The sequence below is a fragment of the Ammospiza nelsoni genome, chromosome 11, assembly GCF_027579445.1.
Source record: "Ammospiza nelsoni isolate bAmmNel1 chromosome 11, bAmmNel1.pri, whole genome shotgun sequence".
In the NCBI taxonomy this organism is placed as follows: Eukaryota; Metazoa; Chordata; class Aves; order Passeriformes; family Passerellidae; genus Ammospiza; species Ammospiza nelsoni.
The window spans coordinates 19,254,168-19,369,628 of record NC_080643.1 but is presented as its reverse complement, the minus strand read 5'-3'; the positions used below and the strand labels follow the sequence as shown (position 1 = coordinate 19,369,628).

At 46.1% G+C, this 115,461-nt stretch overlaps 5 protein-coding genes across 13 annotated transcripts; 2 read left to right on the top strand and 3 right to left on the bottom strand.

Moving 5' to 3' along the window:
* Positions 1 to 16,607: 16,607 nt before the first annotated feature.
* On the top strand, positions 16,608 to 19,068 carry GP9 (glycoprotein IX platelet). Its single transcript, XM_059480309.1, has 2 exons — positions 16,608 to 16,708; positions 17,970 to 19,068. Exon 2 carries the CDS (start codon positions 17,976 to 17,978, stop codon positions 18,570 to 18,572), a length of 597 nt encoding a protein of 198 aa, XP_059336292.1. The 5' UTR covers positions 16,608 to 16,708; positions 17,970 to 17,975; the 3' UTR covers positions 18,573 to 19,068.
* A 33,436-nt stretch (positions 19,069 to 52,504) lies between these two features.
* On the top strand, positions 52,505 to 67,068 carry RAB43 (RAB43, member RAS oncogene family). Its single transcript, XM_059480470.1, has 3 exons — positions 52,505 to 52,714; positions 60,764 to 60,947; positions 61,826 to 67,068. The coding sequence occupies exons 1-3, from the start codon at positions 52,505 to 52,507 to the stop codon at positions 62,077 to 62,079; spliced, it is 648 nt and encodes a 215-aa protein (XP_059336453.1). The 3' UTR covers positions 62,080 to 67,068.
* A 1,172-nt stretch (positions 67,069 to 68,240) lies between these two features.
* Positions 68,241 to 81,501, bottom strand: LOC132078374 (haloacid dehalogenase-like hydrolase domain-containing 5). The gene is made up of 9 exons (XM_059480469.1): positions 81,382 to 81,501; positions 79,203 to 79,412; positions 78,454 to 78,566; positions 77,645 to 77,738; positions 76,460 to 76,493; positions 75,372 to 75,546; positions 73,649 to 73,837; positions 71,022 to 71,419; positions 68,241 to 68,985 (listed from the first exon to the last, which is right to left on the bottom strand). Exons 1-8 carry the CDS (start codon positions 81,499 to 81,501, stop codon positions 71,023 to 71,025), a joined length of 1,332 nt encoding a protein of 443 aa, XP_059336452.1. The 3' UTR covers positions 68,241 to 68,985; position 71,022.
* A 2,801-nt stretch (positions 81,502 to 84,302) lies between these two features.
* Positions 84,303 to 91,641, bottom strand: ISY1 (ISY1 splicing factor homolog). Of its 2 annotated transcripts, none has more exons than XM_059480035.1 (11): positions 91,564 to 91,641; positions 90,401 to 90,423; positions 89,708 to 89,759; positions 88,923 to 88,988; positions 88,454 to 88,496; positions 88,176 to 88,288; positions 87,896 to 88,013; positions 87,111 to 87,233; positions 86,815 to 86,918; positions 85,356 to 85,442; positions 84,303 to 85,074 (listed from the first exon to the last, which is right to left on the bottom strand). In XM_059480035.1, the coding sequence occupies exons 1-11, from the start codon at positions 91,564 to 91,566 to the stop codon at positions 84,967 to 84,969; spliced, it is 840 nt and encodes a 279-aa protein (XP_059336018.1). In that variant the 5' UTR covers positions 91,567 to 91,641; the 3' UTR covers positions 84,303 to 84,966. The 2 variants fall into 2 exon arrangements, with proteins under 2 accessions (XP_059336018.1, XP_059336019.1); XM_059480036.1 differs by lacking the exon at positions 91,564 to 91,641 and adding an exon at positions 91,164 to 91,198.
* A 1,654-nt stretch (positions 91,642 to 93,295) lies between these two features.
* Positions 93,296 to 102,214, bottom strand: CNBP (CCHC-type zinc finger nucleic acid binding protein). Of its 8 annotated transcripts, none has more exons than XM_059479785.1 (5): positions 102,096 to 102,214; positions 95,940 to 96,059; positions 95,583 to 95,678; positions 95,207 to 95,405; positions 93,296 to 94,359 (listed from the first exon to the last, which is right to left on the bottom strand). In XM_059479785.1, the coding sequence occupies exons 2-5, from the start codon at positions 96,040 to 96,042 to the stop codon at positions 94,242 to 94,244; spliced, it is 516 nt and encodes a 171-aa protein (XP_059335768.1). In that variant the 5' UTR covers positions 96,043 to 96,059; positions 102,096 to 102,214; the 3' UTR covers positions 93,296 to 94,241. The 8 variants fall into 8 exon arrangements, with proteins under 8 accessions (XP_059335768.1, XP_059335766.1, XP_059335772.1 ...); XM_059479783.1 differs by having other exon boundaries at positions 95,207 to 95,409; positions 95,584 to 95,678; XM_059479789.1 differs by having other exon boundaries at positions 95,583 to 95,675.
* Positions 102,215 to 115,461: the final 13,247 nt, after the last annotated feature.

Below are 115,461 nucleotides of genomic sequence, written 5' to 3'. Positions count from 1 at the left end.
CAGAATTTCTGCAGCAGATCAGAGTGGCCTTGTCCAGCCAGAGCTGCTCCAAGGGGTTCAGTGCATCTGTGCTCACTTTGGGAGGAAAAAACCCTGCAATTCAAACTCCTCCCTTCCATGATGCTGTCCTTAATCTGTACATGGGGATGGAAGGAGCTGGGACTAGGAGGAAAGGAGCACTTTTAACATAAAAATGGAATAAAATGGAATTGTTCAGTGTGAGAGTGACACTAAACCTTTACAGGGTGCATGTGACATGTGGCATCACCAGCCACAGGGCCTCTCTCAGATTTATAATTTCATGGAGTTAAAGACACAATACTTTGGTATTTACACTGTCTTATTTTCTTAATAATTTTATGTATAATTCCCCAAAATACAAAAGCTATAGAGTGTGTTTCCTAGTGTGAAATTAAATTAAAATCATTCTTATGTCCTTAATTACACTTTACTTTCAAAGGACTGGGATTTTCAGAGGTCTTGGGTTTCCATTCTGCTTTTCTGTCTCTTCTTTCTGCCTCAGCATACCAAAATAGCTCAACTGCATTTTGCCTCCCCAACTTCTTTCAGATTACCTCGAGGCTGAAATCATCACAGCCCAAACCTGGACTGAGGTACCCACAGAAGAACTCAGCTTAGCAAAGCAAAACCTCCTTGTTTTATGCAGCTCACTCACTTCTTCACTTAGAAGGGGAGTCTGAATTACAGTAAACTTCCCTGAAATGAGACTCACTCCTTAAATGACATTATTTCCCAAAATGTTTATATTCTTCTGAACTGTGACAATTTCAGACTCTGTCTGGAGAATTGCCTGCTCCTAGACTTGATCCCCCACCCATTTCCAGACTGTAGAACAAAAGAAGAGAAAGAAAAGGCTCAAAGGAATTCTAAAATTCCCAAACTGGCATTTTAGACCCAGTCACCAGCTGGACAGCAAATCCAATTCATGGCCATTTTTACTCCTGCCAATACAACTGTAGTTTTGTCTCATGAAACTCCCAAAACTCCATCCAACAGCAGAGGGTCAGAATCAGGAGGAAAAGGTCTCCTTAAAATTCCCACCTCTGCCAAATCCTGCAGCACAGAACACAAACGGTGTGGTATTGCACAACAGCTGTTTGGTTTAAGTTCAATAATAAATAAATAATATGAAAATAGGAAATAAATAATAGGAAATAAACCAGAATTAACTCTGCATGAGGAGAAGGGTCTGGGGAAAGCTGAGACCTCACAGGGAGGCTGGAGAGGCTTTCCATGAAGGTTTGGGCTCAGAGGCAAGGGGGTGGCTTTAAGCTGAGAGTGGGGTTGGATGGGACCATGGGAGGAAATCCTTCACTCTGAGGGTGGTGGGACACTGGGACAGGCTGTGGATTCCCCTGGGAGTGTTCCAGGCCAGGCTTGCAGCAGCCTGGCCTAGTGGAAGGGGCTCCTGCCATGGCAGGGCCTGGAGTGAATGAAGAGAGCTGTGAGGGCCCTTAACCCAAACCAGCCTGGGATGCCATGAATGTCCCACAAAGTGTCCTGAACTGCTCCTGTGAGCTCTGCTCCTCCTCAGGGTGACTCCTCTTCATCCTCACTGCTCCTCCTCAGCCTCACTGCTCCTCCTCAGGGTGTGACTCCTCCTCATCCTCACTGCTCCTGTGAGCACTGCAACTCCTCACCCTCACTGCTCCTCCTCAGGTTGTGACTCCTCTTCATCCTCCTTACTGCTCCTCCTCATCTTCCCTACTCCTACTCAGCCTCACTGCTCCTACTTGGGGTGTGACTCCTCCTCATCCTCACTGCTCCTCCTTAGCCTCACTGCTTTTACTCAGGGTGTAACTCCACCTCATCCTCGCTGCTCCTCCTCAGGGTGTAACTGCACCTCATCCTCACTCTTCCTACTCAGGGTGTGACTCCTCCTCATCCTCCCTGCTCCTCCTCATCCTCACTGCTTCTCCTCATCCTCCCTGCTCCTCCTCAGGGTGTAACTCCTCCTCATCCTCACTCTTCCTCCTCATGCTGTAACTCCTCCTCATCCTCAGTGCAGGGATGGGCAGCCCAAGTCCCTCCCTCCAGGCAGCTTCCCCTGGCTCACAGTGGGCAGGAGTCAAACCCCATGTTGCTCCCTGTGTTCCCTGGGGTGCACAAAGCAAATTACATTCTTAATTACTGATTCTGCCTCAGAGAGTTGTGAGGTAACTTATCTCTGCCAGGGAGTAAACAAGGGCTGTGGGATAACATTGAAAAATTATCAGTATTCAAGTGGTTTCACCCACGTGCACCCTGCAAAGCTGAAAGGTCATGAGAGCTGAGGGTTTGGGTGGTAGAGTTTGAGATAATTGCTGTACTTCAAGGTTTTATTGTTTGATAGCCTTGGTTTTGCTGATTGCTTCTCATTGGTGTTTTTTTTTCACAATGGCAAGTGGAAAAATGGTCTCTAATAAAGGCAAGGTCCAGACTTTTGTGAGGAATTTTCTACCTCTTAAGGTTGCCAAAAACAGATCAAGAAAAAAAGAGAGAAAATATGTGGAGGCTGATACAATTTGACTTAAAATACCATTTAGATAAAAAAATGTTATTTTGAAATAAAGAACCTGCAATACCCATGGGAGGATTTTTTTTTTTGTTTCTGGGCTGATTGTGGGAGTTAAATCCATTGCCTGGGCAGTGCCAGTCCAGCACACAGCAGCAGGAGCTGCTGCCCTGTCAGGCTCTGCAGCTCCAGCAGCACAGGGGACAGCAGGAGCCACAACAGGCTCTGATTGCTTCTGAGCCAACATTTGTCGTGCCCAGGGCTCAGACACACCAGGACTCATCCACCCAGGGACTGATGGGCCCCAAAAACGTCCCCAGCTCTCAGGTTTGTTGTTGCTGAAATGACTCCTGAGGTATTAAAGAATAAAAAAAAATTAATACAAAAAATTGTATTATTAAAAAAAAAATTTCTTAGCCCAGCAACTGAAGAAGAAGTTGAGATTCCTCAGCTCTGGTTCTCAAGGTTGTTCATTTTCCCTTATCCATTACATTATTTTTCTGACCTGCTGAGGTATGTCCAGCAGGTTGGGTTGAGGCATTGCTGTCCAGTGCTATATTTTTATACTAAAAACTATGTGTACTTTATTTGCAATAATTTTCCAATACCTATCACCTCTGTTGGACAGTTTGTCTCTACTCTAAACCAATCCAGAAGTGCCAACATCACAGCAGAAGATGAAGAAGAAGAAGAAGGAGAAGGAGAAGGAGAAGGAGAAGGAGAAGGAGAAGGAGAAGGAGAAGGAGAAGGAGAAGGAGAAGGAGAAGGAGAAGGAGAATACATGCCATGCCCAGATTCCTCCATCTTGCCTCTTGAACCCCCATTCTAAATCCCTACAATTCTACATTTTCACCCTGTGACAAATTCACTATCATTCTACTCAAACTCCTGTGGCTTTTAACTCCTCACACAAAGTTGGTAATTGTTTCCATGGGCTAAGACTCTCTGTTTTTGACTCTCTGCCACGGTCTCAAGTCCTCCAGGGCAGCCAGAGGGATGTCCTGGGTTCCCACACCCAGCTTTGTAGAGCATTTGAAGAAGTCACTCACAGATGGGCTCAGGTTTTCAGCATCATTTTCTTCTGCCCTGCCATGGGCAGCACAGAGCACATCCCACTGCCATGGAAACCATCCCTGGTCATCTTCACATGCCAGAGCAGGGAAAGCTCTGTTTTCATGAGGGATTTTTCATGAGGAAGGGTTTTCATGAGGACTGCAGCAACAACTCCTATTCTTTATTTCCTATTTTCGTATTATTTCTTTATTATTGAACTTAAACAGCTGTCTGTGTTCTGTGCTGGCAGAGGTGGGAATTTAAGGAGACCTTTTCCTCCTGATTCTGACACTCTGCTGTTGGAGTTTTGGGAGTTTCATGAGACAAAACTACAGTTGTATTGGCAGGAGTAAAAATGGCCATGAATTGGATTTGCTGTCCAGCTGGTGACTGGGTCTAAAATGCCAGTTTGGGAATTTTAGAATTCCTTTGAGCCTTTTCTTTCTCTTCTTTTGTTCTACAGTCTGGAAATGGGTGGGGGATCAAGTCTAGGAGCAGGCAATTCTCCAGACAGAGTCTGAAATTGTCACAGTTCAGAAGAATATAAACATTTTGGGAAATAATGTCATTTAAGGAGTGAGTCTCATTCATTGAGACCATTACCATTATGATGCCATTTTTTCATGAACTGCACAAGTGATTCCCAATCTCCTGAGAGCTGAGCATGGCCAAGATCACAAACCATTGAAAAGGACAGGAGAGAAGAAAACAGCGGGGCTGAGACTAAAATAAATCATACTTGGCAATTCAGAGTCTACAGGAAAGGAGATTCTACTGAAAAGAACTGTAAGAGGAAAAACTCTCCTGAATAAGGAGAAATCTGCATCCCTGCCTCACCAGAAACTCCACCTTTGACAAAACATCTCTTTCAGTTCACTTAAACTCTTCCACTTCCATTGAATCCTGTTGTGTGGTGGGAAAAACCCCCAATGTCAAGAGAATCTAACCTGGTTTATAATGCAGAGGCCTTTAAATCTTGGTTTCCTTTATTCCTTTGCTCATGCAAGAAAACAGCAACTCCAAACTTGCTAATCTGCTCCTATTTTTAAAGCAAAAGGGGACTTAAAACTAAAAAGTAGGAAGGCTTTTCAAATCTTACAGGACATTTGACATTGCCTTATAATCAGAAACAGACTTAATGACAAAAATCAGCACACAGGTCCGGAACTACTGGGACTAAAAGTGGAAAGAACTAATTCCAGCAATGGGGATGAAATCTCTGGAAATTCCTCACTGCAGATTCACTTAATTCCTGCACAGATGAATAAACACCAGGAATAGTTTTAAAGCTGCATCTGCTGTTGAATGATAACATTTTGGAGACCTGGTCCTCACTCCTGCTGAAAATAAACAGTTGGAGATCTCTGAAGGACAGTGGAATTGGAGTTTAGGCTATGGCTGACTCATAAATTGTCACACAAGCAAACAGCAAATATAAATCACATTTTTCTTTCTTTCTTCCCCATCACTCCTTATCCAGCCACTGCCAAATAAAAATTTCCACACAAGTTACAGCAGGTTTGGACACAGAAATGCTGATTAGTCACATTATGGCTCCTCTATGACCATGTTACAGTGCAAGGGTGCCAAATAAACCCCCAAAAAAAGGCTTGGAAGTATTTTACACAATTATGAGAAGAGAAATTACCTCAGTGCAGAGGGATTAATCCCTGCCCACCTCAGAGCAGGGAGGTTGTGAGTGCACAGTGTGTACATGGCCAGGGGCTTTGGGGGCACCCCAAACCAGGGCCAGCAGAAAGCCAAGGCACACTAAAAGTTGCCTCAGCTTGTGTGAAGAAAAATATGATTTGTTTGCAATTTAAAAAAAAAAATCTGGCTTGAATATTAAGGAGGGAAAATTTTATTTCTGTTCAGAAAGTTTAAAGAAAACAAAAAAGAAACAAATCAAGAAGAGAAAAAAAACCAAAGATGCCAGACAATAGAGGAGAAAATGATGTCACCATTCCAACAGAGCTGACACCAACGGGAATCCAGTCTGGCAGGAGAGTGTGCCCTTCCCAAAGTGTGAAATGAGTCCTGCACATGGAACCATTGCTAAGCACATCGTGATGAAAATTGGGAGTCTGGAAGAGGTGAGAAATCAATGAAATCAGTGCAACCTGGGGTAAGGAATGATCCCAGCAGAGTGACCTTAAACAGGGGATGGCTGGGGACAGCAAGGGGGCACAGGAGGCAGCAGGGACATGGTGGGAGCAGGACAGCCCAGCCACACTGTCCCTTGCACCTGGCACCCCCAAAATGCAGCCTGGCCATGGTTCTGAGGGATAAAAGCAAGAGTTATTTAGGTAGCTATTTACCCACTGACACAGGTAAATAAATAAATATAAATATAATATAAATATAATTTTTTTTTTTTTTTTTTTTTTTTTTTTTTTTTTTTTTTTTTTTTTTTTTTTTTGCTATTGAAGCTATTTTTGTTGATTTGAGAGGAGAAATGGAGACCAAGGAAAGCAGCAGCAGCACAGAGAAGAAGAGCAGTGCTGGGTGTGTAAGAGCCTGGGCTGTGGCTCTGGACAGTGCCAAGGACCTGGCAGGGCAGGTCCTGGGGGCACAGGAGAGCAGAGATGCATCAATCCCCCCTCGCAGCTGGAGCAGGGACAAACTTGGCAAGCAGAACAGGAATTTTCCTGCAGTGAAACCCTTTGGCCACAAAAAAGTGCAATTAATCAAAGTGGAGTTTGTTTTGTTGCTATAAATTGCTCCAGGAGCTCTGCAGCCCAGGGCCTGGGGCTCACCCAGGAGGGGTGTAGGAGCGTCGGGGGGTAGGACAGTCCGTGGACAGAGAGCAGAGATCTCTGCAGCCAGGTCATGGAATCTGTGGTTTATTGCCAAGGGCCTGGGTGCAGGGCCCTGCTGGGATTTGGGGTTTATTGCACAGGGCCTGGGTGCAGGGCCCTGCTGGGATTTGGGGTTTATTGCACAGGGCCTGGGTGCAGGGCCCTGCTGGGATTTGGGGTTTATTGCCAAGGGCCTGGGTGCAGGGCCCTGCTGGGATTTGGGGTTTATTGCACAGGGCCTGGGTGCAGGGCCCTGCTGGGATTTGGGGTTTATTGCACAGGGCCTGGGTGCAGGGCCCTGCTGGGAGCTGCAGCCACAGCTCAGAGCAGGCCCCAGAGAAGAGAGGGGGAGAGAGGGTGAGAGGGTGAGAGAGTAAAAGCATAAGAGAGTAAATGAGGGGTAAGAGCGTAAAAGGCAAGAGCTAAGAGATGAGGTAAGAAGTGTGACGTTCCCGTTCCAGTACCATAAATCATCTTCTTTGTTGAATATTCTGATTCTCACTAACCAATCCAGTACGATATACAAATCCTACAGCATTTCCATACAGCCTATAAGAATCATTACATTACCATACCGAGTTACATTTTAAACCCTAAAACTCCTCTTTGGCCCCTTATGCCAAGCTGTAGGGTCTGCTCTGACCCTTGGGCCTGTCTGCAGGCAGAGGGTGTTGTTCCATCAGAAGGGGATTACCTTCAGCAGCCACACCATTGTTTTTCAGTTGTTCAGTAACTGAGGTATCTCAAAGCTTGCTTTCATTTCAATCTCGCTTATAGTTTCTATATTCTCAAAATCTTTTGCCAGACAATCATATTTGTAAGGCTTTCCTGTTTCATCTTCCCCAACAGAGGGGAACATTGGGCAGCACTGAGGAGGGACTCTGGCCTCCCATCCATCCCAAATTCCCTGCCCTGCACTGCTCACCTCCTGGCTCCCTTCAGCCTTCCCCACTGCAGCTGCTCCACTCTGCATCAGTAACTGCATTGGATGGAATTAAAGCCAGTGCTGCCACATCCTGGGTGAAACCCTGACCTATGGGGCCACCTCAGCTTTAAAGCTGCTTTGGAATAAAGAATAAGTGATCTATATCAGATCAAACAACTCAAATCTGAAATAATCAGATGGTCAAAATTATCTTCCTATTGTTTCTGATATTTTAGATACTTCTACCTGTCACTCATCACTGCCAGTCTGGTTTAGATTTCCTTTTACCTATGGTTTACATGGGGTGCTTCAGGGTTAAAGCACAGTAAACATCCCTCAAAGTAGCTATCCATAAAGAAATTCAATTTATTTAGACAGGTTTTTCCTTCTCATCAAGAACTCCATACCTACAGAATTATAATAAATGCTACAATCATTTAAAAATTCCTAATGTTTAGTATTTCCCTTTTGCTTTAAATACAGTCTCCCAGTAAAAACATTGACCTTCACCTCATTTAATAAATGCAAATCTCCAGCAGTTCTGATCCAAAGAAAGTTGGATAGATTCTTATATATTAACATATATATATATAGTAAAAAAAAAAGTAGCAGAGAAGCTGTAATTTAAAATCAACCTAAGAAACTTTCCACAGGGTTAATGAGAGATTCAAACTCTTTAGTTTGCCTTTCTAACCAAAGGAAGCAAAATCAATGTTATATAGTTACATATACTTGTATATATAATTATATTTTTTTATAATATATTTTCACCCAGAGAGAGCTTAAGCTGACCTTGAGTTGAAAGGGGGGTCAGGCAGAATTTTCTGCAAATTAGGGCTGGTAGGAATTTCTCATTTTAGACACAAAAGTTTTTCTTTTTGAAAAGAGTGTTCTGAATTATTTTTGAGAGAGATGTCAGCCAATGCCAGTACAAGCATCCCTATGCTGAAACATTTGAGAATTTATATTCTACAGCTCCAAAGCAGCAAAAGGGAGTAAACCCCCCATTTTCTCTGCTACTTTGCTGAAAATGGCTTTAGAAAAAAGCATCAACAATGTGGGTGCTCTTTGGGAATGTGGTTCTTAAGTACCTTGAACAAAAAGGAAAAGCCAAGTAGGTAAATTCAGCCAGGCACAATGTAAGGCACTAAGAAACACCAAAATTGTCAAAGTCTTGGGTCACTAAGAAAGTAATGGGGGAAAAAGAGGTGATGGGAAAGGGTCTTGTATTTCTCACCCAAATAATCTGGTTTTCAATGAAAAAAATAACAAATTACAGATCCATTAAATGATCCCTGAGAATTTTTAGATGACAGAAGTAAGCACACACTTCTATTTCCCCTGCTAGCACAATCTGATCAAACAGTTTTCCTTCTTTACCCACTGTCTGCACTGCAGGGCTATTGTGTCAGAATAATTTGATATTATTCTCTTCCAGGCGAATTTTCCTCCTCCTTTCTCCAGTTTTACCCCAGGATCTGGAAATTATAAAATATCTTTATTTCCTTTGTTTTTTACCTTACTGCTTACACATAAAGAAGAATCACCTCTTGCCTGAAACCAATATTATGTGAGATATTTAAGGAGTTGAAAGGAACTTGCTTGAGGCTTGGAACATCAGCACCAATGGTTTAAAACAGCAAAAGGGAATGAGCCCTTGTCACAGATTTTGCCTGAAAAGATGGGTGATAAACTTAGGTTGGTGTTTTTTGGTTTTTTTTTTTTTTTTGGCAGAGGTATTGCCAAAATCAAAGTGTGGGGGAGAGTTAATTTTGTTTGCTTTTCAGACAGATGATGTTGTTGCTGCTCATATTCTGTGCATTTATTTCAGCAGTCTGGTGGGTGAAATACCAGAGACCACAAGATTTATACCTACTTCAAAAGTGCAGTGCCAAACACACTCGTGCTCAGAGAGCTGTGCTCAGTTTAGTGGCAGAAACATCCCCAAAATGAGCACCTCAAATAATCCCTGTGCCAGTGAAACCCTCCAGCACAGCTCCATTCACAGTGGAACACTCTTTTTCATCCTGTTGAATTTCAGAGCAAGCTTAAGGAAGAATTGATGGGATTTGGGTGTGTTTTTCCCATGTGCCAGACCTGCAAACTGAGCAGAAGCCGAGGTTTCTAAAAGCTCTGTTCAGCTGCACAGTGCTGGAAATGGAGGCAGCACAGAGAACTGGCCCTGTGCTCTGGAAATACTGTGCTCTAAACTGAGCTTTATTCACAGAGATTCATCAGAAATGCCACAGAGTTTGAAGGGCAGGAAAGGGAAAAAGAATTGTGTTCACTAGGAAACAAACTGGAACAACACAAAGAATGGAGATGGTGAGTAAAGGCAAAAAGCAAAGCATGGAGGCAAAACCTCAGGCCAAGAACTCTGCTCTCACAAACATGAAAGGGCCTTAAACCAGCATCCAGTGCCACTGAAGGGGGCAGTGAGCAGCACTTATGGGAATCCCAGGGATTTCTCTTTCCTCTTCCCTTTCCTCATTTCTCTTTCCTCATCCTCATCTGAATTATGAGGTGTCAGCTGAAGACACCTCATAATTCAGAGCAGTTCATGGGATGACTCCTCATTACAAAAAAAAAAAAAAAAAAAAAAAAAAAAAAGAAAGTAAAGCTGGCAGATGTTCTGTAGCCACAGAACCTGAGCAGTGAGCAGTGCCCTTTATCCTTTAGCTGGAGCAGCTGCAGGTGCAGAAACAGCCAAGGCACGAGGCAAACCCTGAGGGATTTCAGAGCTGCTGATCTGCTGATGAGAGAGCACAGGGAGCTCTGCTCCCATCCCAGGCTCTGCTTCCCCATGAGAGGCAGAGAGAGGAGCTGTGGCTGAGCTGTGCCTGTCAGCATGGGGAGGATGGCACCACCAGTGGTACTGCACGACAGCATCAAACCACCAGGATTTATCAAAACTGATGAGGAAATAAATTGTAAATACCCTCCAACCTGCTCCATTAAATGTTGGAAGTTTCACTGGATGCATCATCAACACTGGGCTGGAGACACCAAATGAGGGCAAAGAGATAATTACATAATGCAGGAAGAGGCTTGCAGCATCTTTTAATGAATGTACAGCTCTCTTCAGAGGAACTGCTGCTTATTTATACCCTGCTATAAGTGACCATGTGATTAATTCAGCTGCCAGCTTGATCAAACTGACTCTCCAAATTGTTTGTGTATCAGCATTCCATGATAGGAAATAATAGGATTAGCACAGCAGCATTTTCAGCTCTTGAGATTTTATCACAGGTCACACTATATAAAGGATTTCTTTCAGAACCCAAGGCACTTGATCAGCTTTCATTAGCAACCTACAGCCTGAAGAACCTAAAGGAGCAGAACTTGCAAAATGTGTACTCTTATGGCTCAAAATATCAAGCCCATTAAAAAAAATAAATTAAATATTCTACGTGGCTTTGAAATGCAAATATCAGGGTTTAGGGATGCAGTGCTAGAACTGGAAATGGGGGTTGGCAATAAAGTTATCTCACATCCTGCAGCAAACACTGTGGTTGCAGAGCTGGGGATTGCTCAGGACTGGGCTCCCAAGCCCAGGACAGCTCTGCACTCTGACATCTCCTCCTGGGTGAAACATTCCCACCAACCCAGCTGCTGGCAGCAGGAATTCAGCAGAACGGCCTCAGATCCATCTGCAGTGACTTTCTGGGGCTCTCCACAAGTGCTCAGGAGTCTGGGCAAACTCTTGTGCAGTTCCCTGCACAGCAAACAGCTGGGCACATCTGCAGGGATGGGCCCACAGTCAGAGTGGGCAGCAACACTGGGACTGGAGCTGCTCTCACTGGGGAAAAGTAATTCGTCACTAGTTCATAAACCAGAGCTGATTGCTTTATTTCAAAACCCAGGAAGCCATAGCTTTGTAAAGGACATTACAAAAATAACCATTTTATCAGTTATGGGCAGAGAGTGAAATTCCACAGTGAGTTCCCATCACCGGGACCTTCCCAATGCAGTCTTTTATATCATACACTAATTAATAGCTAATTGATCTCACCAAGAACAACTGCTCAGTGTGGCCATAAAGTTCAATGCCCTGCCTTCTACATTTCCAACTCTTCAAGTAGAAAATAGCAGGGTTTAGTTGGAAAATGCAAGATGTGCTGGGGGTGTTTATTCTATTGCCAGCTCTTAGACCCAGCTGGGGCAGGTATCTTCTGTTCATTGGGCAGTTCTCTTTACCTCTCCCACAAACCCATCCTCCTTCCAGGAGATATTTTCTGTTAATGGGCCAGTGAGTGTCCCTGCAGGGCTGATAAAATTCCATCATCCCATGGGGAGAAGCTCCGCCCAGGGGAGGAGCCGAGCATTCCAAACCAGATAGAATCAGAGATTAGGAACACCTCAGCAGCCTTTGCCCCCTGCATTGCCAGAGGAGCAGCTTTCTGCTGCCCTGCATGGCCAGAGGGAGCCCAGGCCCATCCCCAGCAGCCCTGGAGCTGCAGAGGAAAACTCCCCCCTTGTGCAGGATCCCTGCTGCAGCAGAGCCACAGCTGGCACTGCAGGAGGGCTGAGCCCCCCTGGGATGGGGCTGGGACACCCCCTGACACACAGGGGGTCAGGGCATGCTCTGACTCTGGCACTGGGTTTTGGGTTTTTATAATGTACTATTACATTTGAATTTTTTGTTTTCCTAGTAAAGAACTGTTATTCCTATTCCCATACCTTTGCCTGAAAGCCTTTTAATTTCAAAATTATAATAATTCAAAGGGAGGGAGTTTACATTTTCCATTTCAAGGAAGGCTCCTGCCTTCCTTAGCACACACCTGTCCTTTCAAACCAGGACAGTTTAGCTGATGATTGAGCTGATTTTGTTTGTCACCACTCAAACAAGGACCACACCACAACACTCAGAGTGCTGAACAGTCTCATGCATTTCCCAGCCCTGCTCCAGCTGTTTCTCAATAAATTGGTAAAGATGCTTAAACACCTTTATCAGACTTGCTTGAAGAGTTAGCAGAGTGTTTGAACAAGGTACATTCATGGATAGCTCTCTGTCACACTGAGAATTCAGCAACCAATGGCCCAAACAGCTGGAACAGAGCAGTGAAATCATCTGGAACTGAGGACACCACATGCAACCATTTATTCCAGGAGAGGAGGGGTTGCTTTGGACTCTCTTTAGTCTGGTCCAAGCACTGAACCTCCATTAGCACCAATCCCAGGGATTTCCAGAGGGAATATTGCCATTTAATTTAATATAAAGGCACACACGGAAAATAGAGAGCCGGAGATCTGCTCTGACAGCCCAATCCCAATCCTAAATAAAACATTCCCATAAATGCAGTGTGGTGTTGTGCCTGCCTGGAACACTGCATTGTATTTTTAATGACAGTGACTGTGCATAAAGAGCTAGAGAAAAACCTGCTTTTCATTAGAGCCAGGCAAGCAAGGCAGAGAGGGGCACAGAGCCTCCAGCTTGCCCAGCCCAGGGCTGTGCAAATCCAAATTGACCATGAATATTTTCATTAACAGGCTCAAAACCCCCTGAGTTCCACAAAACACAAATGTGCTTTTAGCCCTCTGATGTAGACAAATCACTTAATACAAACATTTTGTACGTTGGATTTATTTGTATCTTGGAGATAATGGAAAACAATATCTTAAAAAAGAACACAATATTTCGTTCTTTCAGGCAATTCTTTTGAACTGAGAAATTATAGCTAAAGGGCCGACTGGGGGGATGCTCAGAATTTGAGAACAAAATAACTTGGATGACATCTAGTGGGAAAATTAGCAATTACTGGTGAAATTGTGAATGAGGAAAACGGCAAAGAGGGAGGTTTTCAATGAGAACAGGCGAGAGGAGAGAGAATTTCTTGATAACATGGGTGGAGTACCATTTAGGAGAAGAATTTCCTAAATGACAAGACTTTATCTGCCTGTGGAATAATCTGAGGAAATGAGATTTTGGATTTGACAGAGGCAAAACCCCATTAGCAGAACCACAATAAATGTGCAGCAGGAAAAAAATGTGGACAGGAGGAAACTCTGAGCCTCCTATGTGGAAACACTCAGAAGGCTTTGGCAGTCAGTTCTACAGAGTGAAGGAGGTAAGAGGAATATTTTGGCCTTCAGGCAATAATAGCTCTTGCTTTGAGAGAAACCTGTTTTTCTTTAATTCATTTCAGCCAGCAATATTCCTTGATGTGAGAATGAATTTTGTGATTGATTTTTTTTTTTTTTTGTCCTTCTCCTTGCTTATTTGTAGAATTCATTAATTACCAGTGACTCACATCCAGTTACAAAAATCTATTTTGGTTTGTCTGCTCTCACCAAAACCTATTTGAAAGTACAGAAGAGCAGAATTAATCAAGGTGAGGGATTTTAAATGAGAAGCTGTGCATTGGCAGTGTGAGGTAGGCACTTTTTTCAGCTCTGGGAATGGAAACAGTGCTTGAGAAAACTTCTGCCTTCCTTGGTCAAGAACAGGTCACTGTCAGCAATAAATGCCTGGAACTCCTTAAAAGGGACTAGAAAAGATAATGGCATCTTGTGGCTGAGTTTCTCCCAGCAGGTCACACGTTTGATCTGCTCATTTATCTCCAGCTTGCAGCTTTTATTCTGAACCAGGAGGAGAGCAGTAATCTCCCTCAGCCCTTTTCCTCCCTGAATGATCACACACAGCCCCACAGAGCTCACTGCAGGAGCCAAGGCCACCAAAGAAAGCTGATCCAGAGAAAACGGCTTCAAGGGAGTGGTGAGGAGAGAGGGGTTGTTTGGGACATGAGGGTGTCCAGAAATCCCTCTCCACTGAGAGGAGACAGAGCCTCTCTCGCTCACAAAAACTTCACATGGATTCTCTCTGTGGATAAAAAAACTACTTTCATACCCTAACAAGATTATAGCAGATTATAACTTTTTTTTTTTTTTTTTTTTTTTTCCAAATTGGCTCTTAATAAATCCTCTTAAATGAAGAATCCTCATTCGGCCTACAAAAAGCCCTAAAATCAGAAATGCAAATGCCTGGTGCTTCTGGCAGCCACTCCCTGCACACCCCGAGCTCCACAGGGAGCTGGAGCACTGGGCAGGAGACAGGGCTGGGGACTCAGCAGGAACAGCTGGGCACATCTGGGCACCTCTGCCACCCCTAGGACACCTGGAGGAACACAGGACTAACTGAGAATATATCTTGGTTTGGAAAGACAGGAGTCTGCTAAGGAAGGCAGGAGCTTCCCCTGAAATGGAGAATGTAACCCCCCACCTTCAGAATTGTTATAATTGTTATAAATTTTAAATTAAGGGGCTCTCAGGCAAAAAATATGGGAGCAGGAAATAACAGTTCTTTAATAGGGAAGAAAATAAAAGGATAAAATAAGCAATGCAGTAAACTAAAACAACACTGACAGAGTCAGAACACAACCTGACACCCTGTGGCTCAGGGTGTTGGTGGCAGTCCCATTGGAATTGTGGCTCAGCCCTCCTGCAGTGTCAGGTGTTGTTCTGCTGGAGCAGGAATCCTGTAGAAAGGTGCAGTCTTCCTCTGAAGATCCAGGGGAAGAGAGCAGCTGTTCCTCTGGGAAAGCCAGTGGAGAAGCTGTGCAGTTATTCCAGAATCTCCAAATTATATCCAGGTTGGAATGCCTGGCTCCTCCCTCTGGGCTCACATCTCCCAATGGGATGTTATAGTTCTTATCAGCCATGCAGCAACATTCAAGAGCTGTTATCAGCAAATGTCTCCCCGACTGTGGAAGAGATAAGGAAAACTGCCCACTGAACAGAAGAGAACTGCCATACAGATGGTAAATAAAATACAATTTGCTTGACAATCCAGGACAGGATAGCACAGAATGGGAGTGTGGAGTCCAGCCACCCAGATATTGTCAGTGCAGAAGGACATAGCATTTAATTTCTCTGTGTGACAGAAGGTTTTGATCCTGTGGCAGCACTCCTGAAGGCACAGAGGCACAGGCTGTGCGGGCACAGGGCACACAGACATTCATGGAATCATGGATGTGCTCCCCACGGACAGGGGAAGCACCCTGAGGATGGCAGCACCATGAGCAGTGCACTCACAGCCATCCCCACCTGACAGGAGTGATGAACTGCTCACCTCAGCACAGGAGGAATCATCTCCTCATCTCATTGAAAAGATCAAAATTCTGACAGGCTCTGAAGTGTTTTTGTCTTTTCCCCCTGGCACTGTCTGAATTGCCTTTTCAAATGCTAAAGAGCAGAGATACACAGTAAAGCATTTTCTTAAGGAAATTCTTAACAAAGTTCCAGCTCCTGGTAACTCATTAGACCTAATGAAGAAAAGTCCTTTAAAAATAAGTAAAAATTAGACATGAAGAATTGCTGCCAGGATAATTTATACACCAGAAATTTCCTTTCCTCCCAGGAGCAGCCAGTTATAAAGAAAGGACAGCTCAAAACCACAGGTCTGCTGCACATCTGCAGCATGAAACCCTCACCTGGGCCTCGTTTCCAAAAGCAGAACAGAGCTCCAAGCCTGTCCCCAAACCAACACTGCCCAGAACTGGCCTGAATGGAACAGCAGACCCACAACCAGCTGGGTTTCCAAGTGCCAGCTGCCATCAGAATTCTTGTGGGCTCATGGCTGGTACCTAAAGCAAAGGAAAACTTACATCCAAACCTTTGCACACACAATGAAATTGAAAAGTAAATTCTGTTTTTGCTTTCCCTTCACACAGACATGGCATTCTGTGTTCAGATGAACAGATACATGTGTATTACAAACTTGTGTCACCCTAATTTACTGGCTTTGCAGGGAAATACACACAGGTATTTCAGAAACCTTCCTTTCACTAGTTTATCATTTTTGAACATGAGTTACCCAAAATAAACACTATATTTTGGGTGACTTCAACACAATTTCATCTCTTTCAATTCCATGTCATTAATATTTCCTTTCTCTGTTCCTGTCTTTCTCTATCCCTTAATGATGTCACCTGCCTACCATGGTTATTTTGATGTTATGGTGTCCTTTTATAAGTTTTATTGAATGGTGAAAAGGCAGATATTAAACAAACTTGGCTGAATAATACAGAAAAACTCAATTTCACAGGCAAACTTCATTTCCTTCATCTGCTGGGGCTTGTGTGTCTCAGCAGCTCAGGCCCAAAATAACTTTTATACCTGGAGATTTTCTGGAGATAAAAAAACCCCACAAATTTCAGATGAGTTTTTCCAGATTCTGTCAGATGCAATAGGAAAAATACATTAGGAACAAAACAAGAATCCCAAAGCATTTCCTCTTGCCTGCAGCAAGCACCAGACCCACCCCAAGCACTTGATGCCACAGCACAACCATAAATAGCAGCTCTGGGCTGCTGCCCCATCCTGCACAGGAAAAGCTGCCCTGCCACACTTCCCTGGGACTCTGAGCACTCAGCCTGCCCGGCCAGCCCCACTGCAGCACGGGGACAGGGGCCAGACAGGGTAAGTGTCAGCCAGCACCTCCCCAGCTCTCCCTTCTGCATTTCTGACACAGTTCTGGTTTCTCTTTGAGTTTGGGTTTCTTGCTGCTTCTATATTTAATCAGAAGACATCATCTTCTTTTCCATAAATAACAATTAACTTATTTTAGCCAGCTGTCATAGTCTGTCCTTCTGAGACGTTTACTTTGGGAAAAAGAGCTCTGGTAGTTTTCTTGAAAAATCACAGATGAGTATCTGGGTTCAGAGCAAAAATACCCAGTCCTAGAACAAACCAAAATGTAGTGTATGTACCAATGTCAAAACTGGTTAATGAACCATTCTAGCAAAAAAAACCTGGGGGTGGGGAGCTGGGTGGAAGCACAATACAGAAGGTAAACGATGACTATCATGAGCAGAGTTAAGTCTGGGCAGTCATAGAGGAACATGTGGAAAAGAGAATAAGCAACAGGTGGCACAGGACACAAAGAGGAACCACAGGGTATTTGTCAACTCACTGACAAATACACAGGAGATGGGTAAGATGAGTATTTCAGCTTCAGAAAGAAAGAAGATTTTCAGACATTTACAATTATTCAATCCCTTAAGCTTCAGTTTGAAAACTGGTTTAAACACACAATTGTAACTCTAGATCTATGACAATATGAAAGCAGAATAGAAACCTTTACCTAAAACTAAACTGGTTTTCCCCATCAACTCCTGGTGATGTTCTGGCCCAGAATTTCGATCAATAATATTTTTTGTACAATTATGAAGGGAAAACAATGAACCAGAGAGGAAAAGGAAGAACTGTGCTCTGTCTTCAGTGTTTGTGCTGAAGTTGGGGAGAGTGATTCTGTGGGACGTACAGAAAGCTAAACATTTGTCATAGTTGAGACAGAGACAATACAAAGCAACACACTCCATTTCCAGAAGGCTTCAAACCCTGTTTTAATTCTAGCATGCAGGCTTGTTCTACATTCTTATAAAGCTCATAAGTTTACACTTCACTCACTGGTCATGAGAGACAAGCCAAGTGTTTATCGGAATAACCAGTTACAGGTTTCACTTATCTTTCTTTCTTTCTTGGCTTCTATGACAACAACCTTGGTAGGGAATTCTTTCAGGGGTAAACATGGATCCTCTTGTCAAACTTTTCTCGATGGCTCACAGAGGTCACTGTAAAACCTCTTCCACAAAGATTTTATTCCAGAAACCTAAACCTGGGCGACTAATAACCGCTATAGAACCACGCTAACAAACCTCACTTCTTGTTGTTTGTGCAGCTGGAGATGGAGCTGCTGGCCGTGCTGGGCTGTGCCCTGCTGCTCCCCACGGTGCTGGGGGAGGATTGTCCATCCCAGTGCAGCTGCTGGTCCCTGGGGGAGCCCTGGGGGACAGGGGTGGACTGCAGCTCTCGGGGGCTGCGCGCCCTGCCCGCCCTGCCCCGCCTGACCCGCATCCTGCACCTGCACAACAACAGCCTGGCCTCCATCCCCGCCGGGGCCCTGGACAGCCTGGGCCACCTGCAGGAGCTGCGGCTGTGGGACAACCCCTGGCACTGTGACTGTCACATCCTGTACCTGAAGCTGTGGCTGCAGGATTTCTCTGTGCCCGCGCTCGCCCGGCTGCACTGCGCCAGCCCCGCTCCGCTCAGGATGAAGCCCCTGGGGCAGCTGACTGGGAATGACCTGGGTGTCTGTGCCAGGCTTCTCCCGACCAAGTGTCTCCAGTTCTTCTGGAGAGACCTCTTTTTAATTGCTGGAGCAGTAATTACCCTCCTTCTAGTGGCGTGGGCTCTGAAGCTCTCCAAAAAGCTGGTGTGCCAGCTCCACCTCGGGAGCCGGCGGCTGAGGAGGAGCATCCCCAAAACCCACAAGGTACTGTGAGCTCTTCCCTGCCCTGGGAAAGAAACTCCAAACTCCTCCACAACAAAAAAGCACTGGCAGCACTGGTTTGAATAGTCAGTGCTAAAAAAGCCCAAAGTCTGGGTTCTCAGGAGAGCTGGATTTAATTTTTGTCCAAAAAGAAGCTTGGTGAAGTTTGGACAGACAACTTCTGTTGCAGACATCTTTCAGGAAAAATCCTTTCCTTAGGATTTTTCCTCCTGAGAAGCTAAGAGGCCTCAAGAACAAAATGTAAACAATTGTTATCTGCTGCTGTGGAATGCAACAGGTGCATCTGTGATTGGTCTCATGTGGTTGTTTGTAATTAATGGCCAATCACAGTCAGCTGGCTCGGGCTCTCTGTCCAAGCCACAAACCTTTGTTATAATTCCTTTCTATTCTTATCTTAGCCAGCCTTCTGATGAAACCTTTTCTTCTATTCTTTTAGTATAGTTTTAATGTAATATATATAATAAAATAATAAATCAGCCTTCTGAAACACGGAGTCAGATCCTAGTCTCTTCCCTCATCCAAGAACCCCTGTGAACACCGTCACAAACTTCCACCCTGCCGCCATCTGCTCATGTGAAGAGCAGATTCCACATTTTTAAAAATCATTTAACTTTCTGTTTTCCCACTGAACTCTCAGTTCTTATAGAAAGAAGATTTACACCTCTACACTTGTTAATAAATGGAGATGAACACCAATTGTATTATTTTAACAACTCTTTTCTCACTGTGAGTTTACAACCCATCAGTGTCTCTCGGTGTCCCAGGGGGCCTGGCAGGACCGTTCCTGTGTGCAGGAAAACTCACCCCTCTTCCTCAGGTTCAGGAGCTTCAAAAGCACCCAGATTACACAGAACAGACACTGAATGCATCCCTGATTGAATGCAGTTAAAGACGGACTGGGAATGACAATATAATCAGCAAAAAATTTAAATCTTCTGGAATTTCCTGGAGGGTGAACAATAATAAAGCATTCTGTGTGGAACTGAAATAATGGATGCTTATTGAACATTCATATTGACCCAAATTTGATCTCTTTCATGATTCTAAATATTTCTGATTAAATTTCTAACATATTTCCAGAACTTGTCCTTTGGAAATAATTTTAGAATATTTCCCCTGTACTGAGCTTTTCAGTGTTTTAAAAGACAACAAGCACTCTGTACAAATGCAGAATATTACAGAAGAAATGCACTCTGCCATCTCTCATGGAATTTCCTACATCACATTTTTTGTTTCCCCAAAATGAAATAAATCATTCACACTAAAAGCTTATCACTCTCTTCTGTGCCTATAAACTAGATATGCATGGAATAGTGAACTGCTTTACTACATGGCTTCAATAGTACAAATATTTTTAAAATGAGCAATTAGTGAACATTTCTGCTTACACCAACCAACACATCAAATAAGGTGCACAGAATACACAGGATGAACAGGAAAAGAATAATTGAGAGAACTTTTCTGTCCTTCTAAGAGGAAAGAGGAGGGAATCTCTTCCATGGCAGTAGTTCACATTCTACCAAAACAGCCTTGCATTTATAACTTTTCATCCATTTGGGGTTTATCTGGGAAAAGAACCCTCTGCAAAGGGGACAGCTGGAACTAACTGAGGGTCAAAAGCAACACTCAGTGTTTATCTGGCAGGGCCACTGTGTCATGCTTAGCCACAAACTCCATCAAACTGCATAAATAACACCACAGCTGCTAACAACGTGCAAAGGCAGGAAAATATGTCGGCTATCAAAATGAAACACGCAGGCAGCACTCCCAAAATGGGTTTGGGACACCCCAGAAACTGTCACTGCATCCTTCCTGCCTGCAAGGGGCAAACTGGTGGTGGCTGTATCTGCTGGCACAGTCTGGGAACACAGGTGTGACTGCTGGGATGATTAAAATAAAATAAAATAAAATAAAATAAAATAAAATAAAATAAAATAAAATAAAATAAAATAAAATAAAATAAAATAAAATAAAATAAAATAAAATAAAATAAAATAAAATAAAATGAGGTTTGCTTCCACAGTGGGCAGGACAAGTCATCAGAGTCCGCATTATTGACCAAAACCTCACAGTAGCACACAGAGAAGGTTTGTGTGAATAGCAATTCTGGATGAACAGCAATTCTGTGTAGACTGAAACTCAGTTAAGGTATTTAATTGAGGAATATTTGCAGGTTTCATTTATTAAATAGCACAGTATGTGAATCACCTTTTTGCCTATAAATTCTCTATATTTTGTTAACACTGGAGCAAACAGCATTGCTCAAGCTGAACTTGCTTTCCTTCTGCCAGGCTTTAATTAGAGTTTATTCCAGGTTTTAGCTCATGCACCAGGGCAGTTTGCAAGGCTCCATCATCACAAAACACTGCTCTCCTCTGTGCTACAGGGCCACCATCCTGACAGAACGTGGTTATTATGATTAATATGATCATTAATGTGTTAACAGCCAGCTCTGGAGCTCCCTGGAGCACAAGGCAGCTCATTCCCAAAGAACCACCCTGCCTCAGCTCAGAGCAGGCTGAATAAAACAGCCCCAGCTCTGCACAATGGAATAAAACAGCCCAGCCAATGGAATAAAACAGCCCCAGCTCTGCACAATGAAATAAAACAGCCCAGCCAATGGAATAAAACAGCCCCAGCTCTGCACAATGAAATAAAACAGCCCAGCCAATGGAATAAAACAGCCCCAGCTCTGCCCAGTGGAATAAACCAGCCCAGCCAATAGAATAAAACAGCCCAGCTTTGCCCAATGAAACAAAACAGCCCAGTCAATGGAATAAAACATCCCAGCTCTGCCCAATATAAAAAAAACAGCCCAGCTCTGCCCAATGGAATAAAAGTGGCTCTGCCCAATGAAATAAAACATCCCAGCTCTGCCCCATGGAATAAACCAGCCAAACTCTGCCCAGTTAAATAAAACAGCTCAGCTCTGCCCAATGGGATAAAAGTGGCTCTGCCCCATGGAATAAAACATCCCAGCTCTGCCCAGTGATATAAAAGTGGCTCTGCCCAGTGAAATAAACCAGCCCAGCTCTGCTCTATGGAATTATGCCCAATAAATTAAATCATCCCAACTCTGCCCAATGCAATAAACCAGCCCAGCTCAGCCCCATGGAATAGAAGTGTCTCTGCCCTGTGGAGCTCTCTGGTTTGCAGCACTGATGTTGCTCCTCTGGGTGCAGCCACTCTGGGGCTGCCTGCTGCAGTCAGCTACAAACACTCTTTTCTGCACCAGAACTGAAAGAATTGAAGCACTTCTGCTTGTTTATAGGACAGAAGGATTTCCAAATCCAGAAAGAAAGCAGCAGCAGCTGCTGCTGTGGCCACTGGAGCTCCTGGGAGAGCACAGCAGGAGCAGGGGAGCCTGGGGAGGAGCAGCCCAAAAGGTGCCAAGGGTGGAGCTGAGCAAGTGGGGAAAACAGTGGCATTGCCATGGACGCCTGATATGCCTGCTTTTATATATTTTTTTTTTATTTTATTTTCATTTTTAGTAGGAAATACCTTCCTCTTGCCTGTGCAGGGCAGTGACAACTGCCAGCAGCTCCAATCCAGGTGGCAGTGCCAGGGAGGGCTGGGCACCTGGACAGTGCAGGAGGTGCCATGGCTTGGGGAATGCAGCCAGCTCGAACCCTCCTGCCCTGGCAGGAGCAGCTGCTTGTGCAGAGGAGCAAAAGTGCATGCTTGTTATTTTAGAAGAGATGCTTCTTCAGAGTAAAATTGCAATATTTTCACTAAAACATACCTGCCACTGGTGTGAGGTCTTGAATTTGCATGATTTCTGCCCTGTCCCACGCTCTGAGGATGTTGGTATTTTAAGAACATGCATTTCTCATGTGTTTCAAATCCCACTTCCTGCAAGTGAAGGTTAAATGATGAATGAGATCTAAGTGCACTTGACAGCTTTTCTTTTTCAGGAAGAAATTTGAAAACAGCTTTTTGTTTCACCCATGCTTTGAGAATCAGCCCAGCCTTTCCCAGCAGCTCTGGGCAGCTCCATGATGTGGATATGTGGCATTTTTCTGTTCTGACACTCTTCTCTTACGTGTCAGTGAGTGTAGGAAGTGGATTTGAATTTACACATCTCCATGGGCTCACACTCATCTAACCTGAGAAGATTTTGACTGTAAACCTGTCCTAAGGTTTGCTCAGCAACCTCGGTAAAATCAATTCTCACTAAATTCAGACGAGAGACCAAGCACAGCTCTGCTCTCAGGAACAAAATGCATTCCAAAGTTAACCAGCTTGTTCTGTATTTATCACTTGGTTAAGTGGCTGGGAATTGAAGGATTCAGATTTAGTGCTCCCTTTCAAAGAATTTAACTACACAGAAAATTAGTAATTCAAAGTAAAATATTTCTTTCTGTTCAGTTAAACCCCAGCTAAGCCATAAGAGAGATGTCACATAATGACAGTAATTTTTCATTTTATTTGCACACCTTCTGCTTGCAATGGCTGCATTAAAAACTACTAGAATAACTTGTCCAGTAAAAAGAGAAAAATTCACCCAAGAAAAGGTTTCAAACAGCAGGAAACCAAGACTTTTCCTAGCCTAATAGGACAAGAAAAAAATAGGGATTCCCTCAGGTGAGCAGGAAATTTCTTCTATTTTTGAACTAGAAAACAAACTGTAAGAACTAAACACTAATTCAATGTACAAAACACACACCAAATGCAGTGAAACAGACTCTTGGCTGGTATGTGCTGCCACTCTTGTGTTCTAAATTAATTAGCCAATACATATTTATTCTCATGCTGATTTATGTTTAAATGCACTGTTTGGGGAATTATTAAAATAGAATTTGAGGCTTCATAAAACCGCTGTTCTTCCTGGATTCTTAAGGCCCACACACTTGCATGTTATGATTTATACCTGAATTACACAACTTTAGTTTCATTGCCAACAGATGAAATATTAACAATTCCTACCTAATGACTCCTTTGAAGGTGCTAAGTTTACTGTAATACTTTGCAATGCTAAGTTTATTTATCTTAATGCCTTTACTATCCAGAGCACAAAACCATTTCCCAAAGTGCTGCAGCTCTGTTGCTGGGACCCACGTAAATATTTTGCCATTAGATTGACTCCACTGAAATTCAGATTGCACTCAATAAAGGGTGTGTGACAACAAATTGCTCCAGTTGTATAATGGCCACATGGCTGTTATTTATATTTATATTTATATTTATATTTATATTTATATTTATATTTAGCTCTTTCCCAGGGGCACTTTGCTCCTGATGTGGCCTCTCCTGTGCCTTCCCCAATGTCCATCCCAGTGATGTCACAGCCACTGCCTGACCTGGCATCTTCATTTCAGCCAAAAGAAATGTTAGAGTTTAGAATTTTGCTCAGATTTCATTTGGCTTGGCTTGTCTGACCAGCATCCATCCAGTTCTCTAGCAATGCAGAGTTATTAAAATTGAACGGTGCTGTTCTGCATCAAAACATTGCCTGGGAAAAGTGGACTGAAACCTATTCCCTCAGAATACTATTAAGGAATAGGGCTACAGAAATACAGAGCATTCATCTTAGTCCAAGGGGAAAAATTCAAATGAGGCCTTTTCTTAAAGGCCTTGATCCCTAGAGAAGGGAGTGTCAGCAGGGATGGATTGCAGCCTCCCTTTTCTCCTTGAATCATCTCTCTTGTCTCCTCTTTAGGGGTCAGATGGGCTATACATCCTAACAAATAATTTATTTTTTGACAAGGATTTATAGATTCCCTCTTATGGCCATGGAGAAGGACTCTGGAACCTGAAACATCCAAATAAAATCAACCTTTACAGCCTTCTGCCATCAGCAGCAGGGCAAAGCAGAGGAAGGTCTGGCATGAGCCACAACACCAAAGCTCCCTCACGACAGCAGAGCATTTAGAACTGAGGGTATTCTTGATTATCTTGAGTTTGCAAGTACACTTCAAAACCCAGTAATGTAATGTTCAGGTGCACTTATCAAAAGTTGGATTAGGGAAAGACAAAAATTAAACCACCAGCAATTACAGCCTGAAGGGACGGTGTGGCTGGACAGTGCTCAGGCACAAAGGGACCTGGGAGTGCTTGTAAGAGCTGAAATGAGGGATGTGAGACTCCAGGGGCTCTCCAGAATGCAGTTTATTCCATCCAAAATGCAGTTTATTGTATCCAAAATACAGTTCATTCCATCCAAGAGATTACAGCAGTCCAGGGTTGTGGGTGACAGAGCTGTGCCCAAAGCTGTCAGCTCCAGCTGCAGCCAGGCCTGGAGACCCTTTGGTTTTGGTTACAATGCATTTCACACTTTTCTTTGCTGAGCATCTTCATACAGAAGAACCAATCTATACTTTAACTTTTATTCTCTAGCCTAACATAACTACTATAATTACCATATTCATGTAAATGTTCTCCAATCACTAAAATTCAGTACATTACAGTTTAAGCTAGAAGTTGTTTTTCAGTTTTTTTTTGCAGTGGAGAATTCTGAGACCTTTTTTCTACTTGCAACATTTGCTGACTTGTTTGCCTGTGCTGTCTTTCTGCTTGGTAAAAACATCTTGTTTGAGGTCGGTTTATCCTTTGGTCTAAGCCATAAAAACCCCTTCTAATAACACACCCTTTACTTCCTTGGTTATCCAGTAAGACTGGCTCAGCAATTCTTTTCTCCTATATCAAAACTTGCTTCCATCCCTATTCCTCCATCAGAATCTACATGCAAAATCTTTCTGCCAAGCACACGTATCTGTGAGACTTTCTTGTCACACTTTCGTCCTTCCCAGCAGGTACTGGTGACAGCAGGCTGGACATGAGCCAGCAGAGTGCCCTGGTGGCCAAGGAGGCCAATGGCTCCTGGCCTGCATCAGGAATGGTGAGGCCAGCAGGAGCAGGGAGGTCGTTCTGCCCCTGCACTGGGCACTGCTGAGGGCACACCCTGAGTGCTGTGCCCAGCTCTGGCCCCTCAGTTGGGGAAGGACCTTGGGACACTGAGCACATCCAGAGGGGACAACGAGGCTGGAGAGGGGCTGGGAACACAAACCCTGTGAGGAACCCCGGAGGGAGCTGGGGGTGCTGAGCCTGGAGAAAAGGATGCTCAGGGCTGCCCTCATCACGCTGCACAGCTCCTGAAAGGTGCCTGTGCTCAGCTGGGGCTGGGCTCTTCTCAGGGTCTCTCGCTGCCCAGAATGACCCTGAGATGTGTTAGAAAGTCTCTTTTCCCAGCCCGGTGCTCAAAGAATGAGTCAGAACGCTTCAGTTCTCATTCTCAAGCTTGTTTATTGTATCTTATCTATAAAATTCTTTCTTCTGACCTGCTGAGGTCTGCTCAGCAGGACACTCAGAGGCATTCTGCCTGCCCCAACGTGGTATTATGTCTTTATTCTAAAAGCTATGTATACAATATTTACAGTTACTTCCCAATACCTATCACCTATATTAGACTGTGAGCTTCTACTCTAAACCAATCCAAAAGTTCCAACATCACAGCAGAAGATGGAGGCCAAGGAGAATAAGCAGAAAGGCTGAACAAGCCCAGATTCCTCCATCTTGCCCCCTTTTAGAATCCCCATTCTAAAACCAGGAAAAATCTATTTTTCCACTCTGGGATAAATTCACTATCCTTCTACTTAAACTTTTGTGGCCTGTAATTCTTCATACAAGGTTGGTAATTGTTTTTTCCAAGGGCTGAATCAAAGGCACAGGGGTCCTGGGCTCTGTGCCAAGGTCTCTGAGCACCCTGACAGAGTCTTGAGTCCTCCAGGGCAACCAGATGAATTTCCTGGGTTTCCACAGGCTCTTTCTCCAGGCAGCACTGACAGAACCAGAGCACACAGCCTCAGTCTGCATCAAGGGAAACACAGGTTGGATATCAGGAAAAAGCTTTTCATGGAAAGAGTGATCAAGTTCTGGAATGGCTGCCCAGAGAGGTGGTGGAGTCCCCATCCCTGGGTGTGTTTAACAAAGCCTGGATGTGGCACTGGGTGCCAGGCTTTAGTTGGGGTGTTGGGGCTGGGTTGGACTCGATGACTTTGAAGATCTCTTCAAACCTCGTCATTCTGAGAATTCTGTGAATTCTGTGAAATGGACAATGGAAAGACACAAACTGTGCATTTGCCTCCCATAACTGCTTTTTCCAACTGTTTAAATATTCTGTTAACCAAAATTTGACCAGGGAAAGGCTGTACCACAAAAGGAGCATTCCTACATCAAACACCTTGCCTGCATTGTAAATACAAAATGTTGCAATTTCTTGGAAAATTTCTCTTGGAACAATGTGCCCACCAAGCCATAAAAACGTGAGTTGAATTTTGGACTTGACGTTGCAGTTCTATGAAGAACCATGAAAAGTCTCACTTCTCCAATATCATATATCACTCTTCTTTTAAAGAAAACCTAGATTGTACATAGGTACCAGGAGGGACATCCTCTCCTGTTGCAGTGTGTTGTAAACTTCCTTCCCCAGGTGTGCCAATACCTCTCTTCCCCTTCCCCCCTCGCCCCCTGCTGGGCTGTCAGTCAGGTTTAACATTCCAGCAAGGCGACCTGTTGTTGGTCAAGTTCAAAGGATGCCCCTCAGGCCCAGGGGTCATTGGCCTGTCTGGGTGTCATCCCCCCCTGAGACCCTGCCCCTCTCACCTGGTTGGTGGCTCACCTGTTCCCTCCCCATCCCCTGTCCCTGAGCTTAAAAAGGTGATCAGACCATGCGGCCGGGATTCTGTTGGAGCAGTTCCCTACATTCAGACCTCTGTAACCATGGAATAAACCTCTGGATTTAAAACCTCCAGCAGAATCCATCCCTTTTTCTCTTCACCACTGCCAGAAGCCATTCCTCCTGAGGTAAACGGAGTTCCTAACAAGCCTGGACTTGTTCAGTGCCCAGCTGCAATCTCCAGCAAGCCAAGGTATCTCTGGGGTGATTACACCACAGTTGCTGCCTTTGGCCCAGCAGCAAGGGTCAGACTGGCCTTGGCACTATCTAACTGGTATTATTGGGATCCATATTCCAATACTCTCCTCGCTGGAAGGGAATCTCTTGAGATCCATTCTAACAAAATCCTTCCCCAGCCATGAGGTCACAGCAGGCTCTGAGGTCACAGAGGTGGCAGAGCCCCATGGTTGCACAGCAGCACAAGGAGCGAGCAGTCAGTCCTTGAGCACAACTGTTGCGGCAGCAGCAGCGGCGGTGGCAGCAGTGGTGCTGACATTGGGACACCGGTGTCAGGACAGCGGTGGCAGCAAGAGCTGCGGGACTGGCAGAGGGCAAGGCAGCATGGCCCTTGCTCTGCGCCTCTTCCTCCTGCTCCTCCTGGCCGTGGCCCTGCCTGCCAGGGCTGCCCAGGCTGCTCCGCTGCAAGCGCGGCGAGCAGGTGAGCCGGCAGCCTGGCTCCCCTTTCCCGGGACAGCGCTCCCTGCTCCCCGGGAAGCGCTGGGGATGGTTTTCCCCAGGCCTTTAGGGAGGGTTTCCTCTGGGGGAGGGAGAGAGCCACCATGGCCCCTGGGGCTGGCCCTGTTTCCTCTCCAGGGATGTGTCACAGGGCCTGCAAAGAGGGTGGAGAGTGACCAGGAGCCAGGCCAGAGCTCCCCAGGCCCCTTTGCAGGTTTGGCCTTGCGCATTCACATCTGGCTTGCATGGCCTTACCCAACCCCCTTGCAGTGCCCAGGTCCCAAGGGCAGAGGTGGATCCCAGGACACCATGGAAATGGGTTTGGGTGTTTGCTTCTCTCTAGATGAGCTTGCTAGGAAGGTTTCTCCAGCACCATGGCTCCATGAAGATTTGCAGCCTCCTCAGCCTCCTGCAGGTATGTTGTCAATGTTCCCCTCAGAGGATAATCATTGACAACGCGGCAGGAACCAGGTGACAGAAGCTTCTGTGGCTCTTGTGTTACAGGAGTGTCTGCAGGGAGGCCTTTTCAGGCTCCTTTCCTGGTTGCTGCTCACAAGCCCAGCTCCCATCGCAGGGGTGAGTAGTGTGTCCCTGCTGACCCCACGGGCTGAGCCCTGCTTCTGTGGAATCATTTCATCTGACATGCAAACACTTCTCTTAAGGTCCTCCAAGAGGGAGGAACAAGCCAGGAGGAGACAAAAAGTCCCTGGAGGCATCCAAAGACCTGGCCAGGATCCTGAGTGACCTGGAGAGGCACCGTGGTGGGTGCATTTCCCTCAGCCTTGTCCTGGGGCTCAGCAGCTGGGGGCTTTGGCTGCACATCTGGACACGCCATGCCCGGCACAGCGGGAAGGGATCCATGGCAGCCTCGCTGCCCTGCTGCTGCTTCCACACCCTGCAGGGCTGTTTGCCAGCCTGGCCTGGCTGCAGCTTCTCCCAGGCCTCTGCACGAAGGCATTTGGCATCTGCTGACAGGCAGCCCAAACTGCACCATGGGCCTGTGATCCCCTGCAATTTCCCGGTCTCTAAGCACATCTGGAGGGGCAGCTCTTTGGAGGAGGGTGGACCCTGGAGCAGCCCCAGTAACCTGATCTTTCTTCTGAATCTTATCCATTACTTGGACAAGCATTGCCTCCTGAAGATGCCACCTTCCCATTGGGGAACAGCCCCCCCTGATCCAGCTGTCCCTTTTCCTTTCTGCAGAGATGGAAGGAGAGGATGCACTGAAGGCGCAGTTTCCCGGAGGAAGCAGGGGCTCATTGGCAGCCTCTGCTGCAGGAAGGGAGGAGATGCCAGGCACAATCACAGGAGGTAATTGCTGTGCCTCTGGGCCTGAGCCCTGCTGAGGCTTGAGCTGCCCTCTCTGCTGCTTGGCACTGCGGGCACACAGCATTACCTGACCCCCTTCCAGTGCTGGGTTCCCTATAGAAGGGGATCCCAGCACAGCATGGAACGGTTCCCATTTGTGCTCCTTTCTAGACTGGGATCGTGACTTGCATGATTTGGGAACGCTGGTAAGGCACGGCATAAGAATTTTGGACCTTGGTGAAGGTAGGCTACCAGCAACCCTTCCCTAACAGAGTAATCACTGTCCAAGTGTAATAATTGTCCAGAGTAATATTCCTGTGTCATTTCCCTTAAGATCTTCTGAAGTTTGATGGATTCTGGAAATCCTGGCCTTGAAATTGCTGCTATTGTGCCCAACAGAGATCCCACAGGATCACTGTCAGTGGGAGGAAGGAGAATTTAGCTGTCCATCCTCCTCCCCTGTGCAATGCCGGTGTGTCCTTCCATGTGCTCTGTGCAGCCACAGAGGAGAGCAGAGAGGGAAGGGGCTGGGCCCAGGGCTGTGCCCCTGGCTGAGCCTTTCTCAGCTCCTTTGCCGGCCCCAGGGAGCCTGAGCTGCTCCTGCTGCCACTGCCAAGCCCTGGCCCTGCCTGGGGCCGGGTTTGGAGCTGCAGCAGCTCCAGGGAGTCCTTTCTGCCCCGACTGCCCTGCAAGGGACTCCTTCCATCCCAGTGTGGGGCCACTGCAGGCACGAGGTCCCCCTGGCCCTGTTCCTGAGTGGAAGGCAGAGCTGAGGGAGTGCCTTGGAGGGCACCAATCACCCACGTGCCCTCACTGCCACTCGGGCCTGAAGGAGAATCTTCAGCAGTGTCACAGGAGCCGTTCTGTCCTGCCTTTCTTTGTAGATGAACCAGATGATGAAGATGATCCTATTGATGACGATGATCTGGATTCCCAACCCATGCTGATTACTGGGCCACAAGGACATGGTGAGGGTAGGTCAACGCCTTTCCCCTGGGAGAGCTGCCAGCTCAGAGCCCAAAGCTCGGCCATGGGGGCATCGCTGCAGGTGCCAGGACAGAGCCATGCACGTGTGTGCCCTCACCCTGCGCGATCCCCTCACTGCTCCTGCGGCTCAGTGGTGCCCGTGCAGATCAGCAGAGATGGCAGAAGCTTCTGTGGCTGTTGAGTTACAGGGATGTCTGCAGGGAGGACTTTTCAGGCTCCTTTCCTGGTTGCTGCTCACAAGCCCAGCTCCCATCGCAGGGGTGAGTAGTGTGTCCCTGCTGACCCCACAGGCTGAGCCCTGCTTTTGTGGCATCCATTCATGGGAAATGGAAATATTTCTCTTAAGGCCCCCTGAGAAGGAAGAACAAACCTGGAGGAGCGAGTAAGTCCCTGAAGGAATCCCAACATCCAGAAAAAAAACGGAGTGATGTGGACAGCCAGCGTGGTGGGTGCATTCCCTCAGCCTTGTCCTGGGGCTCAGCAGCCGGGGGCTTTGGCTGCACATCTGGACACGCCGTGCCCAGCACAGCGGGAAGGGATCCATGGCAGCCTCGCTGCCCCGCTGCTGCTTCCACGCCCTGCAGGGCTGTTTGCCAGCCTGGCCTGGCTGCAGCTTCTCCCCAGCCTCTGCAGGAAGGCATTTGGCATCAACTGACAGGCAGCCCAAACTGCAGCACGGGCCTGAGATGTCCTGCAATTTCCCGCTCTCTGGGCAGATGCAGAGAGGCAGCTGTTTGCAGGAGGGAGGGCCTGGGAGCAGCTCCAATACCCTGTGCATTTGCCTTGTCCTTATCCATGTCTTTGGAAAGAATTGTCTAGTGCAGAAGGGCACAGCACAGAGGAATTATGGCATGCAGGCTCAGGGGTTCGGGTACTGAGCACTCCTGTGCCAAGGGGCAGCAAGGTGCCTGCAGGCCCCAGCTCAGGGGGAAAGAGGGAGTGAGAACGTCCTGGCCGTATCCACCGTGCTGCCAGCTCAGCAGTGCAGCACAGCACTGGCTCACGCTCCCCATTGTTCCCACAGATGCAGCTGGCATCTCAACACGTTCTGACAACACCTGGAGAAGCGTTTTCTGCTGGGGAACACCTTGTTTGATCAAGTTGATGGCCATTGTGGCTGGTGTAGCACTTTTCCTGTTGATTTGCTGTGCAGCAATCTGGTATTACTGGAAGAGAAAATCGTGAGTGTTTTGTGATTCTCTACCTCAAACAGCTTCCTTAAAAGGCTGCTCATAGGCAGGGAACATTCCCAGTGTGGCTGCAGTGGAGTTGTGGCCAGTCCATGGTTGTCCAAAGAACTCTGCTGAGGGTTCTGCTGCTGCCCAGAGCTTTCAAGGCCTCCTAATTGCTGGGCCTTGTCCTGGGGGGCCCGCTGGGGCTGCAGCCTGTGCTGGCTCCCACTGAGGCTGCCTGGCCAAGAGCAGCCCCAGGGGCACAGGGCAGAGGCACAGCAAGGTGGGGAGGAGAAAGAGCAGGGACGAGATTGCCCTTGAAAGGCAGAGGCGCTCTGGGGCCCGCTCCTGGCCAGGGAGCCTGCCCAGAGCCGTGCCCTGCTGGCCGGGGCCTTGAGGGACAGCTGTGCAGCTGGGCCAAGCTGTGCCAGCAGCTCCAGCCGTGCTGGGGAGCCTTGCCAGCTCTGGGCCCTGCTGTGCAGGAGGCTCCGTGTGTGCCACTGGCAGCTGGGGCCTCAGCCACCTCCTCTCTCCACAGGTGCTCCTGTTCATCTCGAGAAGAGGAGCCTAAAACCTCAGGCAGAGTGCTCGCTACCTGTTATCCCAAATCTGTACGTCTGCCCCTATCTGCCCTGCCATGGTTCCAGCAACGTCATGAACCCTTCCCAAAACCCACCCCTCCCAAACGAGACCCTCTGCCCTCGAGCCCCCTGGTCCTGTTCCCCAACCAGAACTGAAGTTGGCCAGCCCGTCTGCCACGGCAGGGCTTGGCCCACATTTTATATTTCAATAAATAATTGAGTGGTCACAGTTCTGTCCAGGTGGTAGCATGTGCAAAGCCCACCCAGCAGCAGCACTGGCTCAGCTCCATGCCCAGGAGCAGCCGTGGATGCCCACGGTGTGGGCAGACAGGAGCCAGGCAGGGGCTGCTGTGACCAGCGGCGGGGCCCCGAGGGCTGGGGGAGCCCATGCTGAGTGTCCCAGGGCTGAGGGCACATTTCCTTCCCTGGCATCATCTGGGTCTGTACCCCATGAGACACAAAGTGATATTTTGGGGTCCCTGCTGAGGGGTGCAGGGATGCCTCATGAGGCACACATGGATATTTTGGGGTACCTGCTGAGGTGTGCTGGGGACACTCATGAATCACAAAGGAGTATCGATGGCCACTCCTAAGGTGTGCAGGGATCCCTCATGAGGTGTGCAGCAGGGTTACATTTGAGGGGGTTCTTTACTCTTCTCAGCACAGCAAAGGGTCACTTGGCTGAGGTTTTGCAATGCTGGGAGAAAGCCTCTTGCAAAGCCTTGGGCCCGGCCTGCGGGCACAGCAAGAGAGCGGAGCCCAACCCCTGGGGCCAGGCCGGGCTGCTCAGGCCAGGCCGGGCCGGGCCAGGCTCGGGCCCCGGCAGGGAAGGGCCGCGGCCCTGGGCTCTGATGAGGCTGCTGAGCTCCGCCCTGGCCCTGTGCTGCAGCCCAACACATTTACAGCCAGGGCCGTGCCCGGGCCCACAGGAGGCACCCGGGGCTGCAACTGATGCCGCACCTTCTCCCACTCATGGGGGCTGGCTCTGATCCCTTGGAGGATCCCAGTACCTGGCCCTGATGGTGAAAAGATCCCCCCCCAACATCCCAGAGCTGGCAGAAATAAAGGCTTGGTTCTCATTGTAATGTTTGCCTAATTATCCCATCATCAGAAAAACCAAACAATATTAGAGGTAGTGAAATAAACAGGACAAGGAGATTTTCTGTCCTTTTAATGCCTTTGTTCTAAGTGAGCAGCTCAGGATTGGGCAGCTCAATGGGTCTGCAGCTTCCCATCGTCTCTCCCAGGGCAACTCAGACGAGGAGGATATGCACATCTTTGCCCAGTAGGGGCAGAGCTGGGGGGTCCGACCCTCGTGAGAGCTTTCAGGGACGTGGTGACCCCTTCCAATGTCACTGCTGCCGGCTCTCTTAGCCGGCTCTCAGCGTCGGGGACGACTCCCGTGCTCAGGGTGAGAGGGACTCCGAAGGTGTTCCGCATCTCTGCTGGCCCAGCACTCCACTCCTCACGTCCAGACATCACTCCAATCTCTCAGCTCTTAGGTGGCTCGTTGTTTTTGGGGTTTTCTCAGTGTGTTTGGAGCAGTGGTCGCACACAGCATACTGGTCCTTCGAGCCACTTTGCATAGCCCTACCCACCCACCCTTTCAGGTCTCTTCGCCATTCTGGGGAAAAGTACAACTTGGCCTAGGGCAAGGCTCTGCTAATACAAAAGCAGCGATTAGACAGAATGACCCGTGATTACAATAACAAAACAAGCAGAACTACTGCAGCAACAGTGATCTCAGCTGATTTTTGTAACCTTTTCTCACAAAAAACAACACAATTTTTGTTCATAACAGTAGCAGCACTTTTAATTGAATAGTTTAGAAAATATATAAAATTGGATACACTTGAAATATTGACAATATAATTTGATTAAAAATAAGGGATCATTTGGTTCCAATAAAAGTGCATAAGCAAAAGATAAGCACAGGGTAGGGGTGCAAGGTTCTTGGACCCTTGCCACCTCACGAACAAGCTTGCCAAGTGAAGATTCTCCCCTTCTATGCCATATGTCAATGCCATCTCCTCCCATTTTCGATTCATCACACTTCTATCTCCGCCCTCATCACCACCTTTACCACGCATGCTCCACCATTCGTTTTGGTGGTCGCACCCCGTTTTGGGGGTCGCCTTTGGACGAAGGCTCTCCAATTCTTCGATGTCTTTTGATTCACTTTTGGGTTACGCATGTGCACCAAGCTAGCATAATACAAGCCAAAGTAACACAATAATATTTTTAAGCATCAAAACAATAAATCTCTTATAGGTGGCATTTTCCTGGGACCCAATCCAGGTTTTCCTTTCTTTCTGCTCATTTTTAGTAATCAGATCCCTGCTTGGCTTCATTTGATAAAAATCCCAACAAGTATCAGCTTTTGTTGTGTGCAGCTCTCTGACATTCCCAGGAACACAGCAGAGGTGTAAAGAGGGAAAATGCCAGGAAATGATGAAATGAGCCTGATCTGTGTGTTCAGGAGCAGAAAGGGACCTGGGGGTACTTGTAAGAGCCAAAATGAGGGACGTGGGACTCCAAGGGCTCACAAAATTGCCGTTTATTGTATCCAAAATGCAGTTTATTCCATCCAAAATGCAATTCATTGTATACAAAAATGCAGTTTATTCCATCCAAGAGGTTACAGCAGTCCAAGGTTGTGGGTAACAGAGCTGTGCCCAAAGCTGTCAGCTCTAGCTGCAGCCAGGCCTGGAGACCCTTTGGTTTTGGTTACAATGCATTACACACTTTTCTTTGCTGAGCATCTTCATACAGAAGAACCAATCTATACCTTATCTCTAGCCTAACATAACTACTATAATTACCATATTCATGCTACTGTTCTCCAATCACTAAATGACAGTACATAGTACATTACAGTTTAAGTCAGAAGTTGTTTTTCAGTTTTCTTGAAGTCGAAATTTCAGTGACCTTTTTTCTATTTGTAACATTGGCACGCTTGTTTGCCTGTGCTGTCTTCCTGCTTGGTAAAAACATCTTCTTGTTTGAGGTGGGTTTATCCTTTCCTCTAAGTCCTAAAACCCCTTCTAACTAACACACCCTTTACTTCCTTGGTTATCCAGTAAGATTGGCTCAGCAATTCTTTTCTCCTATATCAAAACTTGCTTCCTGACAACCACACACATATCTGTGAGACTTTCTTGTCACACTTTCGTCCTTCCCAGCAGGTACTGGTGACAGCAGGCTGGACATGAGCCAGCAGAGTGCCCTGGTGGCCAAGGAGGCCAATGGCTCCTGGCCTGCATCAGGAATGGTGAGGCCAGCAGGAGCAGGGAGGTCGTTCTGCCCCTGCACTGGGCACTGCTGAGGGCACACCCTGAGTGCTGTGCCCAGCTCTGGCCCCTCAGTTGGGGAAGGACCTTGGGACACTGAGCACATCCAGAGGGGACAACGAGGCTGGAGAGGGGCTGGGAACACAAACCCTGTGAGGAACCCCGGAGGGAGCTGGGGGTGCTGAGCCTGGAGAAAAGGATGCTCAGGGCTGCCCTCATCACGCTGCACAGCTCCTGAAAGGTGCCTGTGCTCAGCTGGGGCTGGGCTCTTCTCAGGGTCTCTCGCTGCCCAGAATGACCCTGAGATGTGTTAGAAAGTCTCTTTTCCCAGCCCGGTGCTCAAAGAATGAGTCAGAACGCTTCAGTTCTCATTCTCAAGCTTGTTTATTGTATCTTATCTATAAAATTCTTTCTTCTGACCTGCTGAGGTCTGCTCAGCAGGACACAGAGGCACTCTGCCTGCCCCAACATGGTATTATGTCTTTATTCTAAAAGCTATGTATACAATATTTACAGTTACTTCCCAATACCTATCACCTATGTCAGACAGTGAGCTTCTACTCTAAACCAATCCAAAAGTGCCAACATCACAGCAGAAGATGGAGGACAAGGAGAAGAAGGAGCAAGGCTGGACAAGCCCAGATTCCTCCATCTTGCCCCCTTTTAGAACCCCCATTCTAAAACCAGGAAAAATCTATTTTTCCACTCTGGGATAAATTCACTATCCTTCTACTTAAACTTTTGTGGGCTGTAATTCTTCATACAAGGTTGGTAATTGTTTTTTCCAAGGGCTGAATCAAAGGCACAGGGGTCCTGGGCTCTGTGCCAAGGTCTCTGAGCACCCTGACAGAGTCTTGAGTCCTCCAGGGCAACCAGATGAATTTCCTGGGTTTCCACAGGCTCTTTCTCCAGGCAGCACTGACAGAACCAGAGCACACAGCCTCAGTCTGCATCAAGGGAAACACAGGTTGGATATCAGGAAAAAGCTTTTCATGGAAAGAGTGATCAAGTTCTGGAATGGCTGCCCAGAGAGGTGGTGGAGTCCCCATCCCTGGGTGTGTTTAACAAAGCCTGGATGTGGCACTGGGTGCCAGGCTTTAGTTGGGGTGTTGGGGCTGAGTTAGACTTGATGACTTTGAAGGTCTCTTCCAACCTGGTCATTCTGTGAATTCTGAGAATTCTCAGAATTCTGTGAAATGGGCAATGGAAAGACACAAACTGTTCATTTGCCTCCCATAACTGCTTTTTCCAACTGTTTAAATGTTCTGTTAACCAAAATTTGACCAGGGAAAGGCTGTACCACAAAAGGAGCATTCCTACATCAAATACCTTGCCTGCATTGTAAATATGAAATGTTGAAATTTCTTGGAAAATTTCTATTGGGACTATGTGCCCACCAAAAGAGAACAATGTGAGTTGGATTTTGGGCTCGATGTTGCTGTTGTATGCCGAACCACGAAAAGTCTCACTTCCCCAATATCATATATCTCACTTCTTTTAAAGAAAACCTAGATTGTAAATAGGTACCAGTAGGGACATTCTCTCCTCGCTGGAAGGGTACCTCTTGAGATCCATGTCAACAAAATCCTGCCCCAGCCATGAGGTCACACTTGGCTCTGAGGTCACAGAGGTGCCAGAGCCCCATGGTTGCACAGCAGCACAAGGAGCGAGCAGTCAGTGCTTGAGCACAACTGTTGCGGCAGCAGCAGCGGCGGTGGCAGCAGTGGTGCTGACAGTGGGACAGCGGTGTCAGGACAGCGGTGGCAGCAAGAGCTGCGGGACTGGCAGAGGGCAAGGCAGCATGGCCCTTGCTCTGCGCCTCTTCCTCCTGCTCCTCCTGGCCGTGGCCCTGCCTGCCAGGGCTGCCCAGGCTGCTCCGCTGCAAGCGCGGCGAGCAGGTGAGCCGGCAGCCTGGCTCCCCTTTCCCGGGACAGCGCTCCCTGCTCCCCGGGAAGCGCTGGGGATGGTTTTCCCCAGGCCTTTAGGGAGGGTTTCCTCTGGGGGAGGGAGAGAGCCCCCAGGGCCCTGGGCTGCCCTGTTTCCTCTCCAGGGATGTGTCACAGGGCCTGCAAAGAGGGTGGAGAGTGACCAGGAGCCAGCCCAGAGCTCCACAGGCCCCTGTGCAGCTTTGGCCTTGTCCATTCACACCTGGCTCCCACAGCCTTACCTGACAACCTTGCAGTGCCCAGGTCCCAAAGGCAGAGGGGGGATCCCAGGACACCATGGAAATGGGTTTGGGTGTTTGCTTCCCTCTAGATGATATTGCTAGGAAATCTTCACCACCACCATGGCTCCATGAAGATTTTCAGCCTCTTAAGCCTGCTGCAGGTATGTTGTCAATATTCCCCCCTCAGGCGATAATCATTGACAACGCAGCAGGAACCAGGTGACAGAAGCTTCTGTGGCTCTTGTGTTACAGGAGTGTCTGCAGGGAGGACTTTTCAGGCTCCTTTCCTGGTTGCTGCTCACAAGCCCAGCTCCCATCGCAGGGGTGAGTAGTGTGTCCCTGCTGACCCCACGGGCTGAGCCCTGCTTCTGTGGGATCCACTCTTCTGACATGCAAACACTTCTCTTAAGGTCCTCCAAGAGGGAGGAACAAGCCAGGAGGAGACAAAAAGTCCCTGGAGGCATCCAAAGACCTGGCCAGGATCCTGAGTGACCTGGAGAGACGCCATGGTGGGTGCATTTCCCTCAGCCTTGTCCTGGGGCTCAGCAGCTGGGGGCTTTGGCTGCACATCTGGACACGCCGTGCCCGGCACAGTGGGAAGGGATCCATGGCAGCCTCGCTGCCCCTCTGCTGCTTCCACGCCCTGCAGGGCTGTTTGCCAGCCTGGCCTGGCTGCAGCTTCTCCCCAGCCTCTGCACGAAGGCATTTGGCATCAGTTCACAGGGAGCCCAAACTGCACCATGGGCCTGAGATCCCCTGCAATTTCCTGCTCTCTGAGCACATCCAGAGGGGCAGCTCTTTGGAGGAGGGAGGACCCTGGAGCAGCCCCAGTAACCTGATCTTTCTTCTGAATCTTATCCATTACTTGGACAAGCATTGCCTCCTGAAGATGCCACCTTCCCATTGGGGAACAGCCCCCCCTGATCCAGCTGTCCCTTTTCCTTTCTGCAGAGATGGAAGGAGAGGATGCGCTGAAGGCACAGTTTCCCGGAGGAAACAGGGGCTCATTGGCAGCCTCTGCTGCAGGAAGGGAGGAGATGCCAGGCACAATCACAGGAGGTAATTGCTGTGCCTCTGGGCCTGAGCCCTGCTGAGGCTTGAGCTGCCCTCTCTGCTGCTTGGCACTCCTGGCACGCAGCATTACCTGACCCCCTTCCAGTGCTGGGTTCCCTATAGAAGGGGATCCCAGCACAGCATGGAACGGTTCCCATTTGTGCTCCTTTCTAGACTGGGATCGTGACTTGCATGATTTGGGAACGCTGGTAAGGCACGGCATAAGAATTTTGGACCTTGGTGAAGGTAGGCTACCAGCAACCCTTCCCTAACAGAGTAATCACTGTCCAAGTGTAATAATTGTCCAGAGTAATATTCCTGTGTCGTTTCCCTTAAGATCCTCTAAAGTTGGATGTATGCTAGAAATCCTGGCCTCGAAATTGCTGCTCTTGTGCCCAACAGAGATCCCACAGGACTCCACAGGATTGCTGTCAGTGGGAGGAAGGAGAATTTAGCTGCCCATCCTCCTCCCATGTGCAATGCCGGTGTGTCCTTCCATGTGCTCTGTGCAGCCACAGAGAAGAGCAGAGAGGGAAGGAGCTGGGCCCAGGGCTGTACCCCGGGGCTGAGCCTTTCTCAGCTCCTTTGCCGGCCCCAGGGAGCCTGAGCTGCTCCTGCTGCCACTGCCCAGCCCTGGCCCTGCCTGGGGCCGGGTTTGGAGCTGCTGGCAGCTCCAGGGAGTCCTTTCTGCCTCGACTGCCACACAGGGGGCTCCTTCCATCCCAGTGTGGGGCCACTGCAGGCACGAGGTCCCCCTGGCCCTGCTCCTGAGTGGAAGGCAGAGCTGAGGGAGTGCCTTGGAGGGCACCAATCACCCACATGCCCTCACTGCCACTCAGGCCTGAAGGAGAATCTTCAGCAGTGTCACAGGAGCCGTTCTGTCCTGCCTTTCTTTGTAGATGAACCAGATGATGAAGATGATCCTGTTGATGACGATGATCTGGATTCCCAACCCATGCTGATTACTGGGCCACAAGGACATGGTGAGGGTAGGTCAACACCTTTCCCGTGGTAGAGCTGCCAGCTCAGAGCCCAAAGGTCAGCCAGGGGGCATCGCTGCAGGTGCCAGGACAGAGCCATGCACGTGTGTGCCCTCACCCTGCATGATCCCCTCACTGCTCCTGCGGCTCAGTGGTGCCCGTGCAGATCAGCAGAGATGGCAGAAGCTTCTGTGGCTGTTGAGTTACAGGGGTGTCTGCAGGGAGGACTTTTCAGGCTCCTTTCCTGGTTGCTGCTCACAAGCCCAGCTCCCATCGCAGGGGTGAGTATTTTGTCCCTGCTGACCCCACAGGCTGAGCCCTGCTTTTGTGGCATCCATTCATGGGAAATGGAAATATTTCTCTTAAGGTCCTCTGAGAAGGAAGAACAAACCTGGAGGTGTGAGCAAGGCCCTGAAGGAATCCCAACATCTGGAACAAAAACGGAGTGATGTGGACAGCCAGCGTGGTGGGTGCATTCCCTCAGCCTTGTCCTGGGGCTCAGCAGCCGGGGGCTTTGGCTGCACATCTGGACACGCCGTGCCCGGCACAGCAGGAAGGGATCCATGGCAGCCTCGCTGCCCCGCTGCTGCTTCCACGCCCTGCAGGGCTGTTTGCCAGCCTGGCCTGGCTGCAGCTTCTCCCCAGCCTCTGCAGGAAGGCATTTGGCATCAGCTGACAGGCAGCCCAAACTGCACCATGGGCCTGAGATGTCCTGCAATTTCCCGCTCTCTGGGCAGATGCAGAGAGGCAGCTGTTTGCAGGAGGGAGGGCCCGGGAGCAGCTCCAATACCCTGTGCATTGTCCTTGTCCTTATCCATGTCTTTGGCAAGTATTGTCTGGAGCAGAAGGGCACAGCACAGAGGAATTATGGCATGCAGGCTCAGGGTTTTGGGTACTGAGCAGTCGTGTGCCAAGGGGCAGCAAGGTGCCTGCAGGCCCCAGCTCGGGGGGAAAGAGGGAGTGAGAATGTCCTAGCTGTATCCACTGTGCTGCCAGCTCAGCAGTGCAGCACAGCACTGGCTCACACTCCCCATTGCTCCCACAGATGCAGCCGGCACCTCAGCACGTGCTGACAACATCTGGAGAAGAGTTATCTGCTGGGGACCATACTGTTTCATCAAATTGATGGCCATTTTGCTTGGTGCAGGACTTTTCCTGTTGATGTGCTATGCAGCAATCTGGTATTGCTGGAAGAGAAAATCGTGAGTGTTTTGTGATTCTCTACCTCAAACAGCTTCCTTAAAAGGCTGCTCATAGGCAGGGAACATTCTCAGTGAGGCTGCAGTGGAGTTGTGGCCAGTCCATGGTTGTCCAAAGAACTCTGCTGAGGGTTCTGCTGATGCCCAGAGCTTTCATTGGCCTCCTAATTGCTGGGCCTTGTCCTGGTGGGCCCGCTGGGGCTGCAGCCTGTGCTGGCTCCCACTGAGGCTGCCTGGCCAAGGGACACCCCAGGGGCACAGGGCAGAGGCAAAGCACGGTGGGGAGGAGAAAGAGCAGGGACGAGATTGCCCTTGAAAGGCAGAGGCGCTCTGGGGCCCGCTCCTGGCCAGGGAGCCTGCCCAGAGCCGTGCCCTGCTCGCCGGGGCCTTGAGGGACAGCTGTGCAGCTGGGCCAAGCTGTGCCAGCAGCTCCAGCCGTGCTGGGGAGCCTTGCCAGCTCTGGGCCCTGCTGTGCAGGAGGCTCCCTGTGTGCCCCTGGCAGCTGGGGCCTCAGCCACCTCCTCTCTCCACAGGAGCTCTCGTGCATCTCTAGAAGAGGAGCCTAACACCTCAGGCAAAGTGCTCCCGACTTGTTATCCGAATTCTGCACGTCTGCCCTTATCTGCCCTGCCATGTCTCCAGCACCGTCATGAACCCTTCCCAAAACCCACCCCTCCCAAACGAGACCCTCTGCCCTCGAGCCCCCTGGTCCTGTTCCCCGGCCAGGAATGAGGTTGGCCAGCCCCCGTCTGCCAGGGCAGGGCTTGGCCCGCATTTGATTTTTTAATAAAGAAATGTTGTTGTCACAGCTCTGTCCAGGTGGTAGCAGCAGCAGAGCCCACCCGGCAGCAGCGCTGGCTGAGCTTCATGGCCAGGAGCAGCCGTGGATGCCCACAGTGTGGGCAGGCAGGAGCCAGGCAGGGGCTGCTGTGACCAGCGGCGGGGTCCCAAGGGCTGGGGGAGCCCATGCTGAGCATCTCTGGGCTGAGGGCACATTGCCTTCCTGTGGCTTCTACAGAACCTCAGGAATTGGAGATTTTTGGGTCCATGACAATGGAACTCTGCATGCAGTTTGAAACTCCAAAGGTCACAAAGGCAAAAACTATCGACTTGACTCCCAATCATGAATTCTATAAGAATGCATCAGCATGGTGTAAATACACAGAGAAAACTGCCAGAGGATCGATCCAAGTCCCAGTGCAATTGCCACGGGGTCTGTTTTTAATTTGCGGGGACAGAATTTGGCACGGCATTCCTGCTAATGCCACGGGAGGTCCATGCTGCATTGGGGAAATTTCAATGTTATCACCTGATTTGAACTTGCTAAGAGAGAAAAAGCGCAGAGAAAAGAGATCGATACAACATTATGCGGCAGATTGCAATGATGAAATATTTTCTTGGGACAAGGCAGTAAGGGTTGCTACAGCAATCTTCTCAACTCAAGCAGAATCAGGGGTAGCCTTGACTCAAGTCGACCGCATGGGTTGTTGGTTGAGCAAACATGCGTGGTCTGTGTCTGTCGCATTGGATGACATGTTAAAAGACTTCAATGGTGTAAGACAGGCAACTCTTCAAAACAGAGCGGAGATCGATTATCTATTGCTCGCTCATGGACATGGGTGTGAAGAGTTTGAAGGAATGTGCTGCATGAATCTCTCAGATCATTCAAGATCAATTCATGGAAGTATTCAAAACATAAAGGACAGCATAAATAAACTTGGCGAGATCACAGGATTATGGACCGATGATCTGGTAGAATTCTTTGACATCTCTCCCATATGGAGAGGAATTTTAAAGATAGGATTCTATATTTTAATAATTCTCTTAGTCCTCATACTTGTTGTCCCATGCATCTTTGCATGTCTAAGACGTGTCATGAGTCAGGTAGCAAAAGAAGTCTTTTTAGTGCAAACAGAAGGGGGAGATGTGGGATCTCAGCACCTCAGGACTGATATGCCGAGTCGCCGAGACCACCCTTGGGGGGCTCGGGGGTCCTGGAATGTTGCCAGAAGCGTCTGGTGGCTGGACTTTGATCCTGCACGGGAGACGACACCTGTATGAGGATGGGAGGATTTCACTGGGTGAATGGTGAAGGGATAGGTTAATTAGAGCGTGAAACACAGGTTTTAGAATTTTGGTACAGGGGGCTCTGGAGAAGTAAGATGGAGGAATTGGGGCGTGTCCTGTCCTTCTTCTTCTTCTTCTTAGCCTCCATCTTCTGTGGTGGTGGTGGCACCTTGGGATTGGTTCTTACTAAAAGTGCACTGGTCAATAAGGGTGAAAGGTATTGGGGAAAATAGGTAAATATCTTATACGTAGTTTTGGGTATAAAGATAAGTGACCACCCCAGGGGCTCTCAGTGTGCTCATGGCTGGCATGCTGTGCGGACCTCTGTCGCGCCGAGAGAAAATCTTGTAGATAAAAAACTAATAAACACTGAAGACCAAGAAAAAACCTGAAGACTCTTTTCGTCCTTTGGAGCGCAGGCTGTCCAAGGCCATCCCGAGCCTTTCCAGGCCATAAAAACAGATGAGAAAGAGACACCTTCCCTGGCATCATCTGGGCCTGGGCCCCATGAGGCACACAGGGATATTTTGGGGTCCCTGCTGAGGGGTGAAGGGATCCCTCATGAATCACAAAGGAGTATTTATGGCCTCTCCCAAGGTGTGCAGGGATCCCTCATGAGGTGTGCAGCAGGGTTACATTTGAGGGGGTTCTTTACTCTTCTCAGCACAGCAAAGGGTCACTTGGCTGAGGTTTTGCAAGGCTGGGAGAAAGTCTCTTGTAAAGCCTTGGGCCCGGCCTGCGGGCACAGCAAGAGAGCGGAGCCCAACCCCTGGGGCCAGGCCGGGCTGCTCAGGCCAGGCCGGGCTGGGCCAGGCTCGGGCCCCGGCAGGGAATGGCCGCGGCCCCGGGCTCTGATGAGGCTGCTGAGCTCCGCCCTGGCCCTGTGCTGCAGCCCAACACATTTACAGCCAGGGCTGTGCCCTGGCCCACAGGAGGCACCCGGGGCTGCAACTGAGGCCGTGCCTTCTCCCACTCAAGGGCGCTGGCTCTGTTCCTTTGGAGGATCCAGAGCCTTGTACCTCAGCCTGATGGTGCAAAGATCCCCCCAGCATCCCTGAGCTTGCAGAAAGAAAGGCTTGGTTCTCATTGTTATGTTTGCCGAATTATCCCATCATCAGAAAACCAAACAATATTAGAGGTAGCAGCAATTTTAATTGAATAGTTTAGAAAATATATAAAATTGGATACACTTGAAATATTGATAATATAATTTTAATAAAATAAGGGACATTTTGGTTCCAATAATAGTGCATAAGCAAAAGATAACTGTGGGGTACGAGGTGCATGCTTCTTGGACCCTTGCCACCTCACGAACAAGCTTGCCAATTGAAGATTCTCCTCTTCTATGCCATATGTCAATGCCATCTCCTCCCATTTTCGATTCATCACACTTCTACCTCCGCCCTCATCACCACCTTTACCACGCATACTCCACCACTTGTTTTGGTGGTCGCACCCCTTTTTGGGGGTCATCTTTGGATGAAGGCTCTCCTCTTCTTCGATGTCTTTTAATTCACTTTTGGGTTACGCATGTGCACCAAGCTAGCATAATACAAGCCAAAACGAACATAATATTATATTTACGCATCAAAGCAATAAAGCTCTTATAGCTGGCATTTTCCATGGACCCAACCCAGGTTTTCCTTTCTTTCTGCTCATTTTTAGTAATCAGATCCCTGCTTAGCTTAATTTGCTAAATATCCCAACTAGTATCAGCTTCTGTTTTGTGCAGCTGTCTGACTTTCCCAGGAACGTGGCAGAGGTCTAAAGAGGGAAAATGCCAGGAAATGATGAAATGAGCCTGATCTGTGTGTTCAGGAGCAGAAAGGGACCTGGGGGTACTTCTAAGAGCCAAAATGAGGGACGTGGGACTCCAAGGGCTCAGCAAAATGCAGTTTATTGTTTCCAAAATGAAGTTTATTCCATCCAAAATGCAGTTTATTCCATTCAAGGGCTTACAGCAGTCCAGGGTTGTGGGTGACAGAGCTGTGCCCACAGCTGTCAGCTCCAGCTGGTTTTGGTTTTGGTTTTGGTTACAATGCATTTCACACTTTTCTTTGCTGAGCATCTTCATACAGAAGAACCAATCTATACCTTAACTTTTATCTATAGCCTATCATAACTACTATAATTACTATATATATGTTACTGTTCTCCAATCACTAAAAGATAGTACATTACAGTTTAAGTCAGAAGTTGTTTTTCAGTTTTCTTGAAGTCGAAATTTCAGTGACCTTTTTTCTATTTGTAACATTGGCACGCTTGTTTGCCTGTGCTGTCTTCCTGCTTGGTAAAAACATCTTGTTTGAGGTGGGTTTATCCTTTCCTCTAAGTCCTAAAACCCCTTCTAACTAACACACCCTTTACTTCCTTGGTTATCCAGTAAGATTGGCTCAGCAATTCTTTTCTCCTATATCAAAACTTGCTTCCTGACAACCACACACATATCTGTGAGACTTTCTTGTCACACTTTCGTCCTTCCCAGCAGGTACTGGTGACAGCAGGCTGGACATGAGCCAGCAGAGTGCCCTGGTGGCCAAGGAGGCCAATGGCTCCTGGCCTGCATCAGGAATGGTGAGGCCAGCAGGAGCAGGGAGGTCGTTCTGCCCCTGCACTGGGCACTGCTGAGGGCACACCCTGAGTGCTGTGCCCAGCTCTGGCCCCTCAGTTGGGGAAGGACCTTGGGACACTGAGCACATCCAGAGGGGACAACGAGGCTGGAGAGGGGCTGGGAACACAAACCCTGTGAGGAACCCCGGAGGGAGCTGGGGGTGCTGAGCCTGGAGAAAAGGATGCTCAGGGCTGCCCTCATCACGCTGCACAGCTCCTGAAAGGTGCCTGTGCTCAGCTGGGGCTGGGCTCTTCTCAGGGTCTCTCGCTGCCCAGAATGACCCTGAGATGTGTTAGAAAGTCTCTTTTCCCAGCCCGGTGCTCAAAGAATGAGTCAGAACGCTTCAGTTCTCATTCTCAAGCTTGTTTATTGTATCTTATCTATAAAATTCTTTCTTCTGACCTGCTGAGGTCTGCTCAGCAGGACACAGAGGCACTCTGCCTGCCCCAACATGGTATTATGTCTTTATTCTAAAAGCTATGTATACAATATTTACAGTTACTTCCCAATACCTATCACCTATGTCAGACAGTGAGCTTCTACTCTAAACCAATCCAAAAGTGCCAACATCACAGCAGAAGATGGAGGACAAGGAGAAGAAGGAGCAAGGCTGGACAAGCCCAGATTCCTCCATCTTGCCCCCTTTTAGAACCCCCATTCTAAAACCAGGAAAAATCTATTTTTCCACTCTGGGATAAATTCACTATCCTTCTACTTAAACTTTTGTGGGCTGTAATTCTTCATACAAGGTTGGTAATTGTTTTTTCCAAGGGCTGAATCAAAGGCACAGGGGTCCTGGGCTCTGTGCCAAGGTCTCTGAGCACCCTGACAGAGTCTTGAGTCCTCCAGGGCAACCAGATGAATTTCCTGGGTTTCCACAGGCTCTTTCTCCAGGCAGCACTGACAGAACCAGAGCACACAGCCTCAGTCTGCATCAAGGGAAACACAGGTTGGATATCAGGAAAAAGCTTTTCATGGAAAGAGTGATCAAGTTCTGGAATGGCTGCCCAGAGAGGTGGTGGAGTCCCCATCCCTGGGTGTGTTTAACAAAGCCTGGATGTGGCACTGGGTGCCAGGCTTTAGATGGGGTGTTGGGGCTGGGTTAGACTTGATGACTTTGAAGGTTTCTTCCAACAAGGTCATTCTGAGAATTCTGTGAATTCTGTGAAAGGGGCAATGAAAGGACACAAATTTTGCACAGCAAAATCTCAGAGCCCCCGAAGGGATTCCTTTGCCTCCCATCACTGCTTTCTCGGACTGCTCTGAAACTGGGCCAACATTGGCACCTAGTTTCTGCTGAATTCCACAGGGACAGAAATTCTCTGAAACTTGTCACCCTGTCCAAGGGATGGGCTGAGGATTTCCAAACAAGCTGCTAATTACTTCCAGCTCTTCCCAGAGTTTCCCTACAAGTTTTCTGTCCTGAAGTGTCAGAAGGTGCAAGACACAAATTGTTTTCGATTGGCAGAAGCCTGGAGTTATTAAAATTCTGGACTTTGTTTTCTTCACAGTGATTAATCATTTTTAGACATGCTGGAAGTTTATGCTACTACAACTCCCAAAGTCACAGCTCAATATTTATACTTAAACTTGATTGAGGTTTTATTCCTTCTGTTTTCCTAAAGTGATTATGAATTTTAATGTAAATTCAAATTCTACTAAGAACGTTGTACTATGGCTTCATCCTATCAAAGCATGATAAAAAAGGGAAAAAAGTATATTAGGTAAAACAAAAGAATGAAATCAAATCACTTTGTGTGTCTTCTTCCCTACCATGCCCCTACCTAACTGATATGCAGCATCATAATTTTTAAAGGCCCAAATATATTCAAACAACTTGAGGTCCCTCAGCAATCTGTACCAGGGAAAATTACCATCAAAAAATCCAACTGTTGTGACAAAATCAGGGATCCCAAACAGACTTGAGGAGAATGAAAGCCCAGATTTCTGGATGTCTGATAAAAGAATGAAGAGCCAGCAGACCCTGCAGATTTCCAGGTGTTTCTTTACTGAGTCTTTAGCACTTTGTGCAGTATTTCATGCTCATGCAGCCTCAGGCCAGCTGGTAAACCCCATTTCATGTCAGCACCCTGCTGCTCTGTGGGACTGGCTGCACTGGAAACACCAGGCAGGAATCCTGGGGGGCTGCAATTGCTGCTAAAGGTACCCAAAAACTCCCTGAGCCTGCACTCCTGAAGGTGCAGCTCCAGCCAAGGTGATGCAGGTCCCCAGGGAGCTCAGGGAACTGCACAGATACCCAAAACAAGGGGGCTGGCTGGGAGAATTGGCCAAATAAACCAAAGGGTTTGGTCTCATCAGCCACTCTTTGGTGTCTGAGGCTGATTTCCAGCTGGGTGAAAGAATCAGTTCTGTAATTGGCATGGCTCTGTGTGGTGTGTGTGTCCTCACCCCTGTAAGATAAACACCCTGCAATGAGTGCCTTTCATCCTCTACAGAGACAGACCAGGAGAAAAGGATGGGTGACTAAGGGTGATAAAAGCCTGCAGAAGCCAAGCAGAGGAGGATTTGCACTTCATTCATTCAGAAGATGATTGAGCTGTGTAGATGAATATAGCATTTCAAACGACAGAGGCCAGTCTCCACAACTGAGTCATCTGAAAGGAGCTGGAAATAGCTGATGGTTTCTAACACTCAAAATGCCCAACTTAAACAACTTCATGAATACAATTACAATCTTTTTGTTCTCCACAGCTTGTTCTGGAACTTGGCTGATAACAAAGGCAGCACCCACAAAGCGTGAGGAGCACATCACACATGACAAAGTCACACACACTTTGCTGAGCAGCTGCAGAACAGAAATATTTCATTGCTGGGAGTCACCATGAGGGAGACTGTGACAGTGTTCACAGTTCTTGGATGAGGGAAGAGACGAGGATCTGACTCCATGTTTCAGAAGGCTGATTTATTATTTTATGATATATATTACATTAAAACTATACTAAAAGAATAGAAGAAAAGGTTTCATCAGAAGGCTAGCTAAGAATAGAATTGCAAAGAATGATAACAAAGGTTTGTGGCTCTGCTCTCTGTCCGATTCAGCTGACTGTGATTGGCCATTAATTACAAACATCTAACATGGACCAATCACAGATGCACCTGTTGCATTCCATAGCAGCAGATAATCAATGTTTACATTTTGTGCTTAAGGCCTCTTAGCTTCTCAGGAGGAAAAATCCTAAAGAGAAGATTTTTCATGAAAGGTGTCTGTGACAGGAGATATTTTCAGTTTTCCTCATCGCAAGGCTTAGAAGGAGCACTCAGTACAAATCCTTGGCAGGAGAAGTTTTGGACACCGATTTCATCCCTGTTTATTTGTCAGCACTTTCCTTATAACTCCATGGTTCTGCTGCCACCTGTGTTGCTACAGAAAAAGGACACCAGGCAGAAGGAAAAATTCTGCTAGAATAGGTCTAAGTGACATCACTTTCTGAGATTCCAGGAGTCCTCCAAGGGCTGGGACACTGCTGCTCGGGAGGACAAAGGGTTGAGGGTGGAGGAGAGCACAGAAGGAAAACCCCACTGTAACGATGTGGGACTTGCCAATGAAACCCAATTCTGACCATCACCCTAAAGAGCATCTCTGTCCCTGTGCTACTCCCAGATCCTGCTCACACACGGCACAAACATGGCAAAGAGAGGCTGCCAGCATCCCTGTACAATCCCTGTACAGCAGGAATATCTCTTCACTGCTGATGGGCTTCAAAACACCCATCCATCCATTTGTGGCAGCCCTTTGGGGGTGAAAAGCTCCACACCCCATCCACAGAGAGGACAAAATCTTCTGTAAACATAAACACTCAGGTACTCTCAAGAAAGAAAGCTCAAAATATTAAAAATATTACTAGATTGGTACAAGAGCAGCTTGCTTTCAGAAACCCAAGAGTCACAGATCATGTATGATTTAATGTGCACGAGTAAGAATTTATGCATCAAATCTATAGGGCTATGTCAGGTAATGCTGAGTGTGGGAACATGGTTTTATTACTTAAAAAGAAAAAACAAACCAAAACCTCCCAAATAAGTAGGTTTTTTGCATATATTATATGTATATATAATTATTTATACATTTTAATATTTTAATAGTTTAATAATTTATATATTTTAGATATTATATAATATTATATTATATTATATTGTATTATATATAATATTTATTATAGATATTATATTATATATTATATATTATATATTATATATTATATATTATATATTATATATTATATATTATATATTATATATCATATATCATATATCATATATCATATATCTATTGTATATTCTATATATTCTATATTATATATATGTGTGTATATATATGTGTATATATATATGTGTATATATATATATATATATATATATATATATAATATAAGGTGATTTTCAGTGTTTAACAAATAGCTCTCTTTAAAAAGAAATGACAATACATCACTACTTTTGTTGTCTGAAAGAACTCAGCCCATTCCAGCTGAGTCAGCTGTCAAATCAGCAGGCCATAAAATTATATCAAGGACTACAGATGCTTAAACATTCTGTTAACCAAAATGGGAAAGGCTGTACCACAAAAGGAACACTCCCACATCAAACACCATGCCTAAACTGTAAATACAAAATGTTGAAATTTGCTGGAAAATTTCTCTTGGAACAATGTGCCCACCAGCCATAACTCAAGTCAACTTGGTTTTCATGAGCAATTTTGGTGATTGTTCTACATCCCCAGTGGGAATGAATTCTTGCTGCTGCAGAGAATTCAGTAAATTCACTGTGTCCTCACAGAGTTTCTGAGCTTTCTTGGAGCCCCTGCCCTCGGCTCCTTCTCCAGTGCTGCAGGAGAGTGGGGAACAGATTTTAGGATCTCCCTTGTGTTTTTTCTGTTTCATATGAGATCACTGTAGATGACTATTTAGAAGGTCAGAACTGAATTAATTTCCTTTTAAACTTCAAGTCTCCAGCAGCTGCTTTGAACCATAACCCAGCCCTACCCCCAGATCCAAAGTGGGAATTGCCAACAGCCTCCCCTGTACACAGGGCCCTGCAGCTTGCTTGGGTGGAGGTGAAATTTCACTTCTCCTGCGGGACAGAGAGAACAGGAAATGTGAACAAGGCCAGTTTTGAGGGTTTCTCCCAGGTTTTAGAGCTGTTTCTAGGCATTGCTAGAGTAGTAATAGATCAGAGACTGCTACAGAGTGTTTGTAGCACTCTCTACTCTTCTCTGATGAACCACTCTCAAATACAGCCAGATACAAACTGGAATTGACTCAAACCCATTTTGTTTTTCCTGTTTTACCTTTGTATGAAACAGGTGTTAACCCCAATGGAGCCTGGGATTAATCAAAGAAAACCAAATCTTTTAACACTCAAAGCACTACTTAGAGCTTTCACAATGTGAGAGAGCTCATCTCAGATCCCTCACATAAGCCCAACAATATAATGTGACAATTTGTGGGTTTTGTTTGAAGAGTTCTTTATTTTAAAAGCAGTTAAAGGCTCGTGATGACAAGCAGCAACAATAACAGCTAACAGAAAAATGTTTGCAATGATCTCTAGAAAGCATAACAAAATAGCTGTTTTAAAATTATCTTCACAGAAATAACACCTATTTTATCCCATTAAAATGATGGGACAATAAACAATGAGTTATGAATATTAAAGACTGATATCTCTAGCAATGCTTCCTCCTAACTACCCTAAGTGTTTTTCTCAGCTCTGAAAATATAATTAGCATGAAAGCATACACACAGTGATGTCTTATTATCTCTTTAACACCTTTTCTGTCCTGGCTGGTCAATATCCAAGGATGCAGTGCCCTGCTTAATTCTGGGCTGTAGGGACAGAAAGCCTTTGGTCCAGCCTGACTGAGGACTCAAACCTCTGCTTGTGGCTGGAATGCAACCATGGATTGCCAAAAAATATATCCAGACCTGAAAAGGAATAATCGTGGAATAAAGGAATAAAACCCAAAAATAGACTGATTTCAGAGGCAATTCAAGCCAAGCTAGCCTGGTTGGCTGTGCTGGCTCAGAAATAACCAGGTTGCTCTCCTCCTGCCCAACTACCTGTGGGACAATTTAACTCACTCTTTAATGTCACAGTTTTATAACCTGAAACGGTGAAGATGTCATTTTGCTTGTCTTTGGTACAAAGAACAGGACAACAAAATGTGCTCTGACAGTGTATTTAATTTGTAAATCTTATTTTTATAAGCTTCTTGATTTTATAAGCATCTTGATACAAGGAGAGTACCTGTTAAAGAGTGCTTTTCTTTGCAGATAACCCAGGTAGCAGTTAAAACAAGTAATTCCAGACTCTTGAGATATATTTATCTTAAAACACAGAAGCAGTGCGTGGTGTAATGGTCACACACATCCATGTGCACACGGCAGACACGGAGCTGGATGCTAACAGCTCCAAAGCCGTCTCTGAGCCCACAGAACCTCGCAAGGGTGAAAAGCCATAGCCCTGAGCCTTGTTCTGTGCTGTGCAAACAAACCACACCCAGCGCAGTGCTGAGAGCAGCAACCAGGCAGGCCAGCTGCGCTTCCTGGAGCTGAGGGCAGCGGCACCTATTTGTTTCTGTAACAGGAATACACGAAACCAGCAGAACTCAACACAAAATGTGTCACAAAATGTGTCACAAAATGTGTCTCTGCGGCGAGGATGCGGCGAACACCGGCCTGTGCGATCCTGCGCCCGGGCAGCGACCGAGGGCTCCGCAGCACCACGGGACCGGGACCGCGTGTGGGCCGGCACGGCACGGCCCGGGGTGGTGGCACCGCCACACACTGGGGACCTGCGGCCCGAACGGGTGTGCCGGGGCAGCGACCGGGCCCGGGGCAGCGACCGATCCCCGCTCGGTGCTGCCGGCCCGGGTGTGCCGGGGCAGCGATCCCTGCACGGAGCCGTCACAGCCCGGCCGCGGGCGGGGCCGGGCCGGGCAGGCAGGGGCGGTCCCGGAGCGGATCCGGCGCGGTCCCGGGGCCAGGCGGGGCGGGCCGGGCAGGGGCGGTCCCGGAGCAGATCCGGGCGGAGCGGGGCGGTCCCGGCGCGGTAACGGGGCCGGGCAGGGGCGGTCCCGGTGCGGGGCCGCGGCGGGCGCTGGGCTGCGCAGAGCCGGCTGCCCTCGGCCGCAGCGCGCCCCGCCATGCCCGGAGTGGCCGCGCTGGGCGCCGGCCCCGACCCCGAGGAGAGCTACGACTTCCTCTTCAAGCTGGTGCTGATCGGCGACGCCAGCGTGGGCAAGACCTGCCTGGTGCAGCGCTTCAAGACCGGGGCCTTCTCCGAGCGCCAGGGCAGCACCATCGGCGTGGACTTCACCATGAAGAGCCTGGAGATCCAGGGCAAGCGGGTGAAGGTGAGGGCGCTGGGCCCGCGGGGTCCGGGCGGCACCGAGCGCGCCCAGGGCCGGGCCGGGCCGGGCCGGGCCGGTTCCGCCCAGAGCCCGGCCGCGGCAGCCGCAGCCGCAGCGCTCTCTGCTCAGGCTCCTTTCTAGGGTGTTTTCAAGGCAGAAGAAAGCTCAGCTGGGCTGCCGTGTTTTCAGAAAGGGATGTGGAACTGGCAGATTGAGAGAAGGTTCTTAAATTAGGCATGCTGTTATCTTAAGACACTGTTTACAGGGTGTCACAGGAAGTGCCGGTTTCACGGTTCTTCAATAAACTCTAAATTTGACATCTGCTTTTTTTCTTTTTTTTCTTTTTTTTTCCTTTTTTTTCCTTTTTTTTTTTTTTTTTTTTTGGTTATGCTGGAGGAAATCAGCTGGTTGTTAGGGCTAGAAAGAGCTCAGGACAGGTATCCCATGGATCTATCCTCAGATTCTCAGTAGCACAGATTTCTGCAACTGTTTTCACCCTCTGAGCGCAGGAGTGAACAGTGGGGAGAAAATGTTTAAAGCATTTAGGGTTTATAGTAGATAAACTATATAAATAGGTTATATAGTTTTTAGTGAAAGTTATGAATATAGTAGATTAGTCCCTTCACCATCCCCTCCAGAATGGGGTTCTGCAGCTATCCTTATCCCCAGTAGGACTAAAAGGCATTTAATTCAGTCACTGCCTGGAGGAAGATGACGGAATTGTAAAGCTTTTGGTGACACACAAATGCAGTGATGCGGTGAAGTTTTGGCCTGTGTTTACCAAAGTAGGTGTCAAAGTCCTCTGTTGGTTTTTTTCATGTAAATTATCTTTGAGTATTAAGGTGAGAAAATTGCAGAAAACAGAAATGAAGGCATTTTTAAGGAAAAGAGAGGGATTAGCAGTGGCCATGCCCTGCAGCAGTGTTTATTTCCTTGTTAGTGTCACACCTTTCCCTGTCACACCTGCCTGGGGGGCTGAAGAACAAACTCAGGTTTTCTGTTTGAGCTGGCCGTGCCTCTCCCACCCTTCCTGGCAATGAGGAGTGGGGCTTCTCCTTTAAGGTGGAAATCTGCCTCTGTTTAAATGCCGGGCGTACAGAGAGTGACAATTGTGTCTGTTCCTGGTGCCAGGCACTGCAGGAGTGCCCCAGGAACCCAGCCAGAACTTCCCAGGTGTGCATTTTCATATTGTCACTGCTTACACATGGTATTTCAGTATTAGCAGCCTGGCTGTAACAAATCCTCAATTATTTCTAAGTGTTTTACCAAAAACAAGGCAGGAAGTTCAAGGTCTTGAAGCTTTGTTTGGGCTGTTCTGCCCTTCCACTTAGAAAAAAATGAGGAATGCAGATATTGAAGAAGAGTATTTTAAGTGTTACTTTAGGGAAATTAATCCAACATTTGCTGATTGACCTTACAGATACTTTTGTCAGCTGCTGGGTCAGGGACACAGCCTGAAAATGAAAGCATTTGCTTGGGGGGGGTTTTGTTTGGTCAGTTAAGATGTGGGGTGTGTGTGAGGTTTAAATCAGAGTTTTCCAGTTGGATTGAGATTTCAGAGCAGCCCATCTAACCTGGGTTAGCTTTGCTCAGCCTGCTTTTGGAATCAGGAAATAAAGAAGCATTTCCTTGCGCTTTTTTGAGCTCCCTTCCACAATCTGCTTGCACTTCTTGCCTCACAAAAACAGGCCAGGTAATTGTCTGCTGCTTTGGTTTCCTTAGGGGTTTATGCTGCTTCAGACAGTAATTGTTTTCTATTTAGCAAATGGTGCAGGAATGAGATAATTCCTGTTGTTGTAATGTTTTAGAGGCTCATCTTAAGAAATTCCTTCAAAACAAAGTGTCTACAAAAACTTGTCCCCCCTCCCCAGTGGCCTGAACTTCATTTTTAGTCTGGCTAAGGGTAGCACTGCAACCCAACACTTATTTTGAGATTGAAACAAACAATTTAGGTTAAATGTGCCTCTCTTCAAACTTCAGATGTTCCTGTCACAGTTACATAACATTTCTGAAACATTTGGAACCCAAGGATTTTAGGTCTCGCTTTCTTTTGATGTGGAGTGTTGGTTTGTTTTTGTTTGTTTTGGTTTTTTTTTTTTTTTTGTTTTTTTTTTTGATAAGGGAAAAGATGCCTGTTGGAATACTGAAGATTAAGGTGCTGCAAATAACTTTTTTTTTTAATTATTTATGAAACTTGAGGCTTTCCTTGCACCTTGCAGCTGTTTTCTTTCAAGTGTCTCACGTGGAGTTCCACACAGTGCTGGAGCTGACTAAACTTCATATAGAAAGAGATCAGCTTTGTGAAATGTCTGCAGGCTGTCTTCATTTACAGAAATGTTCCAGTACATGCTGTTTGAAATTGTGGCATAGTGCTTTCTCTAAAAGCAGATTTCTCTGAATCCTAGAGTGCAGACTGTAGTGCCTAAAAGTTGGTCTTGTTAATCACTTAATGCATAGTGATTAAAGTCCTATTGATAAAATAATTACTTGTTCTTTGAGTGGTAGAAAAAATCTGGCAAACAGAACAAAAACGTTTTATAACTGTTATGTCACTGTAAGAAAAGATATTTATAAAATGCTGGAACCAACATTTTACATAATGATAGGCAAGGACATTCCTAAGTCCAAGTCCATAAATCATGTTTAGTAATAACAAAAGTATTTTTCTTTTGATGAATTACCTCCTGTGAGCTAATTAATTGCCTATAATGCCTACTTTATGCTGTCAGTTCATAGTGTTTTACATAAAGTGTTTTTTCCTCTATCCCACAGTTTTTCTCCCTCAGTATAACTTTCAGAAAGTAGCAGGAGAGAAGAACAGTTGCGAACATGTTCCTTTTACAGCAAATCTTTCTTTATTTGAAGAGGTATTTAAATGGAGAAATACCATTGCACTTTTTCATTTACAGGCTTTTTCAGCTCATAAGTTACCAAGATTATTTGTTTTGATTCAGGCCTCATGGCTGTGAACTGCATCCCTTTCAGAATGGCCCAAAATATATTTTCTGTCGTGATCTGGCCAAATTGCCACTAATACAGATTTGTGTCAACAATTGTCAAGTGTCCTGTATCCTGACTGGGGATTTAATAACTTAGCTGCACAGATAAAAGCAGAGGTATTGGAAGCAATATTCTTTGATATCCAGAGGAAAATGTAGCTCTCTGTCAACTCCTTTCACACTCATAACCTGCATTCCCAAAAAAGAGGGATTCCTCATTCTCTGAAAATAGTGTAGGGAAACATTTGAATGGTGCAGTTTATCCTCCCTGCTCTATGAATATCACTTTAAATTGAAATACAGTGCCACAGAGATGTTGCTTTTGGCAGAAACTGCCTGGATTAAGTTGCAAGGCTGTTTCAGTAAATGTTTTTAGGAGCAAGTGTTGTGATTTGCCAGCCTACAGGAATATATGTTTTTGTTTGCCATTTGAGATGACAGGACTCAGACACAGCTGGTTAAGAGTCATTTAGCACAGTCTTTAGATCCAGTTTCACTGCTGGGAAATTTTATGGAATTTAGCTGCAAAAGTGACATTTCTATTTTTGCAAAGGAAGGTGTCAGCTGGAGGATGCACTTTGTCATTATTTATGCTGCTCCACAAGCACAAACACACCTGAACTGTGCTACTTTAGAAGAATCAGGAAAGTACTTAATAAATTATGTAGGAAGTAAGGGAGGGAGAAATTATTTACTGTGTCTTGGGGCCATCTGTTAAGCATTAACCTTTGATAAAGAATACGTTGATCAATGCAGAAGCAGCCACATTGGCCACATTTGATAATGGCCATTTACTGTGCTCAACCTGCCACTCACATCCTCAGCATTTTCTCTGTCCCTGTAGTTCAAAATCTGCTTTCTGTAAGCCTGAGCAGAGACATCCCAGGATGATCTTCCAGGGAACCTCCATGAATTTTACCACCTTCTCTTTTCCTCTTACATCCAGCTGAAACACTCCTTGTCCCAGAATTTTTCTGGGGTCTCTCACTGTCCCTTGTGTGCCACCATGAGGAGTGTGGCTGTCCAAAAAGTTCCAAGCTGAGAGGAGATCAAAACAACCAGCTTTGCGAGTAAATGAGTATTCAGTGGTGAAACAATTAACATTTGTGAGTAATTGAGTATTCAGTAGGTGAAACAATTAGTGAAACAATGACAAAGGTGGCTCCTTTATTCTGCCGTATTCCTTCTGCACAAGGAGTATTTATTCCCTGCTCTCTTCTGTTCCTAGCAGTGGTCCCCCTGCCACCAATCTCTGATTTCATAGGTGTTTCTAATTAGTAGTTTCAAATGAGTTTAGCACAATTCTCCAGCAATCCCAGCTTCTCTCACACCAAAGGAGTTGCCAAAGTAATTACAAAATCAGGAACAGCTTTAAAAGGTTACTGAGTGACAGACGTGGCTGCCATCATGTTATTTACAAAGCTGAAGCATTTAAATTAACCATAAGAAATTAAATATTAAGTATTATTATCAAGTAATAATTAAACATTATTAATTAGTGGTATTAATTATTACTAAAATATTAAATTGTATTAATTACATTTTATTTATTTTAATAAATAATATAAAAATAATTATGATGTCATTTACAACATACATCATACACTGGTACAATACAAAAGAATACATGAGCATATCTTTATTATTAACCTGTGGCTAGTACAGTTCTTTTGGTATTTAACTTTTAACTTAAACTGAGGGACTTAGGAATGAGAAATACTATGACTACTTTTTTTTTTTTCAAAGAGTTTTCAGTTGTTATTTTTTATCAAGAGTTATGTGCTTGTAAATATAGTTTAACAGAAATACTATATAAAACTTTTTCTGTGCACAAGCTGGTTAAGGTTATAGTTGTGACTGGTATTTTTTATAGTTGTCATGGTTCTTTTTCAGTAGAATTCTGTGAAATTTATCTCTGTAGATATGCTGGAGAAAATAGTGTTTACTTAGGATCAGAACTGGTATTTTTGTAATTACTTAAATTATATTTTTAACCACGTATCAGACTGATTAATGTTGCATGAAAATATTTTTCTTAGAATTTTCTAAAGATGCTGTCGAGCAAACTAGCCGTATTTTTCCTTTAGAAATACAATTTGCTTTATATTAAGTGATCTGGTTCGTAATACCTCCTTGCTGTGTCTATAGTGTGTGTTCTTAATGCCAGAAGACATTATTCAAATTACAAACAATGTGCCCAGACAAGGTTTTCAAGCTTCCAAACTGGAGGGGGGGTTGTTCTTAGCTCAGTCACTCTGCACTTTTATTTACACCACAGGAAAAGTGTAAGCCAAAACAATTTTATTTCTTAATTCAAGTGTTTCCAATTTGTCTGTGTGCACAGAATCCCTCGGGCCCTTCCCAAGAGTTGGGTAATCATCTTTAGCCTTTTCTAGCACTTGACCTAATCAGGTGCTGAGATTTAACCAGCACAAAGGGCAGGTGGGAGACCTGAGTGCAGAGATCACCATAAACCTGCCCCCAGTTTCCTGCTCCTTGCTAATTGCTGCTGCCTGCTCTGCACCATTATCTGTTTCATTAATAATCATTTGCTTTGGGCTTTTCTGAGTCCATTACAGTCCTTCCCCTGCCCTGAGAGTTCCTTTTTGCTGGGGTTGATTCCCTCTCAGCTGCACATATATCAGCTGGATCTGAGTGCTTGCTTAGCACAGGAAATTGAGATCTTATCAGCACAGCCTTTTCCAGGGGGAAGTTTGCTGCTCAGAAATGCAGCACGGTCAGAAGATACACAGAAAACACTGCTGTGCAAAAGAAATAAAAGGAAAAATGGTTCCATATTGTTTGGTATAAAATAGCTCTGGCACATTGTGTTAAGTTGTTGACAACCTTCAGAATAAGGAGATTCAGAGGGAGGGGAAACCATAAATAAAAAGTCCATGCCATGGGAGGATTCAAAACCCCAGCAGTATTTGCTTATGTCCTGATTCAGTGGAGATGCAGAATACAAGAAATGGCACAAAAAGACAGGCAGTGGTCTCCCATTTATCAGCTGGGGATAGAGAAGTGAAGGTGCAGCAGAACATAAATCTATAGCAGGAAGTTCTTTCATTTCAGTGTGACTGTATATTGAAGCCAAGAGCTTTGGAAGATTCAGAAAGGATTAGAGATTTATACTGAGGATGAGGGCATCCACAGTTACTTTGGATTAGAAGATCCTGGAATATAAGCCATCATGTTCCAGGACATCAGACAACCTATAAAACAATGGGATTTATGAAGAACTTCCCTATGAGCAGCATGCTGTTTTTGTCCACTCTGAATTATTTCGTTTCTTCCTCTGGGACATCTTGTACTGGGAACTCCAACTCTGATACCAAACTCATAATTCTTATGCTGCTGGATTTAGGCAAAAGTATTTAACCAATAATTTCTTCCTGCCCAGTTGTAATGTGTGTTTTACCACCCAGAAAAGGGCAGGTGATGACACTGAAAGAACCTTCACTGACTTTGTTGGGACCTAGGATTGCTGGCACTTTGTTGACACACTCTTTTATCTATATTCCTTTCATTGTCTGATATTTCCTTCTAAAGCAGCCTCAGTGCTCTCAGATTATGTGACCACATCCTGCTCCCTTTGTTCCTGCCCTGCACAACTGGCAGAGCCACAGAAGGTGTGGTGGCCAAAACCCGTGTGCAGTGTCAGTGACACGGCAGGTGACCTTGGCTGCAGGCTGGCACCCCGTTCTGCTGCCAAGGGTGGCAAAGGGCTGGGGCTGGGCATACCAGAGAGCTCCAAAATCTGCCAGGAAACCAGGGTCCCAAGTGATGCAGGGACAAACTCTGAGCAGCCAAGTTCTCAGCATAGATTATATATATATATATATGTATGTATATATATATGTGTAATTATATATATATATATATAAATGTAGTTATTGTATATATGTCTGTATCAAGGTTCTCAAGCATATGTTCTCATCCTTACATCATGTACAAGAGGCTAGATGAACACAGGGCTAGAATGCATTGCACAGACAGGAGATTTGGATCAAGGCTCTTGGATCAAGTCCTGTCCCTTGGCTGAGGAGAGCAGCTGCCTTGTGTCACTGTGTGTCACTGTAGCAATGTATCTGAGCCACTCAGACTGCAGTGTGCACCAGCCATCCCCCTTGTAACTGTTACCAGAATTTTCTTAGGGCCCTCTAGAATTCATCAAGGTTACTAGGACATAAACTGTGCTAAAATAGTAGTGAAGAAGCTAAGAAACTGAATTCCAAGACCACAAGAAAGAGCAGAGAGCTGTGAGCCACCTGGGCTGTGACCAGTCCCATCTTCTGAGAGGTGCATGCAGAACATGTGGACAGGCAAAGGCACTGACAGGAAATGTGTGATCAGTGTGTGCAGCAGGGTTAGTGCATAAAGCAAACAATACATGGCTTCTGCTTAATCATAGTGGTCACTTGTCCAGGAGTGCTGAGTTCTCGTGTCCCTGTGTGTCCTTGTGTGTGTGGTTATTAATTATTGTGGGGTTGTGAGGGTCCCCAGGACGAGGTGAGAGACGAATCCGACTCCATATTTCTTAGAAGGCTGATATTCTATTCTATTCTATTCTATTCTATTCTATTCTATTCTATTCTATTCTATTCTATTCTATTCTATTCTATTCTATTCCTGCACTAAGGAAAGAGAAAGGAGACATCAGAAGGCTGGCAAAGAATGATAATAAAATCCCCTGACAGACCAGAGTCCTGACACAGCTGGACTGGGATTGGTCATTAATTAAAAACAATTCACATGGGACGAATCAAAGATGCACCTGTTGGTAAAGCAACCTCCAAACCACATTCCAAGCAATCAGATCATTATTGTTCACATTTCTGAGGGTTCTCAGGAGAAAAGTCCTGGCAAAGGGATTTTTCATAAAATATGACAGTGACACGTGTGCTCTGTGTGACCCTGCTGTGTCCCCCAGCTGCAGATCTGGGACACGGCGGGCCAGGAGCAGTTCAGGGTGTCACTCTGTGTACCTGTGTGTCCCTGTCTGTCCCTATGTGGCACTGTATGTCCTGTCTGACCCTGCTGTGTCCCCCAGCTGCAGATCTGGGACACGGCGGGCCAGGAGCGGTTCAGGACCATCACGCAGAGTTATTACCGCAGCGCCAACGGGGCCATCCTGGCCTACGACATCAGCAAGAGGGGCTCCTTCCTGTCCATCCCTCGCTGGATCGAGGATGTCAGGAAGTATGCTGGCTCCAACATCGTGCAGCTGCTCATCGGTGAGTTGGGAATGCCCCTGCTTGTGCAGTGTGGCCTCAGGTTTTGGCTCTGCTTGGATTGAGGTGTGTGCAATAACCCGACTGGAAATTTTACCAAAGGAGCTGATTCACTGGAGCAGGGGTGTTTGCTTTGCTTGACTTCTTTGAATCCTTTGCATCTCATTTTATGGAGAACTGGGATGCCCAGGATTTCCCAGTTCTGAAGCACAGCTCCTGTGGACTTCCCTTCCCTTCCCTTCCCTTCCCTTCCCTTCCCTTCCCTTCCCTTCCCTTCCCTTCCCTTCCCTTCCCTTCCCTTCCCTTCCCTTCCCTTCCCTTCCCTTCCCTTCCCTTCCCATGTGTTTTGGTGAGTTGGAGCTCACACCCACTTGAGCAGACAGGGAATTTTGGAAGGACTTTGGGGCAATCAGAGTTTGTCAGTTCTTTGCTAGAAGTTCTGCTTTCAAGCCCAAAAAGTTTTGGGCTGAGTTTTGGACTCAGATGTGGCTCTTGGGGCCTGTAGAGCTGCTAATACAAGAGCGGAACCAATCTGGATTTCCCTAGGAATCAGCAGACAGCTGCTGTTTTCACAGAATGGTTTTAACTTCAATTTCTAGCCTGTTCCCTTCTGTTAGGGTCTACAGGCACCACTCTTTGGTTACTTTTCCTGTTCTTTATGGGTAACACAGAAATAGATGTTGGAAAGGGCTGGGGAGGTTGTCCAGTCCAGGCTCCTGCTCACAGAGTCAGGCTGGTCAGGGCCTTTTCAGTCACATTTTGAAAAATCTACAGAATGGAAATTCTTCATCTTCCTTGGGCAGCCAAGCCCCTCCTGCCAAGCCCTTCCTGTGGCACAAACAAGTAGATACAAATCCCTGTGTTGTTCCCTTTCCCTCCAGGAAACAAGTCTGACCTAAGTGACCTTAGAGAGGTTCAGCTGGAGGAAGCCCAGAGCCTGGCTGAACGCTATGACAACATCATCTGTGCCATAGAGACCTCAGCAAAGGACTCCAGCAACGTGGAGGAGGCCTTTGTGAAGATGGCCACCGAGCTGATGATGAGGCATGGAGGGCCCATGTTCAGTGAGAAGAACACTGACAGCATCAAGCTTGACAGCAAAGACGTTGTGGAAGGCTGGGGGTGTGGTTGCTGATAAGAGCTAGCTGATATCCCTAACTTTACTGGAGTTTAGATGGTGCTTCACCCTAATGCTGAGTAGCATGGTAGCCATATTCTCCTCCTCCTCCTGTGAAACCAGCAATTTTGTAGAAGTTAGACACAATCCTGTTTGCTTTAGTGTCTTATTTTTTAAAAGGGACTTTGGAGAGGTGGTCCTAAAAGTCAAACCCTCTGAAAAACCTACTTAACATTTGTCCCCACGGTTTTATTTTCTGTAACCTTCATACAAGGTACAAAAATGGAGGAAATTACTTTGAACTTGGTGTTTTGGGGTGGGAACACATTTGGCTGGGGAAGAGACTGATGCAAACCCAAAGGTCTGAGCATTTAGCATGGCACTGTGGCAAAGGAGGTCACTTTTGGAGCAGGCAGTCTTTACAGTGTCTCTGCAAATGCTCAGCACTCCAGCAGTGACCAGGCAGTGTCAGTGTCTGATAATGGTATTTCAAGGGCTAGAACAGCCAAGATTTTGATTTCAGGACCAAATAGCAGTCTATGGATTGCTAGCTGCTGTTGGAGCAGGCCCAGGTGGGGGAGCTTCTCTCGGGTTTTGTCACCATTTGAAGTTTTAACAGAAAGCAAAGCCAGCCTGAGCACTGTCACTGGAGCAGGGGGGTGATTTAAAGCAGCCTTGAGGAGAGGGAAGATGCATTTCATTTGCCTGTTGTTTGCACAGTGGTAGCTCCTCTTTCCAGGTGGAAGCATCACTGAGATTTTGCCCTCAGGTCTCATCATTTCATTCCACAACTCAAGCCCTGCACCATGGAAACAGGAGCTGGAGAAGCCCTGACCTGGCTGTAGCCAGGATCTCCTGCCATGCACCTGATGGTCAAACACAGGGTTCATTCTGTCAGGCATTTGGTGTTACATCACCAGAGTGCATCAGTGGCATAAGTGAATTTGATTTTTTTTATTGGTTTTGTTTTTTAAACCATCTCTTTAAATACTGCATGGGCATATAATGGGAAAGAAGACCTCAGAATAGCTGAGAACTGCATGAGTGCAGAGAGACCAGTGTCTTTTTGAGTGATTCCCTCCCAGCTTTGTACCCAAATGTTCCCCTCTCCCTATCACAAGTTACCACTTGCTTTTCATTTCTCTAGAACACTCAGCAGGAAAAATCTTTCATAGTGGATCAAAAGTCTACATAAAATAGAACAAATTTCATAATGCTGTTCTTTCAGCTGCAGCTCTGTAGAGTCCCTTGTAGATGTAGCTGAGGTACTGATGGATTCCTCTGCAGTTTCACTCTCAGGCACCTTACAAAAGTGGATTTGCAAAGAGAGCAGGAGCAGCAATATTTTTAAACTCTGCAGAGGTGTTCAGGTATGGCAAGGGAATTTTGCAATCCTGATAATTGGAAGGAGTCACTTTCAAGAAGCACCATTTGAAGGGAATGTCTTGTCTCTTTGAAAAATCCAGGTCAGAAAGGACTTGAATTGTTTTGCTGTGAGGGCTGCACCAGTTCAGTCATCCAGCATATCCAGTGTCATGAAAACTAGGAAGATTTAGGAAAGGGCTAAAGGATACCAACTTTAATCCTATTCATCTTCCTGTAGCAAATATTGAACCAATCTCTGCTCTTACTGGTTTTTTAAACTGTGAGGTAGTTAACTGAGGAGTGACGTGTGCTTTGTAGCCTGTTTGCTTCTATCTAAGGGGTTAGTTTTTAAATTTTATAGCTGTGAGAATGAAAAGGCCTTAAATTTTTCCAACTAGTATAGTTTTCACAATTCTGGTATTTTCTGCAGAAGGGCAGGCTGAGCTGCAGTACTTGGTGGTGCTTTTGGATGGTTTTCCAGGATATTCCTGCTTCCAAAGACAGTAGGCAATAAATGCCCAGTTAGGCAGTTGGGAATTTCAAATTGGGAATGAGAACGGGAATTTTCTAAACCCTGGAGCTGTTGGTGTATTCCCTGTGTTTGCTCTCAGCAGAAGCTGTGAAGTCAGTCCAGGCTCAAACTGAGTGCTGGTGGCTGCTTTTGCTGCTGTGAGGCCCCTCAGGCACAGAATATTTGCAGACATTTGATTTTCTGTCATGACCCATTGCAGTTTGTACCTGCGGGTCGTGGCCCTGCAGTTCTGCTGGAGCTGGGACCCCCCAGCTGAGCTCAGCCCCACTTCCTGCAGCATCAGTGCCAAATTATTCACTGCTGAGAAAAACCCACTTGCATTTGAGAGCAGTATTGCTGCTTCTCAGACTGAAATCCATAGTTTACATAGCAACTCATCCTAAAACTGGAACAAGAAGCAAAATGAACATAAATCCTGCTTCCAGTGCAGCCAGTGAGTGATTGTGTTTTTACAGTAGATGAAGAACTGAGGAATTATTGATCCATTTTCTTCTTTTTGAGGTTTGTTTAGTGAATAAGTAGAATTAGACCAGGCACTACACTTTTCATTACAATTTGCCTGGATTTATCTCTTAAACTAGGCTTGAAGGGTGAGGCTCTGCCTGCAGGTCAGTCTGGTTCACTCAGAAAATGTGCAATACAGCAGCAGAGATTTGTTTGCTGTACTTTGAATGAAGGCACCAATTCCAATTCAATTTCAGTTTCCTGCAGAAAACTAGAACCATGGCTTTAAATCAGTTTTGTCTTTTAACTCTTGGCTCTTCTGTCTTGTAACAAGTGGAGTACAAGTTTGCATGCCCTCCTAACTGAACAAAAGAAATAGAAGAAGACTTGGTTTATTTTTAATTTTTTTTCAGAAGAAACCCAACGACCTGGTTTATTTTTTAGATTAGCAGCTGGTGGTGCTTGGGCTGTCAGTAGTCAAAGTTTATTTTCATTACCAAACCGTTCTTTTGTTCACTGCCCACCAGGCTGGGAGCTCCTTGACCAGAAATAAACAGAAAATGTGGAGATTTTCAGTGCTCTGCTGAAGGTTTTATCAAACCTGGAACTCTCACCCAGCCATGGAATTCAGGAATTAGGTTGGTTTAACTCCATTAATCCTATTGAAACCAAAAGGGTACCTGGGTGGAGAGGGTGAGGAGCAATAAACCTGTGATTTATGGGTGAAAAGCTGAGTTTCACCTCTGAGGGTACAAATGGGCACTGATGTACATCAAGTGAATAATTCAGTAGTGCTTGCTCAGAGTTCATAGCACCAACATTTGCCAGGAAATCTGTTTACTGCCAGTTGAACATTAACAAGGCTATGGTGCAGTAATTGCTTATAAGCAGAACCCCTTGGCTGATCATGTATTTGCATTAGTATTTATCATTTCTTTTTGGCAGGACCAAAGTGTGCAAAAATATTACAGAAGCACAGGAGGGGACATTGATCTCTGCCTTGTAGCACTTGGGAGTGGAATGCAGAGGCAGATACTGAAATGAAATCATCAGCAGAATGTGGTTCCCAGGAGCCTTTGTTACCCTTTGTATTGATTTTAAGCTCATTTTATCTCCAGTTTCTCGTCCAGTCCATCATCATGGATGGAACTTGTACAAATATTTATAATTACATCAATATAAAACCAAATGTCAGCCCAGAAACTTGCAAATGTTTGCTTTGCAAAGCAAAATTTGAGTAGAATGAGAATACTGAAGAACAGAGGAGAAGTCCTGATGATTTTCTTACTCTCACTGTACTGGCAAGCAAGTTTTTCAGGGGGAAAAATCCAAATGAAGCCCAGCTAAAACCACTAATAGCTCTCCTGTTAGCTAATGCTGATAGATTTCCAAGAACTTCACCAAAAGTGGAACTTTTGCTTTTTTTGGGTTTGGGGGATTGTCATATGTGAAAACAAGGGTTTGGGGGATTGTCCTTTGGACATGGCATGCAAACTTGTCCTGGAAACTTGAAGATATTTTTTACAAGTGAGCCAGGAGCTGAAAAGGTCCTGACCTTTAAAGAAGCAGAATTCACACAGCCAGAAAGCTGCAGGCAGAGGCCTCCCAGTGTCTTCAAAAGCATCTCGGTACCTTTGCAAATAAAGCACAAATCTTGTGTGGAAGTGGTTTTGCACTAAAGGGAAATAATTATCAGAGAAAAAAAATCATTAATGTGAAAGGCAGAGCATCTTGATTATTCTGCATTTTTCATGTTCATTTCCTAGTTCAATGCTGTGCATAAGTAAGATTTTTTTCCCTTTATAAATGATATTGAAATAGATAAAGTGTGAAAAGTAGTTTGATACTTGACAAAATAAATGCTTTCTTAGGAGAGTGATAATATTGATGAGGAGAATAACTTTGCTGAAAGGGTTTGGTGGTGCAGTGTCAGGGATTCCCCACAGAGTTGTGTTGGAATGATGTGAGACACAAAAACCATTCCCAAAACAGGGGAAGCCAGTGGGGGACACCAGACCCTGTCCTGCTTGCCAGAAAATACAGGCTGGTACAGAGCAGAAGGTGAATTTAGTTCTTTGTAACTGTTTTTAAAGATTTCTGTTTCAGATTTCTGCTGGGCAGATGTGCTCTGTGCTGTCAGGCAGATTTTCCCTCTCCTGTGCCTCACTCGCTGAGATCTGCCAGTGAAATCCCCACGAGTGCAGAGCAGGGAGCATACCAGCCAGTCTGGCTCACACACACCTCTGGGGGGGAAGGAAAAAATCTCTAATTCATATTGAATTCATTCACTGCATTCCAAAATTATTTGAGGGGTTTGGGTGATAACAGTGTTAAAATTGTTCTGCATTTTCTGGGACAAATCTGTTGCTTTTCAAGGTTTCTTCGAGAGATGCAGGCTGTACATTTCTAATCATCAGTAACTGTTTTGTTTTTAAACTTTCTTATCTCAATACTGACTAAATGATTTGGAATTTGAGGAGACAAGGGAGCAAGCTTGCATACTACAGTAATTTTTTATACTTTACCTTCATCTATTTATGAATTTATTATGAAAAGTATTTTTAAACATGAAACCTGCTTTTGTTGTGAATTTTAGCAAAGTAGTGGATACATTGTACTGTGTATCATTAAAAAAGGTTTAATTAAAGTAAACATTTGACAATTAATACCTTTTGTTGTTATTTTATGCATGTACCTTGTGGTATATGATCGGAAACAAAATCAATTTTAGGAAATGATGTATTCTATCCTAAGTGATGTATGGTCTACTTTTACCAAGATATGACCTAATGTACTCTTAATTAAACAAATGGTGCTGAACTAGCTTCCTCTTACCCTCAAATGTCCATCAGCTCCAGCAATGCATGCACTTCCAATTGTTCCACTCAGCAAACTCTCCAGCAGAGCTGTCTGGGAGATGAAGAATGAAACCCCAAGTGCTCGGTGTTGGAGAAGTGCAGATAACCCTCCCAGTGCTTGCAATCAAGTGTGAACAATGCTGTGCCTCCCCAGGGGAATGTTTACATCCTGGACTTGATTGAAGTGCTGTGAATTAAACAAAGCAACACCCCTTTCTCTTTGCTTGGCTCTTTAATTTGAGCGTCAGCACTTGGGAGTTGGTGATCCACAGGAGCCAAATATTGAATTTCTTGGTGTGCATTGTCTGCTGCTTCAGTAACAGCCTCAGGTGCCAAAGGGGGAGTTGTCAGGCTCTGGAGCTGCCTCCTCACAGTGCTGCTGCAGCTGGATTTGTCACTGAATTCTCTCTGAGGACTCATTTTCACTGTGACTGCCCTGGCAGGGTGTGCTGGAGGGAACTGGTGAGAAATGGAAACAGTGAAGGCATCACTCAGTGAGTAACATCTGCTCCTGGGAGGGACTGACCTGCATTGTCTCATCTTCTGCACATTAAACTGGAGCTTCTAAATCTATGTGGGCAAAAAACCCAACTTTCCCTTTTAATGGCTTGTTATAAGTGCATGTGATTCCCAGAAATTATTTCCCATTTCTGGGAACTCTCCCTGGAATTCTCCAAGAATGTGAAATAGTTTGGATACAAGAGATCTACACACACTACAACCATTTTTCATTGGCTGTGGTGACCTGACCTTTCACTATGTAGTTTGTACATGCAAAAAAAACCCTGTATTTTTGTAGTTTAAGTTCGCTTAATATTTTGTAGTTCATACCTAAAAAAAAAAAAAAAAAAACACACACACAAAAAAAAACCAACCAAAAAACCCCAAACCTGTATTTTTTATAGTTTAAGTTCACTGAATGTTTTTCCTCCACATCTATGGGCAGAAGGTTAGCTGTTAAACTAGCAAAAAGCCTTTTCCCAGATACAATTCCACACAACAAGACACCAATCCCAAATCCTATAGAAAATCAGATTCTGAGATTCTTACCTGTGCACCAGGTGCACCTTCTGCTTCAGGAACAGATCAATAAATAAAGCAATAAATAAATAAATCACCTGCTGGCTGTTAAACTGCAAGGCATGTTTACCATGATCCCAGTACTGAATTCTGAGCTTGGCATAAAAACCAACACAATGCAAGGAGGAGAGGTTTTAGTTAAGACCTGCTGAGTGCCAGGTGGTCTGAATTATACAAATTAAAGCAATCTTTACACAAAGTAAACCCACCTGTGCTCTTTGGAATATGCACTCATCTGTTTTACTCACAGAAACACTTTGCTGAAACTTGTAAGTGTGCAGCCTGTTTCTGTCAATGTTGAAAACAGGATTTATTTCATCACCCCAGAACTCACCTTGTGCAGACAGAAGAGTTTACCACAGGCTGTATGAGATGTGATATCTGTTAGTCCTCATTTCTGTACAGGTTACAGAGCACACAGGGCACCACTGAGTTCCAGAGAAATTCCTGTAGTAATCCCAGTTTCCCCCCTTTAAACTGATGGAAGGAGATTTCCACCTCTTTTGGCAGCTGCCTTCCGTGTGTAGTTTTATCCAGGTCACTATTTCTAATAATTTCCTTTCTTTTCTTTCCATCTGGTGTTTTTTCAGCATTTTGGCTTTTTCAGGGTCTGCCTCTCACCAGGCTGGAGCTCAGTCATTGGAGCTGGAGAATGTGGAATACCCTGAGCCTTGGAGGGTTTTAGATTTGTGATGTGACAGAGCAAAAGGGACTGCCTTCCTTTTCCACAAACACATTTTATGTTAATATTTCCATGGGGGATGAGCTCTAAGAGGTCCATATGCTGTTCCTTCATGAACCTTTTGAAGTGTTCATGCACATTGTAGAGAAAAAAAGGAGAAACACACAGAACCTTTTCTGTTCTTCAGCAACTCCCAACATTTTTATTCCTTGCTTCACCAATTCTGGTGAAGTTAGAGAGTTTTGCAACATGCTTTAGTACTGGAACAACGTGGCTTTAAATCATCCTGAGCTTACAGAATTACAATCTTTACTTAAGTTCAGCGTTCTTTGCAAACACCTTGTATATGACAGGAAAGTGCTAAAGGAACAGGTGGATATCTGTTCATTGTACCAATAAAAAGGCAAGAATGTGCTGCTGTAAATACTTTTCCAGTGCAGAAGCAGGAAATGAACTGTTCAGGGCAGTGTCCTCACACTGCATGCAGTGAGACACTGACAGCTACTCAGGAACCAGTGCAAGAGAGGAATCAGCAATGCTGGCAGGGCAGGGGGATTGCAGGGCTCTGCAAACACAGGGAACACGCCACAAAACGTGACTGCACAGCAGCCCTGGGCTCTCAGAGCTGCTGCTGGGGTGAGGAGCAGGGAGGGATTTGGCCAGGAGGTCATTGTGAGAGCCCTGCAGGAGGAACCTGGGAGAATGAGCACCCAGGCTGTGTTTGTACAATTTCTGATTTGAAAAAAAACCCCACCAATCTTAAAAACCTGACTAGTCCCTAATGTGGATTGATCTCTGTGTGTAAGTTGACTTTGATTTAAAACAATTAATTGGGTTATGTTTTCCAAGCTTATGTGTTATAACAACACAAAAATATTTTCAAAGGTATCTTTGGGATGAAAACTTTAGAAGTATTTTACGAAAATAATAAAAAAATAAATTACTTTTTCTTTTTAAACTAACAGCTATAAAATCCACGAACTAAACAGCATACAACATCGACATGAGATGAAATATATTACACTAAAGGCCAGTTAATTACCACAGTGGTATGAGGCTTCAAGTAAATTAGGAGGCACTTTTTGGCTGAGCAGTAGTCACTGATTCAGTGTAAAGTCCCAACTCACAGAAACACAGGAAATAAAACTGCTAAAACTTTCTAAGGTTCAAAATTCAAAAAAGGAGAGGGGGAAAGGGGAAGGGGAAGGGAAAGGGGAGGGGAGGAAAGGGGAGGGGAGGGGAGGAAAGGAAAAGGAAAAGGAAAAGGAAAAGGAAAGGGAAAAGGAAAAGGAAAAGGAAGTGCATATAGAAAGACAAAGAGCAAAAAGGCCACAGAGGGCACTCAGGTCTGCTGCTTCCCTTCCTGGACTATGAAGTTCCAACACAATTAAGGCTTCACACAGCAGAGGAGCAATAAAACTCCAGGGACATGGGACAACAGGCACAAGGCAAGGCAGCAGCAGGTCAGATGAGCGCAAGTCCAAAGTGGAACAGGTTGAACTCCACTCTGATTGAAGGGAGCATTCAGTACTTGCAGAATTCCAGGCATTAATACTTGTTGTGCTCTGTACAGCCCACATGGAACGGACTGAGTGACCCCAGCACCACAATCTGGTATCCTCAAGATCATCAACACCTAAAAGCTAAATCTTCCAGCAAACAAAAGGAGGTGATGTTGTGGAGGGATTTAAGTACCAGTACATGAATAGGTTACTATGAAATATTGCTATTAAAGTCCCTAACATAACAAAGAGGAAGACAGCAAAGGGTAACTCCAGCCATAAATTACATATTTAGAAGCAGTATAAAAAGCATTATTGATATTCAATATAATTAAACACACACATGTACCTACATGTACTACTAATAACCATACCTAATTGTATTGATTCAGAGGTTAAAAAATTTGGAAGGCAGCACTTTGTGGCACTCCTGTAAAACACAGTGTGTTTGGGCAAGAAAAGCACAGCACTGAGTGGTCCTTCAGAAATCCCCTCACCTCAACGAGGCGCAAAGTTCTCCAGCTGGAAGACCAGGTCCACAGCAGCATCCACATCGGGCACAATGTGGTCTGGCTCCACCAGGGCGGGGTCGAAGCTGAAATCCCTGTGCCCGTGGAACACGTTCTCAGCCACGCTGTCCCTGCTGGGCACGGCCCCCTCGCTCGGGGGGTCGTACACCCCTGTGCACACCAGCACGGACCTGCAGCGGGCAGCGGCTGCGGGGGCCAGCTCCGAGTCCCAGCCGAGGCCAGGCTGGATGTGCTGGATGTGCTGGGGAAGCTGGGCAGGGGCTGTTCCTGCAGCAGCCTTGGCCTGCAGCCGGGCTCTGGGGCAGCTCTGCTGCAGGTAGCGGTTGTACAGGTTGGCTCCGTACACATCCGTCATCACATTGTCCCTGCAAAGCACAAACTCCGTCAGCGCCTCAGCTGCAGCTGTCAAAGGCATTCTTGCATTGCATCATTTTGAATTAGAGGTTGTTGTACTGCACTAAATAGTTTATTTAGTTGTTGTTTTGCACTGGGCGATGGGAAACTTGTACTGAGTATGTTATATCATGTAGATCGTTGTTTCTCTTCTCCCATCCCATGGTTTCTCCCTTATCCACCCCTCTGCCCTGCTGATCTGCCCCCCCTGGTTATCCCTCCCTTCGCCCCTCCTCAATGGGATCCCATTGACTGCAGTTCTCTTCCCCACCCCATTCCCTCGGGTGTAAATGTCCCCTGCAAGAAGGCAATGCCCTCTTTTCCACCTGGGATTTCACCAGAGTCTGAGGTGTCCCTTCCCAAGCCAATGAACAGGACACTCGTTCCCACGTGGAGAAGAGCGTTTCTCATCTTTTGCTTTGTCCATGTCAGACCGTGTGGGCCAGAGTCCATAGCCAGCCTGGAGTGGACTCAAACAACAGCCCCAGAGACACGGATTCTTACAAGAGATTTTTGGAGTTCACTTGAGTTAGCAATATGAATGAAGCATTTTAATTTTAGCTTGTAGAATTATGTGTTGAATTTTAACCTTTTCTTAAGAAACCTCTGCCACGATACAAAGGGCATAGGAAAATGCAAATTTCTGAAGCTTCTTGCATCAGAAACAATACCACGAGAAGACCAAGAGATGCAAGAAACCCAGCTAAAGGGGCTCCTCGGTCTCCAAGCTGATCAAGGCCGACAGACGTACTCAGATAAGCACCAAGGTGTAGGGGGATACAGGATGGGTGAATGAAGGGGGTACAGAATGTAATCTTATCCCCTAAAGAGTTGCAGCTGAACCAATTACTAAAGATTAGGAGCAGGCCTGATGTTAACAGGCCACACCTGTAGCCAATAAGAACAGTGTAATAGAAGAGTGGATTGGTGAGAGCTGGAGTCAGTTGGCTGCTGTGAGGACAAGGAAGAGGCAGTGCCTCGAGGAGCTGTCTACAAGGAACAGCAGGGAGGTATGAAACTCTGGCAATATGGAACCCTTGCAATGTAATGATAATAGAACTCGTGCACTATAATGACAACACCAAGAGACCAAAATACACATGCAAAGGAGAAAAGTTCCAAAGTTCAGTCATGAGGAAGACCACAGTCTTCCGCCTCAGAGATCACTAAGAGACCCCTGTGTGAACACCACAGCAAACAATGCATGCCCAGAAGGACCTGGATCTGATTACCATGCGAGGCGAGGACAGGAGGGGCCAGGGGTTGAATATGCATGGCAAGGTTGTGCAATGTAATGAACATGGAACATCTTTGAGAATGAAGATGTGAGTCAGACCGAGGCTCAGGGCACAAGTTTTCACGAGAGCTATCTCGCTTGTGTCAGCTGCTGACAATACGTACCCACTTGATAACTACATCAGACTGTGGATTCTAATTATTCTGTGAATCCCTTCAATTTCATCTAACACTTTACTGTGTACTTTCCACCACTTTGTGTGGAATCAGGCAGACAGGGAGAAGTCCAACCCCTCAGCTATTTTACTGCACCGTTTTCATGAATCACTCTCCATACTGGGGCAAGGGGAGAGAAAATCAAGGTATGAGCAGCCCATGAATGAGCTTATTATATTGCCAAACGTCTTGGAGACTCTGAAACAGTCTTCTATACAATGCAGCTTTATCTTATCTCTGAAAAGGATTCTGTGATGTGGCAGCACACGCAGTAGCATATGACCAACCTAAATGACCTCAGAGATCAAGTCCAGCTCTGCAGTCTCTAACTGTCCTTTGCTCAAAGGGAGTTGGTGTTACACCACTAAACCTAACAGAATAAGCACCAGGCAAACCCTTTGTGTTAGATTCACACAGCCTATTACAGAAAAAAACTAAATAAAAAATCAGGAAAATCTTAGTTGCGTATAAAACACCTTTTGTGCTCCTGCAGAAATTACACGTAAAAAGAGCAAAGCATCATTAATCTTTAAGATTAGAAATGTCATGAAAGATACACCATAGCACCAAGAAAGTTAGGTGGTCCTAATCTTAGGAGAAACAAGCTGGTAGGAGCTGTGTGTTTTTCTTGGCTGGCATTTACACTGTGAGTAATTTCCTGGTGTATTTGTCAGGCTCAGCACCCCTGACCCCAGAGCACAGAGGGTTTGGGGTTTCCTGCTGTACCTGTGGGGCTCAGCAGACCTTACCCCACAGCATAGAGGGTCTGGATGGGCTGCTCCCAGCTCCTCTGCAGGGCCTGGGCCCGGATCAGGTGCTCTGCATACTGGTATGTCAGCCTGCTGGGCTTGCCCATCAGCGCCTCGTACTTCAGGTCTCTGCCAGTGATCTTCTTGTAAATGTTTTCCAAGCAAACCATGAACGTTCCGTGCCCAAACCTACAGAGATATAAATCCAAACCATGAACAATCTGTGTTCAAACCTACACAGATAAAAAAACCAAACCATGAATGTAACCATGAACATTCCATGCCCAAACCTACAGAGATATAAAAACAAACCATGAATGTTGTGTGTCCAAACCTACACAGATAAAAAACCAAACCATGAATGTAACCATGAACGTTCCATGCCCAAACCTACAGAGATATAAATCCAAACCATGAACATTCTGTGTCCAGCCTACACAGATATAAAACCAAACCATGAATGTTTTGTGCCCAAACCTACAGAGATATAAAAACAAACCATCAATGTTCTATGCCCAAACCTACAGAGATATAAAAACAAACCATGAACTTTCCATCCCCAAACCTACACAGATAAAAAACCAAATCATGAATGTAACCATGAACATTCCATCCCCAAACCTACAGAGATATAAATCCAAACCATGAACATTCTGGGTTCAAACCTACACAGATAAAATACCAAACCATGAATGTTTCGTGACCAAACCTACAGAGATATAAAACCAAACCATCAATGTTCCATCCCCAAACCTACACAGGTATAATACCAAATCAAATTACATTAAGCACAGATTTAAAACATCAAACTAGGCTTTTTTATTTCATTATTTCTAGGAATAAATTGTGTCTTGCAACTATCAAATTCTGCTCAGCACTCAATATTTCTGCATCTGGTTCACTGAAAATTTAGAGCTGATTAGCTGAACAACTGACACCACAATAAACTCACATTACTGGGATGGCACAACAGATTTGTCTAATTTTAAAATTGCTCACTGGAGGTATCCTGGCTGCCTTAGTGCAGCCTGAAGCCATCACACAGATATCTTTTCCAGTGTGTTAATTAGAGATGGCCTCTGCTTCCATAGACTTATCTGAGCAGATCTTTGACCCAGGACTGAGGCAGCAACCAACTCACAGTAAGAAATTTCTATTTCAAATTACAGACTGAGGGGAAGGGAGGGGAAACAAACCTATTAAAGAAGTACCTTCTATTGAAAGCCAAATCAAACAAAACCTCTCTAAGAGGTCCTGGCACCTTTTTCAGTGTGTTCTGCTTGTTTTTCCTTGTGCTCCCTAAAGAGCTCACTGCATTGTCCTCAGCTCAGAACCACTCACTGCTTTCAACCAGCAGGGTCAGCCCTTTACCCTACCAGGAAAAGAGAAAAACCAAAGAGGGACCTAATGAAATGAAACAATGGCCTTGATAATTTTTTCATTTTTGCCTTTGAACCGAGGCTCTGAGGCCCTCAGGAAAAATACCTCTATTTCTCCATTGTTCTGGGACTGAGGAAACAAAAGGTTTAGAGCTTAAAAGCAGCTTTTCTCTTGAGAAGTGATTTCCTGGATGCAATAATGCAGCCAGCAGCCAGGCAGCATTAGCTGAAAGTGCATTAGAGATGCTGCATTCAAAGCCAAGCCATCAAGCATTCAAGTGCTGACTCTGAACCCGGCTGGAAAAACCCCAAACAAATCCCAGTGACATGAACAAAGCACCTACCTTGGGGACTGTGCCTCAGCCACCCACATCAGGTCCATGTTGCAGGCCAGCACAGGGATGTGAGGGTAGCTCTCCTGCCCGTAGGGATTGCCAGGATAGCCACTGGTCAGCAGAACATCAATGATCAGCTGCAGGCTGGTCTCCCATCTCACTGGCTCCCCAAACAGCACCACAGCTGGGAGAAGCACAGGCACACAACAGCCATGGAATTGTTAACAGAGCACTGAGGCCTAAAGCTTGGCCTAAAGAGACTGAACAAGTCATTTAATATAGCCAGGAACTGATCAGTCACATTAATTTAGGGGTTTAATATATCACATGCCCATCCAGTCACAGAAATCTCAGAAGTAACAAGACTCCACTGCAAAATTTACAGATTTAGGAATTTTATTTTGCAGGTGAAATTTCTCCAGAAATTACAATATTAACTTCTAAATTGTATTTCTAAGTCTTCCATAATTTATGAGTTCCCTGTTTACATGCAGTATTTAAATATAACACCAGAGATGTTGATTTGTTCATCTCAGAACAAAATTTGGATGTTGTTTTTAAAAATTGCTTTGATCTCCAGCAATAATCTGACATGGATATTTTTAAATCCTAAGGTCCAATTTCTACTTTCCTGTAGTTCAGATAAGATGAGAGTGAACACAAGACCCTTCTCATACTACAGCTGCATCCTGACTACTTGTAAGAACAAGATTAATTATTTCTGAATAATGAACATCAGCTCATTATAAAAGGAGAGCAACAATAATCTGTTAGAGGCAGATGAAAAGGAAAGGAGGCCTCATATACCCTTCAAACTTCAAAACCCAGGGGCTGAAAACTGCACACATTAAAAAACAGCTTTACAAGGCATGATGCTTTCAAATGAATGACAGATGTCATTAACAAGGAAATTTTAGGATTATCTCAGACAAATTTTGAAAGTGCCCAGCAATCTAAAAATAATTTATGATAATAAAATAAAGTAAAATAAAACAAAATAAAATAAAATAAAATAAAATAAAATAAAATAAAATAAAATAAAATAAAGCTATTTCATTTATTCGTGGATAGATGCAAGTTAAATAAGGATAACTGACCCTCAATCTTGGGAAGCTCCACAGCAGACGGGGACTGCAATAAGAAAAGAGTGAAAGTTTTCTACAAGATGAAACATCTACTATTAACAGAATAAATTCCAGCTCAGCTCCCACAGCTGCCTCCTGCCCCTCCAAGAGGAAATGCACTCTATATTGATATATTCCTGATGTCAGTTCACTCAGAAACTTGTGTTTCCTCTCTGAGGTGACACCTCTGGCACAGGGACAGCAGTGACTGAGCTGTACCTGCTCCTGCCTCCTGCTTCTCCTCAGCTGGAGCTTTTTAACTCCAGCTGTTAAAATTCCTTGTGTTGTGATTTCAGTTGTTTAAATTACTTGTTTAATTAGTTGTTTTAACTACTTGTGTAGAAAAGCATGGATGTTTATTTTACCACAGGAGTAAGAGGCCTCCAGCAGTACCAGGACATTTGAAAAACAGATTTTGAGACGTTTTTCGTCAACACTTCTAAAAAAGAATGCACTGTATAACATGTAATATATTTGCTGAACAATTAAGAGTCTGCACTCCATTATTTACTCTGTGTGGTGACAAACACTTAAGCAGGTTCTTGACCTTCCCCACAGCTGAGCTATGATCCTGTGAGCCACAGAGAATGTCCTCAGTACCAGTGAGGAAATCCACTCTGTAGGCTGGCCCTGAGCATGTACAGCACACCCAGATATGTTCACTTCTGCTTTAATTCTGCACAATCCAGCTGGAACCACTGTACCCACTGCTGACATTTAAATTGTGATGTTAACAGCAAAGGGAGTCCTTTGAGGGAAAATTGTTTCTCTTCAAAGCTTTCATTTGCAATCAAAGCAACCTCATGGGTCAGAAACAATAGCAACACAATCATATATTCAGGGAAAAGCTTATGTGATCTTCCACACCTTCTGAGGAAGCTGATCAGCTTTCCAAGGCAGATTTTGCTTTAAGTATCTGTATTAGATTGTGAGTTTTCCCACAACAGCAGGCTATAAAATCAAAGGCTGGGTTCAAGAATTACTACTGAGAGAAAAGAGCTGTTCTTGAGAATGTTGTAATGAAACAAATAAGGAAGCAGAAAAGTCAAAATACAATGTAAGAACAGCAGCATTAGCTTGGTAGTCAAATATTGATCCCTGTTGTAGGATGTCATGCAAGGAGCAAACAGAGAGGTTTGAAACACAAATGTCACTCACCAGGACATTGGGTCTTCTGTCATGGTCAACTGCATCGAGCAGAGGGCGTTTCTCCCTCAGAGTGTCAATGGTGATGGGCTGGCAGAAGCCAAGGCTGGGGCAGCCAGCTAAGGACACACAGCTGCTCACAGGGAAAGGTTTTCTGACTGCTCATTCCACCTTAACCATTTAAAGGTACTCAACTGACAAATTAGTTAGCAATGAAAGCAACATCAAAGACAGAATTTCCTTCTGTGAGACAAAAAGCTGATCTGATAAATGAGAGGCCAAAGTTCTTCTGTTTTGTTTTCAGTCCTCTCATCTACTTCTCTCCTAGCCAAGCCTAACGAATATTGAATTTAGAAATGCATTTCCTAAGAAACAGTACCTTCAATACCTTTTTCTCAGTTTTGTACTTCAAATAGAGTATACTTATACTCTATACTTATGCTTAAAAGTTGTATATACATTTTTACAACTTATGATTTACACCAACTTCAATGAAAATCCCACTGAAGGAAGAAGTGCAGAAGGGACTTAATGGAAGCCTGAGCAAAGCTTATGCAAAAGTTAAGGTTATTAAGTTACAGTTTGAAATTTTGATACCACCATGATATCAATATTATTCAAGTCCTTTGGGCACTTGGTATAAAACCACATTCATACATAGATTTGGCACCATACTAGGAGCTATCATTACTATTTATTATTGCATTTGTAGGGTTGAAATATCTGATTTTCACTTCATCCATAGGCTTCCCTGAACCTGATTAAGGAAAACACATTGGCAGAAAGTTGTTGGCTTTTTTAAACTCTTTTTTTAAAGATACTCTCGAGCAATATCAAGAAGGGGTCCTTGTCCAGATACCAGGACACATTTTTTATGATAACGCTTGAACATCCGCAGGGGACTGTGGGACATCATCACTTGTTCTTGGGAAATCTGTTTGGGATTTAAAAACAAAAGGACTCTGTTGTATTCCAGAGAAGTTGTTCATACATAGATTCAATAAACAGATGTGACAGATTCCAGGAATTACATAACAATCAGCATTTTCTCCTTGCACAAATGATGTATTGATAATATGCCAGAAAAAAAATACCTTACTGACAAGTTATCACACATACCCCTTTCAGCTCCCAGCTCGATTCTACATGAGCAAGCCTTTCTCTCCTGGTTTGATAAAATCACCAAGGGAAGGAGAATCAGAACTGGTTCCAATTGTGGGCCCTTTGCTAAACTGCAGCTGTGATTTAATTGTACCAATTACCACCTTCTTTTAGTTTACACATCCCCAGCCCTTCACCAGGACAGGTAGCAACCAGCCAGACTATTATTGTGGAAAGATGCTCCTGTGAATCACTACTTACCATCTTTCCAAAGAAATACCTTTAGCTTTACTACTGGAAAAACCAGTGCCTTTACCAGTTAGGTTTGGACAGCACTTTTTACTTTCAGCAAAGCACATCAGGGGGCTTTAAGGGAAAAGCAGCCCTGATGAGCTGAGCAGCATTTAATGGAAAATAACACATCTAACATGCAATTTAACATGCAATAAATGGGATTGAGGTGACTCACTGGAACCCCCAGCAGGTGGGACAGCTGCTCAGCCTTCTTCTGGCGCAGGCAGTTCCCAGCGTTGGTGACAAAGACCACGGGCACCAGGAACTGTCCCTGAGGGTTCACCAGCTTGCCAAAGGCTGCTCTGGCAGCAGGGATGGGGGTCCTGCCTCGCACCAGCACCCCATCGATGTCAAACAGGAACCCAAAGGATGGCAGCACGCGGGGCTGGGAGGAGGGATGAAATCAGAGGGTACATTAGTTATACATGTCTTGACATATTACATTAAATATTACATATTACATGCAATATTACATATTACATTCAATATTACATATTTAATAGAGTTTACAGCAGCTACAGCCCCCTGAGAACAGACACCTCCAGTGAGAGCAGGGGAGCTATAGCCCTGCACATCTTATTGTGCCTTACAGGCACATCTTCATGCTAAAAACATGTTGACACAAGCAGCACCACAACTCCCTCTGCCTTGTGCATACAGACTCATGAGAGCTATTTTGCCTTACAAATAGTTCCAGATTGTTTCAGAGGATAGGGAAAAATTAACTTAAACTGATGCCAAGAGGTACAAAATACACGCTGCTGTGCCAGTGAGTCACACTTCAATGGCTTAACCCTCCACAGAATACTAACAAAATATGCAAAAGTAAATTTTTCAGCAGTGGGCAGGTCTTGGGCAAAAGTACCACAAGTATTGTACTTGGCTGCTCCCTTCCAAGGTGTTTGTAGTAAAACTGTTCTGTTCCACAAGAGTTTGATTTCGGCCAAGTGCCTGCTGTGCTCCCACACATGGCCTCAGTCCCATTTTCACACAGGGCAGGCTAATTGGCAAAGTCAGCACCTCCTTACACCAATGCTGCTCAAATGACTAAAATGTAACTGTAAAATGTAATGTCTCCTTGCCTGCCTTTGGGGCAGTGAGGAGCTGGACTCGGTGAGCCCCAGCAGGGAGAGGGAGGAAGGAGGAGCAGAGACAGAGAGAGGAGTGTGAGCAATGAAACTGTTACTGGATCGGGCTGGGAAAGCACGGAACAAAACCTATCATCAGGAACCTCGGGATTATGGTCAGTGATAAAGAGAGAGGGGTTAGGGGCAACAGGCACAGAAAGGACTCAGCCCTGGGAGCTGGAACAGCCTTTGCTAACAGGCACAGAAAGGATTGCAGCCCTGGGAGCTGGGACAGCCTTTGCTGCCGTGTCTCCTGTGCAGGAGGAGAAGGCGCTTTGCCTACTCCAGCAGCACTTTGCTCCACATCGGCGATTCACACACCACGTTTTTCCTGCAGCGGGCACGGCACAGGGACAGGCACCGCTGGGAATGGGCTGCAGCTCAAACAACAGCGGGAATCCGCCCCCCCAGGCAGCCCGGGTTAATAACATCAACACTGGAAATATATCGCATTCCCATTCATTTAAATTAGGCTCAGTTTTTGTCTTCGCATGCAAGAACTCCCCCTAAAGCCTTCTCCTCTCTCCTCTGTAGAGTCATCACCCTTTTAAGAACAAAACCCCCGAAATCCTGGTCTCCACATAGCCTGCACCCGTTTCAGGAAAGCCAGGTCAGAAATATCCCAACTGCTGCAGAGATGCTGCTAAAGGCTCGCTAATAAACGCAGAGCAGTCTTCCCAGGCTTTGTGAATGGGTACCAGAAACTGCGGAAACTACAGCGGCATTGGAATAATTTTGTAGCAGATGCGATCCTTTACGTTAATTTTGCGACATATGAATAACAGATGTATAGATAACAGGTTACAAATGGGAATTTTACAGTGAGTAACACTAGCAGGAAGAAAGGGGGGAAAAGCAATAAGGAAAGAAGTGAACATATATATATATATATATGATAGATATCACGACAGATAGAGGTACTGAAGTCAGCAGCTTTGTTTCCCTTTCGGCCCTAAAGGAATTGTTGGTGGCAGGAGTGCTGTGCCGCGGACAGAGCCGGCAGCGGTCGGAAGGAGTTTCCCTGGTTCGCTCTGTAAGGCCGGAGCACACGCAGCCCCGGGACAGGAGCTGCGGCCGGCAGTGCCCGGGAAATCCATCCCGGCGTCCCGGGGAAGCGAGGATACCCCGGGCATCCCCGGGGGGCCCGGCTGCGCTCCGCCGCGCCCCGCGCCCCTTTCGCTTTCGCTGCGCCCCGGCCCGCCCGCCCCGGGCCCCGGCCCCGCTCACCGCGCTGTGCCCGCTCCGCCCGGCCGGGGGCCCGCGCATCCCCTGCCCGCGGGGCGCCGGCGGCCGCGGCGGACGGGCGGCCCCGAGCAGGGCGCGCAGCGGCGGCAGCGCCCGGCGCATGGCGAGCGAGTGCGGGGCCGGCACCGCCCGCCCGGCCCGCGTCACTCACCGGCAGCGTCACCGCGTCACGGCACAACGTCAGCCGGGCAGCGGGGCAGCGGCGCCGCCGCGCCTCGCCAGGGCTCCGCTCCTCCGGAGCACCGCGGCTGGCGGCACTGCCGACAGCGGGCAGTGCAACATCCCGAGCCAGGAGATAACTGCGTTCGATTCAGTAACGCAGCAGAAGAAACATTGTCTGGTTCTGCCCGGCCAAGGGATGAAAGGGCTGGAGCATCTCTCCTCAAGGAAAGGCTGAGGGAAGCCGAGAGGATGGAGCGGGCTCTGCTTGGCGGTGCCATTTGGACACTGATGCCCAGGAAGAGCTTCTTCCCTGTGCAGTGACTGAGCATGGAACATTGTCCAGAGAGGCTGTGGAGTTGTCTCACTGCAGCTACCCCAGAAGTGTCTGGACAAATCCTGTGCCCTGTGCTCTGGGATGGCCCTGCTGGAGCAGGGATGCTGGAGCAGATATCCCACAGTGGTCCCTTCCAAACCGATCTGTGACGGTGGCCACAGGGGTCTTATGTTGAGGGAAGAGACCCAGATCTGACTCCATATTTCAGAACGCTTGATTTATTATATTATGATATATATTACATTAAAACTATACTAAAAGAATAGAAGAAAATATTTCATCTCAGAAGGCTAGCTAAGAATAGAAAGGAATGAATAACAAAGGTTTGTGGTTTGGACAGAGAGTCTGAGCCAGCTGGGCTGTGATTGGCCATTAATTAGAAACAACCACGAGACCAATCACAGACGCACCTGTTGCATTCCACAGTAGCAGATAACAATTGTTTACATTTTGTTCCTGAGGCCTCTCAGCTTCTCAGGAGGAAAAATCCTAAGGAAAGGATTTTCATAAAAAGATGTCTGTGACACCGATCCATTCTGGGATTCATTTTTTGGGAGAAAGCCACCACAGCCCCTCAGCTCTGCACCCCTGCAGCTAAACTTGAAAGTGAGACACACAGCACAAAATGTCATTAGTTAATGGATACTCTGCAAAGCTGTCTCTGTTTATCTTGCTCATCTGCTAATGCAGATTAGGCAAATCCACTTATTTCCTAGTGCTGCCAACAAATATTCCTCAGCACCCCTGTGGCTGCGAGGAGAAACTGATGCTTCAGTGACTGCACTGCACTCACCAGGAGTCAGAACAAGGACGGTGCCTTCCCTCTGCAGCACTGACATGGCTGGCATTAAATCAAACACAAATGCATTTCTAAGAGACAAAAGCAGGCCCAAATCGATGCAGCAGACACAACAATTAGAGAGTTTATCCCCTTGCTCAAGCCAGGACCACACACAGGCAGAACTCTGAAGCACACATGTAAGAATACATGCAGTACCTGTTTTCTAAGCTGGATGTGCTCAGGGCTGGGACATTCCAGAGATGGAATGAGCCACAAGCCTGGCACCACACACACATCCCAGCACAGCTGCACTCAGAGCTGAGCAGAGCCTGCCCACTGCTCCACTCTCCAGGACAAAGAGGATCCATTTCCAGGCTGTGACCACAGCAGCTTCCCCACCCTGGCTGCACCAGCAGTCCCAGAGCCTGGCAGGACACAGGATTTTGCTATAGGCCACTCTGGGAAATAATTACTGTGCAATTTGTTCCCTCAGATGCAGCCAAGAGCACTCAGCTCAAAAATGCTCCACACTCAGAGCTACAGAGAGAGGAGCTGGCACAACAGGGCCAGGCAGCAGCCAGTCAGCCCTGCAGTTACACACTGCAGTTCTTGCATTTATTCCTTTTCTGTGTTGGCTGGCAGAGATCAGCCCTGTCTATAAACTTGCCTTTTACATCATGATGTTGGTCATACTCCTTTGAACATGAATGTAATTACAATCCTGTTTTTTTCCCATTCTTTCCATGTATTCTTCTTTTGCATTTCTGTTACCATCACTCTGTCCCTGATCTGCCTTTACCCTTGTGTCTTCTTTTATCTTATAGACTCATACAGTGAGAGAAGGATCTATCATTGGTATCACCAAGACCTCAGACTGTGTCAGGCCATAAGAATCAGCTGGTTTTTTCCCTGCTTAAATCTAGTTTGGTTATCTCCAGTACACAGTTAAGCAAATCTACAACAAGACATTATAAGCCATAAAGACATTGTTTGCTGCTTTCTTACAAAGCAGAGAAAGCTGCACTGCTGCCAGGAAGAGAGAAGAATGTGTTTGTGATGTTAGTTGTCTGCTTGCTACCAATAATTGAGCTTTTGATTTATTCTGGGTTTTTGTTGTTTTTCTTTTTAGTTTTAATTTGGCAGCTATGCTTTCCACTTTTTCAATTTTTTTATTTTTTTTTTTGATCACTTCATCAAGTAACACAAAGTTTATCTCTACAATTTAGAGCTTTAATTGCTCTGGAATGGATTATTCACAATAGATTGCAATATATAAATACTGAGAGCATCCAGAAATGCTGAACAGACCCAGACCTGGCTGTTCAAAAGTCTGTTCCTTAGACTGAAATTCTGCAGGGTTGCAGACCTGGCTGTTCAATACTGTGTTCCTTAGACAGAAAATCTCCAGGGCTGCAGATGCCCACCTTCAAATGCCATTAATTCAGACCTATTAGTCATCCATAAGACTTTGACCAGGCTCTACCTTGCCTCTTGTCCCAGGATTCACAAGCCAAGAGCAGTAGGGGATGCAGAGCTTCAAACCCTACAGGCATGGCTGTCTATGATCACAATCTTTGGCTACACGAGGGCATCATCACAATCCTTTGAGCTAGAATAAAACAGACATCAGGTTGTAAATAAGTTTTAATAAAAAATGTTTCAACAAGGTTTTTTACAGTAGCTGCTGGAATATCCAGCATTTAAGCAATTCATCCAGGCACAGTTACAAACCACAAAAAAGGTAACAGATTTTAGACACTGCAAGTGTTTTAGAAAGAATCAAATCTGCTCCAAAGTCACTCCTAAGATCTGCCTTCAAGGCCCCTCTAGACAGGTTCCAGGTTGTTCTGGTAAATGAAGCAGGTGTAATAGTGTGAGTTACTTCTCAGCTCAACAATAGCCAGCATGAGAAGCTGTGCACACTCACAGCCAGGACAGAGCAGACAGGATGGCAGGAACACCATGGGTTTTCTTCCAGGATTTAGGAGCTCACTGGGTGTGCTTCTATCTGCAGGAGGCCCCACAGCACAGACCCTTTCCCAAGCTGAAAGCACTGAAGGCAGCTGTTACATGCACAGACAAGTTCACCAAGGTTTGACCCTTTCCAGCACTGGAGCACAAGTCATCCTAGTGGAGAAACCAGAGTGATGGTCCTCCTGCACACCACACTGTAACCCCAGCAGTCTGCTCCACATCCAAGGGAACTTGCAGAGCTAAAACCCACTGCTACCAGAACTGAGGAGCCTGCTGCTCTCAGAGGGATCACACACTGACCAGGCACTGTGCACTGTTACAATCCCAGCAGGGTCTTTGCCTCCTCACTCTGTGCCAGCAGGGTTTCACTGGCGTACTTCTGCAGCAGCTCCATCTTCTTCCTTCGTACAAGAGCTTCCTCAATCTGCAGAGACAAAACCAGGGTGGATTCAGCTCAGCTGGGATGCTGAGACCCCAGATGCTCAGCTATACCACAACACCTCCCAGTTTATGGAATACTTAGGGAGGTTTTGGAAATTCACAGGTGAAAAGGGTTATAGCATTTGCAAGGGGATTAAACAGCTGCAGAGTCAAGTCCCAGAAATCACAAATTTAGGGCACTGTCACTGATGACCTGATGTAAAGGAAAATGTGTCTTGCAAAAGCCAGTGTGCATCTCTGCAGCTGAGTGCTGTTCTGCCTTACCTCTTGTTGAGTTGGCACTGGAACATGTGCAATAAACTTCTGTTGGCCGTCTTCACCTTCTCTCTCCTTGCCACCTTCCTCATCAGACTGAAAAGTGAAAAAATCACATCAAGGTTATTTTCTATAGAGGTCATAAAAACCCTTTTTCATTTGCTTTGCCAGAAGGAGCAACACATGATCAACACTATAAACACAGGAATGACTGAAGAGGAGCCAGCACCAAAAGAACACAAGGATCAGATGCAGACCCTGCTCCTGGACATTTTCAGCATTACTGCTTCCATTTCTCATAAGGCCTTTGCTCTGCTGTGGCATGGCCATGAATGTAAAGCTGCATTTCCTCCCCTTCCATAACTCTGGCTGCCACAGCAAAGCTGTGAACAGAAGATGAGCCAGCTAAGCAGCAAGTGCTTTAAAAATATGGGTACCACTTCCCTGAACAGCTCTGTACTGCTCTGGTCCCTCACCTAAGAGCTGGGCTCATGAACCATGGGATCATACAAGTAAAACAGGTACTGGAGGAGCCACCAGATCCATCTGATGGATTGTCACAGACATCTTTTATGATAAATCCTTTCCTTAGGATTTTTCCTCCTGAGAAGCTGGGAGGCCTCAGGAACCTGCTGCTGTGGAATGCAACAGGTGCATCTGTGATTGGTCTCGTGGTTGTTTCTAATTAATGGCCAATCACAGTCAGCTGGCTTGGACAGAGAGTCTGACACAGAGCCTTTGTTATCATTTTTTCTTTTTCTATTCTTAGCCAGTCTTCTGATGAAATCCTTTCTTCTATTCTTTTAGTATAGTTTTAATATAATATATATCATAAAATAATAAATCAGCCTTCTGAAACATGGAGTCAGATCCTGGTCTCTTCCCTCATCCTGGCACCCCTGTGAACACCGTCACAACGGATTCCTCCTTTTTATTCTTGTGCTTAACCCACCTAGATACAGACTGAGAAATGGGACCTTGTTTTCAGTACCCTCCTCCAGATCTCACTGGGAGCAGATCTCATGTCAGAAGAAACAGCCATGTCACAGCAGTGACAGCAGCACTGGCTGCACCATCATCCAAGTGCAAACAAGGCCCTGCACCCCCTGAGTTTTCACACAGTGGCAGTGTGACATTATCCTGTCCCCAAAGCTGCTTGTGCTGTTGCTGAGGCAGGTTGTGCTCAGGAGCCAGACTGAGCAGTGTTACCAACACACCACTGACAATAACAGTGCCACTGAAATCACTGAAATCACAGCAAGGTGTTTCTCACTGCAGTGAAAGTCTGTCCTCACCTGCCAGCCCCCAGCACTCCCTAAGCCTGGGCCAAGAGCACTCCCCTGCTTCTGATTCTGAGGTGGGGAGAGGGCCAGGACAGGAGCAGACAGGTCCTTGCCAGAGTAATGCCATGTCCAGGAAGGAAGCACAGAAGACACATGGAAAGTCACATCACCTGAGCCACCCCTACCTCTTCCTCATGGACAGCATAGATGTTTTCTTCCTCCTCCTCCTCGCCTCTTGCAAGTCGTGCTTCTCTCTCCATCTTCCATTTTTCCACTGCTTCTGCTATAACTGGGGAGCAAAGGAAAATGGCAAGTGTGGCTGAGAGCCAGCCAGAGCAGCATGGTCTTATTGCCAGAGCTCTTCCAATGGACTTAAACTCCTTGCCTAAATCCTCTACATCAGAAAAAAAAGGTGCCTTGACCTCAGAGTCCATCAGCTGCCCTTGCTGGCTGCTCTGTGCAGGTTTGGAATCTCACATACCTTTCTTCTCATGCTCCTGCTCCAGGGGCTCCAGGATCCCATCATCCTCATCCCTGTAGCCATAGTACTCAGCATCAATGTCCTTCATCAGCTCAGCCCGAGTCTTCCGTGGGGGTGGCAGGGCTGCAAGGACACCACTGTCACCCACAGGTCACCTCCATCACCTGCTGAGTGTCCCCAGGTGTCCCCAACCCCACAGCACCACAGCTGCCTGGTGCCAGCCAACACCCAGCACGATGGAGCTGCTCCAGCACTGGTGTCACCCTGAGGCCTGCACAAACCAGTCCCAGAGCATGACCCAATGGTTCCCCCACACCCTGGAGTATTTCCCACTTTCCCAATTTGTCTCTGCCTCACTTTCAGGCCCAAGCAATTCCCACTCATTCCATGACAAAGTTTCATCCCCTTACCTCCAGTTTTTCATTATGAAAATTCAATCCTGCTTCTAAAATTATGTTCAACCCAACTTTCCCTTCTTCTAGTCCTGAACTCTGAGTACCATTTAAAACTTCTCAATGAAGTTTACTTCTTATGCTGGAAAGTTTCTATAGGCCATCAGTCCTTACCATATGGAATTCCCAGTAGGAACCAGTACTACATTTCCTTAATTGCAAACAGCCAAAGGCGCTCTAGCATTTAATTAGTTATGTGTGCTCAGTGTTTCACTAATGACCTAAGACGTTCAGAAATGCTGTCACCAGCACTCCCCACAAACTACAACAGCATTTTACTCAAGATATTATACTATACAGACCCATGTCTGGGAGGAGCTGCTCTTTACTTACGTTCCTTCTCAAAAAGTTCTCTTACTCCTGGCAGATCCTTTGCAGCCCCAAAGTATTTGTAGCCTCTGTTTCCTGGGACCTCTTTCCCTTCATGATCTAACATTTTTGGGCCAATCCTCTGGAAAATAAACAGAGTTCATAATTTAAAACTTTCTTCTAACACAGCCAAACATTTTAGGGGCTGAATAAAAATAACACTGCCAAGCCATTCACAGCTAACTAAATGTTACATATTTTTCTCAGCAGTCACTTGTAAGCAGAACCACCATTCCACACTTACAGCATAATCTGGTCCTCCCAGCTCCTTTATTCTGTATTCCCAGTGTCCCTTCTCCCTGAGGAGTTTGTTTATTTCATCATTCAGGTCCCGAATTCTGAATTCACCCAATCCAGCTGTAAGAGAGAAAAAAACCAATAAATCAGGTAGCTCAGAGAAACACCAGAGGAATTTCAGAATTTATGCAATGGAAACAGTACAGTTCCCGTGAAATGAGATTTTTACTGTAACTGCTTATGACTGTATATTCAAAAAATAAAACATAGTTAGATAAATCTTACCATTTTGGATCTGTGCCACTTTCTTGGAAATCTCCCCAATGATCTAGTCAAATAAGAACACAGAAATTAATTTCTCAATCAGTGGAGGGAACAAAGAAGACAGCAAGATTGTTTGAAAAGTGCATAGCAATAGGACAAGTAGCAATAAAACACAAGTTGAAACTGGAGAAATTCTGATTAAATTCAAGGGGAAAGAAGTCATTAGGAAGATAATCAAACACTGGAACAGCAGTCCCCAAAACCTGGAATCTAAATCCCTGGAGATGTTAAAGACTCAGCAACACATGGCCTTGCAGCAACCTGACATGGTAGGAGCTACTCTGAACACTGAGCTGTAAAATATTAGAAAATGTTCTGTGATTTAACTCTCAGGGTACTGCAAGTGTGGAAAACCCCTTGTAAGCAGGCTAAGCAGGAAGTGTAAAGTTCCACTTCCTACAGAATTAGAAAATCCCCAGGTTGGCATTACCTGTCTCCTCCATTTCTCAGCTTTGGGCAGCTCATTGCACTCTGAGGCAAGGAAAGGCCTTCGCTCCTGTAGACAGAACAGCACACACATCAAACCCAGCTGAGCACTGCATTTCACACAGGCTCTACTGCTCCATTAACGCCAAATTGTGCTGCCAAGCTCCAGGGCCTTCTGCTCCCATCGAGTTTTAGTAAGTGAAGAACAGTGATGATTTACAGCCCTGACAATTAAACTATCACAGACTACAAAAGCCTACTTAAATCCTTAAATCCACTTCATCCAAACCAAAATCTCTCACCCCATAATCCTCTCCAATACAACAAATGTTCCATTCAGGACATTTTCACCATTTTCAGCACACACCACCTTCTGAAGGTTAAGCTTTTCTCAACTGCTACTCCTAAACTACCTATTTTTTTTCCAGTTTATACAGAGCACCTTCTTCTCAAACTTCTTCACATTCCACTGGCTTGCTTACGCAAACTGATGCATCATCTTGCTTCTAGGGTTTTGTGTGCAGTTATTTTGTCCCTTTCCCCTCAGTTTTACCTTTTATTAAAGGGCTTTACCGTTTTATTAAAAGGTATTAAACCCCTTTTCACTGCATGATATGCAATACAAAACAGAAAAGTAAAAAAAGTTTGGAGAAACTCTAGTGGAGAATTTTCCTGGCTGTGTGAGTGTGAAATAGTCAGCTGAACTATTTTCCTTCTAAAGACAGGACACCTGGGCTCTGAACAAGGCCTGCCTTGAGCTACCAAACCTCCAGGGCTTTTACACCTCACCTTGACCTTTCCTTCCTCAAGCTGGGCTTGCCGAAACCTTGCCAAGGCCGTCCTGAAGAGAAGAAAGCAGATTTACTGTCACAAATCCATATTCCAGCAGGAACAAGCTTTGCTTTGGGTGGTTATTATGGACTCAATTAGTCTGTAGAAAACAAAGGCCTGAACACATTCACTGACCCCCTCCAGCTCTTCCAGCTAGCGACTTCTCAACACCCAAAATCCTCAGTGGTTCATTTCTCAAGTAAAGCAATGCTGACTGATCTGGCCTGGCATCTCTGTTCCCAAAATGGGAACTGCCTAAAACCACAAGGGTCCTTTACAGCACATTTCAGTGTACCTATCCCCCAGCCTGCAGGAGAACAAGTACATTGCTACAGGGTCTCTCCTGCACAGACCCACCCAGCACAGCTACAGGAACTCCACAGCACCAGGTACGTGTGTGCAGGTGCCCTCAAACTCCCACTGCCTGTGGGCCAGCACACGCACAACCGAGTACCCAGAAATATCATTAAACTGTCAGTGCTTTAAAAGAGGCAGAACAGCGAGTTCTGTGGGCCAGCCAGTCACAGATGTGTGTTCTACAGGCCAGCAGGTACAGGCGTGTGAGATCAGGTAGTCAGGGCCAGCAGCCACGGATGTGTGAGACCAGCTCTGAGGTGAGCCCGGGCTCGGTGGTGTCCCCGCTGCACTCACATGGCCTTCTCCGCGTTTCGAGCCTGCAAGACACAAACAGAGCGGCCTCAGGCACCCCGGGCCCTGGCCTGCTCCTCCAGCGCTCCCAGCTTCGGCCGGTCCCCTCCGAGCCCCGCAACGGGCAGTGGCACCAGGGGACAACAAAAGCTGATTGACCCCTCAGCCCCGCACTCACCATGGCTCCCCCGTGCCCTCAGTCCCACACTCCCCACGGTCCTGCCGTGCCCTCAGCCCCTCAGCCCCACACTCACCATGGTCCCGCCGTGCCCTCAGCCCCTGTCCCGCATTCCCCATGGTTCCCCCGTGCCCTCAGCCCCGCACTCACCATGGTTCCCCCGTGCCCTCAGCCCTGCACTCCCCACGGTCCCGCCGTGCCCTCAGCCCCGCACTCACCATGGTTCCCCCGTGCCCTCAGCCCTGCACTCCCCACGGTCCCGCCGTGCCCTCAGCCCCGCACTCACCATGGTTCCCCCGTGCCCTCAGCCCTGCACTCCCCACGGTCCCGCCGTGCCCTCAGCCCCGCACTCACCATGGCTCCCCCGCGCCCTCAGTCCCTGCCCCGCACTCACCATGGCTCCCCCGCGCCCTCAGCCCCGCACTCACCATGGCTCCCCCGTGCCCTCAGTCCCTGCCCCGCACTCACCATGGCTCCCCCGTGCCCTCAGTCCCTGCCCCGCACTCACCATGGCTCCCCCGTGCCCTCAGTCCCTGCCCCGCACTCACCATGGCTCCCCCGTGCCCTCAGTCCCTGCCCCGCACTCACCATGGCTCCTCCGTGCCCTCAGTCCCTGCCCCGCACTCACCATGGCTCCCCCGTGCCCTCAGTCCCTGCCCCGCACTCACCATGGTTCCCCCGTGCCCTCAGTCCCTGCCCCGCACTCACCATGGCTCCCCCGTGCCCTCAGTCCCTGCCCCGCACTCACCATGGCTCCCCCGTGCCCTCAGTCCCTGCCCCGCACTCACCATGGTTCCCCCGTGCCCTCAGTCCCTGCCCCGCACTCACCATGGTTCCCCCGTGCCCTCAGTCCCTGCCCCGCACTCACCATGGCTCCCCCGTGCCCTCAGTCCCTGCCCCGCACTCACCATGGCTCCCCCGTGCCCTCAGTCCCTGCCCCGCACTCACCATGGCTCCCCCGTGCCCTCAGTCCCTGCCCCGCACTCACCATGGCTCCCCCGTGCCCTCAGTCCCGGTCCCGCCGAACGCTCCGCGCACGCAGCAGCTCCAAGCCCCGGAACTGAACGCGGCCCCGCTCCCCACTGCGCCTGCGCACCCCGCTCGCGCAGGATTGGATGACCCCGCTTGGTGCATGCGCGCTGCTGGGATTGGGGGGCCGGGATGAGCAGGGAGGGCCCGGGTGTGGGGGGACCTTGGGGACACGGCAGTGACACCGCCGGCACGGCACCGACACCGACCACTGCTGCCCCGGGCTGCTCCCAGCCCCGCCCGGCCTGGCCTCAGACACTGCCGGGGGGGACACTGGGGACACCGCAGTGCCACCCCTGCCACGGCACCGACACCTCCCAGTGCCCCGGGCTGCTCCCAGCCCCGCCCGGCCTGCCCTGGGGCACTGCCAGGGATCCTGGGGCAGCCACAGCTGCTCTGGGCACTTGTGCCAGGGCCTGCCCACCCTCACATGCAAAGAAGCTCCTTCCAATACCTGATGTGAATTTCCCCTTTCCGTTTGTACCCACTGTCCCTTGTCTGGTCACTCAATTCCCGACGAACAGTCCTTCTCTGTAACCACTTCATGAGTTTGCCATAAGGAATGAGGAGAGGCCTCAGCATTAGTGAAAAAGATGAACATGAAACATAGGAAGAATTGATTTTTCCCATGTCCCACAATGTATGAAATCACCCCTTGCTTTCCAGCTCCTGTGTTCTCTTGGGAAAATTGACTATGAACAGCAGCAACAACGTTCTCACAGAAAGATGATCAAGGAAGAGACATCTTTTGAAGTAATTTTCTCCTTCTGGAACTTACAGCCCAGTTTGTGTTCCTCAGCTTTTAAATCTTGTTCTGATTGTATAAAAGTATAGATTTTTTTAGAGGAAAACACCACTTTGTAGCTGTCATTGAAGTCCCAAAGACTTCCATGTCTTTGTAATCAGCTAAGTCCAAGCTTTACTGCTGTTTAACAAAGATAATTGTGTGCAAAGACTGAATTTCAACCTAGCAGGCTGAACCACCATGTGCTATCTGCACTACCCCAGGAGAACGCAGACATTTCACTGCTGCTTCCAAAATCACCAGGAATGCTCGCCTGACAGTAACTAATGACACCAGAGGGACAAGTGGCAGTGCCAATTCAGCTGTCTCCAGCACAGCTGCAGATGCCAGTCTGGCACTTGTCCTGCAGGACAGACAGCACAGCCCCCACAGCCCTTGGGACTGGAAAGGAAAACCTTTAGAGTGACAATTTGAGCATGAGTCCAGCACACTGCAGATTCCAGGGCAGCTGCCAGAGCTGAGCACAGGCAGCAGCTCAGACACTCCAGGCACAGCCCAGTCCTCACCCCAGGTGTGAGCAGCCCCTTCTGCAGCAGCCTCAGGGTGAAGCCCTGCCCAGCCCAGAGCCCTGCACGCTGACTTTACCGAGGGCATGTGAAGAGCCTCTTTATCAGCTCCTTTCTGGTCACTGACCCCTGTGAACCAGCACAGGGCCAGGCCAAGTGCAGAGGCCTTAGGTTCTCAGTGCCACTATGGCAGCTCAAACACCACTCTGACCTACTCAGAGTTTGGAACTGCACCTCCAGCAACCTCTCCTTCAGTGGTTTTTCCATTAAATGCTTGAAGTGCCTTAGCACTGCTGTATTCAGCCCCCATCCAGCCCCACTCCCATGAACATGTGCAGACAGGACCTCAACATGAGACAGCAGAAAAGAAAAGGCCAAGCTGAACCTCCACATACCCCTTTTAATATGTTGTTTTGCACTGTGTACAGGAAAACCAAAAATAAACAAAAGGAACTTTAGCCAAACTCCCCTTCCTCCTCCAGCTTTATTGATAGTTAAAATTACATTTTCTATGTTCTAGGACTTCAATTGCTCTTACCATCTTACTTTAAAAACCGATTACAAGCAAATGAAACTCAGTTGTCTAAGTGATATAGTATACAAAAATAACATCTTGATTTCTGTGAAAATGCATTTATTTGCAACTCCTGAATAGCTCCAAATTGTTTATGCTATGAGCACTGATGTCTGGGTTTCAGATTGACTTTGAGATATTTATTCAAAAGCTTCCCATTGCGTTCTGTATCTCCAACATTAACATTCACTGACTGAATTACAGTTACTTTTAGATTTATTTCAGATTTCTCTCTCTCTCTCATGGCCATCAACAGGCATGTGCATCTTGTTTGTTTACTCCCACTCAGCTATATGCTCTAGGTAGGGCCTGATGCAGATATCACTTGGTGTTAACAGCTACTGAGGTCAGACAATCCAAGGCCATTGTAATAAAATAAAAGTTATGAGGAAGTTTAGACACTTCCAGAATTTCATTCCTCCTGCATAGGATCACTTCCCTGTAACCCAGAGAGGGTTTTTGCTGGTCTGACTCAACTCTTCCCACTCATCAATCCCTATTCACCAGTGGCACGGAAAGGGGGTTCTTTAACAAAGCATTATACATAACACCTCTACCAAACTAAACATAAACATTTTTGTAGTTAAATGCAGAAAGTTGATTTTTCCACCCCTTTCCTCCTTTTACACGGCAAGTAAAGCTCACTGGCCTGGGAGTAGCCTCTATCTGCCAACCTTTGGCCAGTGAAGAGGATTCAGAGAAAAATAATACAACCATCAATCAGAAAAAGGAGGGGCGACAAAGGAAAATAATTAGGCTGTAGCTTCAATTGTGCATTCCCGTGCAAGGTGCCCTGACTCGCCGCAGCGGTAGCAGTTGACTTCGCTGGTCTTGCTGCAGTTGATGGCTACATGGCCAGTTTCACCACACCTGCAAAAGCAAAGGTTCTGTCAGAGCAGCCACGACACCCACAGGAGCAATCCTGCTCTGCCCAGGACATTGTCTACTTCAGCTTCATGCAAGCCTAGTCCTGCATTCAGGGCTTCTGTTCTACAATTCTCTGACATGAAGCAAGTTTGTCCTCAGCAGAGCCATCAACTGCTCCCAAATGATCAACTCCCATTAATCAATTACTGAATGTGCCACAATCACTGCACATCAGCTTGCTGTGTTGGCAGGGTTTTTCCCAATTGTGTCCTGGGCTTTGCCTGTTCCCAATGCTTATGCCTGCAGTTTAGCCTTGCTTTGAGAATAATTAGTTTTAACTCAAATACACCATGTTCTCTCTCCTTCCTCCACAGAAGGGAATGTTGGTGGGGGTGAAGAATACTGCTCTCAGGAACTTGCTGTTTCTGGTATATGCTGCATTCAAAAACCAGACAACACTCTGAAGAAGATGGCATTTCAAACCAATTTAACACCCACTTCTATTCACTGTTCCCATAAGCAAAGCATCCTCAGTGTGCTCCTGCAGGGGCTGGCTGTGCCAGTCAGCTGGGCAGTACAGCTGGGGTTTGTTAGCTCTGGCAGAAGACACAGGGTGCCTACCTCTGCTACAGCCAAGTGCCTCCTGCCACCTTCTGCAACAGGACTCAACCCTTTCTGCACAGCTCCAGTGACTGAGCACCTGCACTGGGTGGTCATCTAGAGATACAGCATGGAATCTGTACTCCACCTTGCTAACAGGTATTTAAGTCTTAGCTCTGAACAACAGTGGGACACAGAACACATCCAGCCCAAGAGGTGCATCCCACAGCTGCCTCCTGTCAGTCCTTACCTATAGCATTTCACTTTGGTGCAGTCTTTTTGAATGTGCCCAAACTCTCCACAAGAATAGCACTTCTGCTCGTCTGCGTGGTCGCAGTCGCGGGCCAGGTGGCCGGGCTTGCCACAGTTGTAGCAGCACTGCTCCCTCTCCCTCTTGGGCTCCTTGCAGTCCTTCGCAATGTGGCCACCTCTACCGCAGTTATAGCAGGCTTCCACAATAAGAAAAACACACCAAACAAGACTATAAAACCTTGGTAGCATGAGGGGCAGCGTGCTGTGAACGGGGCACGTGCACTGCTTGCTCCCAGGGAAGCCCAGCACCCTTCTCCTCAGCCCCAGAGCCCTGCCTGTGGCACTGAAGAGGAGGAATATTTAGTGATACTTACCATCCTCCTGAAGGTCACAGTCCTTGGCAAGATGGCCAGACTCACCACAGCGGTAACAGATATCCGGCAGAGACGAGGACATGAACTGGAAGCCTGCTTGAAAAGGGTAAAAGAAAATGAATAGAAGTAAGTATTACATTTAGAATGCTTTTAAGAATCAATCACAAACTGAATTGACAAGTTTGCTTCCCTCTCAGAGCCCCTAGCCAAACTTAGGTACAGGCAAGTTTCCCTGGTTCTTATTACCAATGAGATTCTGAGCTTCTTCACTGGGGTCTGGCAGAGGCTGGCACTGCACAGAGCAGCAGCTGGAGCTCTGCTGTGCACAGAAACACAGAGCCCAGCCCCTGCACTCACCTCTGCCACGGCTCCTCATGCCACGGCCACGGCCCATCCCAGTGGGGCACTCCCGGGCCCAGTGCCCAGTACGGCCACACTTGAAGCACTCGTTGCTGCTCATGGCTGCAGATCACCTGTCTGAACAAGAAGGACATTTCTGAGCACCTCCTGCTCCCCCAGCCCAAGGCTACGTTAAAATGAGACATTCAGAGGCTTCCCAGCCCCTCAGCAAAGGCACTGCAAACCATACAGGACTCCCAGCTAAGTCAGTACTTTCCTGTACAGTATCTGATCATGATCACTGAAACCACTGCAGAGGATACAAGTTTGCCTCCACTTTGTTTTGAGTAAGACAGCTTTGAACAAACAATTTGCTAGGTAACTTTTCCTCTAAGTATTTTGTAGCCACCCTTTACTGCAAGAAATTCCAAAATATTCAGGGAGAGGGAAAAAGAGAAGGAAATCCCTTTAACTATTGTGTAGCAGCCTTAATATCATAATCCCTTTCAGTAAAGCACCTTCTTACTTGTTGCTCAGAGTTAAAACTCAAAAGCCAGAAACTTAATCTCTACAAGTTATTTCCTCTTGGTAGTTGTTACATTTTCTCTCGAAGGATCTGCCTGGCAGCTACTGCCTTTACTACTGACTGGAAGCCAAGAATGGGCAGGATTAAACCTAAAGCATTCAAAAGCCCTTTAGCTTCACATTTGAAGACTTTAGGTCTTTTCTGACCTAAACAGCAGTTTAACTCTGAAAAGCAAAACTACAACTTGTAATCAACCTTTAGCTCAGGATGCATATTCCACTCCAGGTATACACAAAAGAAAATGTTTTAAGATGTTAAGACAACAGATAGTTGCTAACTATGGAGAAGGCTAACTGGGCAAAACATCCCTAGAATGCTCTGGAAGCATCAGACAGGCAGTTCTGAGAGCCCAGACTGGGAATGGAGCATGAGCAGAGTCAGCCTGCACAGCCCCCAATGGACAGGGCAGGTCCCAGACTGTGCTCACACTGCCTCACCTCCCCTGAGCTGCAGGACACTCACACAACACCTCCAGAGCCAGAAAAGAACAAGGAAGTTACACATTTAAACTCTTTTTTAAAACGTGCTTGAAGACAAGTTTAAAGTACACTGGTTTAAAAATATGCATGTCAAGCTTAGTTTTGATGAAGTCTCCTGAAGTTTTAATACCTCACATACCCTCTCCCTACTCTTTATTCTTTACCCAACAGAAGCAGAATCATTGTCTGGCATCTTTCACGGTTTACCTGTTTCCCCTTCAAGGTAATCCCCCTGTAACCCTGCAGTTTATTCATGGTACAGAATGATTCCCCTCCTCCCAGACCTCCAGCATCCCAGATTACAGGAACTCCCACAAGCTGAGTCTTGAAGAAAGCCACTACAGGAGCTTTCTTCACTCCAGCAGGAACCAGAATTAGCTCTTAAATATAGAGTGTGCATCTAAACACAAACTGCCATTTAGCTATTTCTGAAGTATTTAGTGTGGCTTTTTATCCACTCCTCCCTCAAAACTGTTCCTCTCTCTGATGGTCTTCTGCACAGGAATGGTTATTCCAACCACAGTAAATGGTGAGAATTAAAAATACAAGTGGTCCATACTCTAGCATGTCATCTCTGTAACCCCACATCTAACTGCCAGCTGGACCAGAGGACGGATTTTGCCTTCAAAATGAAAGATGTCCTGGTTAGGGTTAGGAGTGAAAAGCTGCAAGAAGACCATAGACACAACTAAACAAAGTTAAAACTGGCTGTTGGAGCACTTAGAGAGATTCACTCGATTTCACACACAACTCAGCGTTGAGGATTTGCAGCGCCCCCTGAGGGCAGCCCGGCTGAGCCCTGCCCGCTGTGGCACTGCCGCCCTTTGTTTATCCCTGCCTGCATAGCAACCGTGTTGACACTGCAGAACAGGAAAACACAGCACGGCAACTGCAGCAGCGGGGCTCAGGCACACAGTGATGCTGCTGCTCATCTGCAACAGGGCCAAGATGGGGTCTCTGAATTTTAAATACATATATCCTTCATTACAACAGTCCTCACATTAAAGCATTATCAAATTGCAACACAAAATCTATTAAAAAGAGCAAAACAGTAGGCACCAGCTGTAAGAGACCTGCAGCACAAGTGAAGAGGCTTCACTGCCAAGCGTGAATCCAAGACTCCAGCAGGAGCTGACAGGACTGGGAGCTGCTGGCAGTGCCCCACAGGAAGCACTGACAGACCCAGCCAGGTTAACACAGGGCAAAAGATAAATGTGTGACAGGTGAGCCAGAGTGCTCCAGATACACACTGGGGCTTTCACACCGAGATTAATGGCAGCCTACAGCCAGTCTGTCCCTCTGCCAGTGCCGGTCAGCAGTGCAGGAGGGACAAGAGCTCACTCCTCACTGCCCCAAAGTTCTACATCTGATTCAGAGGTTTTTCCTTTTTAACTGCCCCTTCAAAGGGAAAACCTCAAGTTTCTCTGTCTCTGCTATACAGCAAATTGGTAAAGATTACACAAACTAAAGCAGAAATCCAAAGTCAAACACCACTCTCTGTGCAAGGATCCTTCCAGACTGAGATTCATTTAAACACCTCTATCTTCAGAGCTCCTGTGCCCACCCTGAGCTCACAGCAGTGCAAGGTTACAGCTGCCATACAAATGTGATTACAGGCATGCTGCCTCATCCTCAGAGCCCTTAAACACATCCAAAGGGTTTGCCTGCAGTTTGTCTCCACTGTATTTCCATGTTAAACTTCTGCATCCTCCTGTAAAGGGTCTGGAACTGCAAATGGATTTACCAGTGAGAGGTGGCTGCAGCTGACACTGCTTTTATCTGCCTGCATCCAACCAAGCCTCACAGGACAGAACTGCCCAGCAGTGTGAACTGCAGTAATTCAGTTTTCAGAGAAAGCCAAGAGCCACCTTCAAGGAGCAGCATCCAGAAAAGGCTGGTTCAGAAGACAAGCCCTTAAATGGAGAGCCTCCAAGCACTCTGGACACCATTACAGTTTTCAGTTACTTCCAAGAGAAAAAAATGAGCACAGTAAAACCACCCAAGTTCAAACACTTCTCTGTTAGTCAATACCCCTCCATTCTGTCATGACAGGCAAGTTTCCAGCAGTTCCTTTATCTATCAAGGCCACCTTAAGTAAGCCTGCTGTAAGAGAGCTACCTAAGTCTTCTTGGAAAGTTTTCAGTCCCAGCTCTCACTGTTTTGCAGAGCTCAGATGTGTTACACAAAGCAGCCTGTCCTGTCTGTCCATGTGTCATCGTCCCCTCCCTTCTTACATAGCAGAACCAGATTTTTACCTCACCAGGGCAGGAAAAGTGGTAATGGAAAAGAAATTACAACTTCAGCCTCATCTGGCATTTCTGAGACAGGTCAAATTCTGCAACATACAGCAAGGCACTGCCTCCTGGATTAGCTCCCAAAACTCCCCCAGAAACTCAGGTCTAGTTGTGCTTTCTCACCTCAAACCTTGCCTTTCTAGAGAAGGCAGAAAGCAGTTATTTAACTCCTCCTAAAGACCTCTGAAACTGCAGCTGGAAGCTGAAACATTATTAACAGTGAATTTTATACCTTGTTCTGTGTGGTGGCCATACAGGGACTGATGACAGAGATCCCTGTGGCACCACAGCACTTTCCTAGGACACAGCTTAAGTTTTTCAGTGCAACTTGAGCACCAAACTTTAAGTGGAAGTTTCTTGATAATTCTCCTAGTTGTAGGAGACACCTCAGACACAAGAAGTTTCCTGTCTCATAATCTGTTTTTCTGTGGCTTTGCAGTTAATACATATTCAAGACTCTCAGAACAGGAGAGGTGCTATTAATCTCCAGCCTTCAAGCATGAGATTCAGCAATACTCAGCTCTGTTTTAGCAGCCCCTTCAGACCTGATGATGTAAAACACTGCCACAAAGCTCCACTGTAACACTCCTCATTTTATATGGCTTTTAACCTAGATGCCCTCCAAATTGTTTTAACAAACTAAAATACAACTAACTTGGGCTCTTCATAGTGAAAAGGAAGCTGAGCTGCACCTCTGGGATTACTCAGGATCCAACAGAACAGGGGCAATTCTCTTCACTCCTCTTCAGTGCCTCGTGTGCCCTACAAACAGCACCTGCAATCAGCAGGACTTCACTCCTTCAGTCACAGAGCAGAGACAGCCCCTGCTCCAGCACAGGCACCCTTGGGAAATCAGCAGGGCCCTCCCAGGCTGCTGTGAGCAACCCACAGCACCACACCTGAGCTGGACAAGGCAGAGCCAGGTGATGAAACCCCAAGGTGACAGGAATCACAGCCCTGCTGTCCTCTGGAGCACTGAATAGGCAGAAAGGCCTGCTAATCACAAGCTAGCATTCCGTTTCAAAAGAGAAGTCAAGGCATGACTCATTTTACAAGAAATACCACCTGGAGTTTTTATTTCCTATGCAACGCGTTGTAAGAATTCCTGGACACATCACTGTGACCAAAGCCATCGTAGTTAGCAGTTTATTTCCACACTGTAACCTGAAAAGCTGCAACAGCAAAGGGATGCTCCTGTCTCCCTCTTCTGCTCTCACTAAAACAAGATACAAAATTAAGTATTCTGATCAGTAGGTAGTAACACCCCAATTCTGGAATAAACTAGTCTGAAAGCTCAAGGAAACCTGCCGATGTGAAAAGCTAATCCCTCTGCTCCATTCAGGACCCCTCAGTTCATGTCACAGCCAGGCTGAGCCAGGACTGCTGAACATTAACTGAGACTCAAGAGGGGACAGAAACCAGGCCAAAAGGACATCATGACTCCACTTAGACAAGTAATTCTGAGATATCTCTGTTGACACAAACAAGAAAGAGAACAAAAGTTCATCAAGGAGTGACTCACTAGCACTTTCTACCTATCCATACTAGTTAATATGGAAAGGGCTAGACCCTATTGAACAAATATGCACATTTTACCATCTTCCCCTTTAATTTTTATGTCTATCTGTATGAAATTCTAAATTTAAACACCACGAGCAACATGTGAGACTTTAAACATAACATCCAGCCCAGACATTAACAAAGTTAGTTGAAATGGTAGGTTAAACCTGTAACTCTCAGGACTGTTGCACAGCTCTAGTGAACCTATTCAACCTTTTCCCTTTGAGGACGGATGCAGGATTGCTACTCCAGGCAAGTGTGCACTGAAGAAGGAAACGCGGGCTGGGCAACCCCAATGCTGCGTGGCGATGGGATCACGTTGAGCGCGCACAGGAAACCAGAACTCACTATTAAATTTAATAAACGCTGTGACAATGCCGGCTCCTCAATGACTAACAGCGGTTACTTGAGAACCACGCCAGACAGGAACTCGAATAAAAGGCCGCCCCGCAGCCCGCGATCTGCAGATGGCACGGACTATTTTCCTATCCATTTATAGGTCACATTTGGATTTAGAGCAGGCCACCATCCGTGCCTGTGGCAGGAGCGAACAGTTGCGACACCTCGACCCTCCGCTCTCCGGCAGCGCCCCACACGTGGGCAACCACGTGGTGCGCGGGCCGCGGCCCCGCCGACGGGACTTCAGCGGGGATTCAAAATTGTATTAAAAAAAAAAAAAAAAAAAAAAAAGAAAAATAATTTAGCGAAGAAAATATTTCATTCCATCCCGTTCTCCGCAGCCCCCAAACTCATAGGACGATCTTTCCCCAAACTCGCTGGCTCACGGGCGGCCCGGCCGGGCCCCTCTCCCCACGGCCAGGCGGCCACGTGCAGCGCTGCCCCGGCCCCGCCGCCCGCCACCCCCGGCTCCCAGACCGAGCGTGAGGCGCCTGCGGGCCGCGCCCGGGCCGAGCGGAGCGGCTCCCCCCGCGCCCAGCGCCCCGGCCTCCCTCCCCCGAGCGGCGCAGGCTCCCCGGGCGCTCCCGGAACCCAGACCTGACTCACCCGCCGCCGCCCGCCGCCCGCCGCCCTCTCCCGGCCCGCGGCCCTCACGGCTCTAGCGGCCCTCACGGCCTGCCCAGTGCGCCGCAGGGCCGGGAATGGCGCCGGCGCCCGCCCGGCCGGACTTTCCCGCGCGCTAGGCCGGAGTGCGCCAGCGCCATCGCCGTCCCGCGCGGTGCTCTCGCTGCCGCCTCGGGGCGCCGCGGGACCCCCGGGCGCTCCCCTGCGGTTCCCTCGCGACCCCCGGCGGTACCTGCGGTCCGGTTCCCCGCGGCCGCGGCCCCCGCACGACTCAGCTCCGCTCGCCCGCTCGGCCCCACCGGTCCCGCTGCCTGCGCCACACGCGGTGTGCACACGGCCCGTCGGCTCACCCCGCCCCGCCGCTGTGCGCACGGCTCGCCGGAGCCCGCTCGGCCAATGGGAGCAGAGCGGCGCTGCGGAGCGGCCAATGGGAGCGGCGGACGGGGACACCCAACCGTGGCGGCCGGAGGGTGGGCGGGGCGCGCGTCCCGCGCGCTGGCCGGGGGCGGGCGGGGAGGCCATGGCGGCGCTCGGTGCGCGCTGTGTCCCCGTGACTCACCGCCCGCTTCTCCCCGCGCCGCGCACAGCGCAGCCCCGGCGCAGCGCAGCCCCGGCAGTGGCGGTGGCGCATACACTCAAGTAGCTGGCGGGAGCGTTGGAGGCCTTGCCCGTCTCACTCCCTGCCTGTCTGCCCGGTCTGGCCTAGTCACTCCGCTCCGCGCGGCGACTCCATGTTGTACCGGGGAGCCGCACCGAGTCCCGTCCCGAGCCGGGCAGCCCAAGGCCTCCAGCGGGAAACCCCGCGCGCCCCAGCGAGACCTGCCCGACACTTGCCGCCTCCCCGTCCCCCGGCAGACTCCCCTAGCTGGGACTCCTTCAAACTTCCGTCCCGCTGCCCGGACACCGCCAGGCGCCGGTGCCGCGCTCGGCAGAGCCCGCGGGGCTGGAGGGGCCCTGGGGGGGCGGCTCGGGGCCGAGGGCAGCGGGCAGCGGCCGCATCCCGCCCTCAGCCGGCCCTCAGGCGCCGCCGCCATCTTGGCGGGGCGCGGGCGCTGCCGCGGCGCAGGAAATGGAGGACGCGGGGCCGGGAGGGCTCCGGGGCTCCCTCAGCGCTGAGGGCTCCGCTCGGGCACCGCCACAGCCCAGACACTGCGGGGGAAAGTTCTTCGAGTCGCTGAGCAGGATTTGCTCTCAGCCTCTATGCCTACGCAAAGCTCAGAAGTAACGTTAGCGCTTAGTTCAGCGTTCTGAGGATGTTTCACATAAATCATCTCCCTTTTGCCGGGGAACTTTATAAATTATTTTAGGCTAGTTATTGCCCCAAACTGCACTCCTGCGTGGATAGTGCATCAAGTACAACGCACCAGCGTTACCCACAATTTGTCATCATTTTGTTTAAATGTCTTTCCCTTCCTGCTCGTCAGGTACAAGAAACCCCCACCGAGCCCCGGGCTCAGGGATGAAACGTGTGAGAGGCAGATCTGGAGACGCTTTGGATTGACCTTTCCTCAAGCTGTAAATCTAATATTATAGCACTGTTAAGTTTCTTTAATTAGACTATGAGTAACAACGTGTGTCTCTTCCTCCCTGTTAAGTGCAGCTCATTTAAGATGGACTTGGGTTCATTTGTGTTTTGAGTGCTGTGCCTGTGTGGTGTGGTTTGTAACATGTATTTTCTACAGAACTAAGAACTAAACCCATCCCAAGTTTTGGAAAGGGATGAGCCTCAGTAAAACATCAGTGTTGCCAGCGGACTTTGAACTCATAATAACATTTTCCCCAGTAAAGCATTTCTTCCCATTAATTACTTTTTAAATCTCTACTGTCATAGTCCTAGTCCAGCATAATTTTCATGGCTTTTGGTTGCCTTGGATACATTACAATCCTGTTCACAAGTAGTCCCGCTTTTTGTTTCAATAGATCACTGCAGTTTTCAGGTGATAAAGGGAGGAAAAATATTGTGTGGAGTTAAGGAAGTGCTCAGAGCTTATAAACCATAATTTTTTTCACTGCATGAAAAAAAAACGAAGCAACAGATCAATGTCACAAAGGCTGAAGAAACAAATCTTATATCATAATTTTATTTTTTTTTCATAAAATCTTTACTTTTTTTGAAGTCATAAAATGTGGCTTCTCTCTGAGTCTTTGTAAGAGGATTCAGGAATTTCAGACTGACAAACCTCTTGTAATAACTTTTTCTTGTGTTTTGCTGGTTGTACTTCTGGGACTGTCCATGACCCCAGGAAACTCCAAGCTTAATCTTGGTGGCACCTGAGGAGTTACTGTCATAAAAAGTTTTTGTGATTGTACAGCTGATAAATTGCCCTGAGCAAATCAAAACTCTTTATCTAAAAGAACTTCAAATCATCCCCTGGACTCTCCCTTAGCTGAAGTGGAAGCAGGGTGCAGCAGTGAGTGGAAATGCTTTGCTCAAGAAGTGTTTCTGCTGGTGACACACCAATTAATCATCCTCCCTAAGTGCACTGCCTCACGTTCAGCTCCAGTGTTCTTACACAGGATATTTTTAGCTTGTTTCATTACAATGGAGGAAATTCTCCCCCAGCAGATAGTAAGAGAGTCTTTCAACAGCATTTAGTTTGTGTACTTGCCTCAAGAAGTAATTTGGCTTGCTGTATCTTCATAAAACTTGTAATTCTTGTTTTGCAAGTTTCTCTTTGATATTTAGGCCAGGGATAATCTTGCAGTTAGAGAACAAAAGTGAGGAGCATGGCATCTATTCCTGGCTCAGTGCTTCCTAGAGAAAACAAAGGAGACAGCAAACAAGGTGGAAGCACAAAGCCTTTGCATTTCTTGCACACAAGGAAAATGCAATTTTATGTCAGGTCAGTGTGTGCCCCAGAAACCCCAAGGCTCCAGAGCAATTTGTGAATAGCTGTGCTCAGAGGAGCTCCAGGCCCTCCCTGCTGAAGGCAGTCTGTTTTTTCAGCAATACATCTCTCCTAACACAGCCCTTGCAAGTACTGGACAAAGAGCCAGATCTTTTTAAGACCAAATAAAACAACAAATCCAAATTTGCAACCCATGTTGTTGCAGTTTTCCTCAGAGTGGTTGGAGCTGTGGGTAGAGAACTGATGCAGTTGCTGGCTGATTGTGTTTCTTTTTCTTGAGAGTGTGTCTGTGCTAAATTAGCTATATGCAGTCTTCTAGGGCAAAATGAGTCTGGTTGAGGAGAAGCAATCACACTGACTGATTCCAGATGCTTAGTCCATTTTGATTTGTTATAATTAGCTGATGAGATTTCCAATAATTTTTATTTTGTGCATATAATAACATAAGAGTGATGAGCTAGCTCATGACTGTTGCACTGATATCTACATTTAGAACCAGGCAAAAAGAACTTCCTTTGCTAACTGAGAGCTGCAGCTACACAATCATCTTTCTGTGTCTCTAAAGAGATTGAAGTCAGTTATTCAGGATAAAAGGCCACAAGGTACATGGTACAAGGGGGCCCTGCAGCACAGGTTGGTGTCCCAGGAGAACAGGAAGGTAAAAGTGCAGATGAAGTCACCATGAGGCCAACCTGACATAACCAGTGTGGAGAAAGTGTCTCAACCAAATATCCTCTGAAGCACATTCTGTGACATGGCAGGAACATGCAAACCTCCCTGTGCTGTTCTGTTATTTTTAAAACAACCTATGGGATAACCTGCTGGCTGCCAGCTGCTTGGGATGCTGGTTTTACCCTGTGCCCACCTTCCTTCCAGGGGTCATTTCCTTTGGTCACAGGGACAGCTCAGCCTGAGCCCAATGCTATGGCTGTTGAGCTGGCAACATGTTAAATAAAAATCCCAGCAGCGTTTGACGGTGTTTGTGGCACTGCAAAGACTATTCCTGAGGGTGGCTCTGACACCAAACACCCCCAAATATTTTAGGATAACCTCCAAAACCTGGAGTGCCTGAGGCTCTATGTTGTGAGAACAGCAGAGATGTTTATGTGCACAGTGCTGGTGGAGTTCTGATGTGCCTCTGAAGTGGGAGGTTCCACTGAAGGGCCGGTTTGCTCGTTCTGCTGCCTTTCTGAGCAGTGCCTGCGGTTATCCCGCACAATGGAGGTGCCGGGATTGTCCCCAGAGTGCGGCTCTGTTATCAGTGGCTGCCCTCGGGCATCTGCCGCAGTCAATCTGCAGCCCCGGCTCCTCCCCTGCTCCAAATGCTTTTCTTTCTCTCTGCCCCAGCCACTTGCGCGAGTGATTCCAAACTTTGAGTTTTACTGATGAGGAATCAGTGACCAACAATCTCTCTGCAGTGTTCATTACAAATGCAATAAAAAATATCTATTATTAATTTAACATGATTGGACTCGAAAAACCCGGGTGTTCCATGGTGTTGCTGCCACCAGTTGAATGCATGTGGCATTCTGTCTGCTCTGACAGGGCATCTCCTGAGCTGTGACTCCAGAGGGAGATCAGATCCCACAGCTGTGACAGTGTTCACAGGGGTCCCAGGGTGTTCACAGGGGTCCCAGGATGAGGGAAGAGATGAGGATCTGCCTCCATCTCTCAGAAGGATTGATTAATTATTTTATGATATATATTACATTAAAACTATACTAAAGGAATAGAAGCAACGATTTCATCAGAAGGCTGCCTAAGAATAGAATAAGAAAGAATGATAACAAAGGTTTGTGTCTGGGACAGAGAGTCTGAGCCAGCTGACTGTGATTGGCCATTAATTAGAAACAGCCACATGAGACCAATCCCAGATGCACCTGTTGCATTCCACAGCAGCAGATAATCAATGTTTACATTTTGTTCCTGAGGCCTCCCAGCTTCTCAGGAGAAAAAATCCTAAGGAAAGGATTTTTCATAAAATGTGTCTGTGACACACCACCAAACCTCTTTGCTGGACAGTCCTGCTGGGCTGGGTCTAATGGGTTTTGGATCCTCCACTTGAGATTAATAACCAGCCCACCTTGTATCAGTGAACATTTGACACTGAGCAACTGTACCTGACCCCAAAGCTTCATCTTGTTGAGGGACCATCCCCCCATGACTGTTACAGTTGTGAAAAATGTGTATTTTATGATTGGCTTTTTGCAAATATTAAAATGAATATTATATGTGTTGTGTTAGAAAGTGATGCTGTATTCATTCTCTTAAGTAGTGTGGTAAATATAGTTTTAGTTAAAAAAAGTTAAAATAGAAACTATGCTATGTAAGATACTTTTTTAAAGGAAGGACTCGCAGTGAGACAGCAGCCACAGGACACTGAAACCTTTCAGAGAAAAAGAATTTATTGCCCTCTTATCAGAAGAAATTAATTTCTTCCTGCCTTGAAGGCACTGTTGGGATTAAGAGGGAGAAGCTGACAGTGACCAGACAGAATCCTGTGTTTGAATGGAATTTATACATCATGTATGAGATGTATGAATATGCAACAGGTTATTGTTTTTAAGGGTTAATCCTCCGTTAACGTGTGTCCTTTATCGGGCTTATGCTGCCCAGAAAATAGGTACCCAGATGTCTGTAACTCTTTGTGTCTATTGTCTCCTATTGTCCTAATCCAGATTGTCCAAATTATTATTACTCTAATTGTATTTATATTTTTATAACCATTTTATTACTATTAAACTTTTAAAATTTTAAAAGCAAGTGATTGGCGTTTTTCACACAGTTAACTCTGGGAAGGAAATAGAGTCTTAGGGAAAAAATAATGTCAAGAGGGCAGTGGCAGAGCTGAGACATCCAGGTGCTGGAACAGCTTTACCAAGTTTTCCAGAGCTGGCAGCAGAGGACGTGGCCTGGTCTAGGCTGACTTGACTGAAGAGAGCTCAAGGCAGAGCTGCTGTGACCTCTCACACTGCTGTGGCTCCCTGCAGCAGGTTCCTAACCTAGTTTGGCTGCAGCAATGCTCAGCTGAGATCCAATGCTGAAATGAGCTCTTTATCTGCACTTGACCAGGCTCCAAGTGATTTCAGTAAGAGGAGGCTGAGTCAGGACTTGGCTATAGTAGGTGGGTCAGAGCCTTTGCAGTGTTTATTTATTAAATATCTCCCATCTGGTGTCCTGTTTGCAGCCTGCCAAAGCAAAAGGGATTCAAACCTTGCCCCCCCCGCCAATATCTCATTACTGAAGGAATGAGTAGAACTTTTTTTTCCCCCTACATTATTCCTGGAATAAGCTGTCAAGCAAGCAGTTGAGTTGTTGCACCTTACCACAACTTTTGCCAAGAAAGATTTAGCAGCATGATGATTTAATGGAAAATATTATAGCCACATTCCTTTCAGACATAAATTCTCTGCAGAAAGATAGATATCTAATGGGAAAAAATCTGTGTTAATATTACAGTGGTTTATCTGCTTTATTGTTTTTTCCAGTGAGGTGTTTCACCCAAAATAGTGCAAAGGATACAGGAGAGTGAGCTAAGTGAGGTTATCCCACCTTGGATTGAAATGTGGATATAAACCTGACAGCATCCTTTCAGCTGCATTTAATAATCCATAGAAATACCAAAATAATGATGAGAAATACTCTTTAAAAAGAGATGTTCACCTAAAGCTGTGCAAAGCCATGTTAGGGATAGGCCTGTCAGGAAGGAGCAGTGGGAGTAACTCACAGGAGAGGAGAAATTATCTAAGAAATGTAAGCATTGCCAGCAACAAAAAGATAACTGAATTCCATGGTAATTTCCACCAAGCAACAAATGAAAACAATTGGGCTCTACCAACAGAGATGACAAACAGCTCCGTAGTTCCTAGAATGTTTGTACGTGCTAAAAATAAGCGTGGCTCACTTTAATTGCATGAGAAGCTACAAGCTGAGGATGAGTAAAAGGTCACAGAAAGGTGCTGGCTTGGAGGTAGAAAAGCACAGGGACAGGCATAGCACAGTTCACAGCTGTGACAATGGTGTGTGTGTGAGATATGCTGTAAACAGAGGTGCTTTCATTATGGTATAGGCTCAAAGTTGGAGCAATAATGCAGCTGAGGCAGTTTTAAAGGTTAAAAAATCCCCAGATACTGTGGGGTTCCCCAGCAGTGCAAACATGCTGTGTTTGGAATTGCAAAGGTAAAAATTTATAGGTGAAAACTCCTGTAAATTGCTCTCACTTTGACTATTTTTATGTCAACTCCATATAAATTAAATAGAAATGAAACCATTCTCTCCTCATAATTGTACCATCATATAATTTTTCAATGCTAAATTTACAATGCTAATTGTTCTTACAATACAAAACAATTACAGTATTGTTTACAATTTTCAATGCTAGCCAAATACAAAAAGTCCTCAGCCTAAATGCTCTTGGAGAGTGACAACATCCTAAACACATGAGGCAGCTTTTTCTCCTCAGTGCACACAGCTGGATCTTGCTCTTCTTCTCTGGGATGTTCTTGAGTTGTTTTAAGGATTTCAGTCCCAGAAATGGACATTGCAAAACCTTTCTGAGGTCTTGGGGTTTCACTGGCTTAAGCAAGACTTTTACTTAGGAAGGAACTATCTTCATTTCCTAGGCTTCTCCTCATTTACATGTGTAAAGTTTAACTTAGTGAACAGCTACCAAAGTCTTGAGTCTCAGAAAGGGATTTATTCATGAGCACATATGGCCTGCTATATAAATGCATAGTTCATAATTCATAAGAGGTGTGATCTTGGCTGTATAAATAAATAATTTTCTTCTGTTTTCCAGCTTTTTGAATTGATTACTTATAAAATCTTGTGGTGCATTCTTAGGGAGTCTAGGAATAGCTCTCTCTGGCACATACACTTAACATTTTCACATAAACTCTGATTTGAGTGCAGAAGGGGCTTCCATCAACCTCTCAGGATACATTTGCCAGTGCTCTGTCACCTTCCAGGTACTTCCTTCTCATGCTAAATACCTCCAGTCCTACTGCTCAGTGTGAGGAGGGGCTATTTCTATTTTGTAATGTTGTACACAGCAGATTTTGCTTCCCCTGATGATTTTTCTTCCCAAGTGATCTCTGGAGTGGTTGGAAACCCACTTGCATGCTTTGTGTAACTTCAAAATTATTCAGTGCAAAACTCTTTTTTTTTTTTTTTTTACCCCAGGAAGGCAGCCTTTATTTTAAAATAAATAGCTACACAAAACCCTTCTCCAAAGCACCCCTCATTTCTGCATGATCCAGGCGATCATGCTGCTGCTTTAGTTATTATACAGAAATGTACCATCACAGAAAGCAGCTGTAATTGCACTCACAGTCCATTGAGGTGGAGGATGTCCCTCAGAGTCCAGAAAACAGGTTTGATGGCAAAAGGTTTCACCCAGAGCAGTCTCTGCATCACAGTGAGTGCACTCAGTGATTCTGCCCTGAAAAACAAACGTGGGGAGGATGTTAGAGCCAGGCACAGCCAGAGCAGCAGGCTCAGAGCTCCAGGCACACCATGGCTCTGGGTGGGAAGGGTTTCACAGTCTGGTGTTATTTCCCATACTTTTAACAACCTTAAATGGATGCCAAAGCTGACAGCAACTCCAGCACCAAGTGGACACCAGTTCTACCAGCAGAGACAATGTTCAGGAAGAGCAGCACCACCTCTCTGCTGTCCCTGAGCTGGGAGAAAGAACAACTACTGCAGAGGAGAGGAACAAGTGCAGAGTCACCACTTCCAGCTTGCTTTTGGGGATCCTGCAGCTGCTCCCAAAGTTCATGCCCCAAGTCTGGATGCAGCACAGGCAGCAGAGGCTCCCACAGCCCTGCTTCTTCCACTGGGCAGTGAGGTTTTTGTCTCCTCCCTGGTGCAGTACTCATATGTGGTATTTTCATGGACCCCTGATGAGGGGAGGAAAGATGAATCTGACTCCATGTTCTTAGCAGGCTAATTTATTATTTTATGTTACTATTATATAAAAGAATATATGTTTTTATAAATTATATATTCTTTAAATTATATATTCTTTAAATTAAAATTAAATTCTAAATTATATATTCTCAGTATAAATTTGCTATACTAAAACTATACTAAAGAAAAGAGAAAGGATACAGACAGAAGGCTGGAAAGCTTCTGATCAAAACTTGTGACTCTTGCTCCAGAATCCTACACATCTTGGTCCCTGACTGGTCAATGAGTAAAAACAATTCACATGAAACCAATGAAACAAGCACTTGTTGTTACACAATGTCCAAACTTCATTCCAAAGCAGCAAAACACAGGAGAAGCAAATGAGATAATATTGTTGTCCTTTTTCTCTGAGGCTTCTCTGTAGCCATGATATTTTCTGAAAAACCCTTTCCTTAGGATTTTTTCTCCTGAGAAGCTGAGAAACCTCAGGAACAAAATGTAAACAATGATTATCTGCTGCTGTGGAATGCAACAGGTGCATCTGGGATTGGTCTCATGTGGCTGTTTCTAATTCATGGCCAAACACAGTCAGCTGGCTCAGACTCTCTGAGACAGAAGCTTTTGTTATGATTCCTTCTTTTTCTATTCTTAGCTAGCCTTCTGATGAAATCCTTTCTTCTATTCTTTTAGTATAGTTTCAATATAAAATATATAATAAAATAATAAATCAAGCCTTCTAAAACATGGAGTCAGATCCTGGTCTCTTCCCTCATCCTGGGACCCTTGCAAACACCTCCACACTTCTCAGCTTCCCAGGAGAGAAATCCTGGCTAAGGGATTTTCCAGGAAACATGATGGTGACACTCAGAGCTCTCTGCTGATTGCTTTCCTCGTGTGGAAGGGAGCAAAGATGTAGTGAGTTTTCTGGTGGTGGAGGCTGAAGATGGGCCAGAGGGTCTCCACTCTCCTTTTCCATCCGTGTGGCTCCATCTCTGCTTCTCTCATCTCCTGACCCAGCTGGTCCAGCTTGGGCTCCATCAGCTCCCAGACATCCGGGGGACCCTTCCTGCTCCTCCTCACCTGGAGCATTGCCTCAGGAACCACAGGGCCAGAGGGCAAGGGGAGCGGCCAGCACCCCCTCAGAACCATGGCTGCTCCCCTCCTCTCCTCCCTAGATTATTTGCAGCAGTTCATTTTGAGTTCTTAGCTAAGCCCTATAACCTTGAATTTTATCTGCAGCAGTTCATTAAAGTTTGGAAATAATTAGCTCACCAAAAAAAAATTTTGCTTCTGAAGCAGACAGAGTTGTTTTAATCATGCACCTGGTTTATTGCCACAGCTCTAGGAATTTATATATCTAAAAGTGTTTGCAGTGAGTAATCTTTGATCTTCCATTATACCTGAATCTACATTACATAAACTTACAACAGATTTTTCACACCCTTTTTAATACCTCCAGAAAAATCATTCTGTTCACAGATTGTCTGCAGGTTTATTCTTAATAAGATTAAGCAAAGTTAAGGTCCAATATTGTCAGATTTGAGTAATACTAAGATATGTTCTATTAATTTGATTAAGGATGAGTTATCTTCATGGAATTTTATCAGCCCTGCAGGGACACTCACTGGCCCATTAACAGAAAATATCTCCTGGAAGGAGGATGGGTTTGTGGGAGAGGTAAAGAACATTCCCCCACCTGGTTTAACAGACAGTGATAGAATACAAACTTCTGGTTACATCTTGCACTGCAATCTAAGACAGTTAAATATTGCTTTTCTGCATTGTAAGACATACAGTTGTTTTCTTTTAGAGATCAGACTACTCTGACTAAAACAGCTGTGATGAAACCCTGACAAACACCTGTTTGTGGATAAAGACCAGTGTGTTCACCCTTGGTTTTATTATTTTTAAAGATTCTATTATTATTAAGAATTCTATTGCTCATTACACTCTCTGTTGTTTTGTCTTCCATAGATGGCATGGAAGAGTCAGTGATGATTCTCCATTATGGTTGTTATTTATTGCAAGCTGTTTTAGTGTTTTCCTTTGTTTCATTTTGCTGTCACAGGTACTGTGACTGTTTGGAAAGGTGTTATCTTAACCTCCTAAGGCAGTTACTACTGATAAATTGATTACATGAAGTGAATTTACTGATTTTATAATAGGCATTATTCATAAGATGTTATTATTGTATTTATAGGCAGCTTCTTATATACTTTAACATCTCTTTGTGCAATTATCTAAAAGGCATAAGATGTTTCAGGATCCTTCTTTTTTGTTGTCTAGCTGCTTGTGCATCTCTTGGACCAGCTGAGCTTTCTGGCTGGTCCCTGCACTGGTTTGACCCAATGCTGTCTCATAATTTTAAGTATTTTTCAGAGTTCCAAGAAAAGATCACTGAGCTTCATTGAAAGCCTCCTCTGAACTGCTGGTCTTGTGGCTTTCCCAGTTATTATTACAGAAGCACTCCAGCAGTTTGCTGTGTTTGAAGCATCTCTGTCCTGAAGGAAGCTTCAGAGGGATCCAGCTACTAGATATTTTGATTATTCTTGAACCCCAAGGCCTTCACTCATAACTGCTATTTGTAGGAGCCTTGTTGTAAAATGTGTTCAGGGAATTCCCTCCCAGTTGGAGCCTGGGCAGTGGCAGGCCTTGGCTCTACCTGGATGGAGAACTTGCCAATAAACCCAGATGTTTTCTGCATCAAAATGAGATTCCAGTCACTTTGACTTGGCAATTTGACCCTTTATGTATGACAGCTGAACCTATTTTTAGAGTGAGCTTGGGAATTATTATCCAGAAATAATTATCCAAGCCCTTACTGAATCGAGGTTTGTCAGCTTTTGCAGACTGTGGGGTGGTGGTAGAGTATTTTAGTGATTAATAATCATCCAATTTCACATGTGTTATTAATTTTGTATTATGTATTATCTGAAATATTCCTAATTGTTGTACCTGACTTATTCCTGATTGTTGTCAGGTTCTTGTTTCACTACATACATTGTTTTGTTTTGTTATTCCCTTCGTGTTCTTAGCAAGAGCCATACATGCTGTTTTTAAAACAAAAGAAAGGGGAATTAACTCAACTGTTTGGACTTTAAAACAATTGCCATTTATTTCCATTTCCCTAAGAGACATTGGACATGATTTTGTTTTTTCATGCTGTGAAACCCTGTGTCAATGACATGATAGAATTTTGATGAGTTGGTATTTTATGTGTCTTATCCCACATCTAACAGATAACCTTAATGAGATAATGCCCCCACAAGAGTGAGCTGTTTGCACATCAGAACACATGAGCCTTTTCTAAATTAATGAAAAGGGGGAGATGGCATGGACAGGTTGAAGAATTATAAAAGAAAGGCCTTATGAAACCAGGCTCTGCTAAATTGCCAAATCTGGCCTGTCACTTCTTCTGAGAGCAGTTACAAGTTCCCATGTGAAGCTGTTTGGAGAGTGAGACTTCATTGACACAACAATCTGAAAAACAAATGCACCTGCAATAACAAGGGATTTGTCCCATGAGAACTAGTAGAAAAAAATATATAAACTAACTAAAACCACAGAAGTTTGATAGATATGCAAAATACCACGTACTGACCAATAAACCAGGAGTAAATGTGTTGTGAACCAATGAAATATGGCACAGGGCCTTCTGATAGCCCTAGAAAATACCTTTACAATAAAGATTCAGCCTTCTGCATGAAGAAGATGGAGTATTGGCTGATTTATTCCAACACTTGATGACTTTTTAATACAAAATAGTGATTTTTGGAGATTTTAAGGACTGATGGAGGAATCAGAGTAATCCCAATCCCTTTGGCACATGTGGAAATGCTGTTTGAATTACCCCACACATGAGCAATGAGACTTCACCTTAAAGGCATTTTCCCCTCAGTACTTCATGATTATTTGACCAATTTTACACCATCTTTGGGTGTGGAATCAAAGAGTCATAGAATGATTTAGGTGGGAAAAGACCTTCAGGATCATGAAGTCCAACCATTAACTCAGCACTGCCCTGTGTCCCCAGTGCCACATCCCCAGAAGAAAAGAAACAGGGTATTTATTTAATATTTGTTTGATATCTGGTGTTTGCAGAGTTTATAAAATTGTGTGTATGGAATTCAGAGCTGCAGCTACTGGGCTTTCAAACAATCCCTAATTCCTGGTGGATGGTACATATATATATATAATATATAAAAATATAAATTTTTATATATGTGTATTTTATTTATATATAAATAAAATATACACATATAATATAGAAATATATAATATATATACATACATATAATATATATTATATATGTTATATATATGTATAATTTTATATATATATACACACTATATATATATATATAGTGCCATCCACCAGGAATTATATAGTGTGTGTATATATATATAAAAAACATATATGTATATATAATATACACACACACACACACACACACACACACATATATATATATATATATATATATATATATATATATATATATAAATATATACACACACACTCACTATATAATTCCTGGTGGATGGCACAATATATATTATTTAGGACTGTTTTGGAATTCATGTCAACACTATAAAAGCAGATAGAGTCACCTAAGAGGACGATGGCATTTTGTTCCAGCATTTGTTTTTCAATAAAATGAGGTGTAAAGCTTGTCATGGCTCACAAGTAAGGCTTGTTTTTCCTCACTGCCATCCTATTTTGATAATACATTAGTTAAATGCGTAATAACTCATCTGAGACTCATATTATTAATATTATCACCAGCTTTAACGTGCATGCTTAATATTAAAGTCTTTAAAAAAAATTCTTCCTTAAAG

What these genes read in the sequence shown, in the direction of transcription:
- GP9 (XM_059480309.1), top strand. Translation starts at nt 17,976, where the DNA reads ATGGAGCTGCTGGCCGTGCTGGGCTGTGCCCTGCTGCTCCCCACGGTG.
- RAB43 (XM_059480470.1), top strand. Translation starts at nt 52,505, where the DNA reads ATGCCCGGAGTGGCCGCGCTGGGCGCCGGCCCCGACCCCGAGGAGAGC. An exon ending in TCCAGGGCAAGCGGGTGAAG is followed by an intron (nt 52,715 to 60,763) that starts GTGAGGGCGCTG and finishes TGTGTCCCCCAG; the next exon opens with CTGCAGATCTGGGACACGGC. An exon ending in CATCGTGCAGCTGCTCATCG is followed by an intron (nt 60,948 to 61,825) that starts GTGAGTTGGGAA and finishes CTTTCCCTCCAG; the next exon opens with GAAACAAGTCTGACCTAAGT.
- LOC132078374 (XM_059480469.1), bottom strand. Translation starts at nt 81,501, where the DNA reads ATGCGCCGGGCGCTGCCGCCGCTGCGCGCCCTGCTCGGGGCCGCCCGT. An exon ending in CCCACCTGCTGGGGGTTCCA is followed by an intron (nt 78,567 to 79,202) that starts GTGAGTCACCTC and finishes AATCCCAAACAG; the next exon opens with ATTTCCCAAGAACAAGTGAT. An exon ending in ACAGAAGACCCAATGTCCTG is followed by an intron (nt 76,494 to 77,644) that starts GTGAGTGACATT and finishes TTCTTATTGCAG; the next exon opens with TCCCCGTCTGCTGTGGAGCT.
- ISY1 (XM_059480035.1), bottom strand. An exon ending in TGGGAGGACCAGATTATGCT is followed by an intron (nt 88,014 to 88,175) that starts GTAAGTGTGGAA and finishes TTTATTTTCCAG; the next exon opens with AGGATTGGCCCAAAAATGTT. An exon ending in CAGTGCCAACTCAACAAGAG is followed by an intron (nt 85,075 to 85,355) that starts GTAAGGCAGAAC and finishes TTGTCTCTGCAG; the next exon opens with ATTGAGGAAGCTCTTGTACG.
- CNBP (XM_059479783.1), bottom strand. Translation starts at nt 96,042, where the DNA reads ATGAGCAGCAACGAGTGCTTCAAGTGTGGCCGTACTGGGCACTGGGCC. An exon ending in CATGAGGAGCCGTGGCAGAG is followed by an intron (nt 95,679 to 95,939) that starts GTGAGTGCAGGG and finishes ACCCTTTTCAAG; the next exon opens with CAGGCTTCCAGTTCATGTCC. An exon ending in ACCAAAGTGAAATGCTATAG is followed by an intron (nt 94,360 to 95,206) that starts GTAAGGACTGAC and finishes TTGCTTTTGCAG; the next exon opens with GTGTGGTGAAACTGGCCATG.